Genomic DNA, 144,179 nt, shown 5'->3' with positions numbered 1-144,179 from the left:
TTGCTAGGTGTAGTCAGGATATTTGGTGACGGGGGAAAGGGAGCAGAAATGGAGAGGACTAGAGAATGGGAAAAAAAGATTACTGGATGTGTTGGTGGAATAGAAGGCTTGTGTGGTTTTGGAGTGGGATCATGGAAGGGGACTAGTGAGGGCTGGGGCCAGGGGGTTATCAGGGTGTATACGTCAGACAAGGAAAAGAAATCCTTGATTTTTGCCAGATTTCCCAGTTAAAAACACACTTTTTCTGTGCTAAGTGACAGTGCACTTCCCCATAAACTGAAAAACTTACAAATTTGAATGCCACCAAACACAGAACTTTAGTTTCCAAAGCACTGAAATCGAGATTGCAATGCTGTTTTGTAAGTAAGCCAATCATAGCTCTTGTTACGTGATCTCGCCAGTTGATGATGGCAGATATCCGAAGCATTTGACAGGTTATGTAGTCAACAGTGCTGTCACTTTGGCTAAGTAATGCATACAAACAATTAGGAAAGTTAATGGCTGAAATGATTATACACAATGTAGCTACAAGAAAAACTAAGCTTTCACATATATTGATCTCCAAGATTAATAAGCTAATCTTTCATGTGTAATATTTGCCTTTTTGTGTGTGTGTGTGTGTGTGTGTGTGTGTGTGTGTGTGTGTGTGTGACACTATAAGATACATCACACAAATGTACCCATAAATCTTAAAATAATTACATAAATGTCTGGTCTTCTGGGCTCTAAATAATTCTAAGTGGCCGGTCCTCAAAGTTTTAAATGAGAGTCAACACTGATTTTTAGAAATTCATTGCACATTCTCACACATAACATAATTCATTTTGCATAATAGGAAATTTACTTTGAAATTAATGCTTTTCATTTCAGAAATTGCAAGAGTATAGGGGGGGGAAGCAGTTTGTTGTTACGAAGTATTGCGTCGTCTTCGTCGTAAGGCCTTTGACAAATATTGCTGTTGGCAGATGCTTGTGTGTGCACTTTTTTCTAAATGACACATTTCCTTTACAACCAAAGTTTCATTTTGGTTTTTTCTCTTGCTTATGAGTTATTGCTGCAGGTGTTATACTGCAGTAGCAGGATACAGTAATACTCTTTGTTAGAGTATCAGTTCTTACCAGTCAAAATTACAAAAATTTAACTGTAAATTAGAACAAAAAAATTCCCCAGAATTCCGAAAATTTCCCCAGGGCATACACACCTTGGCTATGGGAACATAGGATATATTGCAGGGAAAGTTGTCACTTGTGCAGTTCTGAAAATCTGGTGTTGGAAGGAAGGAACCAGATGGCACAGATTATGAAGCAGTCGCTGAAGTGAAGCACTATGTGGTTGGGCACCTTGATTCAGCTAGCAGGTGGTCCAGCTGTCTTTTGGTCACAGTTTGTTAGTAGCTATTCATGTGGACAGACAGCTTGTTAGTTTTCATACCCATGTATTGGTTGCAACTTCGTTTGTAGATCACATGACTGCTTTCAGGTAGCCCTGCCTTTGATGAGATAGGGGATACCCGCGGCCTGACTGGAGTAGGTCGGGGTAGGAGGATGTATGGGACAGACATTGCATCTAGTTCTATTGCAGGTGTATGTATGTGCGCACGCACACTTTTTCTACGTCGGAAGAAGGGCTTCTGGCCAAAGGCTTAACGTACAGCAGTATTTTCATTGTGCCTGTTTGCTATTCAATGTCTCCAATCTGGTCAACAGCAACCTACCCTTTTCATAATATTGTTATTTCGTCATGGACTTTCCACTGTTTGTTATTCCTTTGTTTAGTAAAGTCAAAAGTTTTTTTTTCCCCCTAGATGCAATTTGGTATTGCTATTAGTTATCCTTGTAGCGTAACATTTCAAAAGCTTATATTCTCTTCGTGTATACTGCTTACCATCCACATATTACTTTTGTAAAACAGTGAGGAATTTTAGTGTAAATATCTTCAGGAAGATACAGCATTGAATAGATCAATAAAGAAAGAATTAAGTACTTTTAGAGTATTTTGAACTATTCAGTATTTATATGAACAGTTTTTTCACCACCTCAACATGTCAGCAAGGTCATTAGATTTTTTTTACTGCATGTGTGGAGAAGTATTTAATGGCAATCACACACAATGATACTAAAAGGAATTTAAAGAACAAAAGGAAGAACATTTACATTAATATCTCCCAGGTTGATAACATGTGAAAATTCTACAGCCAGCTGCTTAACTGTCCCCCAAACTGACATCTCACATGTTTCTGACTATATGACTGCATTGTAGATGAAGAAGACTAGGCAAGTTACTGATATATAGAGTGTATTGTGTGTGTGTGTGTTACCTAACTAATTCCATTTATATGGTATTTACTGCATTAACATAATTTTTATTTTCTGCAAAAGTTTAGACATTTAAATGTGCCTGCATACAAAATCCTCTTGTGGCATCACATTGTTTATTAATGTTTAATTGCTTTAAGTTAGAAACACAATGCTATTATGGAGAAATACAAAGCATAAGAAGAAAAACAAGTCACTTAAAACTTACCCCCACATTTTCTGTTTGTACTTCTCACCCATTTTCTTCAGTGTGTCTAGATAACTATATCGGCAATCTGACTGACAGTCCAAAATATGGGGCAAAACAGATACAACACAAAGTGGATGTTCTTCGCAGGCTTCTTTAAGGGTTTCTTCATTTATTATCTGCAAACAGAGAAGAAATGAGAGTTTACGAAGCACTGGTGCATAGTTGCACACAGTGAGGGATACAAACAAGGGGTGGACAACTGCTAAAATTATGCAGATACTTCAGGAAATACTGAAGTTCACAAACACACAGAAAGGTAAGTGTGCCATTCTGGTCTGGAAAAATAATACCTGAATGCCACAATAAAAAAACTTCCGCCTTATGCTCAACTTAGAAAGTTTGCTTTGTTTTCTGGTTTAACAGCTGAGACAGAGGTCATCTAAGGGTCATTCCACATCAAAGGGACCAATATTAAAAAACGCCTCCACTCTACCATCTCCAAATGTAACGAAATTTGGTGTGAAGATTCTATATGGCCTTTGAAGGTTACAAACCAAATTTCAGTCCAGTATCTTCAGTGGTTGAATTTTTAGGGGCTTTTAAAGAGAGGATACTCATCTTTGTATCACATACGAAAGTGCAAATGTGCCAAGATTGATAGGTCATTTGCTTTACTATACACAGACAACTTTATGCTGAATCACAACATGGCAAAAAAAAAATTGGGATTTAGTCACATCTAAATACAGATACAAGCCTCTAAAGCGGCTAAAAAATTTGGCGAGCTATTCTGAGAGCCAAGGTTTGACTGACCACTGCTACTTTTCGTATGAACCAATCACACCAAAACTTCAGAGGGTTTTTTCTATCTATGATGGCTATCTATTGATCAAATTTAATTAGCATTGGATGCTTACATGAAAAGATATGCATCTGCACACAAGTTGGCCAAAATTTTCTACATTCAAATTTTAGGGTATTTTTGGGAGGCATTATCTCAATTGTCACTTTTTAAATCTTTTTTTCTTGCCACAGCTGGAAAGAGCATGCTTTAAGCTTTCAAAGTTACATAATTTAATCTCTGGATCTTGCACACCAATGGGTAAGAATAGCTATCAAAAGCACGGACAATAGATTATCGATAAATCAAAAAATTAATAAAATTTGAAACTTTAAACCAATAAAAAAATGTGTAAGTGTAGTTTCTTTCAGTAGTATCAGATTTTCCTGAAGTTTAGGGAATGTAACTATGCTAATAAGAAGTGTTTTTACATCATTTTACAGTATAGAATATAAATATAATAAAACCTCAGAAAATGGTCAAGATTATAAAATCTATAAGATCATAATGGAATGCTATGTTGCTTTAGAACGTTCTAATCCTACAATGCATGGTGGTGCATATATGCATTTTCACTCCGTTTCCATCGACATTATAAAGCAGCAATAGTGTTTTTCTTTTACGGCTCTATCCTCGCAGCAGTGATACATTGCTGATTCACCACTTTCAATGGTTGCTTTCATTATTGGCAATTTTCACAGTGTCAGTTTTCTGTGCAGTGTAATCTTTGGTGTTGACATTGTACAATCTTAGTGTTGAGTACTGAGTGTTTGAGTAATCAACAGTCATTGTTTTAGCTGAAGGTGACCACTAAAACAATATGTTTTGATGGCCTAATTTGTATATTTTATGTGCAAGATTAAATCTTCTAAGCTTCAAACCCAGATGTTCATCAGCTTTCAAAATTGCTTGTAAAAGGTCAATAAATTATTGTATAAAATGAACCAAGAGACCCTTGCACCCAGCTACTTTGGCGGATCAGATGAAGCTGATTGTTACGAGTCATCACCACTCTATTATGACAAAAGTCATCTACAAGAAGTTGAGGAAATGTCACCAATGGAGAAGGAGCTTCTACAGCGTAGGTCTGGGCTTGATTTTACTGAAGATGCCCAAATTTGTTCATAACATAACGCCTTGTTGATAACAAAATTTCTGTTCTTGCAGAAGACTTGCTGCAACCCATTTGGTAGTAAAGAACAACACGTAACCAAGAAGATTTTAACAGCAGTAACCATTGCGATGTCCGATTGGTTGAAGTTACCGACTAATGAAGTTTTTTAAACCTGGTCAGAAAATTGGTACCAAATGTGGCCCAAAAAGAATCATCCTACCATAATAAGCAAGAATCACCATCTACTGAAGATATGGATGTTGTTGATGCTCGTTTTACTGCTAATACTTCATTATCACCACATGGTGAATCACCATTAAAGCTTCAACAGATCAGCAAAAGGCATTCAATGGGACACATAAAGAGCAAAGTTCTGAAAGCCTAAGGCAGCATTACTAATGTAATTGCCACAGCTGCTGGTGTGAGCCAAGTAGCCATTGCTCAAATGCAAATGGAAAAGTGCCAGAAATGTAAAGATATGGACATGTTAATTTAAAAACTTAAGATATTTCAGGCTTCAAGAAATAGCAGTAAAGTTCAAATTTTGACCCTGGCCCCAAATACCTGGACTATTGAAAAAACAGCTAAGGAATTTGCTGTTTCGACTAAAATGGTGAAGAAGTCTAGGAAACTAGAGATGGAAGATGGAATTTTGGCAACACCTGCAAACTGAAAAGGGAAGATTCAGAAGCAGAAACACCTGCTTCTTTGTAACCTAAAAAAAAAATAAAATAAAATAAAAAATAAAATAAAAAAATCATTGTTTATTGTAAGCAAAATGAACTCAACTAAGCTTCTCAAAATTTTGTGAGCTTGGCTTCAGAAACATCCAGCTGAGGTTATTACAGAGTTAGGAGAGGGGGGGGGAGAAACTGTATGCAGTTTAGACTTAAAAGATTGTACACTGCAACAATGCTGTGAGTGCTGTGAGGAATGTCCAGAAAAAATAAAACTAGAAGCTTTTCTTAAAGACCCTTTTGAAGACTATGACCCTAAAGAAACAGTGTAATACAAGCAATGGGTTCATACTACCAGAAGCAAATTGGAGACATATCAGAGCACTGCTGAAGATTTCATGGTGGCACTGATTTTGAAAATTACCAATTTAAGAAGCCATCACTTTCTGACAAAACACTAAAGTTTAAACCCTACGCAGCTAAAAAGAAATCTTGCAGGAAATTAATTAATAACATTGATGGATTTTGCTGAGAATTATTCATTTGTTGTTCACGATGTAGTGCAAGGATTTCATTGGAAGCATAGTCAAGCCACATTACATCCATTTGCTATCTATTTTGGTGGCAAAGAATGTCAGACTATCAGCATTTGTTGTCTCTGTCGTGATAACAATTGCTGTCCATGCCCATCAAATAAAGCTAATAGCATATTTAAAGACAAAGATTGAAAACATGAAGAACATTTATTTAGTGATGGTTCAGCTGCTCAGTATAAGAATTCCAAAAGTTTCATCAATTTATGTCTGCATGAAAAGGATTTTAGCACCACTGCCGAATGGATTTTTTTTGGAACAAGCCACAGTATATCACCATGTGCTGGCACTGGGGGAACAGCAAAAAGACTAGCACTCCTTAGTAGTTTGCAGAGGCCCTTAGATAACCAAATATTGACTCCATATGATTTGTTCAAATTCTGTGATGATAGTAGTCCAGAAAAAGTTTTTTTATGTAGCAAATGAAAAAAAAAAAAATCATCCGGATCAAGAAACAATGTTTGACATGGGACATACAATATCTGGAACAAGAGAAAATCATCAGTTTAAGCCAATTAATCGAAATCAGCTCGGAGAAAGAGTTTACAATGATGCTACAGCATTCACAGTTAATGCCCCTGAAGTAGATGATGAAATTCCAGCAATCTCAATTGCAAATTTACAACCAGGACAGTATGACAATTTTTGGCAAGTTGGAAGAGTCTGTCAAGTTTCACATGAACAACAAGATGTCCTCATCAGCCACATGTTACTGCTTGTCCCTTCCATTGGCCAACTGCAAAAACTACCTGTTGGATTCCTGAGCAACATATTTTCATTATTTTCATGACTAAAAGCACCTTCAACGTCATCATCAGGAAGACAATACTGTTTTTTCAATTTGTCCTTGACAAAACTGTGGAGCTATTTAACCAAAAATGGAACTGACTATTTAGTGTTTTTGTTTTGAAAATTTGCTGTGTTGTTTATTATACTTGTTTTATAGCATATGTTAAATTACTGTTTGAAACTGATTTATATAGTCAAATAAAAAAATTAATTATGGGAATTCATGTGAAAAATATTTCACTTTTCAATCTTCTAGAAGTGCAAAACTAATAACTCTTGAAACGTACTCTTACTCAGAAAGATCCAGAAATTAAACAATATAGCTTTGAAACTTAAAGCATGCTCTTTCCAGCTGTAGTAAGAGAAACAGTCGAGATATTGCCCCCCCCCCCCCCCCAAATACTCTAAAATTTGAACGTATAAAATTTTGGCCAACTTTGCAGGGGCGTATCTTTTCATCTAGGCATCCAATGTTAGTTAAATTTCATCCATATATAGACATCATAGATAGGAATAACCCTCTGAAGTTTTGGTGTGATTGGTTTATACGAAAAGTAGCAGTGGTCGGTCAAACCTTGGCTCTCAGAACAGCACGCCAAATTTTTTGGCCACTTTAGAGGCTTATATCTATATTTAGGTGTGGCTGAATCCCAAACTTTTGCCATGGTGTGATTCAGCATGAAATGTTGTCTATGTATATCGAGGCAAGTAAGGAGAATTACATCTAACTTTTAATCCACTACATTCTAACAGAGTTATTTACTATTGAGACAACTTTTATTTCTTCTTGTTCATGATTACACACACACACACACACACACATTACTAGCTTTATTTGTTGAATGACTGACCTGTTTCACATCTGGAGCAGGAACATTTTCTGCCAGTTTTTCCATTGCCCATGTTACTATATCACTGCTTGTCCTGCCACCAGTGTAGTCTTGAGCCGAGCTTGATTCCTTCCTGCCAGGTCCAAAATATTTTATTGTAGGATATCCCTGTACTCCATATTCATTTGCTGTTACAGTATGTACTGTTGCATCTAAAGCGCCAAGTTTTACCTACAACAAAGCAATTCATTTTAAACAAATAAGAGTTAAAATATCAAACAGTTTCTTTTTATTTTTCTCGGTTATCTACCTCTACATAAATATATGCAACCCGTAGTACTCGCCTTTCCTTTCAGTTCAGTAGCTGCTTTAGCCCAATGTGGTGCAAGATTCTTACAATGGCCACACCAAGGAGCATAAAATTCAACCAGCCAAATATCTTCAGAATCTAAAACTTTTGATTTGAAGTTACTGTCTGTCAGTTCAATGACATCTTTTGGATCACTCTGTTAAAGACCAAAAGTTTATTTGTTAGGAATGCTTTTATACATAAATGTTATATTTCATTAACAAATATTCTGACAAAGTACAAATGACAACAACAAAGATTACGCTCAAAAGTTCTGGAACAGCAGCGCATGTTTACAGTTGCAAGAATACAATTATTGAAACATATACAGTTGCAAACATAATTTGGCAATACTCAATTGAGCCAAATATGAACTGTGAGACAGTCTAATGGGGAACACTTATTACATGAACTTCTTTGTAAAACTGTTTCACCATGGATGCAAAATATCTAAGAAATGTGAAATATCCTCAGACTTCAGGAAGAGTGTAATAATCCCAATACCAAAGAAGGCAGATGCTAATGGGTTATTTACACTCACACTGTGTTGTCAGTTTAGTAAGTTGTGGTCGCAAAATTATAATACACATTATCTGTAGAAGAATCGAACGGCTGGTAGTAACTGAACTAGACTAGGAAGAATTTCAGTTCAAGAGAAACTGAGGAACATGAAAGGCAATATTGACTTGAACTTAGTAAATAGGTTGAAGAAAAACAAACCCACATTTACGAATGCAGAAAATCTTTTTGACAGTACTGACTGAGATACAATCTTTGAAATTCTGAATTTGTCAGAGGTAAAATACGAACGAGAAAAAGGTGATTCACAACTTGTACAGAAATCACACTGCAATTCTAAGAGATGAAGAAAAATAACTGGTAGCTGCAGTTGAGAAAGGAGTGACACAGGGTTTTAAGCTATCAGCTGTGTTACTGAGTGTGTACATAGAGCTAGCAGTAAAGGAAATTGAGGAAAAATCTGACAAATTTATGTACCTGGAGACAAAAAAAATTACTAAATTCTGGCAGAGATGGCAAAAGACTTTAAAGAGCAGTCGGCTGAAACGGATAGTATCTTGAAATGAAGTTACAAGATGAACATCAACAAAAGAAAAACACAAGTAGCAGAATGAAGCCAAATTATTACTACACGATGCTGAGGAAATTAAATTAGGAAATGAGACACTAAAAATAGGAAACAAGTTTTGTTACATGGACAGCAAAATAACTAACAAAGGCTGAAGTGGAAAGGATACAAAATACAGAATAGCAACAGCAAGGGAAGAACTTCTGAAAAAGAGAAATTTGTTAACGCTGAATAAATATTTGATATGTCTGGAAGTCGTTTCTAAAATCACTTGTCTGGAATGCTGTGATAGATGGAAGTGTAAAATTAATGATAAACAGCACACATAAGAAGTGCATAGAAACTATTGGAATGTGGTGTTATAGAAGAATACTGCATATAAGTTATGTAGACTGGGTAACTAATGAAGAAGCATTGAATTTAATAGTGGAGAAAACAGCTTTATGGCATACCTTGACTGAAAGAAGGGTTAGGATGGTATGTCACATTTGCCACACCAAGGAATAGTTATTAAAATTGTTGTAATAGTCAGACAAGGATATGCCAGCATCGGAAGTTCTATTAACAGAAGACGACAGCAATGACCATGTAAAACAGATTCATTCACTGGGTTTACGTACCCATCTGTGACTTCACTGATGGAGGTAGGGAGGGAGTCTGCAACACAGTACTGGTACTTTGTCAAGTCTCAATGCAGTCTGTGGATTGTTCCAGGAATCAAAGCAGTGACTTAACATGCATCATACATGATCCTGGAGTAAACATGATGATAGGATGACTCCAAATGTACATATTACCACAGTCTGAAATGTCAAGTTATTCATAGTAATATGACCACGAGCTTCACTATGTTGAGCAGCAGTGAGCACCACCAGCTGGTGTCCTGTAGATCATCAGTGCAAATTCGAAACTGATTTGCTCCACTTCTCTTAAGTACTCTTGGATAATTCAACTTCAAGTATTTCCTGTTTTAAATCGCTCTCAATTTTTATACATGAAAATCCACGAATGTTTAGAAAACCATTAGCCTCACCACTGTTGTCTCTTGCCTCGTGCTTTTATATGTGCAAACTTTTGAGTCCAATTGGTAGCTGATACACTGTTTCAGTATATGACTTACTATACGACGATGGTGTGAAAAGTTCTCTAAATCAACACGAGAGGTCAGCACTAGTGCAACAAGTTGTTCATGTGATATTCATTGCAATGTTGCCTGTAAACACAAGCCACGTCAGTGATCTTGGAAGAGAGCTGTGGCAGTGGCGTGGCTCTGTTAATGTTCCCACGTAGTGATTTGCGAAGTACTTCATGAAGAAAGATATGAAAGCAAAGGACATTCAAGCCGATTTACAGAATACACGGGTAGACTCTGCTCCTTCATATTCAACTGTTGCCAAATGGACAAATTAATTTAAATTAGGTCAGAAGATCTTAGATGATTATCTGCACAGTGGTTGACCAAGATGTGTGACTACCCCAGAAATTATAGCAAAAGTGCACAAAATGATCATGGAGGACCGATTGAAAGTGCGTCAAATTCCTCACGCTTGCCAGATGTCATCTGAAAGGGTATATTGCATTTTAACTATAGAAATGAAAAAAAATATTGTCTGCAAGATAGGTGCTGCTACACTTAATGCTATATCAAAAATGGCATGATAATGGACATATCGGAACAATGTCTGGCCCATTGTAGGAGAAATGAACAAGATTTTTTGTGCCGGTCTGTGACCACAGACGAAAATTGTGTGCACTACTATGCCCCAGAGACAAAACAACAGTCAAAGCAGTAGAAACAGGGTGATTCACTGCAACCACAGGAAGCTAAGACAATTCCTTCGGCACGAAAGGTCATACATCAGTGTTTTGGGATGCGAAGGGGATTCTGTTTGTAGATTATCTCCCCACTGGGCAAACAATTACTGGAGAATACTATGCTAACCTCCTGGACAAATTGCAACAAAAGATACACAAAGAATGGCCAGGTTTGGCAAGGAAGAAAGTCATCTTCCATCAAGACAATGCGCGCCTGCACACATGTACCGTCACCATGGAAAAATTACACGAACAAACGTATGAATTGTTGTCACACCCGCCTTATTAACCTGATATGGCTCTGTCAAACTTCCATCTCTTCCCAAAACTGAAAACAAAGAAAACAAAGAATTGACAACCACAGTTGATGACTATTTTGCAGGCCTGGAGAGAACTCATTTTCAAGATGGGATCAAGGCACTGGAACATTGTTGGAAACCAAGTGCATTCATCTACAAGGAGACTACATTGAAAAATAAAGAGAGATTCAGTGATGTAAATACTTTTTTCCTATTCCATTCTGAGAACTTTTCAAACCATCCTCTTCCATTGGCACTCAACTTTATTTTCAAAGTTTTGAGTTTGATAAGTGAGGTTTTACAGTTCTCAACTCTTATTAATTACAGGATCTGACGATGTAAATTGCTAAAACATAATACTTGAAATAACGTAATAACAAAAATGAAGTAATCTAGACGACATGACTCAGGAAATTCATTATGATCACTGATTCTTATCAGTACTTTACTTTCTTTATTAACTGTCAAGAATTTAGTAACTTGTAAAATATTTAGGCTCCCTGAAAACACGTGAGAAACATTTAAACAAGGACTACAGTACAATTTTTGCAGCATCTAATGAATTAAAAAAATAAAGGAAGTTTTGTTAACCATCCATAAAAATCCTATTGCTAAACGGGATTTGTTACACTAAACCTCAATGCTGCTTCCAAATTTACCCATCTGATTCACTTAACTAATGTGTGTTACAGTCCAGTGTACCTTTCAATATACAGGGTGATTATAATTAAACTTTCAAACAGCTGTAGAAACAACACCACTGGTCAAAATGACATCAAATTGCAACGGAATACTATCAGTGAAGGGGGAAATGTATGGCAGAAGAAAAATAAAAAGTTACAAAATGTAGCAACAGATGGCACTGTAAGCATCATAATAGGGGTCAACTACAAATGACAAATGAATCTTACAACGATGCCCAAAGTGTACGTCTGACATTGGAAAAACTGTACTACTTTGTGTGGATGGGTGTACAGATGTGCTACTGTTACTTGCGTAAGCCCATCCACCACAGCAATGAAGATGTGAAAAAAATCTGTATTTAATTATCATGAGGCCAAAAGCTGCATAAAAAGCATCAATCAAAATCAAACCAGATAATTAAGTTCCACGTGACTGGCGCGAAACATGTTCAATGTGCTGTCCACAGTCTTCTGCAACAAGTTGAAATCGAGAAACAGCATGTTCCACAACTGATCAAAGTGTTTCCGGGGTCACATTCAGAATGTGTTGTGGAATGCGTGCCTTCAATGCAGCTAAGTTTGCAATAGGAACCCTGAACACATCTTTCAGATAGCCCTACAGCCAGAAGTCACATGGATTAAGATCAGGTGATCGGGACAGCCAGGCTGTAAGGAAATGGCGGCTGACAATTCTAGCACTTCCGAAATGGCACTTCAGAAGCCACTTAACTGCATTTGCAATGTGCGGAGATGTGCCATCTTTTATAAAAATAATCCCATCCACACCATTGGAGAGCTGGTATGAAGCGGTTGCACAAAAAACACTCATAGCGCTTATAAGTGTTGGACAGGTAACAGGACCGGAAGCACCAGTCTCTTTGAAAAAATATGACCCTATGATAAAGGGCACTGTAAACCAGCACCACACAGTGACCTTTTCAGGATGAAGTGGCACTAGTTTATTTGCATGTGGATTTTCCATTGCCCACATTCGAGAATTCTGTGTATTGACATTTCCTGTCAGGTGGAAATGGGCTTCGCCTGTCCACAAAATCTTCCACAGCCAATCATTGTCCACTTCAATGCGAGCAAGAAATTCTAAAGCAAAGGTCTCTCTTGCTGGCAAGTCAACAGGAAGCAACTCGTTCACATGGGTAATTTTTAATGGATAGCAAAGAAGGATGTTTCATAAGATTTTACACACCGTGCTCATGGGTATGTCCAATGTTCAGGAAATTCCCCATGCGCTACAAGTTTGCACACCACCACTCTTCTCCTGCATTGCTATGGCCACTGCTTCCTCCGACATCAAATCAATTTGATTCCGCCCTCTACCAGGTTGCACACCAAAAGAACCCATATTTTCGAATTTCCAAATCATTTTCTCCAGAAACACAGCAGTCATCGGACCAACGTCTTTTTTCAAACCCTTCAGTGTCCGGAACTTCTGTGGAGAGGGTGCACAGTCATCATTCTTGTAATACAGCTTTACAAGCAGAGCACAATCCTGCATTGAGACAGTCATGGCAAGTATCGCAGATGTGAAAAGAGGAAAACTGTGTAGTCGGCGTGTTTATACCACCTTCAATGGGTCGTGCGCATGAAAGGTGTTTTCCATTTACGTATTCCAACACATACAGCGCCATCTACTGATCAATTTTCACACTTTTTTTCCTTCTGCCATACGTTTTCACCCTTCTCCTATAATATTCTGTTGCAATTTGATGTCATTCTGATCAGTGGTGTTATTTCTACAGCGTTTTGAAAGTTTAACTTTGATTATAATCACACTGTACACCAATTTAAAACTTTTAAAGAAATATTTAGAGAGTCACTGCTAACAATAAATAAAACATGTATTTTAAACATTTTTAAACATTTCAAGCAAGAGAGCAGCAACAAAAGTGATTATTAAATAATTGTTTAATTTTTACCTTTGAACTGCTACCACTTCGTTTTCCACCAAGTTGAATGTTAACTTTATCCCTAAGTGCTTTAAATCCAGAATCAACAAGTCCTTCAGCTGTTCTAGGACCACTGTAATCTTCGGGTTTGCTCTTATCTGATCCAAATATTTTTACAGTTGGAAATCCTCTAACACCATACTGGGAACTTAAAGACTTGTGTTCATCTGCATTCACTGCTCCTACTTTAATAACACCCTGGAAGAAATAAAACAAATTAAAATGAACAATATTTCTCCCTCTATGTGATTAATTGAAACATTGTTGCGCATCTTAAATTAATAAATATAAATTTTTGACTGCATACAAGAAGTATGTATGCTTTTATTATTCTTTCCAGGAAGCCCAAATGAACCAATTAGTAATGTATTCGTAAGATTATTTGAGGTATACAAGTCCTGGAGAGATACCACATCACAGGAAGATTGTTTTGTCTCTGGATAAGGGGGGGATGGGGGGGGGACGGGGGGGGGGGGGGGGGGGGTGGAATTAAAATAAAATAACAAAAAAATAAAATCGGGCAACTAGTTTTCTGCCAGATTCTAGTCCAGTAGCTTGATGAATAAATTCAGGTAACTGTACAGTCAACTATTTCCTCATTATGTCTCATATTCCTGACATTTCCACATGACAAAAGTTAGAATAAATCACAAGTAATTGAACCAAGAAATTCCAATGGATACTTGCGACATCAAGCACAAAACCACCAACAAACATACAGAAAGAAAACTGACAAACTATGTATAAGCAAATATAAAAACAATTTTAGAAATTTTAATTAAGTATCTATTTAATATATTCAACGATAAGAGGAGTACTCAGCATTAAGAACCAATATAAAGCCACTACCAAAGCCACTCAACATAAGTGAAATCATCATATTGCATGTCTTCTCCAACATGAAGCCATGAACCACAAAAATTACACGATTCATTGTAAACGGAAAATGGTAAAATCGAACCACTGAAGGCAATACTGGTGCCAGAGCTGACAAATAATTTATGAAAGAGTAATAATGCAAGAATCAGTCCAGTATATAGCCCAGAACAGACAAGGGGTCTACCAGAGTTCATCTATGGCAACAGAAATACCACCTGCCTCAGACCGCCACCAATTGAATTAAGGGCGATGAAAGTTAAAGAGTAAAGAATATAGTAAAGAATATCTTCTAGCCAAGAGATTCATAACAATAAAAGTGAGAAGGCTAAAAATGAAATGGAGAACAGCTGACCCACCAATAATACAAGGTGACAGAATTAATGAAGGCAGCATATGGGTGTGCCCAGGTGAGTGCACCCCAGGGCTCTGCATGCAATGGGATCCACCTGTTCCACAGCTGCCTCACCCCTGATCCATTACAGTATAGTGTTAAGGAGGGGAGCGGCACCCAGTAATTTCACAGAGTACTATTGTCAAAATGAAAAGTAGAATGTGGCAGAGAAAGGTGGAAACCATATCTAAAAGCAATTGGAACAGAGCTGAAGAGGGGTGGTGTAGGCAGCTGGCAAAGGAGGCAGAATCAAGAGTACTTCCCACGGAGCAGGAGATGCCCCAACCCCAACCACCCTACTCCTGCCCCGAGAGTAGTCAAAAATGTTATCTCTGAGAACAAAAACTACTTCCACAGAGAAAAGTAAGAACTAATTCAACTGTCTGTAAGTTGCCCACCAATATTAGAGGCAAAGAATCTGAAAGACCATACTTAAAATGGAGAGCAAGAAGAGGGCATTCCACCGGGATATGAGCTGCTGTCTAATGGTCTGCAACCACAATGTGGTGGTAGCGGCTTGTTACATAAAATAAAACTATGATTTAGTCTATTATGACCAATGTGAAGGTGACACAGGACCATGGATTTCTTCTGGGAGGAACAGAAGGAGGGTCCCAACTGTAGTCTTGACAGTGCAGAGTTTATTGGAGGAGGCAGCAGTTTATCAGATGATTTTCCATCTCAGAGTGAGGAGAGATCTTGTCTGCATCCTGCAAATCCAAGCCATGGGTGGTCAAAGTGAATGTTGGGTGAGATATCACTTGTCTGGCTAAACGGCTGGCCAGTTCATTCCCCGGGATATCCATAAGACTGGGGACCCAGAGAAAGATAATGGAGCAAGCAGTGTGACCAAGACCAGATAGGAAGTTCATAAATAGCAGGCATCATAAGGAGACAAGATTAACATCACTCAGTAGCCTTGAGACACCTCCCTGAGACACTACAAATTAAAACCCATGTGAGGTGGTTGTCTTAAGGAAATGTAGGGCTCTGTTAATGGCTATCAGCTACGCCATGACAACACTATACACTCCTGGCAACACATGCTCCTGACAGTCGGGAAATGTAAAAACATATCCCCTATTTATGGATTTAGAGCTGTAACTGTAAATGATACTCCTGAAGAACTGAGAGGACAAAGAGAAAGAGAGGGAGTGCACCGAGCACAATATAAGGGGATTAGGCAGAGATCCCAGCAGAAGGCCTAGAGGTGCATTTCAATCTACATCTACATGGATACTCTGCACATCACATTTAAGTGCCTGGCAGAGGGTTCATCAAACCACCTTCACAATTCTCTATTATTCCAATCTCTTATAGCGCACAGAAAGAATGAACACCTGTATCTTTCTCCTTAATTTGCATTATTTTATCGTGGTGATCATTCCTCCCTATGTAGGTCAGTGTCAACAAAATATTTTCACATTCGGAGGAGAAAGTTGGTGATTGAAATTTCGTGAGAAAATTCTGTCGCAACAAAACACGCCTTTCTTTTAACGATTTCCATGATGGTTAGTTTTACCCAAGTATAGGCGTCAGGAGGTTGATGCCTTTGCATGCAAAAAGTTGGAAGGTTAGGAACTTGACAGATGGTGGTTGCATATGTGAGCAAGAGTTGGTCCCATCAGAACTGAAAACTGAAGATTCCCAATTTTGCAAAGAGATGGTCTATGGCACTAGTGGGGAAGAACCCAGTGGCCAGTCTTCCTCCACAACAATGGACTGGGTTCTACAATTTCAAAGCTTAAGTTATCACCTAGCCATAAACTTGGCAACCACAGTTCAATCTGAATGAGACGAGTGCCCAATAAATATGTGGAAGAGTAGAATGATCTGCACACCCGGAAGTGTGGGCAAGGAACCAGAAAGCATAAAGCTTTCGCATGTTAGAAGTATGATGAATATGGGGCAGCTAAATCAGGGTTTTTTTTATTATGAATGCTGAAGAGGATACCATAAATTCAGGACTATGCAACCACAATGGTGTCTAAAATTGAAGCAACAAACAGAAATTTTGCAAGGTTGCATTTATTTTGCCACAAAACAGTATAAACATGTGATAGTAAAGTAGAAACTATGTAAAGAATCCAGAATGTAAGCAACTGCAACATACATAACAGTACAAAAAACCGTTCATTTTTTCCAACTTAACTGGGTTGCACATACATTCCGACAACTGATTATAGTGCCGAGTATGAGGTGTGACCACCTCTTGCAGCAATACCGACCTGACGATGATGGGGCGGGCTGTGTACGATGTCACCAAGCTCATGTTGGAGCAATAACAACCATTCTTCTTGCAGAGCTGCTCACAAGTCTTAAGGAGCAGTTGGTGGATGCTTATGTGATGGAATCTGTCTCCATAGTGCATCCCACACATGGGATTTAAATCTGAAGAGTGAGCAGGCTACCTGATGCGTCCAATCCCTTCTGTTTCCAAGAAAACATCAACCACCTGTGCTCTATGAGGTCGAGCATTATTGTCCACTAATACAAAGTCTGGATCCACAGCACCTTGCAACAATCACACAAGGTCTCAAAATCTTGTCACGATACCTGATGCTAGTTAAACCTTGCCGATTCACCAGTACAATTTTACGAAGAGCTGTTCAAGTGATCAGCATAATCCCTGCCCACATCATTAAAGTCCCTTCTCAATATTGATCTCTTTCCACAATGTTTGGATCCCGAAACAGTGTTGAACATTCCTTCCCAGATGCGAATTCGAGATTCACTCTCCAGACCAAGTCAGGGATCATTTATGAAAAGAACATTAGCCCACTGTTCGACCATCCAAGGTGGCATGTTGACGACTCCACCCTAGACATTCCCTTCTGTGAAGACCCGTCAGAGGTACACAGACAGCAAGTCTCCAACAATAAAGGCCAGTCTGCTGAAGTGTTCTGTACACTGTTTGCCTAAATACAGCACATCCAGTGGCTGCTGCATGTTCAGATGCCAGTTGCTGTGCTGTGCTGTACTGTACTGAGCCAGTGCTATTGTACCCTTACAGCCAAATAACTGCCTTCTCTTTCTGTTGTCATACATGGTCGGCCCTACCCTGGTCCTTTGGTATCTACAAACTGCCGCCACACCCGAGAAACAACAGAATGATTCACTTTAAGCCATTGGGCGACATCAGTTTCGCATACGTCTTGCTTCCATTCTTCCTACGCCTCTCCACAGAACAGAGTGTGACAGGCGTCTTCTCTGTGCCATACTGCACCATCTGTGACTGTGTAAATAGTGATTGTGAATGTGGGGCTACCAAACAAATACTACCCTGTTTGATGGGTGCCCCGACGTCATCGCTGACATGGTTGTCCCTTGACCAGAATGCCTCTTCCGTGCAGAATACGACCATGCAGACATCTCTTGACAGTTGGTATGATTATATCGTGACAGACACAGGATGGGGATATAGCAGTTTGTTGTTTTAATTTTGGACGCCATTGCAAGTCCAAGTTCTTGGTTCTCAAGAAGGATTCTCGGTCAGGAGTGGTATGACGACAGGAATGCACGACTTGCAGCAGGTAACAGGTAGCAATGAGAGTCGGTCCAAGTGGAGGCCCAGTGGATGGCACCTTGGAGCTAGTGTTTGGCTGAGGCTGCAGGGTAGAAGCTATATGAAATGCTTAAGTTAGCAAAATGCATTGCAGGCATGATCAGTAGTCCAATGGAGGTCACTAACTGAATGGCTGACTAGATTGTGCCTCCCGGTAACCATACTGATAGGGGAGATGAAACATCCCCAAGATTTGAGAATCTACAATAGGTCAGTGACTATCCTTTCCAGAAATTTGCAGAGCACATTTTAAGGTTAATTGGTCAGCAGCTGTCAATAGATTTTGGGTTTCTGCCTGGGTGACCAATGACACTATCTTGGCATTATGAAGAAGATACCTTCGAGCCAAATACAGTTGAAGAACTTGAGGAGAAGGACCTTTTGAATAACATTCAGATTTTAGATCATCTGACTATGAATCTAAGCAGGATATTATGGCACATTGTGTAGCAAGGCAAAAGCCTGAAGCAGTTCACAGTCAGTGAAAGGATCATTATACTTTTAAGCATGGCAGGTGGGTGAAGAGCAGGAAGAGGTTTTCAACATCTTGTTTATGCTTTCAAAAGGTAGGCCAGGTGATAAGAGGATGCCGACACTGTCGCACAGTGTTCAGCGAGAACATACACTTTGGTATAAAGCCCACCCTGCAGGAAGATACCAGAAGAGTTGTCTAGCTCTGGCAGCCCACACAATCTTGGCCCACACTTGGTATAAAGAGGCACATGCCTATAGTGAGGAGATGTAGTGCTCCAAGCATTTCTCCTTACTGCTTTACAACAGACAGCAAGCCTTAGCATGAAGTCTCTTGAAAGTGAGGAGGGTTGTCTGAAGGATGTTGCTCGAGATGGGATTGCAAAGTTCTGCTCCAATCCTGAATAGCTGTAGAAAGGGGTGTATATCAGTTCCAGTGGCACAGACGATTGCATCAGGCTGTCTTCCACATCACTGATGCGATCTGACAGATAGGGTGAAGTGACAGCAGAGGCACACAACTGCCACATGGCTTTTTGAAGCATCCAACATGTTAGTAAGGCCATGGCAAGGAAGTAACAGGACATTGGAAGATGCTCACTGTTACAAATATTGTCATGTAGCAACCACTGTAGGGAAGCCATGAGATTGGAGGCAAAAATCAGAAGGTTGACAGTTGAAAAGATGCCATGGGAAACACCAAAGTGGGCAGGAGTACTACCATTGAGGAGAGACAGATGAAGACTGGAAAAAAGCTGGTCATTCAGAAGGCCCCTATCAGACAAAGTGGGACTTCTCACCACACGGAGTAGTGCACATTGAAATAATCCCCATCAGGAGAAACAAAGAGGGAAGGGGGGGGGGGGGGGGGGTTGAGAGGAGGAGAGGCCTGGATTGAGATCTACCGAAGGTACATAAACATTACAAATGGTTTATTGCTGGGGTTATTTGCGCTCGCGTCACTACTGCTTACAATGTGGTACAGAGAGAAATCTACTCGCTGACAACATCTGTGCAAATTAATATAACTACTCCTCCATTTGCCCCCTCAGGGTCCATATGGTTCCAACATGTTGCTTGGTAACCTCTAAGCATTGGGGAACAATCATCATCACTGAAGTGGGGTTCTCGCAATGCAACAAAGAGTGCAGCACAACAAGAAATTAGTTTTAGTTCAGGCAGGTGACAATAATATCCATTGTACTTCAACTGGATTATCATGTCGAATGTGTCCTGGTTAGCTGTGGTTATCTTTCTCTTTCAAAACTTTTGGTGCTTTAGAGTCTTGTGAGCATCTCCTTCAGCCTGTAACTGGTGTTGGGTCTCTGCACTGGAGATTTCTTGGGAGAGAGGCTCCAAGAGGAAGCCCTGCCACCAGCAGATACTGGAGAATGATGATGCTTCTAGGTTCGGGTGCAAGAAGTGGTTACTGAAGACTGTGCCTCAGGACCCACAGAAGGTGAGGATGGCTAGCTTTTAAAATGTTGAAGTAGGTGGTGTGAACGCTGCAACTTTTGCATAATTTGTAACCTTTATATACAAAGATGGTTGTGAATTGATTTTCCACAGTTTCCACATTTTGGGTATGCTGTGCAACGAGATGATATATGTCCAATGCATAAGCCACGGAAATCTTTCTCACGTTGTTGGATATAAGTTTTACTAACAACTATACAAACCTAACTAACTTTATTTGAACATTTCCTTCAAGTCTAATATGAAAGCTTCGGTGTCTTTTCAGTTATATTTGGACCTTTTTTTTTTCTGCATCAGACAAAAATGAACATATCCTCATTCTACATTAGCTCATACCTCTTCACTTGTCTGGAGCGTTAGGTCTCTGTGAAATAACTCTAGTAGCATATTCAGAGGTTTATGTGGTGTAATGGTCGCTTGTACATCACCCAGTCTTTCACATATCTTAAGTGCTTGGGATTGTGCAGCACAGAAGGCTAATCGAAAGTGATCCATTTCGCAATCCCCCCCCCCCCCCCCCCCCCCCGTCCGAGTCCACTTCTTGAAATTTATCTTCTATTTGTTCCGTGAAAAATAACAGTTTTGTTGCTGTAGAAGTATCTCCATCTGTTTTTGGTTTTGTTCCCAGTCGTCTGGCTTGACCCTTTTCCCATGAGGTAGCCAGGGTAGGAAAAGCACTTTGATTGTTTAACTGTCCATACCTCTTTGTTGAGACAGCCAGATCATTACGGTCATTATGCTGGTTTAGTTTGATGTTTCTCCATGTGTGAAACGTACATCCTGATGACACCTACTCCAACCAGGAGCTCTTCCCATGGAAACCACAGCAAAGATCATCTGGCATGACAACCACTAATAGGAATCATGTCCCAAGGGGGTAGGCATCTAGCACTTGGGAAGCTAGCAGTTTAGGCATCAGAAATGTGATTCCTGTGTTGTTAGGATGCTCTACTGAAAGGTTAAATAATGACCCGACCATTTCTGATTGATTGCAACGTTTACTTTGAAGCACATATGAGTACACAATTATTGTGCACTGTGGGTATCTAACACAGCCGGCGCTATTTAAGGCACTCTTACCCAGCCGAAAAGAGAGAGAGAGAGAGAGAGAGAGACACACACACACACACACACACACACACACACACACAGTCTCCAGCTGCTGAGGCTGCATTGAGAGGAGGAGCAGCAGCAGCACATGATGGGAGATGCAACTGAGTGGTGCAGGGCAGGGATGAAATTGGGGTAGGGAGGGGGAGGAGGGATAGCAGGGTAGGGGTGGGGGGACCAAAGAGTGCTGCTTGCAGAATCATACAAGGATGAAGTAGAGAGAGAGAGAGAGAGAGAGAGAGAGAGAGAGAGAGAGAGAGAGAGAGAGAGAGAAGGGCAACTAGGTACAATTGCGGGGTTACAACAGAGGGCTGGGGAGGGTTAGCGGAAAAGGAGAGAGGTAAAAAGACTGTGTGTGCTTTGGTGAAATTGAAAACTGTGTAGTGCCGGAATGGCAACAGAAAAGTGGCTTGGGGAAAAGGACAAAACTAACAAAGATCGAGGCCAGGAAGATTACAGGAACATAGGAGGTATTGGAGGGAGAGTTTCCACCTGTGCAATTCAGAAAAGCTGGTGCTGGTAGGAAGGGCCCAGATGGCACAAGCTGTGAGGCTGTCATTCAAATGGACAACAATGTGTTGGGAGGTGCACTTAGCAATGCAGTGGTCCTGCTGTTTCTTGGTCACAGTTTGTCGATGGCCATTTATGCAGACAGGCAGTTGGTTGCCATGCCCATGTAGAATGCAACACACTGGCTGCAGCTCAGCTTTTAGCAGCCCCTCCTTGGATGGGATAGCTGATCCTTGTGACCAGACTGTAGCAATGGGTGGTGGGAGAATGTATGGAACACATACTTCATCCACTTCTACAAAAGGTATATGAGCCATGAGCAAGAGGTTGGGAGCAGGAGTCGTGTAGGGATGAACGAGGATATTGTGTAGGTTTGGTGGGTTGCGGAATGCCACTGTGGGAGAGGTGGGAAGGATAGTGGGTACGACATTCATTTCAGGGCACAATGAGAGGTAGTCAAAACCCTGGTAGAGAATGTGATTCAGTTGCTCCAGTCCTGGGTGGTACCAAGACACATCGGGAATGCTCCTATGTCACCAGACATTGGGAATTTGGTAGGTGGTGGTTGACTGGAGAGATGTTGTTTGTTGTTGTGGTCTTCAGTGCTGAGACTGGTTTGATGCAGCTCTCCATGCTACGCTATCCTGTGCAAGCTTCTTCATCTCCCAGTACCTACTGCAACCTACATCCTTCTGAATCTGTTTAGTGTATTCATCTTCTGGTCTCCCTCTACCATTTTTACCCTCCACGCTGCCCTCCAATACTAAATTGGTGATCCCTTGATGCCTCAGAACATGTCCTACCAACCGATCCCTTCTTCTAGTCAAGTTGTGCCACAAACTCCCCTTCTCCCCAATCCTGTTCAATACCTCCTCATTAGTTATGTGATCTACCCATATAATCTTCAGCTTTCGAAAGCTTCTATTCTTTTCTTCTACAAACTAGTTCTCATCCATGTTTCACTTCCATACATGGCTACGTTCCATACAAATACTTTCAGAAACGACTTCCTGACACTTAAATCTATACTCGATGTTAACAAATTTCTCTTCTTCAGAAACGCTTTCCTAGCCATTGCCAATCTACATTTTATATCCTCTCTACTTCGACCATCATCAGTTATTTTGCTCCCCAAATAGCAAAACTCCTTTACTACTTTAAGTGTCTCATTTCCTAATCTAATTCCCTCAGCATCACCCGATTTAATTTGACTACATTCCATTATCCTAGTTTTGCTTTTGTTGATGTTCATCTTATGCCCTCCTTTCATGACACTGTCCATTCCATTCAACTGCTCTCCCAGGTCCTTTGCTGTCTCTGACAGAATTACAATGTCATCGGCGAACCTCAAAGTTTTTATTTCTTCTCCATGGATTTTAATACCTATTCCGAATTTTTCTTTTGTTTCCTTCACTGCTTGTTCAATATACAGATTGAATAACATCAGGGATAGGCTACAACCCTATCTCACTTCCTTCCCAACCACTGCTTCCCTTTCATGTCCCTCGACTCTCATAACTGCCATCAGGTTTCTGTACAAATTGTAAATAGCCTTTCGCTCCCTGTATTTTACCCCTGCCACCTTTAGAATTTGAAAGAGAGTATTCCAGTCAACATTGTCAAAAGCTTTCTCTAAGTCTACAAATGCTAGAAATGTAGGTTGGCCTTTCCTTAATCTAGCTTCTAAGATAAGTCGTAGGGTCAGTATTGCCTCACGTGTCCCAATATTTCTATGGAATCCAAACTGATCTTCCCCGAGGTCGGCTTCTACTAGTTTTTCCATTCGTCTGTAAAGAATTCGCGTTAGTATTTTGCAGCTGTGACATATTAAACTGATAGTTCAGTAATTTTCACATTTGCCCACACCTGCTTTCTTCGGGATTGGAATTATTATATTCTTCTTGAAGTCTGCGGGAATTTCGGCTGTCTCATACATCTTGCTCACCATATGGTAGAATTTTGTCAGGACTGGCTCTCCCAAGGCCGTCAGTAGTTCTAATGGAATGTTGTCTACTCCCGGGGCCTTGTTTCGACTTAGGTCTTTCAGTGCTCTGTCAAACTCTTCACGCAGTATCATATCTCCCATTTCATCTTCATCTACATTCTCTTCCATTTCCATAATATTGTCCTCAAGTACATTGCCCTTGTATAGACCCTCTATATACTCCTTCCACCTTTCTGCTTTTCCTTCTTTGCTTAGAACTGGGTTTCCATCAAATATCTTTATATTCATACAAGTGGCTCTCTTTTCTCCAAAGGTCTCTCTAATTTTCCTGTAGGCAGTATCTATCTTACCCCTAGTGAGATAAGTCTCTACATTCTAACATTTGTCCTCTAGCCATCCCTGCTTAGCCATTTTGCACTTCCTGTCGATCTCATTTTTGAGACGTTTGTATTCCTTTTTGCCTGCTTCATTTACTGCATTTTTATATTTCCCCTTTCATCAATTAAATTCAATATTTCTTCTGTTACCCAAGGATTTGTACTAGCCCTTGTCTTTTTACCTAGTAGATCCTCTGCTGCCTTCACTACTTCATCTCTCAAAGCTACCCATTCTTCTTCTACTGTATTTCTTTCCCCCATTACGGTCAATTGTTCCCTTATGCTTTCCCTGAAACTCTGTACAACCTCTGGATTAGGCAGTTTATCCAGGTCCCATCTCCTTAAATTCCCACCTTTTTGCAGTTTCTTCAGTTTTAATCTGCAGTTCATAACCAATAGATTGTGGTCAGAGTCCACATCTGTCTCTGGAAATGTCTTACAATTTAAAACCGGGTTCCTAAATCTCTGTCTTACCATTATATAATCTATCTGAAACCTTTTAGTATCTCCAGGCTTCTTCCATGTATACAACCTTCTTTTATGATTCTTGAACCAAGTATTAGCTATGATTAAGTTGTGCTCTGTGCAAAATTCTATCAGGCGGCTTCCTCTTTCATTTCTTAGCCCCATTCCATATTCACCTACTACGTTTCCTTCTCTCCCTTTTCCTACTACTGAATTCCAGTCACCCATGACTATTAAATTTTCGTCTCCCTTCACTATCTGAATAATTTCTTTTATTTCGTCATACATTTCTTCAATTTCTTCGTCATCTGCAGCGCTAGTTGGCACATAAACTTCTACTACTGTAGTAGGCGTGGGCTTCGTGTCTACCTTGGCCACAATAATGCGTTCACTATGCTGTTTGTAGTAGCTTACCCGCACTCCTATTTTTTTACTCATTATTAAACCTACTCCTGCATTACCCCTATTTGATTTTGTATTTATAGCCCTGTATTTACCTGACCAAAAGTCTTGTTCCTCCTGCCACCGAACTTCACTAATTCCCACTATATCTATCTTTAACCTATCCATTTCCCTTTTTGAATTTTCTAACCTACCTGCTCAATTAAGGGATCTGACATTCCACGCTCCGATCTGTAGAACACCAGTTTTCTTTCTTCTGATAACGACTTCCTCCTGAGTAGTCCCCACCCGGAGATCCAAATGGGGGACTATTTTACCCCCGGAATATTTTACCCAAGAGGACGCCATCACCATTTAACCATACAGTAAAGCTGCATGCCCTCGGGAAAAATTTCGGCTGTAGTTTCCCCTAAAGCCATTCGCAGTAACAGCACAGCAAAGCTGTTTTGATTAGTGTTACCAAGGCCAGATCAGTCATCATCCAGACTGTTGCCCCTGCAACTACTGAAAAGGCTGCTGCCCCTCTTCAGGAACCACACGTTTGTCTGGCCTCTCAATAGATACCCCTCTGTTGTGGTTGCACCTACGGTACGGCTATCTGTATCGCTGAGGCACGCAAGCCCCCCCCCCCCCCCCCACCAACGGCAAGGTCCATGGTTCTTGGGTGGGGGTGGGGGGGACTGGAGAGATAAGGGACACGATATCTGTTTTTATATAAGGTTTGGAGGGTAATTATGGTCTGTGAAGGCCTCAGTGAGACACTGTATTTTGAGAGGGACAGCTCGTCACTACAGATACTAGGCTGTACAGAAAGGACTCCTTCATATGGAATGGGTCGCACTTGTCGAAGTGGAGACATTGCTTGTGGTTGGCAGGTTTGGTATGGATGGAGGTACTGATATAGCCATCTTTGAGGTGGAGATCAATATCAAGCAAGGTGGCTTGTTGGGTTGAGTAGGACCAGGTGAAGTGAATGAGAGAGGTGTTGAGGTTCTGGAGGAATGTCACTCTTGATCCAAATCATGAAGATGTCATCAATGAATCTGAACTAGATTAGGTGTTTGGAATTCTAGGTGTATAGGAAGGATTCCTCCAGGCGGAATGAATAGATTAGCCTCTGATGGTGCCATGCAAGTGCCAGTAATCATACCTCGAATTTGTTTCTAGGTGATGCTTTTGAAGGAAGGGTAACTGTGGGTGAGGATATAGTTGGTCACGGTGATTAGGAAGGAGGTTTGGAATCTGTCGGGCATTGGGATAGGTAGTGCTCAATACTGCCAAGGCCATGGACATTTGGAATACTAGTATAAAGGGAAGTTGCATCAATAGTGACGAGCAGGGAACCATGTGGTAAAGGAACAGGGACTATGGAGAGTTGGTAGAGGAAATGGTTGGTATCTTTTATACAGGTTGGTAGTTATGCATAATAGGCTGAAGGTGCTTGTCTATAAAGCAGAAATTCTCTCAGTAGGGCCACAGTAACCAGCCACATTGGGGGTTCCTGGGTGGTTGGGTTTATTGACTTCAGGAAGCATGTAAAAGGTAGGAGTGCATAGAGTGGTAGAGGTCAGGACAGAGAGACAGAAGTTCTGGGATGGGCCCAAGGATTTGGGGAGAGACTGAAGACACTGCTGGATTCCTGGAATAGGGTCATTGTGCCAGGGTTTGTAAATGGATGACTCTGACAACTGGCAGAGTCTTTCCACCAGGTAATTCTTGCAGGTCAAAACAGTGGTGGTGCCTTTGTCAGCAAGTGGGACTGGAAGGTCGGTATCAGTTTTTATGTAGTGGACTGCAGTCCTTTCTGTGGATGTAAGGTTAATTTGCATGTTGAGGGATTTGGGGAAAAAATGGTGAGGCATGGTTTGAGGTTAAGAAATTCTGGAAAGTTTGCAGGAGGTGATTTGGAGGCAGTAGGGGCGAATCACAGTTGGATTGAGGCATGAACTGAGTCAGGCAGGGTTCAACATTGGCCTTTGGTTGAGTCTGATAGGTAGAGTTGGTGGTGAAAAAGTGCTTCCACTGTAGGGTCTGGGAGAAGGAGAGAAGGTGTTAAACAAGTCCTGCATGTTTGAATTTGGGAGTGGGGCAAAAGATGAGGCCTTTGGAAAAAGACTGATTTCTGTGGGGCTAAGACTTCTGGAGGAAAAGTTCATGACTGTTTCAGGTCTGTTTAAGTTCTGGATTCTGTGTGGTGGTGGAACAGAGTTTTGGAGGGTAGAGTAAATGTAGGTGGTCTGCGAGAGAGGTTTTGTAAGCCATGAGAGGGCGTGGGGGAGGTGGTTGTAGAGGTGGTGGATAGCGCTAGCCCAAGGCAGAAATAGGAAGCGAACAGAGTGGAGAGTTTTTTTGAGGATGTGTTGTGCTTGTTGCTCTAGTTCCTGGAGGGCAGGGGTTTCTGTGTGTTATATGGGATCCAGTAATTTGGGATTGCGCAACAGGAGTATTTTATGGATGGAGAGGAGGTATTGTGAGGGAACTTGGGCCTGATTGGCATGGTTTTGAACCACTATGTTGGTTAGGTTTAAGGACTGACAGAATAGAAAAAGATGGACACGTCACTGTGGAAAGGCAGCAGCCAGCGATGGATAATTTCATGGTAAGGCCATTTGGAGGGATTCCATCAGCCAAACAACACAGGAACAGTATGTGGGACTGGGTTCTGGCCAGGGATAAGGAACTTTTCAGTCTTGACACAGATGGAAGGAACAAGGATTCATAGTCAAGGATAAAAATGTATAAAAAATTATAAACAATACATAAATATGTCCAAAAATGTCGCGTAAGTAATCCAAATGTGGGGAAAAAAAAAAAAAAAAAAATCACTAAAAGGATGAAACGGATGGAGTTGGGGGCAACAAGAGAAAGTCCGAGGGAGTAGGCTGATAGTGCAAGGTGAAAAATACCTAAAATTGGCGTGAAGACACAACGAGATCAAAGACAACCACTGTTGGCTGGTTACTGTGCACCCACTGAGAGAATCTCTACTCTCGTAGACCAACACTTTCAACCCACTGTCCTATATAAAAGACTCCAACAATTTCCTTCATTGACTCTCCACTGTTCCTGTTCCTTCAACACAGGGTGCAAAGCTTGTCACTGTTGATGCCGCGTCTTTTTGCACTAGCACCTCTAATACCCACGGCCTTACCGCTACTGAACAATATCTTTCCCAACACCAGACACATTCCAAACCTACAATCTCCTTCCTAATCACTTTGACCAACTATATCCTCACCCACAATTACTTCTCCTTTGGAGGCAGCAGCTAGAAACAAATCCAGCCTACAACTATGTGCACCCGCATGGCACCATCATATGTCAACCTAATCATGGGCCATCTAGAGGAAGCCTTCCTAAACATCCAGAATCCCAAACCCCTCACCTGGTCCAGATTCATCAATAACATCTTCATGGTCTGGATACAAGGTGACGATACCCTACCAGTATTCCTCCAGAACCTCAACCCTTTCTCACCCATCCGCTTCATCTGGTCCTACTCAACACAACAAGCCACCTTCCTCGATATTGACCTCCATCTTAAAGATGGCTGTATCAGTGCCTCTGCACATATCAAACCTACCAACCGCCAAAAATGCCTCTACTTTGACAGCTGCCACCCATTCCATATCAAGAAGTCCCTTCTATACAGCCTAGCCACCTGTGGCTGTCACATCTGTAGTGACAAAGAGGTCCCTCTTGAAATACACAAAGTGTCTCACTAAGGCCTTCACAGACCATAACTACCCTCCCAACCTTGTACAAATACAGATCTCCCGTGCCTTACCTCTCCAGTCACCCACCACCTCCTAATGTCCCACCATCTGGCCACAGAGGAGCACTCGCCTTGTGACTCAGTACCACCCAGGACTGGAGCAACTGCACCACATTCTCCACCAGGGTTTTGACTATCTCTTATGGTGCCCCAAAACAAGGAATGTCCTATCCACTATGCTTGTCACCCCTCCCAGTGGTATTCGGCTGCCCATCGAACCTACACAATATCCTCGTTCACCCCCACACAACTCCTACTCCCAACCCCTTGTTTCATATACCTGTGATAGACCTAAATGAAAGACCCGTCCCGAACATCCTCCTCCCACCACCAAGTACTCCAGCCCAGCCAAAAACATCATTTATCCCGTCTAATGCATGGCTACCTGTGAAGCCCGTTGTGTGACCTATAACCTACCAATGAGCTGTATTCTACAGCTGGACCTTCCCATTGCTGAGCACACCTCCCAACGTATATTCTTCATTTTAATGACTGCCTCACAACCTAAGGCATCCTTCCCATCAATGCCAGCTTTTCTGAATTGCACAGGTGGGAACTCTCCCTGCAGTACATCCTGTGTTAGCCTAACCCTCCTGGCCTCAACATTCGTTAAGTCTTTGTCCTTACCCTCAAGCTCCTTCTCTGTTCCCATTCCAGCACTAAACAGTCCTCAATTCCACCAATGCACCCACAGTCTTTTTCACCTCTCTCCTTTTCCGCTAACCCTCCCCCGCCCTCTGTTGTAACCTCCTGACTGTACCTAGCTATCCTACCATCTCTCCACCCCATCCATGTATGCTCCCAGAAGCAGCACTTAACTGGCCCCACCCCTATCATCCTGCTATCGCTATCCCTCCCCCTCCCCATCCCAGCCTCCTCCCTACTGCCCCTCCCCCCCCCCCCCCCCCCGCCCCAGTTCCATCTCCCCTCATGTGCTGGTGCTCGCAGTGTGGCCTCAGTAGCATAAGACAGCTGGTGTGTGTGTGTGTGTGTGTGTGTGTGTGTGTGTGTGTGTGTGTGTGTGTGTGTGTGTGTGTGTGTGTGTGTGTGTGTTTTTTCTATCTCAGACGAAGGCCTTGTTGGCCAAAAGCTCATTTTCTGACAGTCTTTTTGTTGTGCCTGCCTGTGATTCATCATCTCCACTATAAGGTGAGTATTTACTATTTATAGTTATTGACAATGTAGCTACAGTTTGAGTGGGGCCCTAGGAGACACCAATTTATTATTTGAGAAGGTGAGACAGGTAAGAGACAATAGAACATCGCCAACCAACACTAAGAATAATTTGTACAGAAATCACCATGACAGACTGTGTTTCTCAAAAGCCACATTTAAGGAGCTGTATCAAGGCATTGTGCCTCTGCTTATTATTGTAGGCATTCTCTATGTTTAAGAAAATAATTATTAAGAGTTACCTAAACGACGAGGTCTGTTTTACAGCAATTTCAAGGAAGGTCGGATTGTTGATAGTGGGATAAAACCCACACTGGAAATGAGTAATGAGCTGCTCAGTTTTTAGTCAGTAATTCAAACACCTGCTTCAAGTTCTCTCACAAGCAGGTAGACACAGTAATAATACAACTGATGGAGCAAGTGCAGCCCTTCCCAATTTGAGGAGGGAAATTAAGATTATCCTTTTTCAGGAATGAATATGATATGCTGTCAGCCATATTTGATTAAACCAAGAGTAAATTTTCTTTATCCCTTTATCAAAGTGTCTGGACCATTTGTTTTGTACCTGGCTCTTAGACAATGCCTCAAAAACCTGATTGTGAACACACATTTGCAGATTAAGAGAACGTAGCTACTGCCTTGAGAAAGTTACCCTTTTCACTGTCACCAATAAGTACTGTGTTTTGTACAGCTCTTTCCTATTTGTGCCAAATGAATGTTACAGCTCAAATTAAATGACAATTTGCTGTACATGTGGTATGGCATTATATGCCTAATGGGTTGCAGGTATGCACGCTACACTGAATAGAAATGCACTTACATTCCCAAGATTTTCATGAGACATGCTTTCCAAGAAATGTACCAATAATTTGAGAGTCTCTTGAGATCTCTGGCATTTGGACTAGAACTTCTTTACACTTGGTCTATCACATTACTGACCTAAGTCACCATTTTGAGTATTGCACCCCACAATTCTATTGGCTATGAACTTCAGTTCTTTATTCATTGTTCGTTGAAGCACTTTCTTTAAATTTTATTTGAAATGAATACTGTCTACGAATTTGACTGGTTTAAAATTGACAGCAATTTTGTTTGATTAAAACTCCTGTCACCCTCACTTGATATTTTAGTGCTCATAAGTAGTTTAGTTACAAAAGTGGACACTTGCAGATAAATGTGCATTTTTGTACTAGTTATGCAAGAATCCACAAAAGCATTGGTCTGTGGATACAGATTATGAGAATAGAAACAAATTATTTAGTAATTGCAATTTTTTTGGTTTGTCACAATTACTATTGAATCTGCAACACACCTGAAAACGTGTTTCCAGAAATAGTTATATTTTTGCCAACTGCAGAAAGCATGTTATGGGAAGTTTTTACTTCATCAATTGCAGACAAGAATGTTGACTCTTTATGGGTTGGCAGCAACAATAATAGAATCCAGGAAAAACCTAGTTGCAGCATCATGACAGAAGTATCTGGCTTCTTCATAAGAATTTTCTGCACTCTCCCCTCTCCACTCATTAGATTTCTAATTTTCCATTTTTTCTGTAACATTTATCTAAATCTTTATACCTTCTGTAAGTGATGAAACATAAAATGACATTGTGTATTTCAATGCCACAGTTGTTCCATGTGTCTTTATACATACAGTTACATTTTTAAAACAGAAGGCAGTTTTCCTTCAAATGACTATAGAGCAATGTTGGGGCACTATAAATTCTTAACAAAAAGCACAGAAGGGGGAAAGAAAAGTGAAGAACTTTGTAGGAACAATACACAGAATTTATCACACTTCACTCAGCCTTCTTAACAAATACCGTCATCCACATATCTTTCATTTAAAATGCAACTTTCAAAAAGTATTACCCTACACTTCTGATACATCAACTTATTGATTATATTGTCAATGGTCACAGTAGCGCATAAGTATTTCCAAACTGAATAAATGCTTGACACTATAGGTTAATGAATATAATTAGAATAAAGAAAATTATAACAAGAGAAACCTTTAGCTCAGTAAATGACATTATTTGACAGATCATAAATGTACATCATGCTCACTCATCACACGCTACAAAATAATTCCCACCTTAAGCAATATAATTGCTTTTCATTAAAAATTATATTATTCTAAGAGTGCATATCAAAAAATATCTTCTGAAAAATATTTTTAACAGAAACATAGCCCACTTACCTTCAGAGCAGTTGCTGCCTTTGAGAATTCAGGTACAAACTGCTGGCAATGTCCACACCAAGGGGCATAAAATTCAACTATCCATAATGCATCACTCTGAATAACCAATCTATCGAAATTTGCAGGATTCAGATCTACAACATCTGAACTTGAAGGATACAAGGCAGCCACCGACGACACTAAGCAAATCAGGGCACCTAAAACAGTTTGTCAGTTAACACTGTGTGTCTTTGTAGTGAGTTAGTTTCATGTTCCATGTATCATTTGCACAATGATTTGGAACAAGTCTTTTTACATTCACATTGTAAATGAATCTGTAAATATGGCTACATGCCAAACATTTACAAGTTTTTTTAATACATGTAAATGCGAGTTAGTTAATTCCTATTCGTCAGCTTTTACACATTACAATAATTGAAAGTATTCTATCAAACATAAGGGGTTGTCAAAGAAATACTTTTTCGGTTTTCAAATTTTACTTCGTCCGTAGGGGAAAGTGATCAAAAATTTAGGTTGCAGCACTGTGCACTCATTTTTGGGTTTAAAGGCAACCTTAATGTGTAGTAATGAACGTCAGTTTTCCCTTGAGGTATTGTTATTATGTACATCATTGTTGCTTTTCAACTGTAGTGCGTTATTTACGGCGAACTTCATGGCGAAATATACTGTGAAGCAGTAGCCAGCATGCTCAACTAGTGAAACAGGTGTCTACAAGATCATCGTGGGTGAGCACCACATAATATTTTTACAGCACAGTCCTGATCGCTGAAGACCAAGAGTTTCTCTCTTAAAGATGAAAATGACGACCGGTTATGAAGATGCTATAGATTTTTTTTTAATGAAAGGCAATATAATTATGGCATACATCTTTATAGGCAACTATCTTCAAACGGGATGTCTCTCGCCCTTATAAAATTTATTTTAGGCCTATATGATTTGTAAGTGCTTCACGTTCTCTTCTCTCTCTCTCTCTCCCTCTACCTTCTTTATGAGTAATGAAGGCAAAATAGTTATGGTGACCGGTGGTCAGCAATCTAAACGGAGTGCTATGTGTAAATAATTATTACGTGCAATCTTAATGACGATAATAATTAATAGATAGTTCTGTTAAGTTGTTTATTCTTTAAGATGGAGAGACTACTTTTATATAATGTCATTCATAGGATTTGTACTATTACAGAAAGTAATGTAACTTACCCCAAAAAACCGCCATTCTGAAGAAACAGTCTTATCAGTTCCTTTTTGTACTCTGCTAGCAGCAAATCGTCTCGTGTACACTTCACACCATCGAGTCAGCTAATACAAATCCAATAGTTAGACAACACGCTGCGTTGACACTAGACTACGCTTATATGTACAACAACTTCGTGTTTGAGTCTGATTGGTCCAGGCAATCTCCTGTGCAAAGTTTATCCATCTTTTGCGAAACGGCGTCGAAAATATAGTTTCCGAGGTTCAGGCGAACTGTAGCGCTTTTGTTTCAATTTTTCGTTAGATGCGAACGCAGTAAAGTTAACAAACGTTTCAATAAGCTCATGAAAAAAAATACTGACTGGTCGTGTTTTCTAAAATTTGCAGTATTTATCTTTATGTATGTTGGCTCGCCTGAAGTTTGAAAGCGCGCACTTTACAAGTAAGAAATGGTGCACTTCAAGAAGTCGTAGGAACCTACATGTTATGTTGTTCATGTATTTCTAATGCTTCGTGCTAATTTAAATTTGAAAGAAGATATAAAAATGCGGAGATCATTCTGCTACCGAAAAATATCATTTAAAGACGTCACAGATAGGTTTACATACCATTTTCAATGTTTTATTACAAATTTATAATGTAGATCATTATTATCCATATTTTTCTTGTGTAATCACATGCTTGATTATCAATCAAGAAATAGGATAAACTGGCCACAATTCGAAATAGGAAGTAAGAAGGTTTAAATTGTGGCTTCAGATACAGTTTTCGGCAATTTCCAGGAATGATTGCCTATCTATTATTAGACCTATACTATATAGAAATAAGCCACGAACAGATGCAGCTCAACCCAAATCTACTTAGGAGGTAGACATGTCTTTTCTGACTATAGATGTATCTCACAAACGTTTAAGTAACACTGATACCAATATTCCATGATTCGAACATCATATTCCTCTTAAGAATTATAGTAGACATAGAATTAATATTTGTCATGAATGGCCAACAAAACTGCACATGACATACTAAAAGTTTCTTGATTTCCGTAAAGGATTTGACTCATACCACACCTACACTTACCGTCAAAAAGTTCGATCATATGAAGTATCAAGTGAAATTTATGACTAGACTTAGAGCTTTTTGGCAGAGAGGATGCAGCATCTTATTTTGGATGGAGAATCATTGTCTAACGTAGAAGTAACTTCAGTTATGCCCCAGTGAATTTTGTTGGGACACTTGGTGTTCCTGTTGTATATTAATGACCTTGCAGACAATATTAATAGTAACGTCAGACTTTTTGCAGGTGATGCAGTTATCTATAATGAAGTATTATCTGAAAGAAGCTGCATAAATATTCAGTCGGATCTTGATAAGATTTCAAAGTGGCGCAAAGATTGGCAACTTGCATTAAATGTTAGAGCAATAAAACTGTGCACGTCACAAAACGAAAAAAAACGAGTATCCTATGACTGTAATAATATCAATGAGAAAGGAGGTAGACTTCGTTTTATTGGTAGAATACCTGGGAACTGCAACAATCTACAAAGCAAATTGCTTACAAATCACTTATGAAACTGGTTATAGAATATTGCTTAAGTGTGTGGGACTCGCACCAAACAAGACAAACAGAGGATATTGAACATATACAGAGAAGGGCAGCACGAATCGTCACAGGTTTGTTTGACCTGTGGGAGAGTGTCACTATGATGTTGAAAGAAGTGAACTGGAAGACCCTTGACGATAGACATAAACTATCCCAAGAAAGTCCATTAACAATATTTCAAGAACGGCTTTCAATGATGACTCTAGAAATGTACCACAGTCCTCTACGTATTGCTCACATAGAGGTCATGAGAATAAGAATAGAATAATTACAGCATGCACAGACACATTCAAACATCCATTCTTCCCACACTCCATATGTGAATGGATTGGTAAGAAACTAATGGGATGTCTGCGATGCACTTCACTGTGGATTGCAGAGTATAGATGTAGGTGTAGTGTTTTACAGACAATGTCCAAATTTCCTAAACAAAGAGAAGGCACATCTAGTTAGTTGTAGGCATAAACCAGCATTTTATAAATCTGACTTAACTTAATGAATTTGTAGACATGATAATTTATGTAGGACTACTATTAAAAATAATCATTTTAAAAATAAAGTAGTGCTTCAATAGAGAACACTTAAATTTTTCATTATAGCCTATGTAATGAGGAAGATGCGAAGTAAAAATAAAAAGAATAGATATTTTTGTGCAGATGCCAGGCAGAACATTTTGTTTGAATTCAAAATAAAAGTTTGAAAACTGAACTACAACAGCCAACATCTTGTTTTTGTGCCTATATACTTTTTCTTTGTTATATTTCGTTGTCTGTCATTAACTTTCTTTCTTTTCCGTAGCGTCTGTCCTGTCTAGTACAGGGTCCGCTTTTGTGAGATACGGTAAACTTTATCTCCAATATTTAACTTTGTGCCCGGATGCTGTTTCTGACAGCACAATTGTCAAGATGATGTAAAAGAGGGTAGATGTGTGTGCCAGCTGCTGTGAACCATGTAAACTATTTTCTTTGTGTTATTGTATATAATTGTTTGGGTATTGTATTCTTTGAGATGGAATTTGGGGACAAGCCCAACATTTGCCTAAACAAGTGTGGGAAACAATCTAAAACCACACTTAGGCTGGCCGCTGTACCAGCCCATGGTCATTACCTGCCACGCAGATTCGATCTGGATCTGGGTCAATTCCCCGTCTCGCAAAGTAGAGCGCTGTGCATTACGTTTTCGAGCATGTCTTGTCTGTTATCATTTGATTGTTCACACTCCCATCCCATGACATCACGTTTTTGTAAATATGATGTGCAGATCAAGTATCTAATTGACTCTCTAAGTAACTGATTGAGGCCTAGGATAGTCAGATATGTTATGTGGAAATTTAATGGGTAAGGCTTAGAAAACATTTCAAATAATTGAAGGTCACTGTCAAGAAACGCCAGTTCCTTAAACTGGAAGTGTAACAAAATCAGTATTAAAACTGGAACGAGATTCCACAGAATAGAAAACAACATAGCTTCATTTATAAAATTTTAATTAAACCTTTTTTTATCTCATAATTGATTCAGAGCTTTGTCCACTGTCGAGTGGTAGAAAACTGTTAATATGAAAATAGACAGACATTAAATGTGGAAAGACAATTCTTCACTACGCGCTAGACAACCAAGACATATTCTCTGATGTAATGCAATGATATGTAAAAGTGCCACTACTTTAAATCTGATGAGATTATTCTACATTTCAGACGTAAAAGAGCTATGATTTTGATGTTTTACAATAATCAAACGACATAGTGAGCCATAAGGGCGACACATACTATCTGGCAAGATATCACCTAATTCTGGTCCTTGTCGTAAGATGAAGTCTATCTGCTAAGTATAATCCATAGTCCACTGATGTATGCTCTTGAACGAGGACCCTGCAATGTGTGCTGTTGTGTCATACAGACTGCAGTACTAGAATGTAAAATGAGTGTATTTTCTAGACCCTAATTACGTAATTAATCACGAAGATCTGGGCTAATTACACAACTATATGCATAGCGCTGCACAAGGACGGCATAAAATCGGGATATAGCGCAAAAATTGACGGTACAGTACAAATGGTCTTATGCTGCTGGGAAATAAATTTGCAATACCACTCGAAACTGACGCTAATATCGATCCTAATTACATAATTAATCATAAAGATCGGTCCTAAGTACACAACTACAGCCAAGGCGCTGCACAAGGATGGCATAAAATCGCAATATAGCGCAAAAACAGACGATACCATACAACTAGTCTCATCCTGCTGGGAAAAAATTGCGCGATACCGCTCGAAACTGACGCAGATATCGATCCTAATTACGTAATTAATCACGAAGATCTGGGCTAATTAGACAACTTTATGCATGGCACTACACAAGGACGGCAAAAAAAGCGCAATATGCTGAAAAACTGACGATACCATACAACTGGTGTTATCCTGCTCAGAAAAAAATTCGCAATACCACTCGAAACCAACGACAGAAACACTCAAACTCTACCCTACACCGTTAAGCTAGGGGGAGAAGGGTGGGGTTTAAGGTAGTATCTTTATCCTTTCTCGTGAGAAATATGTTCAACTAACTAGATGCGGGTGTTGGACAAAGAGAAGTTTAAAAAGTATATTACCTGCAAGCATTCAGCATCTATCGCTGTCTGACATCAGAGTTCACTACACACGCCTACTAAAAATCACCCTACAACCCAGCTAACCGAAGTCAATACATACTATCACAGCTGATGCAAAAAATGCATCACAGTTCTAATTACACTTCGAAATTGTCATGAAAAAACCTGCACTCGTATTGAACGGGTCATAATGCAGCACATGTACTGGGGAAAATTGTCGTCCTAAAAGACTGCAGAGGGGGTGGTAATTGAACGTGCGTTCTCCTCCATGTACAATCACAAACTGCCGAAAATCGAAGCCTTCTCACCACCTACAGGGTGGATGGACCGAGGGAGGGAGGTACTCCGCCAACAGCCTCGTGGCTTGTGATGGCCTCTGTCCACTTTGAAGCGATGGTCCTTCGCCAGCACAGAAGAAGGAGATAAAAGGACGGCTCTCCTAAATGGATCTTGGTCGTCTAAAGTATAGTGATGCAGACCCGCCCTAATGGTTAGGGGACGCAGCTGCTTTCCTTGTAAGAGGTGTTCTCCGTTTCTAACGATCATTTTATATAGGACTGAAGCAAGCATAGTATAATTTCTGAACTGTGATCGAATGTGAACAGTGGACGCTATAAATCTCTGGAGAGCTACGTTGTGCACCTATCACACCGAGCTTCTGTTTTAAGGAAGTGGCTTTTTTGTTTTACTGTTTCTTACCATAGTTTATCGCAGAGAAACCTGCAAGAAGGATATATGTCATGCGCTGAGATATATTTCTTACAGTGGAATATTAAAAGCGCTACATTCCAAGTGACAGATAGGTCGGAAACTCAAGCGATCTAACATTATAGCCTGTTTTATGTGCAGAACTGTGTAGCCTTAGGAGTGTGTGTGTTTATGTTCTCTCTTACCAATACCCTCCTGGTAATGATCCCAGACACTAGAACAATACTTTAAAATTGATAGTGTAGTTGATTTACGTAAAATGCTTCGAACTCCATCCATCTGGTGCTCTGTCATGCATAAAAACCACCCGTTTCTTGTTCTTCTTAACTGTCTGCTATTACAGCACAATACTTTCAAATCTGTTACTATTCACCGATAAGCGGTGCTAACCCTCTCGACATAGGTACGTCTGGAGAAGTTTTGTGCACTTGGACGGGCAAGGAAGGACTCAGCATGCTCCATTCATTCACGAGACGCGGAATGTAGCAGACTACCTGTGGTCAGCTGCAGATTAAATTGGTAATGGTGCTACAGGGCAGGCTGGTCAAAGACAGTGCGAGAGGGTCTTTCAGTCTCTAATTTTATCCTAAGACTGCGAGAATGCTCTGTGACTCCCATCTGCATAGAGACGGATCGTAAATTAAGCACTTGGTTCAAGGTGTTAGAAATATGTTGAGTGCTGTCTGGTATGCTTTGATGATGTAAGTGTTCGAGAATTAACATTGAATGGACATGCTGCACAGTCATCTTTCTACATTCGAAATGATACTCAAAATAGAGAAGGGGCGGTTTAGCTATGATACTGAAATTCGGAAACATGCTGTCGCATCATTGGTTGGTGTTGAAATTGCAGTAAAATTACTAAAATTGTTCGCACTATCAACTGTGCTACTTATTATTACAATACATCGACGGTGTCTTTCCATTCCATCTATCCAAGGGCACGCTGTTGGATACCACATAACGATTGGCTGACATCGCTTGTCTGAGTTGGAGAAAGAGTTTTGGTGGAGGGGCTGCACCTTCTTGGGGGAGGCTAGTACCGAAACAGTGATCGCGTACATGACTGCAATATGAGGAATCAGTTGAAATGGAACGCGGAGCTATCAGCTAGTCTGTAACTGTGACGGATGAGTTTAAATGTAGAGGTCGTCAATCACCTTCGCCCAGCAGTTTAGAAACTCGCCACAATGCCGTCAAATTCTTCCAGATTCCTAATGTTGTAACTAACTGTCTTTTCTTTAAAATAAATCATCCAGTGTGTGTGGAGTGTTATGGCAGCAGCAGTAACAACCTGATTTACACCATGCGACGTCAAGTTTTCTGCGAGAGGCAATGGATCAGAACGTGTTAATGTCAGTTTAGAACCTGACACAGACGTCGAAGTCATGGTGTGGCCCGCAGCTCGTGGTCGTGCGGTAGCGCTCTCGCTTCCCGCGCCCGGGTTCCCGGGTTCGATTCCCGGCGGGGTGAGGGATTTTCTCTGCCTCGTGATGGCTGGGTGTTGTGTGCTGTCCTTAGGTTAGTTAGGTTTAAGTAGTTCTAAGTTCTAGGGGACTGATGACCATAGATGTTAAGTCCCATAGTGCTCAGAGCCATTTGAACCATTTTTGAAGTCATGGTGGAAAAATAAAATGTCTGACAGTGTACAAAGCGTGTTACAGCAGAAAAAAAGCAATGTTTCAAACAATGACACAGGGTCACAGGGAGCATCTCTTGATACTTACAGTATAGTCTGTGGGATACGATCATCCTCCTACAATGCCGGCCGGAGTGGCCAACGGTTCTAGTCGCTTCAGTCTGGAACCGCGCGACCGCTACGCTCGCAGGTTCGAATCCTGCCTCGGGCATGGATGTGTGTGATGTCCTTAGGTTAGTTAGGTTTAAGTAATTCTAAGTTCTAGGGAACTGATGACCTCAGTAGTTAAGTCCCATAGTTCTCAGAGCCATTTGAACCATTTAGAGCCTCCTACAGTACAGGTGATGAAACTTTAAACTGGTCTGTACAGTGGATCAATACCTGTATGTTTAATATATCGTCACATGTGCTCAATGCCAGCGCACATACAGTATTTGTTTTCGATATATTGGAGGAGAGAGATGCGGTAAAAATCTTACCGAGTACTCTATCGGATGAAGTTAGTGGACTTTTATAGTTCGTAATTTTTCTCTGTTGGATGGTACAGAATAATGAAGATGGCATGTTGGGGTTTTAGACGTGAATGGGCCCTGAGGTACGCGGATCTGTAGTACTGGTATGTCGTTGGGGACCACCCCCACAGTGCAGTAGCAAAATCCTCGTCCTTTTCCCACTTCCTGTTTCCATCGAATGGTCAAAACACAGTCCTGTCGCAGTAACCCAGCTTAGCCTGTTTTTACATGGGTTGCAGAAGGTGTTAGATATAGCTGTCTCTGACTTCTGCTCAGCTCTGACTTACATTGGAACGATCACATGTGCAAAGCTACAGCGATGGTAGCGCAGAGTCTGAGGGGCAATTGCAAGATGCATAGGGACTACCTAAAACCACAATGGAATTTTACTGTAGCAGATAGGCTCGAGAAAGGTGACTCGTTTAGAGATATGAGAGTACCAGAAATGTGATTCACTAGTGGCTGTAATCATTAAAGTACTACTCCGTAGGATCCATTGCAGGTATGTGTCTGAATGGAAAGACTTGACTCCAAATCCGAGACAGCATTTTTACCGAAAGCGTAGCACTAGAGATCTGAAACTCTAGTGTACATTTCTTACGACCTCAATCAGCACATCATCTACTACTGTTTGTGATCCTTCTCAATCAACCATCGCCTATAACCCAGTCGATATATCACCGAACCTCTGACATGGCTTCGAGACAGAATGCAATACAAATACTGGAGAAACATCTAGTGGCGGTGGCGGCGTGAGGGAGTCGAAAATACCTGTTTCATACAACGCTCCTTAGCCGAACCACTTTCAAAATTTGTTAATTTGTTACAAGATTGCACCGTTGGCGACGTGTAACCGCACAATTGGGCTGGTACTATACACTCTGGCGATCACTGTCTATATTCAGTGTCATGGTATTTGTCTGGAAAAAACCACTTCATTCAGAGGTAATGCCATATGTAGATTTATAAAGCGAGTATTGCTTTTAACATGGCTACTTATATGCACCTGTAGAACCAGGACCGCTTGTGTTGGTAAAATGGTTGTGGTTTTTAACATCTGGCTGTTTGTAAGACGATTACGCCTCTTGTTCTAGGACACAGTGATACCGCTAGCAAGAAAACTTATGAGGCACGTCCACCCATCGTTGATTTTCGGTCAGTATTATTTCGTATCGCCAGCAATTAGTTACTGACTAAAGATTATACTTAGTAGTAGGGGATTGTCATAGGTTCGTCTTGAGCATCAGGCTTATAAAGTATGTGTTTGTGTTCTGACAGCCGGCCGGTGTGGCCGAGCGGTTCTAGGCGCTTCAGTCTGGAACTGCGAGACCGCTACGGTCGCAGGTTCGAATCCTGCCTCGGGCATGGATGTATGTGATATCCTTAGGTTAGTTAGGTTTAAGTAGTTCTACGTCTAGGGGACTGATGACCTCAGAAGTTAAGTCTCATAGTGCTCAGAGCCATTTGAACCATTTTGTGTTCTGACATGTGCAAAGGAAATGACTAGGTCCAGTCGAAAAGGAGGTATTGATTTGACGTGGAATATTGTGATAGCAAAGGGATAAGTATGTCAAGTCATAAGAATGGTACAGATATTGCTATTTCCACAGCCACATCTGTCAGCAGGGTGTATTTCCGATACTTCGCTCATTGTCGAATATTGTTCAATTGAAACCGCAATCCTAACATTTAATTGTAAGTATAGCGACCAAATACATATCTGACCGATTTCTTAGGATGATTCTGTCTACGCGTGCTTGGCGCGGCGGCGGCGGTGTCCTGTGGCGGAAATGATTCACGTTTCCCACTAACAGCAGGAGCCATCCGAATGGAGAGGCCTGTTGAATGTAGTTGACTTAACCATCTCGTCCTCTAGACGGCCCAATAACGGACTAATACTTAGTATGTGTTGGACAACTTTTGTGATTGCCTGGAAATTTGAGAAGATTCAATATGGACGTGTGTTTGCACTGGACCATTATTCCCTCCCATGTAAATTGTCCAATTGGCTCTTTCTTCATATTTCCTGTCTTTATTTTGTTGAGAGAAGATCGATTATGGTGTATGTTGAGTGCATCTAGCAGGTGGAAGACAGGTAGACGACACGTTTTCTGGTTCTCTAGACATGAGAGACACCTTAGTTGACTTTGTAAATTATAAGGATGATTTGGAATCTGTTATATCACCGACATCGGTATTCGCAAGTGCAAATATCAGTTTCTTCTATTTTTTTCGAGTTTTCATGTAAAGGTCTTTGCAGACGGGATAAGTTTCTCAGTTGAACGCAAGAAGCTATACTGACTTTACTCATAAAAATAAAGGAAAAAGGACTTTGTCTATTTTCGTGGAAAGAGGACATTTATTATCATCGCGAATGTTTTTTTTCTAAATAGTTGCTTTATTGTGGCACAACTTGACTAGAAGAAGGGATCGGTTGGTAGGACATGTTCTGAGGCATCAAGGGACCACCAATTTGGTACTGGAGGGCAGCGTGGAGGGTAAAAATCGTAGAGGGAGACCAAAAGATGAATACACTGAGCAGATTCAGAAGGATGTAGGCTGCAGTAGGTACTGGGAGATGAATAATCTTGCACAGGATAGAGTAGCATGAATAGCTGCATCAAACCAGTCTCAGGACTGAAGACCACAACAACAACATTACAGAAGTCGAGTTGATGTTAAATAACCCAGTGCAGAATGGTGGGTGAGTTCTCTACGAGACCATGGCTGTCGCTTGGTCTCAGCTGGAGCGTCCTACATGACGTTATAAACAAAAGTGTTTTCCATTCCAGAACGAGAGGCCTATTGGAGGCATTGGGGGTGTGTCTAGTCTGTGACAGCTCGTCGCCACAGCTGCGTCCCCTAACCGTTATGGGGGGCTGCATCACTATGCTTTAGACGACCAAGATGCATATGGGAGTGCCGTCCTTTCACCTCCTGCTTTTATGTTGGCGAAGTACCATCGCTTCGAAGCGGACAGCGGCCATCACAAGCCGTGAGGCTGTCAGTGGAGTAGCTCCCTCTCGCGGTCCATTGACCCTGCAGGTGATGAGAGGGCTTCGATTTTCGGCAGTTTCTTATTGTACATGAAGGAGAGCGCACGTTTAATTACCATCCCCTCTGCAGTCTTTTAGGACAACGATTTTCCCCAATACATGTGCTGCATTATGACCCAGTCAATACGAGTGCTGGTTTTTTCACGACACTTTCAAATTGTAATTGGAACTGTGACGCATTTTTGCCATCAGCTGTGATAGCGTGTATTGGCTTCGATTAGCTGGGCTGTAGGGTGATTTTTAGTAGGTGTGTGTAGTGAATTCTGATGTCAAACAGTGAAATATGATGTATACTTGCAGGTAATATACTTTTTAAACTTCTCTCTGTTCAACACCCGCATGTAGTTAGTTGAACATATTTCCCACGAAAAAGAATATGGATAGTACCTTAAACCCCACCCTTTTCCCCCTAGCTTGTAGGTGTAGTGTTTCTGTCGCTGGTTTCGTGTGGTATTGCGAAATTTTTCCGAGCAGGATAACACCAGTTGTATGGTATCGTCAGTTTTTGCAGTGTATTGCGCTTTTTTTGCCGTCGTTGTGTAGTGCTATGCATATAGTTGTGTAATTAGCCCAGATCTTCGTGATTAATTACGTAATTAGGATTGATATTTGCATCAGTTTCCCGTCCAAAACAAATAAAGTACACTAACCTAACCTTCCTCTCCCGCATCTGGACAGTTTCTATGTGTTAGGGGTGCACTTAGGCTTTCCATTCAGTAGAATCAGGGTTCGAGTCGCTGATATGTTGTGTTTTTTATGTGCACTCAGTGTTTGTGCACTGCATTATTTTCGGGTGTTTAAGTGTTGTGGGCGTGTTTTGCATAGCGTTACACACGCATTATTTCAGTGATCTACGAATAGTTTGACGTCTGTATGCTGTGTACTGGATTATTTCGGTAATTTCCGAGTTGTTTGCATCCCCGCACATCAGTGTACTGTATTATTTATGAGTAGTTTCCAGGTCTGCAACCCGTATACTGCGACCCCAAGCATGTCAGAGTGAGTGTTTGTATCAGCGTAATAAATAAACAACGTGAAATCCGTCCCGAAATAAATTGTTCCAAAAATTAATAAAGTACATTCCTTCCTCTCACCAGCAGCCCATGACAGGCTGATTTTTTTCCCCGCCAATTTTCCCTAAAGACCGCTGGGAGGGATGGGGAGGCTCGGGCACATGTGCAGCTGAGAAAAACACATGATGTCATCATGATGCTGTGCTCCTTTTGACTGAACTGCACGATAACGTGACCTATCATGATGCCTTGTAGCGGTGAACTCACAAACAAGTTCAGTTCTTTGGTTTGCAGGATCGGAGGCAGTTGTCTCTTGTGGGGTGGGAGCTGAGACATGTTTCTATGTGTTGTGTTATGCAAAGCATTTATTTGCAGGACTGTACTCTTCCTCTTCATACGTTAAAGCATTAATGCTTGCTACCATTCTTCATGTAGGAGGCTATGGCTGCACTCGTAGCTGAATGAGTGCATGTAATACTGCTATTCATACTCCCCCTGCCTGGCACCAACATTTTCTCATGCTCCTTCCACACCAACAACTGAACAAGCACTGATACTGCAGGTAGATAATAAATTTAAACAAATTTATACAAAATGAGATTTTCACTCTGCAGCGGAGTGTGCGCTGATATGAAACTTCCTGGCAGATTAAAACTGTGTGCCTGACCGAGACTCGAACTCACAAATTATATTCGAATTGAATGGCACCATGAGCAGTCTCTATTGGGGGCGACACCATACTAACTCCCCTCAGCTGCAGGAGTAAGCTCTTAGAGGAAAATTCCCGCCAAAATTCGAAATTCCTGGCCATTTTTCAAGAGGATGACGCACCATCATGCAAAAAAGTCGAAAAGCGGGACGAGGGACCCGTACAAGCACATAATTCAATTTCCCGCCAAAATTCAGACTCCCCACCATGGGGGGTCATGGCAGGAGGGCGTGGTACTTTCCTGCCAAAAACCGACATCTTGGATAATGGTACTTGCGTCATCAGCTGACGGCACAGCCGCCATCTTTGATGACGTCAGAGTGGGGCCGCACAGGCCTTGTCCCCCTACTCATGTAACTGTGATGGAATGTTTGTCTTATGAAATACAGCCACCAGAGAGCATGCGTGGAAGGAAAGTGGTGTAACAAAAGTCAGTTAAGTTGAAATTTTTGTAATGTAACAAAATACAACCAAGTTGAAGTTTCTGTGGTATCTCTTAATGTTACATCACTTAAAACTGAGACATCACACATTAAATTGCCACTAGGTAAGGCGGCACTTTCGTTGCGTGTGTGAAACCAGCTTTGTTGGCGATGAAATTGCAGTGATACGATTGTAATCATCTGTAGAATCGTTACCAATCCACATAAACAGATGGCATGGCCTCTTATTATCTGAACACGATATTTTCGTACTCGGCCTCCTGTGGCAGTTATCGGAAACTCGCGGAAACATTACAATAAACAAGTACAGTGGTGAATAAGGAAAATACATCGCAATGTGAATGAAATATGGAAATTTGTGATAAGTTACTATGAGACCAAACTGCCGAGGCAGACTTACACACTACTTAATCTAACTTAAACTAACTTACACTAAGGACAACACACACACACACACACACACACACACACACACACACACACACACACACACACACACACACTCAGTCACATGCCCAAGGGAAGAATCGAACCTCCTACGAGCAGAGCCGCGCGAACCATGGCAAGACGTCTCAGACCACGCGGTTACCTCGCGGCGCCCAATGTGAATGACTTTTTTCGTTCTCCACAAAGTGGGCGGGCTGGTAGCAGATAAAAACCGCTCTTCAGCCAAAGGTTACATAACTGAATTTAAAAGATAGTTAAAATACATAAAAGACTAGACTAGACTAGAATAGTCCAATAATGTTCCACAATTGCTAAACCCATATGGGAGTTGTATACACATCCTGATCTCCTTCTCCTCCCACTCTCTGTCTATTTCCTCCTCTACCTCTCTTTGTCCATCTTCTCCTCTTCCCCTTTCTCTCTGTCCATCTCCTCCTCTTCCCTCCTCTTTATCCATCTGTCCTCCTCCCCTTCTCACTGTCCAACTCCATCGCCCCGCCCCCAGTCTCTCTCCATCTCCTCCTTCCCCTCTCTCTGTCCATTTTCTCTACCCCTCTCCCCATATCTTTCTGTCTCCTTCCCTTTCTCTGACCCTGAGCCTTGTTTGTTGTTACTGCAAACGAAACCACTATTGGAAAATGAAGACACTTAAAATGGATGGGCAAGTCAGTTGGGATCACTAATACAAGGGATACACGAGAGAGCTCTCCAGCTGCTAGATCTGTGAGGATAATAGCTCCAACAGCAGTATTTCTCACAGTTTTAACCAGTGAACAAACAGGACAGCAAAGTTTTAGATGATCCAGATTCTACAGTAGTATTCTGATCATAAGTCAATAAGCCATAAATACATTTTTCTTTCCCCCTAATACTGATTGTGGTGAGAAAACAAACCAACATGCCGTTGTCTATCCAATACTTTTTTTTAATTATATATAAGGAGACAGAACATATGTGGAAGAAAAGATTTGTCCAATATATTAAATGCCCTGACATCTAAGTTAAAACTCAATGCGAGAAAGAAAACGTACCTGTACTTTTTCACAGCACACCATTTTCACTCTCACTGTCACTTTAAACTAAAGGCAATATATTATAGTTAAAGAAAAAACGCTGAAGAGCCGAAGAAATTGGCACACCTGCCTAATATCCTGTAGGGCCGCTGTGAGCACACAGAAGTGTCACATCACGACGTGGCATGGACTCGACTAATGTCTGAAGTTGTGCTGGAGGGAACTGATATCATGAATCATGCAGGGCTGAACATAAATCCGTAAGAGTACGAAGGGGTGGAGATCTCTTCTGAGCAGCACGTTGCAAGGCATCCCAGATATGCTCAATAATGTTCATGTCTCGGGAGTTTGGTGGACAGCGGAAGTGTTTAAACTCAGAAGAGTGTTGCTGTAGCCACTCTGTAACAATCCTGGACGTGTGGGGTGTCGCATTCTCCTGCTGCAGTTTCCCAAATTCGTCGGAATGCACAATGAACATGAATGGATACAAGTGATCAAACAGGATGCTTACGTACGTGTCACCTGTCAGAGTCGTATCTAGACGTATATGGGTCTCATATCACTCCAACTGCACACGCCCCAGACCATTACAGAGCCTCCAACAGCTTGGGTTCATGAGGTTGTCTCCATACCCGTACACGTCCATTCGCTCGATGCAATTTGAAACGAGATTCTTCCGACTAGGCAACATGTGTCCAGTCATCAACAGTCCAATATCGGTGTTGACGGGCCCACGCGAGGCATAAAGCTTTGTGTTGTGCAGTCATCAAGGTAGACGAGTGCACTTTCGGCTCCGAAAGCCCATATCGATGATGTTTCGTTGAATGTTTCGCGCTCTGACACTTGTCGACGGCCCAGCATTGAAATTTGCGGAGTGATTGCACTTCTATCATGTTGAACGACTCTCTTCAGTCGTCGTTGGTTCCGTTTTTGCAGTATCTTTTTCCGGCCGGCCTCAGCGATGTCGGAGATTTGATGTTTTACCCGATTCCTGATATTCATGGTACACTCGTGAAGCGTTCGTGCGGGAAAATCCCCACTTCATCACTACATCGGAGACTCTGTGTCCCATCGCTCGTGCGCCGACTGTAATACCACGTTCAAACTCACTTAAATTTTGATAACCTGCAATTGTAACAGCGGTAACCGATCTAATAACTGCGCAAGACACTTCCCTTACATAGGCGTTGCTGACCGCAGCGCCATATTCTGCCTCTTCACATATCTTTGAATTTCAATACGCATGCCCACACCAGTTTCTTTGGCACTTCAGTGTATATAGCCTATGTCTGTTCAAATGTTAACAGAGTATCGTGTAACAGTTTCAAGTACTCAGTCAAGAACTTTTCGAGGATTTTGGTAACAACCTTAAACTATGACTTGTCTTCATATATAAGTAAAGATTTTATACATATGTGGGAATAACAGGCAGCTGGGTTCGATTAGAATGATGTACAGACCCCGTGGCGACGTATTCTACACTTTATTGCCGTTGGAATAAACCGAACATACACTACTGGCCATTAAAATTGCTACACCACGAAGATGACGTGCTACAGATGCAAAATCTAACCGACAGGAAGGAGATGCTGTGATATGCAAATGATTAGCTTTTCAGAGCATTCACACAAGGTTGGCGCCGGTGGCGACACCTGCAACGTGCTGACATGAGGAAAGTTTCCAACCGATTTCTCATACACAAACAGCAGTTGACCGGTGTTGCCTGATGAAACGTTGTTGTGATGCCTCGTGTAAGGAGGAGAAATGCGTACCATCACGTTTCCGACTTTGATAAAGGTCGGATTGTAGCCTTTTGCGTTTGACCGAGCGAGGTGGCGCAGTGGTTAGAACACTGGAGTCGCATTCGGGAGGACGACGGTTTAATCCCTTCTCCAGCCATCCTCATTTAGGTTTCCCGTGATTTCCCTAAATTGTTTCAGGCAAATGCCGGGCTGGTTCCTTTGAAAGGGCACGGCCGATTTCCTTCCCCATCCTTCCCTAACCCGAGCTTGTGCTCCGTCTCTAATGACCTCGTTGTCGACGGGACGTTATAAAACACTAACCTAACCTAACCTATTGCGTTTGCCGTTTATCGTATCGCGACATTGCTGCTCGCGTTGGTCGAGATCCAATGACTGTTACCAGAATATGGAATCGCTGGGTTCAGGAGGGTAATACGGAACGCCGTGCTGGATCCCAACGGCCTCGTATCGCTAGCAGTCGAGATGACAGGCATCTTATCCGCATGGCTGTAACGGATCGTGCAGCGACGTCTCGATCCCTGAGTCAACAGATGGGGATGTTTGCAAGACAACAACCATCAGCACGAACAGTTCGACGACGTTTGCAGCAGCATGGACTATCAGCTCGGAGACCATGGCTGCGGTTACCCTTGACGCTGCATCACAGACAGGAGCGCCTGCGATGGTGTACTCAACGACGAACCTGTTTGCGCAAACGTCATTTTTTCGGATGAATCCAGGTTCTGTTTACAGTATCGCGATGGTCGCATCCGTGTTTGGCGACATCGCGGTGAACGCACACTGGAAGCGTGTATTCGTCATCGCCATACTGGCGTATCACCTGACGTGATGGTATGGGGTGCCATTGGTTACACATCTCGGTCATCTCTTGTTCGCATTGACGGCACTTTGAACAGTGGACGTTACATTTCAGATGTGTTACGACCCGTGGCTCTACACTTCATTCGATTCCTGCGAAACCCTACGTTTCAGCAGGATAATGCACTACTGCATGTTGCAGGTCTTGTACGGGCCTTTCTGGCTACAGAAAATGTTCGACTGCTGCCCTGGCCAGCACATTCTCCAGATCTCTCACCAACTGAAAACGTCTGGTCAATGGTGGCCGAACAACTGGCTCGTCACAATACTCCAGTCACTACTCTTGACGTACTGTGGTATCGAGTTGAAGCTGCATGGGCAGCTGTACCTGTACACGCCATCCAAGCTCTGTTTGACTTAATGCCCAGGCCTATCAAGGTCGTTATTACGGCCAGAGGTGGTTGTCCTGGGTACTGATTTCTCAGGATTTATGCACCCAAATCGCGTGAAAATGTAATCACATGTCAGTTCTAGTATAATATATTTGTCCAATGAATACCCGTTTATCATCTGCATTTCTTCTTGGTGTAGCAATTTTAATGGCCAGTAGTGTAAATAAGAAACACTCACGCGAGCCGCACAGCTCAAGTGACAAGCGGCAACTGGCGATCAAAGGTCATGAACTTAAGGTACAGGTAACGTGTCCACAGTTGCTGCAGTAGATTAGTTGGCTGGCGTCGACACTGGCGGTCGATATTGCCACAGAACGCCCCATTTCCAGTGCGGAGCACCATGTCGTAGTGAAGGAGGCAGTGGTTCACTCCCATTCATAGTTCTCTAGGAACAGTGGGGGGCAGAGCGGTCTACCGTACTGCGAACAGGGAGTGTCACTGTCGGCAATGTTTGTGACATGAAGAATGGTCTCCAGTTCTGGTGTCGAAGTTGCTGTATCGGGTTGGAGATCCATGTCAGACTGATTGGAGTTGGGGGGTGGTTGAGCTAGTGCTCTTGCGGTATTGAGAACGTTTGCTCCCCTGTTTGTAGTACTTTGTACCGGCTGGTGTATGGTTGCTGGAGTGTGGCACAGACTGTGTTATTGCGTAGTATTGTGTGAAAGCATTTGCTTAGCCCCTTGTGGATGAAGGTTGGTCGTAACCCATGGGCATGTGGTGGGGCTATGTGGGAGCTGTTGATGTGGTAGCCCTGAGGTTGTAAGTGGTGGGGATGGCCAGTGAAAGTCTGCTGGGAAGGCAAAGCTTTCGCCGTACAACACCTCTGCAAGTAAAGACTTGAGGTCATCCGCGTATGCTGCCCAGGTGCCTTACAGAAGCGAGGGTAGTTCATCTGCCCATTGCGTGTCATGGTGAAATATGAAGGACTTCAGAATCTAATGCCACCTTTCCACTAACCTGTTGCTCTGAGGGTAGTAGGCTGTAGTATGGAACAGTTGCATGTCGCTTAGTTTTCACTGCTCAGTGAAGAGGATGAATCCAAATTCTTGGCACTGGTCAGTTGTGATGGTTTAAATTTGAGCCATAGATATAGTCCACCGCTGTATAAATATTGTATGCAGCCGCTGGAAACATTTGAAGATTTTTGATCGTCATATTATTGGCGAAAGAGGAAGAGTCACCTTTTGTTTTCTATGTCTTGCGCCAGATCGGACGTACGTGGCACACCGCCATTAATACTACATATATTTCATTATTTTATTCGCGAGCTGCAACCAAGCGGTACTCGTAATCACATCATGTAAGTGTACTTTTAATTATGTTTTCATTTCAAAATATAGTTATTACTAACCTATTTATGTTTTTTTGTGTCTTTAGTTATTGTAAGATTGTTGGGTGACTTGGCACGGCAAAAGGTTCCGTATTTTTGAGCAAAAAGTCGTCCACCTCGAACCACCGTCGTCTTCGGGTGCTGTCTTTTCACGAAGTCCGATATTAGAAATATTACACAGAGAAGAAAACGGTTAAGAAATACATGAACGGACCTTTAACGCAAATGCAATGGACATACGCCGAGAGTTTGTTTAAACTGATTACTTAAATTCATTGTACAGTCTCGATCCAGTCACGAAGAACCCAAAAAAAAAAAAAAAAAAATTAATTAAATTGGCGACTTCGTGTCTCGACGCATTGTTATATGTACTGTACTGTCTTCCTTTCGTTACATGTTTATTGAAAACGACATACGAGATGGGAATACACTGAAGTAAGACTAATTACTGTAACGGATGTTGACACCTGAAATTACGCTGCAGTCGCGGATACAAGATAAGGCACCGCTTCTTTCGTTAGCAATCTTGCCCAAGCACTCTGTATTATCGTATCTTGCTTGGTAGATCTATCACAATTTTCTGTTTCCTTAGCAGTGATTTTCAGCTACAGCGTGGTTTCTAAAATTATTGTCATTGTTCGTACAGTGGAACAATATAGTTTTATCAGTTCACAATGTGGTCGACTGTAATTCTGTGCGACGAAATATGGCGTGCAACCATTAGTATTCAAAATTCCACCATTACTTTCGACAATTAATTTTCTTGTTCAGACATTGTCAAACAGCGAGATTAATTTTTACATTTATTCTGATTATACATACGAGTTTACATTTTTATTGTGTCATACATTACGTGTGGCATGGTATTGACCAGAAAACAATTAGCAAAGATGGAAAACCAGAGACTGCAAATACAGACACAATTCGACTCTGACATGGTATTAAATAGTGAAAGTGACGTTACGGTTGACTCGAATACTAACGAGCGACATATTATTGACTACTATATAGGGTGACGTAAATTTAGAAAATAGACAGTCCACCAGTGATATGCCTAAGTCTAGTTCCGAACCAATTTTGGTGTGTGACGTCATTTCTAACTACGCGACGGGGGTGGAACAGTTGCACATCACTATTATTGCCAGCATGTTCGATGGTGTTATGAAATAGATGAACGAACAAAAACACATGTTGGCTGACAACACAATATAAACAGGACATTGACGCACGTATCGACTAACAGGCGAATTATTTCACCTGAGTGCTTCGGTAATCAGGTTTCTGAATATCTGCGTATTATTAGACACAGTTCCTGCGTTTTCGTCAGGGTCTACAGTAGATTTCCGCAGTGCGAGTCGATAGTCGTTTGTTTGCTTGTTTTGAAAACTAGTGACCGCTTGTTGACGTTAGTCAGGCAATCAGTCAGGCAGTAGTAGCCGATCGAGACAGACGCAGCAACCGGGGAAGTAACCGTTTTTGTGACATTACGAGTTCCTGACCAGGAACGAATTTTATTATATCATCTGTGTGCTTTAATAGTTTAGTTTCCTGAGTTTCTGCGTGTAAATTTAATATCTAATAGCCACTGTTCTCGCCGTTTCGTTTGCGTCGGAAAGTAAACCGATTTTGTGACCTGTTACAAGTTCCTAATCAGGGGCGAATTATTTAGTTTCATCTGAGTGCTTCAGTAGTTAGGTTTTTGAATATCTGCGTATTACTAGACACAGTTCGTGCGTTTTCATCAGGGTCTACATTTGAGTTGCGCAGCACTTGCCGATACTCCGTTTATCTGCATAGTTTAGTTTTCCACGGTCTTTAGTATGGACAGGGACTGCGATTGTTGTGTGCGGATGCGAGCTGAGTTGGTGACACTTCGCTCACAGCTTCAGGCTGTGATGGCTTCGGTTACACAGCTTGAGGCTGCAGTGGATGGGCACCACTGTTGTTGGCCGGCTGTGGGGATCCAACAGGCGTCCAGCACGTCCGAGTTCTCCGATCGGTCCTCACTCACGGCCAGCCCAGTTACTGCTCGCACTGAGGTTGATCCCTCACCTGTGGTCGAGTGGAGTGAAGCAGGCAGCCGCACGTAAGGCCTCGCCTATTTGACTGACAAATAGGTTCGAGGTGCTGTCTGTGGCTGACAATGTCGCTGAGCCAGATGCTGTCGCCTGTCCTGTTTCAGAGGAAGCCACTCAGCCTGCAAGATCCAGGCCATCGCAGAGGGTGGGATTATTGGTAGTTGGGAGCTCCAACGTTAGGCGCGTTATGGGGCCCCTTAGGGACTTGGCAGACAAGAAGGGTAAGAAAACCAATGTGCACTCCGTGTGCATACCGAGTGGAGTCATTCCAGATGTGGAAAGGGTCCTCCCAGATGCCATGAAAAGCACAGGGTGCAGCGAACTGCAGGTGGTTGCTCACGTCGGTACCAATGATGTGTGTCACTTTGAATCAGAAGAGATTCTCTCTGGTTTCGAGTGGCTAACAGAAGTGGTAAAGGCTGCCAGTCTTGCTTGCAAGATGAAAGCAGAGCTGACCATTTGCAACACAGTCGACAGGACCGATTGCGGGCCTGTGGTACAGAGCCGAGTGGAGGGTCTGAATCAGAGGCTCGGACGGTTCTGCGACCGTGTAGGCTGCAGATTCCTCGACTTGTGCCAAAGGGTGGTTGGGTTCAGGTTCCGCTGAATAGGTCAAGTGTCCGCTATACGCAGGAGGCGGCTACACAGGTAGCAAGAGCTGTGTGACGTGGACTGGGCGATTTTTTTAGGTTAGAGGGTCTCGGTAAAACACAAGAAGGGCTTCAGTCACCAAGTGTGCAGGGTGAACATAGGAAGAACGTAGATACAGGAACCACTGGCATAACAGTTGTCAATTGTCATAGCTGTGTTGGGAAAGTACCAGAGCTCCAAACGTTAATGGGAAGCACTGATGCACAAATCGTTATAGGCACTGAAAGCTGGCTAAAGCCGGATATAAACTCAGCCGAAATTTTTGCGAAGAACCTAACGGTGTTCCGAAAGGCTAGGCTAAGCATGGTTGGCGGTGGCGTATTTGTTGCTGTCAGAAGTAATATAACTTGTCGCGAAACTGAAATAGATACTTCCTGTGAGTTAGTATGGGCAGAGGTCATTTTTGGCAACCGAAATAAAATAATAATTGGATCCTTTTACCGACCTCCCAGTTCAGATGATACAGTTGCTGAAAGGTTCAAAGAAAACTTAGAGTCTGATTTCAAACACGTACCCGACTCATACGATAATAGTTGGTGGTGACTTTAATTTACCCTCGACATGTTGGCGAAAATACATGTTTAATTCTGGAGGTACGCATAAAATATCATCCGAAATTTTGCTAAACGCATTCTCTGAAAATTGTTTCGAGCAGTTAGTTCATGAGCCCACGCGAATAAAAAGACGGCTGTAAAGAAACATTTGACCTCTTAACAACAAATAATCCTGTCTAAGATGCTACTCCAGGCGGGTGTAAAATGAATGTGCGCGACGGAGAATAATACACGTTAAAATTAAGATTTGGCCCTGTCTGACTACCCCCTGAAGCAGCTCTTAGGATCTCTTAATTCCATAAATTACAATCTTAACATAAATGAATGATCAGAGCAACTAATTCTACTAAATGATAAACGTTGTTCCTGCTTATATATTTATTGTAGATTAAAACAAAAACCTTTATATTACAAAGTTTACATTTCCTAACTAAAATTACTAATCAATTGCCCAACTCTGCCCCTTATTATGACTGCGCGGTCCAATATCAATAACGCGAAATGACTGACATCATCTACGTACCAAACAATAGAAGACACTACTTTCAAAGATGATCTACGGTGGTGTGGAACCCCAGTCGAAATAAACTAACGTGATCACAGCTGATTAGCATTTATAGCATTAATAAGCCGAAGCAGTTTGCGATATCACCGTATGTACTGCGTCCGGTGCGTCGAAGTGATGGTTCTCGTACTCGTCTGCGACGATGAAAGAACTCCAGCCACAAATAAACTCTTTCAGACACTAGGACGGCAGACGGCGGTCCTGTGACTAATATACTCTAATACTGCCTTCTCCTCTTTGTGTTCTACAGACGAGAAACGCGAACTCCCAACCACAAGGACGGAGTTCAGATAACGTCTCACGTAAGTATAGGCTGAGGAAGTGCTCTCAATTACTGAACGCTGCGAACTCAACGATAACTTCCAACCCGGAGGTGAAGCCCAGAATCGTATAGGTTCGCAACAGTACAGTTCCTAACTGTTTTAACTATAAACTCTACTGAGAGCAAAGACAGCAAGTCCGTATGTACCAACTAAAGCTGATTTCGAGCGATCGTCACACACGGGCGCTCACAACAGAACACCTCGTCTCTCCAGCGCTGTCTTCCCAGCGAGGCTTGGCTTCCCACCCTCGTAATTACAAAAACGAATCATATTCCCGAAACCACGGAATATTCTCCCTCTCTACAGATTCTTCCGAACGCCGACCATCCGTATTTTAGTCTTTTGTCGTCCAGCGCGAAAAGTTTGCGAGAAAAAACCTAGACTCGTACAATGGTACGCGTTTGAGTAAAAATCCTTCGAAATAGCCCAGCCTGCGTGGTTTCCAAGGTGCCACTTCTTCGTTCCTCTCACCTGCGTCCAAGATTTTCAGTGTTTCCGAAGTAGAATCCTTCCGGTTCGGCTACAAACCGGTCTGTCGTGACTCAATTGTGCTCCAGCGCTTAGGTGCTACGACGACTGTCTTGCCATTTCCTGTGTTTAAGCAGAACCAACACGCGTGTATGGGCCTTCCACCCAGGGCTTCAGTTCCGCTAGCCGTTTCATTTCCACTGGCGTTCCAACCTCTACCAGTATAGCCAATCATTCATTACGCCGTTTTTATAATAAAGACACTCCGTCACCTTTCATGCAATAAACGTTAACAATTATTTACAAGACGTACGTGACAATGTCAGTCTCCTTTATATATTCATATATACGATGTACAACCTATCGCATGATGCCTAATTGTGTTTGTAGATCACGGCAAAGTATGTGGATGAGTGCTTGTAAGGTGCGATATTATTTCCACCTTACACCTGAGTTAATAACGAGCATCAAAACCGATACAGGGATTAGTGAACACAGGGTTGTCGTAGCGAGATTGAATATTGTAATCCCCAAATCCCCCAAAATTAAGCGAAAAATATTCCTATTCAGAAAAAGTAGATAAAAATTCACTTGATGCCTGCCTGAGAGACAATTTCCACTCATTTCAAATTAATAATGTAAGTGTAGACCAGATGTGGCTTGAATTCAAAGAAATAGTATCGGGACCAATGAGAGATATATACCAAATAAATTAACAAACGACGGAGCTGCTCCTCCTTGGTACACACAACGGGTTAGAACACTGTTGCAGGAACAACGAAACAAACATGCCAAATTTAAACAAACGCAAAATCCCCAAGATTGGCGATATTTTACAGAAGCTCGAAATTTAGCACGGACGTCAATGCGAGATGCTTATAACAGTTTGCACAACGGAACTCTGTCTCGAAATCTAGCTGGAAATCCAAAGAGATTTTAGTCGTATGTGAAGTATGTTAGTGGCAAGATAGCAATGGAGATACTATCGAAGACAGTGCTGCCAAAGCAGAGTTACTAATCACAGCCTTCCGAAATGCTTTCACAAAAGAAGACCAAGTAAATATTCCAGAATTCGAATCGAGAACAGCTGCCAACATGAGTAACGTAGAGGTAAATATCCTCGGAGTAGTGTAGCAACTTAAATGTGAAGTATGTTAGTGGCAAGATAGCAATGGAGATACTATCGAAGACAGTGCTGCCAAAGCAGAGTTACTAATCACAGCCTTCCGAAATGCTTTCACAAAAGAAGACCGAGTAAATATTCCAGAATTCGAATCGAGAACAGCTGCCAACATGAGTAACGTAGAGGTAAATATCCTCGGAGTAGTGAAGCAACTTAAATCACTTAATAAAAGCAAGTCTCCTGGTCTAGACTGTATACCAGTTAGGTTCCTTTCGGAATATGCTGATGCATTATCTCCATACTTAACAATCATATACAACCGTTCGTTCCACGAAAGATCCGTATCCAAAGACTGGAAAGTTGCACAGGTCACACCAGTATTCAAGAAAGGTAGTAGGACTAATCCACTAAATTACAAGCCCATATCGTTAACGTTGATATGCAGCAGGATTTTGGAACATATATTCTGTTCAAACATTATGAATTACCTCGAGGAAAACGGTCTATTGACACACAGTCAACATGGGTTTAGAAAACATCGTTCCTGTGAAACGCGACCAGTCCTTTATTCACATGAAGTGTTGAGTGCTATTTGTAAGGGATTTCAGATCGATTCCGTATTTCTGGATTTACGGAAGGCTTTTGACACTGTACCACACAAGTGGCTTGTAGTGAAATTGCGTGCTTATGGAATATGGTCTCAGTTATGTGACTGGATTTGGGACTTCCTGTCAGAGAGGTCACAGTTGATAGTCATTGACGGAAAGTAACCGAGTAAAACAGAAGTGATTTCTGGCGTTCCCCAAGGTAGTGTTATAGGCCCTTTGCTGTTCCTTATCTATATAAACGATTTGGGAGACAATCTGAGCAACTGTCTTAGGTTGTTTGCAGATGACGCTGTCGTTTATCGACTAATAAAGTCATCAGAAGATCAAAACAAACTGCAAAACGATTTAGAAAAAATATCTGAATGGTGCGAAAAGTGTCAGTTGACCCTAAATAACGAAAAGTGTGAGGTCTTCCACATGGTGCTAAAAGGAACTCGTTAAATTTCGGGTACACGATAAATCAGTCTAATCTAAAAGCCGTAAAGTCAACTAAATACCTAGGTATTGCGATTACGAACAACTTAAATTGGAAGGAACACACAGAAAATGTTGTGGGGAAGGCTAATCAAAGACTGCGTTTTATTGGCAGGACACTTAGAAAATGTAACAGACCTACTAAGGAGACTGCCTACTCTACGCTTGTCTGTCCTCTTTTAGAATACTGCTGCGCGGTGTGGGATCCTTACCAGATAGGACCGACGGAGTTTTCTCAACCATGGACATGTACTCGGGATACTGCCAAATCGAAGTAGATAAGGCTGATCGTGAGAAAACTGCATTCATCAGCCCTGAGGGCCTGTATGAGTTTAAGGTAATGCCGTTTGATTTGTGTAATGCACCAGCAACTTTTGAATGAATTATGGATAATCTTCTAAGGCACCTGAAGTGGACGATGTGTCTTTGTTATTTAGATGACATTATAGTCTTCTCAGAAACATTTGATGAACACATAAAAAGGCTGAGGGCCGTTCTTAAGTGTCTCTAACAAGCCAGACTGAAACTTAATCCAAGAAAGTGTCTCTTTGGAGCAAAAGAAATCGAAATACTTGGGCACCTTGTGTCAAACGAAGGTGTGCGGCCAAACCCAGAGAAGGTGAGAGCTATAACGGAATTTCCTATTCCTAAATGTTTTAGAGATTTGAGAAGCTTCCTCAGATTGCGTTCTTATTACTGTCGTTTTATCAAAGACTTTTGTATCAATGCCAGGCCACTCCAAGAGTTGTTAATAGCTGATGCTAAATTTATCTGGGGTGGTGCTCTACAAGATTCTTTCGATGTACTGCGAAAATCTCTGACCACTATCCCTGTACTTGGTCTGTATGATGAGAGATCATCTACAGAACTACACACAGATGCCAATGGGTATTCGATCGGTGCTGTTCTGGTGCAGATTTTGGATGGAAAAGAGAAGGTTATGGTCTATGTTTTTAGGGCACTTACAAAAGCCGAGAGAAACTACTCAACTACAGAAAGAGAATGTCCTGCTGTGATCTCAGCCATGTGCAAATTTCGACAGCATTTCTATGGAAGGCCATTCACAGTTGTTACAGACCATCATTCACTTTGTTGGTTGACAGGTCTTAAGGCTCCAACAGGACTACTCGCCAGGTGGGCACTACATCTTCAAGAGTATGACATTACCATAGTCCATAAAAGTGGAAGAAAACCCAAGACGCCGACTGTCTCTCAAGAAACCATGTGCAAGACCATCAAGACTTTGATGAAGATAGTGACTGTCTCGCTGCACTCCAGGCTCTCTCTGCTGAGCAGAAGAAGGACGCCAAGATATCTCAAATTATGCTTGCCTTAAATCGGTCAGAAGATGTGAAAGGGCAATTTAAGGTAGTTAATGGATTACTTTGCAAGAAAAACTTTGATCCGTTTGGAAAGAGGTGGTTACCAGTGATTATTTATTTATTTATTGTTCTGTGGGACCAAATTAAGGAGAAGTCTCCATTGTCATGGAACGAGTAATACATGAAATTATAACACGATATTAGAAACAGATAAAATGAAATATAAAAAAAACATATTCAGGTGACAAGTCGTAAGCTCAAATGAAGAAAATCAACAATGTAACACTGGAATTTGCTTAATTTTTTAGCTCTTCCAGGAGCTCCTCGACAGAATAGAAGGAGTGAGCCATGAGGAAACTCTTCAGTTTAGACTTAAAAGAGTTTGGGCTACTGCTAAGATTTTTGAGTTCTTGTGGTAGCTTATTGAAAATGGATGCAGCAGAATACTGCACTCCTTTCTGCACAAGAGTCAAGGAAGTGCATTCTACATGCAGATTTGATTTCTGCCTAGTATTAACTGAGTGAAAGCTGCTAACTCTTGGGAATAGGCTAATATTGCTAACAACAAACGACATTAAAGAAAATATATACTGTGAGGGCAATGTCAGAATTCCCAGATTTTTGAATAGGGGTCGACAAGAGGTGCTCGAACTTACACCACATAGAGCTCGAACAGCCCGTTTTTGAGCCAAAAATACCCTTTTTGAATCAGAAGAATTACCCCAAAAAATAATACCATACTACATAAGCGTATGAAAATATGCGAAGTAGACTACTTTTCGTGTTGAAGTGTCACTTATTTCAGGTACTGTTCTAATGGTAAATAAAGCAGCATTTAGCTTCTGAACAAGATCCTGGACATGGGCTTTCCACAACAGCTTACCATCTATCCGAACGCCTAGGAACTTGAACTGTTCCGTCTCGCTTATAATATGCCTATTCTGTCTGATCAAAATATCGGTTCTTGTTGAATTGTGAGAGAGAAACTGTAAAAACTGAGTCTTACTGTGATTTAGCATCAAATTATTTTCCACAAGCCACGAACTTATTTCATAAACTACATTATTTGTTACTGTTTCAATATTACACACAAGATCCTTCACTATCAAGCTGGTGTCATCAGCAAACAGAAATATTTTTGAATCACCTGTAATACTAGAAGGCATATCACTTATATAAATGTGATTCCTAAACACATGCGCTTAGATGTTCTACAGAAATTCCATGACATACCTGAAGCCGGACATTTAGGATTTATTAAGACCTACGACAGGATCCGCAAGAGATTTTTCTGGCCATGTTTATTTAGGAGAGTTCGTCTCTATACGTCGCACTGTCGAGAGTGCCAGAGGAGAAAAGTAGTTCCTCAGAAAACACCTGGCCGACTCATACCAATTCCACCAGCCGAAATGTCTTTCCAGCGTGTTGGATTCCCAACTCCTGCTAGTGGCAATAGATGGATTATTGTTTGCACTGATTATCTGACATGCTATGCTGTTACAAAAGCGTGAAAACAGCCGAAGCATTCAAGGTAGCCAAATTCGTCGTAGAAGATATTGTATTCAAATATGGTGCCCCAAGGTCATTAATTACAGATCGAGAGAAAATTTTTAAATCGAATCTTGTGACAGAAATAAACCGTCGGTGCAACATAACTCATCACATGACGACTGCCTACCATCCACAAACTAATGGGCTTACTGAACGCCTTAATAAGACACTGGCCGGCATGCTATCAGTGTTCATCAATGTTGAGCAAGGCAACTAGGATCAGGTGCTACTTTTCGTGACGTTTGCCTGCAACACCGCCAAACAAGACACCACAGGATTTACGCCATTTTTCCTGGTGCATGGGCGGGAGGCGACGACGGCGATGGACACTGTGTTTCCGTTACATCCTGATTATGTGGACGACGACTACATCGGCCAGGTGTTAACCAGAGCTGAGGAAGCTTGGCAGTTAGCCCGACTCCGCAAGCTGCAGGCTCAAGAAAATGATCACCGAAGGAGGCGACGACGGCGATGGACACTGTGTTTCCGTTACATCCTGATTATGTGGACGACGACTACATCGGCCAGGTGTTAACCAGAGCTGAGGAAGCTTGGCATTAGCCCGACTCCGCAAGCTGCAGGCTCAAGAAAATGATCGCCGAAGGTATGATGCGAGCCACCGCCCTGTTGTCTACCAGCCTAATGACCTCGTCTGGATCTTCACTCCTCTTCAGAAGGTTGGTCTTTCTGAGTAGCTACTCAGGCGCTACTTTGGACCTTATAAGGTTGTAAGACAGTTGTCTGATGTTACTTATGAAGTTGAAGATTTCGACCCTAACACAAGACGATGAAAGATCAGAGATACGGTCCACATCCGCCAAATGAAGCCCTATAAGGACCTTACATCCTAGGGTAAATTCGAAGCTCCAGCGACAGGCAACAAGCAGAAAGGTACCGAAGTACGTAGCAGCAAGGGAAGGTCTAAGAAGGTCACCACCAGGGTGAACACCAGTCATTGGGGGTCGGAGTATGCAGGACAGATGACTCATTCCCGGGCTAGGAGGACATAACACCGAGACGCTGTTCTGTTAAGGAGGGACAAGTGTCATAGAAGAAGCCCACTAGCGCAGTCGCCATAGTGTAATGGTTATGATACTAGATTTGTACATGGAGGGTTGTGAGTTCAAAACTCACCTAACCTGAAACATTTTAAATTCTATATTCGGTTCGAGTAAATTCTAGAAGTATCTACAAATGGCAAGAATCATTGTACTGGAATATTCTGTAGCTGTATACATACCGTAGGTGGTCTGGCAGGAGGCAGTTTGCTCCATTCTCTTGTATGTGCAAGTGCTGAATAAAACTTCGTTAAGTGAAGTTAGTGTTCGTCATTCATCTACTTACACCTTCCTCTACGTGACAATATATATACTGTGGGATTCGATTGTTTACTGCTTAATGCTCAATATCAATACCATCACCGCTGCTGCTGCTGTGTTGTGACAGCAGAAAATTTTAATTGTTATTCTTGCTGCTGTGACTGTAATAAGAGTCCAGGCTCCATAGGCAAACAGCCAGCCGACATTAAGAAATAGTCCACCAGAACATAGGAACAAGATCAGCGGCGGAGGCTGCCAAGTATGGCTTGTTGGTCAAATAACTTAGTGTTTGACTTCCTGCCAGAAGAAGCAACATGACTCAAACTTGCGCATTGGAGGACACAAACACCAGGGCCATAATACAGCAAGAGAGAGTGTCAGTCACGTGCGGAAAAGAGGCGTTTGGAACCAAATTAAGTTGTGTGCAGCTAGAAACGTAAGTGTCGTGTGGAACCGAAGGCATTCTTGCACAAGCCGACCAATTAGAAACGAGAGTGTCATGTGGAACCATAGGCATTCTTGTGCAATCTGCTCACTTACAAATGAAAGAGTGTCAGTCACGTGCGGAAAAGAGGCGTTTGGAACCAAATTAAGTTGCGTGCAGCTAGAAACGTAAGTGTCGTGTGGAACCGAAGGCATTCTTGCACAAGCCGACCAATTAGAAACGAGAGTGTCATGTGGAACCATAGGCATTCTTGTGCAATCTGCTCACTTACAAATGAAAGGGTCGTGTGAAACAAATTAACTCGTGTGCACCCAAGTACATGAGAAACGAAATAAAAGGCCAGGCAGCGGAATAGCTAGAAGCAGAGATTCAGATGCAGACTCAGAGCCAGTGGTGGCAGTTTGGAGATTCCGCAGCGAGACGCCAGTGGGTTCGAGTAGACCCATAGCAGCCGATACAGCTGATAAAGATTTCAACTACGAGAAGACAGTGATAGACTCTGGTGGACACTCAGCAACTGCAGGTCAAGTAGGATTTTTAGAGTTTCATTGGAATAGTGTTGAACAGAGGATGTCAGTCTTTGTCTCAGTTACTTAGAGAGATTTCAGTGCTAACCAAGAACAAGTGATTGCTTTGTACTTGTTTCTTATATGTACCAGCAATTATCTTTGAAGAAGCAAGTCCGAATAAATAGACTGAATCTTACTAAGGGGTTTATGGTCCAACACCTCACATAAGTACATGTGAGAATAAACTTGATAGAAACAAACCAATCTCTTCTGCCTATTGCAGTTCTGTAATCTACTTTCAGGAAACTTATTTGCTTCAAACCAAGGAGATTCTCTCCCTCTCATCTCCGATATAAAGGTTGACAGCAATTTATAACTAACCCATTGTCGTTAACGTCCCGATTGCGCTAAGCAGTTCGCACTTACTTCATTCTGGTATAGTGAGGCTGTGCCGGGACACGACAGCTCTTGTTGTTGTTTTCGCCATCAAGTATTGGTTTTATAATGGTTTTATATTTCTTCTTGCTCAGGCTTTTCGCGATCTTATGCACATCAGTTGTGTGCAATATTTCACAGTACGTTTCCCTATCATTAAGTGAATAATTTATAGGTTTTTTGTAGGTCTTAGGAAAATAAGATTCATTAAACAAGGTGTTCTCTCAAATCCCCTATCACCAATCTCTGTTGTGTCATCAGTTACAGTTCTAGGATGCATGCATAACATGTACGGTCTCCCCCTGCTAACGCCAAATGTTCTATCTATCTGACCAGGGGCGTGACGGATAATGAATTCGTCAATGGCAACACCATCGTTATCGCGTATTTTTGTTTTTGCTGAGAGCTGTCTGAGAGATTCAGTAACAGGCTTAAAGGTCTCTCTTAGTGTTTGCTGTTGATCCATATATCCTAACCTCAGCAACCATAATTTCTCTCTAACTGCTTTCCGCTCTTGAATCACTTTCTGCTTCATTGACATTTCGGTGTATACTAATCAGACATCTCCGCAGCGTGAGGCTTTATATATCCGCTCTCCTTCTTCCTCTTACTATGGTCTGCTCCCCCTTCTCAACAACAAGGAGCTCTACATTTATTTTCCCCTCAATGGCCTCGACCTTTTCAGTTAAGTCGGTTACTTTCTTACCGACTTCATTAACTAACTCATTTAACGCATTCACCACTCTCAGAAGCGTCTGGTAATACGTCTCTAGTTCCCTGCACATACCTCCAACTTTATGCACAACAGTCTGAATTTTCGCATCCATGTACAGGCGAATGTTCTGTCTGTGTACACCCATTCTCTCGGGTTGAGAGCTATACATGCGCGGAAATTTGTCCATGGTGCCGCGAATACGATGTACTAACCTCTCTTACCGTGCTATATATACAAAAACTCTTGAAAGTTTCATCTGTACATACCATCACTCAGTTTTCCTGTTTTATCAAAAAATGTTCAAATGTATGAGTACTCTTATGGGACTTAACAGCTAAGGTCATCAGTCCCTAAACTTACACACTACTTAACCTAAATTATCCTAAGGATAAACACACACACCCATGCCCAAGGGAGGACTCAAACCTCCGCCGGGACCAGCCGCACACTTCATGACTGCAGCGCCTTAGACTGCTCGGCTAATCCCAGATGGCTTGTTTGATCAATAACGAGAAACCCGTACTGTGAATGATTCCAGCAATCAGCTCGTATCTTTACAAAATCATTGAACGACATGACAGTTCCTACATGTGCCTGGTAAATGTGTTTTAAATTCAGATAGTCTTGTTTGAAGGCTATAATGAGGTTTGCATTATCCCTAACCAACTACTTCGGGATTCTGGAATATGTTTGGCTTAGATGAAATACATCAGAACCCATATGACGACCGAAACAGAAATATTTTCGAATTTGGTCTTGGTTTTTCACAGCAACATCGTCAAATATTAAGACAGTGTTTGGCTTTGCTTTTTCAGATGCAGGGATATCACCGCTTTCACTGAATGTCGTGTATGTAACACCATCTACACCGCGCAGTATCTCCTGTAATAGCTGATACTTGGGTTGAAACAGTGTTTTGGAGAATACACAAACATGTTAATATCGGTCTCCATCTACATGTGTTAGCAGTGTCAAGAGGATATTAGTATGCCACAATTGAATAGACCTACTATAATTGCATGTATATTATCAGGAAGGAGAATTCCCTTCTTCTTCTTCCTCACATCTTCTTTTGCATCTTCACAGGACCAGTCACTGAGAACAAAGTACTTGTGATGAGAATTTTTCACCCACCCTGCCACGATACTAACTACATCAGGTACTGACAAGTAGTTGGCATATATAGAAAGATACACTTGAAGGGGTGGTAATACAGGGTTATTACAAATGATTGAAGCGATTTCACAGCTCTACAATAACTTTATTATTTGAGATATTTTCACAATGCTTTGCACACACATGCAAAAACTCAAAAAGTTTTTTTAGGCATTCACAAATGTTCGATATGTACCCCTTCAGTGATTCGGCAGACATCAAGCCGATAATCAAGTTCCTCCCACACTCGGCGCAGCATGTCCCCATCAATGAGTTCGAAAGCATTGTTGATGCGAGCTCACAGTTCTGGCACGTTTCTTGGTAGAGGAGGTTTAAACACTTCACCATTAAGAAAAAATGTAGCTTCATCACTGAAAACAAGTTTCGCACTGAACGCATCCTCTTCCATGAGCTGTTGCAACCGCGCCGAAAATTCAAAGCGTTTGACTTTGTCATCGGGTGTCAGGGCTTGTATCAATTGTAAAGGGTAAGGCTTCTGCTTTAGCCTTTTCCGTAAGATTTTCCAAACCGTCGGCTGTGGTACGTTGAGCTCCCTGCTTGCTTTATTCGTCGACTTCCGCGGGCTACGCGTGAAACTTGCCCGCACGCGTTCAACCGTTTCTTCGCTCACTGCAGGCCAACCCGATGATTTCCCCTTACAGAGGCATCCAGAAGCTTTAAACTGCGCATACCATCGCCGAATGGAGTTAGCAGTTGGTGGATCTTTGTTGAACTTCGTCTTGAAGTGTCGTTGCACTGTTATGACTGACTGATGTGAGTGCATTTCAAGCACGACATACGCTTTCTCGGCTCCTGTCGCCATTTTGTCTCACTGCACTCTCGAGCGCTCTGGCAGCAGAAACCTGAAGTGCGGCTTCAGCCGAACAAAACTTTATGAGTTTTTCTACGTATCTGTAGTGTGTCGTGGCCATATGTCAATGAATGGAGCTACAGTGAATTTATGAAATCGCTTCAATCATTTGTAATAGCCCTGTAGTATGTATAGCCACTTTAGCTCTACCACTTAACCGACTGAGCGATTTTGGCTACGCAGAGAAATCAGCTATATATATATATTTTACCCATGAAGAGTAACTCTATCATTCGTTTTGCGGATAACTGGTGTAGCACTGAAAAATAATGATATTAATAAGCGTAATACTTTGACTATAATGAGAGAGGTATGAAATAAAACGCAAACACAGTTTGAGATATATACACATTCATTATTTATTTATATATCATACATAGAATGCAGTATTTCAAGAAAATCATCAGACTCTTTCTGTATCTTCTTGTTCTTCGCACCTGTACAGTATTTCCCAAACAATGCTTTTTGATATGCAACAAATTCCGCGCATATCTCCCTCAAACCAGTGAATGCCTCACAGTATTTGGGTTTTTCACACACACATTTAATCTGTTTCTCTTTTGGTTCAGCATTCAAACAAAGATACTGCTTCAAAACATCAACATGTACATTACGTACACGCAGGAAATTTATAGCATCATTGTATGCAGAGTCTATGCATGGCAACCAATGGTTCAATCTTTCCAAGGCAAGTCATAGTGCAGTATCCAGATCGTATAAGTTCACAACTGAAGCACACCTTAGATAAACACTGTTGTCACCACATTTCATACATAGTGCACAGTCATCATACACTGTTGTAATAGATAATGTCACACCAGTAAGAAGAATATCTGGGGGAAAACGAGTTGTATAATACTCTGTAGTCATCTACTGATTGATGTAGCGCTCTGCACGACATATTTCGTCCCAGTTGAACTCAGAAATTGGCACTTTAACACCCTTCGATGCATTTTCAATTTCTATTCTGTGGGCATGGACGTGTTGACGACTAACTGCTGAATAAAGACGAGGAAGCATTACATATGGACCAAGATGCCAATACAACCAATAATAATAATAATAATGCTAACCACAGAGAAATATGTGATATGGGATACTTACTTTTCTACTTCTTTCTGTTCTGCAGGGCTGTGCTGGATTGCAACTGCTGTTGACACTTCATGGTTCTTCTTATTCTGCTACTGCTGGCTGACTGACCAAGACTGAGATTTCAGACCTGCTGAGCCTGCCGTATATCCCCTCCAATGACATTAACAGATACTGCTATCCTACTGGCTGAAATCTAACACATGACTGGATTAAGGGCTCCTGTTGGTTCCCACAATTTTCCCTCCCCAGACCGGCATCTTGGATTACATAACAGGAGGGACGACAGTGCCCTCTGGTGGCAGTATTGTGTGCTACATCAGTTGGACTCCAGACCTCATGGTGAGCACACTGGATGGAACTACTACCGGCCGGCCGCTGTGGCCGAGCAGTTCTAGGCGCTTCAGTCTGGAACTGCGTGACCGCTATGATCACAGGTTCGAATCCTGCCTTGGGCATGGATGTGTGTGATGTCCTTAGGTTAGGTTTAAGTAGTTCTAAGTTCCAGGGTAATTTATGACCTCAGATGTTAAGTCCCATAGTGCTCAAAGCCATTTGAACCATTTTTGAGATACTACCTCAAATTGTTTAAATGAACACTGCATGGAAAATAAAAGACTTATGTCCATCCTATCCAGCACAGGCTGAGTCCTTTTTCAGCCAGTTCCTAGGAAGAGGTGGTGGTTGGATGACTTAGGTTAGTGGAGGTAGCCATTTTATTAGGTTAGTGGAGGTAGCCATGGTGTGTTGCATTATCCTGCTGGAATTTTAACTACCCGCCATTTTCTGGGGGAGGGGAGAGGGGGGGGGAAGACATTAGGTTAGTGGAGGTAGCCCAATTGACCTATTTTTCCGCCAAAATTTGAACTTCCTGCAATGACATCATTGTGATATTGCCATATCTATCGCTGCCTTCTTGGATCCGCCATCTTGAATAAATTTGGCAATAATGTGGAGTGGGGCGACGCTCTCTGTGTCCCACTACTGAAGTGTTCTGAGTTTGGAACTGTATAGGGCATTATGTGAAGGACTTATTTCAATAGTGGTACAAGTCCAGTTTTCTTCATTCTGAGATACAGAGTCCTAAAGTTAAATGAGCGCTGAAAAATCTGCAGTTGAGATACGAGAAATATTCAAGTATATGGCTTGTTGCTCGATATGAACCTTCCCTTCTATTTGTTTGAATATTTAATTTCAACAGCATTATAGGCAGAAAAGTGGAGGTAATGGAGCTGTACCGCTATTGAAATAAAATAAATAGAACATTGTATATAAACCTGTTAATGTGTCACTTTCATTATTGTTAGGGCAATGTTTATGTTCCTGTTTTGTCCACCACACGTGTCACTGTACGCAACTACCTGTTTTTGATAAGTGACACACTTTTCAATATGTTTCAATAAACAGGTACCAATTTCCTGTGAACCCCTTGATCCAGATGTTTCACTCAAAACTACATATGGATTTTGCCGTCAGTTAAATTGTGGCACCCAAAATTATACACTTACATGTTTCTTTTGTAGTACGATATCGATGTTGTCAGTTTAAGAAATGCAAGTGCTTTTTGCAGGTCAAAGGTAAACATGAACACCTGGGAATCTGCCTCTACTACATGCTGTGTCTGAACCCATTGCTGTTCTTGCAGCTTCAGCCCTCCTAAGGTGAAGCTCCTTTTCAGTTTGAAGCTTTCTTTTTTTTCTTTTGCATTGGTAGCAGCGTACATTTCATAGATCAGTTTGTCACAAAAAGAGCAAGTGTCTTTACTTGGTGGTCGAAATGACTGGTTGAAGTCTTTGTTAAAGATTTTTCGATAGATGTGCTCCCCACAATTTCTTTATTCTGAGATATGCATTTATCTTTGTACAAACCGTACATTTTGGCCACACCAGCTCAGGATTTAAAAACCTTTTGTGGGGATTATCCTTCCTTGCATAATGGCTCTCGGAAACTGGAAAGCTTTTGGTGTGTTCCTTTACATCATTGATCAGACCTTCCGGTATAGTGAATTTGTTCTGATGTTTGCCCCTTCCATCAAGGTGAGGTGTACCTTCTTCTTTGCTTTTTGTTAAAAGTCTAGAGAGTCGTCCATTAGACATGTCAAAAGTATTCAAGCAAAACTTCTTGCGTACTATTGCACAGTTTGCGTTCACATGTAATCGATATTCATAAATACAGCTTTTCTGGGAACCAGAGTCATCTCTTGGCGGTCGGCGGTTAACTGAATGATACGTGCATAAACCATTCAGATAATTGTTTTGGCGATTAATATCACCCATAGCCCAGAAATTGTCAAATAACGTCTTCCTCATCCTCTGAAATTTTATTGAAAGATTTACGTGCACACCTGCAGTTCACATTGCGAAATGTTTTGTGGAGGATTTATTTTACCGGTTGCTATGACGTATAACTCCCCAGTGTTCCTTTTTTCTTTGAAATACGCTTTTCATATGTGTCCGTTTTCCTTGTACCCTTCTTGCTGCGAGTACGCTTCCTTTTTGTCTGCATATTTGCGGCTGCGCCTTCCGCACAGGCATCAATCACAGTGTCTCCTGTTTCGTCATTTTTTCCGCTTTCATTGGAAGTTTCATCGTCATCGGTACTGGTATCTAGATAGAAAGTAACACAAGTTATGATTTATACAGCACCAGATTATTGAAAAGATATGTATATGTGAAATACATTAAATGGACACCCTCATCCTCGCATATTCCTGTTTTGGAACAATTATAGGCTTGAGAAACTATAAATTTTTATTCTTTCTCTATAATGCATAGAGAAAAGTAAGCAAGCTCTCTTTACCTTCAATCGTTTGAAAATCTGGATCATCAGTTGTATCACAGTCACTTGATAATGCTGCTGAATCCATCATCTTCGCAAGAAATAACAACACACTGCAATGCACAAAAGCACACGGACTAGTACCACTACTAAAATAAATTGCTGCTTGGTGACTCTAATGCGTCAGCATTGAGGTGGTCTCTGTTGACAGCAGGACGAAGCTGGTACTATTCCACAATACAAATAAATTAAAAACGACTTGTGTGAGTACGTACGTGAGGAAAACTCCATTTTTTTGAAAAGTGGACTTGTACCACTATTGTAATAGGCCCTTCATGTAAGAGAAATAAAATACTGACTTACCCAGTACTAAACTGTCGGGTGTCTGGAGCTATTAGAGCACAGGCACAAATAGTTAAATTCCAGGTACTGGTTAACTTGAAATTTAGGCAAGGAGCAATCAAATGCACTTTCCTGGTAGTAAAAGGTTTATCAGTAGCTTGTATCCTGTGTTGTGATTTCCTAAGGAGCAGAAATTAGTTTAATGTATGGTAGGAGGAGAATTGTACTGGATATGGTCAGAACGAAAGAAGTTCATGGCAAGTATTTCCAGAGTATTCAAATCAAATTCCACAGTTTAAAAATTTTACAATTTAACTGTGTTTTAAAAGGGAAGGAATTCTATTACCCTGAAAAGAGAATAGAGAACTCTATAGAAATACAGGAAATGGCCTACAACGAGGTTAAGGAATTGGATTATTTGAACAGTAGCCAGAACATGTGTTTACTCGTTTGCCGTCAAAATATTTAAAGGTTTTCTCGGAGAAACCTGAAGTAATAAAGGTTTACAAATACAACATAGAGGTGTTGCCCCATGAAACCTGCCACACCACATATTCTGTACCGCTGCAAGGACATCAAACTATATATAAAATGATTCAGAATGACAATGTAGATATAAGATTTTCTTTCAGTTTTTGATGTATTTTTCGTGTATATAGTAGTATAGAAATGTTTGCCATGATATATTTTTCTGTATTTAGAAAATAGAAAGTGTCATCCATGTTAGTATACTTGACAAAAGGACAATATTACTTGCTTTTCAAAGATGCATGGGAAAGACTGTGTAACGAGGCAACACTAGTTCGTGAAATTGAAGTAGAATAATGAAGATCAAGGGATATCTATTTTTAATGAGAACATTTGATTTAATTCCATACTGTAAGGTAAAGTTAGGACTGTTATTTCATTGGAAGGTTCAGCTTGTGAAAGATTTAATAGAGATGTAAGTTAAATTATCTTAAACATGCAGTACTCATATATTTGGTAATATTTCGACTACTACAGTAAGAAGAAAGATGACCATGAGTAAAACCCATCATAAAGGAAAACACCATGGGTCATCAGCAAAGCAGATTTCGATGAAACAATTTTAGAATCAATCGTGCAAGGATATGTCATGCCATTTTACCGCATGAGTTTGCTAGATTTTTGGATCCATGGCTAAACTCAGTTTCGGCTCGAGAAACGCTTATTAGACACTGTGAAACATAGGAACATGTATGGCAGTCCTGATAAAATATAAAAATATAGGCAATTTGTTGAGCATAATATGGTAAAGCCATTATTAATGTAAAGTCAGGCCAGAGTCTGAGCCGGCCAGGTTGGCCGAGCGGTTCTAAGAGCTACTGTCTGGAACCGCGCGACCGCTACGGCCGCAGGTTCGAATCCTGCCTCGGGCCTGGATGTATGTGATGTCCTTAGGTTAGTTAGGTTTAAGTAGTTCTAAGTTCTAGGGGACTGATGACCCCAGAAGGTAAGTCCCATAGTGCTCAGAGCCATTTGAACCATTTTTGAACCAGAGTCTGAGTACAGGTCCTGATGATCTATTGGTCAGGCAAACGTGACATGGAGTGCAGGAACATAAGCAATGAATTGTGTAATTCACAAACTGTAACGCCTGCTTCTAAACAAAAGACAGATAATGTAAGTGACAGAATCTGTGATTAACTTGTTCTGTGGAGAAAATTTGTGTAGTCACAGAAACAGTAAAAACCGTGACTTGAACTATGTGGAAATGTGTAATTCGCAATCTGTAGCATGAGAAAGTATTAAGTGGACGATCACCGTACTTTGTACAGACTTTGGCGGGTATCCTTAATGAACAGATGTTGTTAACTGCACACAGTGCGACGAGTATGGAAAAACTGAATAATTTCATCTCGTGTAAGCTGTGCGAACGATGTATTTGGAATAGACAGCGTTTCATGCGCGACAACAATCAACATTCAACGCGTAGCGGACACTTGGTCGCGAGTGACGTACCGCGCTCGGAGTGAGGTTTTTAGAACAGGTTATAATCAATGAATAGCCATCGTTCTAAGAGACTGTGAAGTGTAAAGCGTGTGACGACATTAGGACGCTTATATAGCGCGAAACATTGAGAATATCATAAAAAAGTGAAGAAAGCAACTATGCTTGTAGGACTATGTGATTACTGGAATTACACATGTGGGGTGTAATAAACAGTTACAGAGCTTATGACGAATCTTTTGCGTTTCTTACTTTCATGTTTTCGTTTTCTTTAAAGGCAAAGAGAAAAGGTGAAGCGCTAGCCCAACGTAGAGCCTGTGCCTACCGTAATGTATTTTTGATTTTCAAGTGTTAAAAAACATAACATGTTTTTTTCTGTTCCTCAGTAGAAGGAATGACGTGCTCTCTGTCAGTGAATGATGGTAGACGCACATTATCTTAGCGCGTAGTTACAGACCGCCATTTTGGGCGATGTGAATACGTGAGGAGTATGTATTTTCAATGCGCATCGGACAGAAGAATATAGTATTATTTTATCAACTGAAAGATTGTATCAGGTTATTATTTCAAGTAGTACTGTAATAAGAAGAACTGAAGCCCACCTGTGTACTTCGGAAAATTCACGAAGATCCGATTGACGCAACACGGGCACGATCAAGATTTTGTAAGTGGATACGGCGATCGGACGTAGTATTATTAACTGGTAAGCATAAATCCACAACAAGAGGAGGGCTATTACTCTTATGATGTACGTAATATAAAATGATTCTTTACCCTTTTATAGGCGTAGCCCAGCTTGTGCTTGTACGAGTGCCGAAAAAATACTCTCCTAAATTCAATAAAGTCACAGACTTTATTTTTTATTATATTATAAGATGGCCCTCAACTATACAATAGCAGTGACTAATAATTGTGCATTTTCCCTTAGCGAATTACCATCTGTGCGTTAAACAAATAAGACAGCGTAATCGAACTTGTTTCATGGTCATTTCTTTGCATTCCGAGCGGTTTGGGGAGACGACAACACAGGAGGCGACGCCGGTGCAGCCTTGCTGGACCGGTAGTACGGTTAAACATCGCGGGGGGCGGTGCCTGCCTCCACGCCGACGCTACGTACGTTCCCGCCGGGCGTATCCATGACGAAGCATCATCGACTACGCGACGCCGTACCTGCAACGTCCTACGAACATCCGACGGCCGACGACTGCGCCTACCAGATGGCGACACCGGCGACCACCGACATCGTCATACAACTGTCAAATTATCTAATCGATCTAATGCAAACTTTGCAAATCAAGAATGCAATACCTGAGAATATCTGAAATATTGATAACAGATAGTGATGAAGGATAGTCTATTTCAGGGGTCTCCAAACTACGGCCCGCGGGTCGAAACCGGCCCGCGAGGGCCGGCAAACCGGCCCGCGTTAGCTGACCGGACATCCCCATCCCCGGTATCCGGCCCGCCAAATATTTGAGTGGTACCTATACTGCCAACAATGGAGTTTCGAGGCCTATCGTGACCAATACACCGCGACATTGGCTCTGCTACTCGCTACAAGACTACATAACTAAACTTATTGTTGCACCGCTTGAAATAACAATGCGTTGACATACTCTACCTCTGATATGTCTTGCAGTAATAGTGTTGCTAACAATGATTTTGAGATTTCGTTAACTTTGCAGGACGCTTTTGTGAAGAATGTGCAGTGACACACTTTTTTGTCGGTGAAATTCGCCAGAATAAAATACGCCAGAATTTCGGTCAGGTACGTCCACCAGTCAAAATTATGTAATTAAATAAAAATCGTAGTGCGTTTCAGTGCTAGCTATTCCCACAACCTTAGATTTTTGCGATTTCATCTCTCCTTTAGCCTCATATTACGGTGATCACGGAGTGCTAGGGTGCTTTAATCCCACTAGGTAGATCTTGGCCCTTATGACTTTGTGGAGGAGTCAATGTGGTCCGCGGACTAAAAAGTTTGGAGAACCCTGGTCTATTTCACTCCATCCCAGGTTTTCTTCGGTTTCCCTTGGGACCCTCGTCCGAATGGAGAGCGATAATAAGCAAACGTCCGCAGCTTCAGTTAATAACAGCCTTTTCCCACATCATATGGGGTCGGGGTTGTCTTGCTGGATCCTTCTCTTCCATAAATGTCTATCCAGTGCTTCTTCTCTGAGCCATCCTTTCTCCCTTAGGTCCCCTGCTACCTAGTTCTTCCATCTCAGTTTCGGTCTTCCTCTTCTCCTTGGTCCTTCTATTTCTAGGTCTTCAATTCTTCTCCCCATGTAGTACTTCCCTCTTCTCTGCACATGTCCATACCATCTTAGCGTACTTTCTTGGATCTTCTTTCACTTTTCCCCTGGTGTACTCAAGCCTTAGTCTACCCTTTGGTGCCGGCCGCGGTGGCTGTGCGGTTAGGACGCTTCAGTCCGGAACCGCGTGACTGCTACGGTTGCAGGTTCGAATCCTGCCTCGGGAATGGATGTGTGTGATGTCCTTAGGTTAATTAGGTTTAAGTAGTTCTAAGTTCAAGGGGACTGATGACCTCAGATGTTAAGTCCCATAGTGCTCAGAGCCATTTGAACCATTTCTATCCTTTAGTGTCAACCCACTCATCCACCTTAACCTTCTCATTTCTGCCACTTCCATCTTCTTCTCTTGGGCTTTTGTAACTGGCCAAGTTTCTGCACTATACTGTATTGCAGGCCTCACCGCAGACTTGTAAAGCTTTCCCTTTTTTCTGCAGCTTCTTATCATACAGTACTCCACTCTGTTTCCTCCAGTTCATCCATCCACTATTTATCCTGTGATGTATTTCAGACTCCAATCCTCCATCACTTTGCATGTAAGAGTCTAGGTATTTAAATTTCTTGACGAGTGTCAGTAGTTCTCCTTGAGGTTCATATATAGGTCTTTGGCATCCTTTATACACATTTATTCTGTTTTCACCCTGCTAATTCTCATTCCCGTTTCCTCTAGAGCGTTTCTCTACTGTTCAAGATTGTCTGGAAGTGCCTCCTGGGTGGGTTCACAGATTACAACATCATCGGCAAACATCATGCTCCAAGGTCCTCTTTTTTCACATCTTTGACTAGAACATCCATGACAAGGTCAAAGAGACATGGGCTGAGAGCAGATCCCTGATGTGGTCCTACTCTCACCGGAAATGCCTTTGTGGCACCTGCACTGCTCCTGACTTGCGTCATTGCACCTTCATACGTGTCTTCTAACACCCTGATATATTTTTCTAGCAGGCATTTACTTCTCAGACATCTCCATATCTCTTGCCTCGGCACTCTGTCATATGCCTTCTCAAGATCGATGAAGCCCATATGCAGTTCGGCTTGTACTTCTCTGTGCCTCGCCATCTGTTGCCTTAGTGCAAATATTGCGTCGGTTGTTCCTCTTTCCGGCATAAACCCAAACTGTTCTTCACATACTCCAGTTTCTAGATGCAACCTCTTCTCTATTATCCTTTCCCAGATCTTCATTGTGTGGGACATCAGTTTAATCCCTCTATAATTGCCACAGTTTTTGATATCCCCTTTCCCCTTATATATGGGAACCAGTATACTGCTCCTCCACGCATGCAGCATTCTTTTTCCTTTCCAGATCTTCTGCATTAGATCCCAGAGAACATCAGTTCCCTGTTCTCCCAGACTTTTCCATGCTTCTATTGGGATTTGGTCTGCGCCTAGGGCCTTCCCAATTTTCATTTTCTTCATTGCATGTTCGACTTCTTCCCTACTTTGGATCATTCCTTCCTTTATATCTCCATCCTCATACTTATATATTGCTTAAATATATGTACCAATGATGCCAAAATTTTGTAATCTTTTTGAATGATGTAAAGTGTATTGATGTGAACTCAAAGTATCAGACAATCATAGAAATCTATGACTGGAATTATGTTAAATATTGTGATGTGAAGTGAAATCTCTAGTGAAAGTGTGTCATGTGACATAATGTGGACCGAGCGAGGTGGCGCAGTGGTTAGACACTGGACTCGCATTCGGGAGGATGACGGTTCAATCCCGTGTCCGGCCATCCTGATTTAGGTTTTCCGTGATTTCCCTAAATCGCTCCAGGCAAATGCCGGGATGGTTCCTTTGAAAGGGCACGGCTGACTTCCTTCCCCGTCCTTCCCTAATCCGATGAGACCGATGACCTCGCTGTCTGGTCTCCTTCCCCAAAACAACCAACCAACATAATGTGGAATGCCATGCCTGAACATTACAACATGTGACCATGGCATTCCAGGGGGCCTTATGATGTCCCATGGCCCAGATTAGTCAAACTATAACTTCTTAAATATTTTCCCACGATATTGAGCAATTATGTTTGTCGTATCTAAAAGAAACTCTACTGAAAGTCAAAGAATAATGCGAATACAAAGAAAAACTATTGTCTGTAAATAAGTATTATTACCTTTGTTCATTTTGGTATCAGCGTGAAACAAAAAGCGCCAGACACTCTTTTGCTTGTTCTTGTTCGGATAGGACGCCATTGTGCGCCATCTACGTAATAAGGTGTGTACATGTTTTACTACACTCCTGGAAATTGAAATAAGAACACCGTGAATTCATTGTCGCAGGAAGGGGAAACTTTATTGACACATTCCTGGGGTCAGATACATCACATGATCACACTGACAGAACCACAGGCACATAGACACAGGCAACAGAGCATGCACAATGTCGGCACTAGTACAGTGTATATCCACCTTTCGCAGCAATGCAGGCTGCTATTCTCCCATGGAGACGATCGTAGAGGTGCTGGATGTAGTCCTGTGGAACGGCTTGCCATGCCATTTCCACCTGGCGCCTCAGTTGGACCAGCGTTCGTGCTGGACGTGCAGACCGCGTGAGACGACGCTTCATCCAGTCCCAAACATGCTCAATGGGGGACAGATCCGGAGATCTTGCTGGCCAGGGTAGTTGACTTACACCTTCTAGAGCACGTTGGGTGGCACGGGATACATGCGGACGTGCATTGTCCTGTTGGAACAGCAAGTTCCCTTGCCGGTCTAGGAATGGTAGAACGATGGGTTCGATGACGGTTTGGATGTACCGTGCACTATTCAGTGTCCCCTCGACGATCACCAGTGGTGTACGGCCAGTGCAGGAGATCGCTCCCCACACCATGATGCCGGGTGTTGGCCCTGTGTGCCTCGGTCGTATGCAGTCCTGATTGCGGCGCTCACCTGCACGGCGCCAAACACGCATACGACCATCATTGGCACCAAGGCAGAAGCGACTCTCATCGCTGAAGACGACACGTCTCCATTCGTCCCTCCATTCACGCCTGTCGCGACACCACTGGAGGCGGGCTGCACGATGCTGGGGCTTGAGCGGAAGACGGCCTAACGGTGTGCGGGACCGTAGCCCAGCTTCATGGAGACGGTTGCGAATGGTCCTCGCCGATACCCCAGGAGCAACAGTGTCCCTAATTTGCTGGGAAGTGGCCAACACCGCGGTTCCTGGTGTGTCCGCTGTGCCGTGCGTGTGATCATTGCTTGCACAGCCCTCTCGCAGTGTCCGGAGCAAGTATGGTGGGTCTGACACACCGGTGTCAATGTGTTCTTTTTTCCATTTCCAGGAGTGTATTTGAGCAGTGAGCTCTAATATTTCTACAGTATTGCTGTTATTAATTTTAACTGTAACCTGCATCACATTTGCCGTTTGCTTCTTCCATCATTTTTAAAAGAATTTCAGACGCAGCGCCGGCAGCACGCTGAACATCGCTGGACGGCGACAATTGGCCGCCATTAAGCGGCAATTTCAAATTATCGTAATTATTATCCCGTTCTTTCCACAGGCGACGCTGGATATCGGTGATTTTATTTCTTTCATTCCTGATATATAGGAAACTGACATTTTCAAAGTACCTAACGATATACTCAGACTATGTATGTTACGTGCAATAGGACACATACTTGGCCTGCACTAAGACGTAACTAAACCACACGTAGGTCCTTACGTATTGAAAATGTTGAAATACTTTTTGTATGTATATATAGCCTATAATGGTTAACTGGTTTTGAGCATGGATTCGTCTAAGTAATTTCAATAATTATTCAGGATTCCATGCTACAATTTTTATAGATAGATACACTACATCCTCTCTGAAACAGTTTACTGCCTTCTAGAGAGTGAACAGTTCAAGGTTATATGCAGACCACAACTTTTATGATTTATTTAATTTGCGTGAGAAGAAATGCGATGTCTGGTGTATACCGTTAACTTTTTGCTGTAGAACAGTGCCGATGGCAGTTCTGCTAGCGTCAACAGTGACTGACAGACGAGTTGTTGGTGGGGGATGAGCCAGGGTCACGGCCCTCTGTAGTCATTGTTTGATTGTCTCGAAATCCTGTGACATTGCTTCTGACCACAGAACAGTTCGGTTACCTTTGGTGTTGGCTCTGGAAACACCTTTGGTGAAGGGTGCCTGAATTTCAGCTGCCTGCAGAATGTGACGCCAATAGAAAGTTATCATTTCCAGAAATCTGTGTAGCTCCTTGTAGGTAGAGAGCCTGGGAGTGAATAGTATAAGTTCCTTCTTTTTTCTGTTGCCCTGATCTCTGCTGATGAAACAGAATGTCCTAGGAATGTTAGGCTCTGCTGATGCAAGTGTCACAGTTCGTTGTTGACGACTACACCCAGCTGATCTAGGGCATGAGGAACCTATTGTCTGTATCTTCATGCTTTGAAGGTGTAGCAGAGTATATCAACATGTAGTCCACATAAGGGAAACAGAACAAGAATTTGCATAGGGCAGAGTCGGTGAATTCTGCCATGTTTGGTCCACCTTTTGTAGTCCGAATGGCATGAATAAGTATTCAAATAACACGAAGGGGTGATAATGGGAGTTTTAGCAATGTCTTCAGTCGCCATTTGTATTTGCAAATATGCCTTTCGGCAGTCATTGATGCTGAAGATCTTAGCACCTGATGATGGATGTCAGATACCAGGTAATGATTGAGAATTATCCGAGTATTGAGGATTCTGTAGTCTCAACACATTCGAAAAGTACCATCTTTTTTGGGGGCCATATGTAGAGGTGGAGCCCAAGGGCTGTCTGAAAGCAGATAATGCTGAAGTTAAGCAACTCATCTACAATGTCTTTGGCGATTTGCCATTTCACAGGGGAAAGGCAATGCTCTTTGCGAGAGATTTATTTCTTTCAACTAGTCTTTGTACACTACTGACAGTAAAGTTAGCCTTCTGCCGCAAAGCAGTGTGTTAGCAGTGCACAAGTAGCAGCATTACTGCACTTACTAGGCAGTCTTGTATTTTAATAACCGTTTAAATTTTGTGTCGAATTGTTTGTGCTCTCTGTAGATTAGTTCAGACGTTCTTTACACAACAGTATTTAGTATGGATAGGGACTGCGACTGCTGTGTTCGGATGCGGGCTGAGTTGGCATCCCTTCGCTCCCAGCTTCAGGCAGTGTTGGCTTCGGTCACACAGATTGAGGCTGTTCACTGTGGGGGTCCAGAGGGGGGTTTGTTGAGGACGGCCAGCTCATCCCACACATCCCCCGATCGGGCTTTGGCTGTGGCTGCCCAGGATACTGCCCACTTTGAGGCTGACCCCTCACCTGTGGTAGAGTGGGAGGTCGTCTCGAGGTGTGGCAGAGGGCGAAAAACATTCCGGAGGGCTGAACGGAAGGCTTCTCCAGTTTGTCTTACGAATCAGTTTCAGGCTCTGTCTCCAGCTGATACTGATCTTCGGCTGGACATGGCAGCTTGTCCTGTTCCAGAGGTTGCCCCTCAGTCTGCAAGATCCAGGCGATCGCAGAGGGTGGGCTTACTGATAGTTGGGAGCTCCAACGTCAGGTGCATAATGGGGCCCCTTAGGGATATGGCTGCAAGGGAGGGGAAGAAAACCAATGTGCACTCCGTGTGCATACCAGGGGGAGTCATTCCAGATGTGGAAAGGGTCCTTCCGGATGCCATGAAGGGTACAGGGTGCACCCATCTGCAGGTGGTCGCTCATGTCGGCACCAATGATGTGTGTCACTATGGATCAGAGAAAATCCTCTCTGGCTTCCGGCGGCTATCTGATTTGGTGAAGACTGCCAGTCTTGCTAGCGGGATGAAAGCAGAGCTCACCATCTGCAGCATCGTCGACAGGACTGACTGCGGACCTTTGGTACAGAGCCGAGTGGAGGGTCTGAATCAGAGGTGGTGGGGTTTCAGGTTCTGCTGGATAGGTCAGGAGTCCACTACACCCAACAGGCGGCTACACGGGTAGCAGGGGTTGTGTGGCGTGGACTGGGCTGTTTTTTAGGTTAGATGGCCTTGGGCAAGTACAGAAAGAGCATCAGCATCAAAGGGTGCGGGGCAAAGTCAGGACATGCGGGGACCAAGCAGCAGTCGGTATTGTAACTGTAAACTGTCGAAACTGTGTTGGTAACATAAGGAACTTCAAGCGCTGATAGAAAGCACCGAAGCGGAAATCGGTATAGGTACGGAAAGCTGGCTGACGCCAGAAATAAATTCTGCAGAAATTTTTACAAAGGCACAGACGGCGTTTAGAAAGGATAGATTGCATGTAACCGGTGGTAGCGTGTTTGTCGCTGTTAGTAGTAGTTTATCCTGTAGTGAAATAGGAGTGGATAGTTCCTGTGAATTATTATGGGTGGAGGTTATAGTCAACAACCGAGCTAGGTTAATAATTGGCCCCTTTTACCGACCTCCCGACTCAGCAGCATTAGTGGCAGAACAACTGAGAGAAAATCTGGAATACATTTGATGTAAATTTCCTCAGCATATTATAGTCTTAGGTGGAGATTTCAATTTACCAGATATAGACTGGGACACTCAGATGTTTAGGACGGGTGGTAGGGACAGAGCATCGAGTGACATTATACTGAGTGCACTATCCGAAAATTACCTCGAGCAATTAAACAGAGAACCGACTCATGGAGATAACATCTTGGACCTACTGATAACAAACAGACCCGAACTTTTCGACTCTGTAAGCGCAGAACAGGGAATCAGTGATCATAAGGCCGTTGCAGCATCCCTGATGGTTCAAATGACTCTGTGCACTATGGAACTTAACATCTGTGGTCATCAGTCCCCTAGAACTTAGAACTACTTAAACCTAACTAACCTAAGGACATCACACACATCCATGCCCGAGGCAGGATTCGAACCTGCGACCGTAGCGGTCGCGCGGCTCCGGACTGAGCGCCTAGAACCGCTAGACCACCGCGGCCGGCGCAGCATCCCTGAATATGGAAGTTAATAGGATTATAAAAAAAGGCAGGAAGGTTTATCTGTTTAGCAAGAGTAATAGGAGGCAGATTTCAGACTACCTAACAGATCAAAACGAAAATATCTGTTCCGACACTGACAATGTTGAGTGTTTATGAAAAAGTTCAATGCAATCGTAAAATGCGTTTTAGACAGGTACATGCCGAGTAAAACTGTGAGGGACGGGAAAAATCCATCGTGGTTCAACAACAAAGTTAGGAAACTACTGCGAAAGCAAAGAGAGCTTCACTGCAAATTTAAACGCAGCCAAAACCTCTCAGACAAACAGAAGCTAAACGATGTCAAAGTTAACGTTCAGTGAAGCGTTCAGTGAATTCGAAAGTAAAATTCTGTGTACCGACTTGACAGAAAATCCTAGGAAGTTTTGGTCTTACGTTAAATCAGTAAGTGGATCGAAACAGCATATCCAGACACTCTGGGATGTGGGATGATAATGGCATTGAAACAGAGGATGACACGCGTAAAGCTGAAATACTTAATACCTTTTTCCAAAGCTGTTTCACAGAGGAAGACCGCACTGCAGTTCCTTCTCCAAGTCCTTGCAGGAACTAAAAAATGGCTGACATCGAAATAAGTGTTCAAGGAATAGAAAAGCTACTGAAATCACTCAACAGAGGAAAGTCCACTGGATCTGACGGGATACCAATTCGATTCTACACAGAGTATGCGAAAGAACTTGCCCCCCTTCTAACAGCCGTGTACCGCAAGTCTCCTGAGGAACGGAAGGTTCCAAATGATTGGAAAAGAGCACAGATAGTTCCAGTTTTCAAGAAGGGTCGTCGAGCAGGTGCGCAAAACTATAGGCCTATATCTCTGACATCAATCTGTTGTAGAATTTTAGAACATGTTTTTTGCTCGAGTATCATGTCATTTCTGGAAACCCAGACTCTAGTCTGTAGGAATCAACATGGATTCCGGAAACAGCGATCGTGTGAGACCCAACTCGCTTTATTTGTTCATGAGACCCAGAAAATATTAGATACAGGCTTCCAGGTAGATGCCATTTTCCTCGACTTCCGGAAGGCTTCGATACAGTTCCGCACTGTCGCCTGATAAACAAAGTAAGAGCCTACGGAATATCTGACCAGCTGTGTGGCTAGATTGAAGAGATTTTATCAAACAGAAAACAGCATGTTGTTCTCAATGGAGAGACGTCTACAGACGTTAAAGTAACCTCTGGCGTGCCACAGGGGAGTGTTATGGGACCATTGCTTTTCACAATATATATAAATGACTTAGTAGATAGTGTCGGAAGTTCCATGCGGCTTTTCGCGGATGATGCTGTAGTATACAGAGAAGTTGCAGCATTAGAAAATTGCAGCGAAATGCAGGAAGATCTGCAACGGGTAGGCACTTGGTGCAAGGAGTGGCAACTGACCCTTAACATAGACAAATGTAATGTATTGCGAATACATAGAATGAAGGATCCTTTATTGTATGATTATATGATAGCGGAACAAACACTGGTAGCAGTTACTTCTGTAAAATATCTGGGAGTATGCGTACGGAATGATTTGAAGTGGAATGATCATATAAAATGAATTCTTGGTAAGGTGGGTGCCAGGTTGAGATTCATTGGGAGAGTCCTTAGAAAATGTAGTCCGTCAACAAGGGACGTGGCTTACAAAACACTAGTTCGACCTATACTTGAGTATTGCTCATCAGTGTGGGATCCGTACCAGGTCGTGTTGACAGAGGAGATAGAGAAGATCCAAAGAAGAGCGGCGCGTTTCACCACAGGGTTATTTGGTAAGCGTGATAGCATTACTTGGATGTTTATCAAACTCAAGTGGCAGACTCTGCAAGAGAGGCGTTCTGCATCGCGGTGTAGCTTGCTGTCCAGGTTTCGAGAGGGTGGGTTTCTGGATGAGGTATCGAATATATTGCTTCCCCCTACTTATACCTCCCGAGGAGATCACGAATGTAAAATTAGAGAGATTCGAGCGGGCATGGAGGCTTTCCAGCAGTCATTCTTCCTGCGAACCATACGCGAGTGGATCAGGGAAGGGAGATAATGACAGTGGCACGTAAAGTGCCCTCCGCCACACACCGTTGGGTGGATTGCGGAGTATAATTGTAGATGTAGATGGGTGGTCCTTCTGTTGTTATGATTCTGTGCACTATGCCATTATTAATGTCATAGTGGGGAGGAGATTTGGGGCTACAGTTGGAGCGGATGTGACTTTCATAGTTACTTTTGCACAAACATTTACTGAACTGTCACTTGTTTCACAGGCAGTGATATGTTTGTTCATAGTGTTTGTTGGAGATGTTTGTTTGTCTTTGGTGAGAGACAACATCTGCAAAGAATCAAGCAGATGTATGCAATGTAGAATGGTATCTAGTCCTCGTTTGGTGCAGCGGCGTGTGTGCTTGTCGCTGGTAGCATCTGTGGTGTCCAAGGGGAGCAGCTTTCAGATCAATGATTTGTTGAGGTGACAATATTCGTTGTCTTGACCAGGGTTGGAGGAGAATTTCTGCACTCTGGTGTAGAGATCCTTCACTGTGTGTCATAAATCCATTGGGTTTGTTTCCTGAGATGGTGGTCTGTGGGGACTGAAGGGCTGTAAGTTGTGATTCTGCTTCCACTAGCTGATTTTGACACTCATACAACAGCCTTTGAAGGGATGAGTTTTCTTCCTGTAGCACAAGGCATTCTTTCCTTGTGTTGATGTATTGTTGGTTGGTTGTTGTCAGTTTATTCTTGATGACGGATCACAGCAGTGGCAGCTTATGTACCATTGAAAGATAGGAGTCCTCATGTTATGGTAGGGCTCAGGCCGGTGATCATCCAATGGTACCCTTGATGGTGAAATTACTTGATCTGCAGGGTGGTACATCATCTTGTAAATTCAGCAGAGATGGAATGCCATAGGAAATTGCTCCCAGTCAGCGGTTGGTTGACATCAGCATGAAGAAATTTCCACGTGAAGTGTTAGCTGCTGCTGAGGTCAGTGTGTTAGGTGACCATTCTGTAAGTGGCAATGATCAATGCATTTGCTGCTTGTAGTGTAAGTGCTGAGTAAGGGGCATAAGGGGGTAGGGTGGTATTCAGGATTGTACTGATTTCAGACCCGAGTCCACCAAAAAGAGCCATTTGGTGTGATGACCTTGCACTTAGAGCCTGGAGTTGATACCAACGGGTGGGTGATACAAACTGGTTTGGTTCACCAGGTATCTCGCGTGGCGAATTTTGTTTATGCCATGGCCACTGACGCCAAGTAAAGATTGTAGGACACATTTGGGTGTTGGCAGGGCTGGGAACAATTGCGTGCCATGGTGCTGAAGTGGGTGTGAAACTAGCAACACAGAACAGTCTATCATTTGTTGTCCACATCAGGCACTGTTTGGAGGGTCTGGTAACAGTCAGTCATGTCCAGATGGGTAGGAAGGTAAGATGGATGCCACTGCTCTGCACATGACATGTCAGAGGATTTGGGTGAGCTCTGTACTGTTCAGTGGCGGCGTCCTGGAGAGGACAAGATGGCTGCTCTCGCTCCATGCTCAGCACTCCTGGTAACCTTGGAAGGGGTCTGTGTCACTCAGAAGCTGTCTGGAAACTCGGTGTGCAACAAGGCTGCCTGCAATATGTAGTGCCAGTGGCTGCTGGATAATGTGGATGGCAATTTTGCAAAGCATATCTGTGGTTTGCTAACTGTAATTTAAGGCCCAGTGGATGTCATTTGTTGCAAATTATCCCAGCTTGCATTTCGTGTTGCAATTTGCTTGACCATTTGGTCCACAGTCAAATGTTGGGCAATAGTGGGTGATCCACCATGGTCTGTAAAATAAGCCGTGACTGCAAAAGTGGTCATTCATTTAATGGATGGCTTGAAGCACTTGTTGGTGGAGGTCTTGCACAGTCACAGGAGCAACTCTATTTTAACTGCCTCAAACTTGTTCAACATAGGTGGAGAGCGTTTCATATTGCTGATCATGGTGGTGTGTTTGCCTAAATGGCACAATAAAGTTGAGTACTTCGGTGCATCATCAAACGTGTTGTATTCAGTGAATATTGATTCAGCAATAGGAACTAGATATGAGACTGATCCACTAAGAACGGAGGCGGTTTAGGTGGTGTACGTGGCACTGTTGGGGTGTTGCAGGAAAGGTGCCCATAGGCTGCCATTTGATTAGATTCGGAGGTAGCAGCACATGGCACCCAATTTCACGTATGCAGTGCGGTAGGAAGGCTGGGAATGTTCTGGCATGACTCGGCCGGCTGAGGTGGGGAGGGATTCGTCGCCTGAGAGCCCAACGCGATAGTGCAATGCTCGGTGGCGGCTGAACAAATGTCGCTGTATACAGACTGGTGAGGTGGCTTACACGCATTCGGACCAGGCAGTGTTCAGCAGGAAGTGGGTTGATCTCCTTTGCTGAGGGTTGAGGGGGCAGGTTGTGCCACGTCTGGACGAGGATTTCGGGTGTACATGTGAGAGAGTGGAAGAAGTCACTTTCGCTCACACCTTCTTATTTGACTCGTCCTGGATCGCTCGTTGTACCATGTTATCTATGAAGAACGCTGCTGAGCCCAACGTAATGTCCGAAAATTCCCTGTTGGTTACTGGTATCAGTTGTCCTGGCGACGGTTTGCCTCTCTGTTAAGTACGTTGCGTATATACTATGGTCTGTGGTCATTACTGTGGGAATAACAGGGGGCCTGAGTCTAGAAGAATGATGTACAGAAACCTCGGCGAAGTATTCCACACTTTATTCCCGTGAACATAAACGGAACACATACAAGATACATTCGCGAGATACGCACAGTTCGAGAGACAAGCGGGAACTGGTGATTAAAGACCATCTTCTTAAGCTACAGATAAACCATGTCCGTAGTTACTGCGATCAACAAGTTGGCCGGCGTGATACTGGTGGTCGATATGGCCACATACATATTTATATACTGTCTACATGAAAAAATACGTAGCCTATGTCTGTCGCAACGTTTATTAGAGTATTGTGTAAAAATTATTGTTAAAATATAGTCTGTGGACATGAATGATGCCATTGTGTAATGGTGATGTTATGTCTAACGTGAAAATGCTATGAGGAATGTGACGTGGGGCCCCATAGAACCGCTGGTAGCGACTAGAAGAAGAAGGGGGGGGGTCTTGAAAATAGACGGATGGCGTGAGGTATAGCGTTGTGACTGTGGTTGGAAACAGTGGTACATCTCGTGACGGATTTTAGTGTTGGAGCTGAATGATTTCAAGACAATTCTGTATATACTATGGAGTCGTTCAGCGTGTGCTCGTTAAATATCGCGATAAAAACACATGATACACCGACCGAAGTGCCTTTACTCCCAGGTGCAATAATATTGTGGTCGACTAATACAAAGGAGGCTGTAGTAAAATAAAAGGGAGGCGTTTACAATGTGGATAAGTTGTAATTATTGTTTCCTTCCGTAAAGTTTACTAACTGGTTAAAAAGTTCACAAGGCATTAATTCGACTGAAGTTCGAGTGTTATTTGTTTGTAAACATCTAGGAGGTTAGACCAAAGCAAGTGGAGTTAATATTTATCTGTGGTGCTCATAGTCATTTGTTCCTTGTGTCAATTGTCAAACTGTGCCCGTTGCCGGCAGACATCAGCTGATGTCTACTTTTCGAAGAAGCTAAACTTTGCTCCAGATAATAGTACTCTTATTTACGTAAATCCCGACATGCTTTCACAATGGCAGTAGCATTTAAACGGGAGAGGTATTTCTTGTACAACGATTTAGCATGTCTTGCATTTGCTTTGCAAGGCAAATGGGTTACCATAGATCTGAGAAATGAGTGTTGTGTGTATGGAAAAGTCAATACTGTCGACGGGTGAGTGTCTTTTTTACTTTAGTGCACTGCACATCATCTGTGCACTATGTTATTGAGGCTGTTGGAGAAGTGGTATCGGAGTGAGAAATACATTTCGCCTCGTTATTTTTACTAACCATCATCATTTACTTGACGTGGGTCAATATGTATGAGTATTCGTTCGAAATGATCATGGGAAAGTTTCACTCCGGTACTGAATTATCGTTCGTGGTCTAATTGATTTTCTACCCAACTACGTGTAGGGCTTCGGAAATGGAAGGAAGTCACGTGGTGGTGTTAGAGATAAGTAGATTTGTAAGTTTTATTTGTTCATAAATGAGGCAGTCACACACACAACGTTTTTCGTACGTGTTATGATGTTCTAGATATCCAGAGACAATTGTGCGGTGTTGTTTATGTTGCCCTATAGATGACCCCTTTCTGTTCCACATGTGCGTGCAAAGTCACAAACAGAAGGTCGGTTGAATTGACTGATATGACATACATCTAGTCCTGTAAAATGTAATACTGGCTTTGGCTTAATTGAAGCCTTTGATACCGCCTTGCTAGCTAACGACCAAACTGACTTTTCAACCTAACCTAGACCTTGGGCTGTGCTAAAAAGCACTGTCACCTCAACCAAAATTCCAAAAGATAATATAGAGAAAAGCAAAACAAAAAAATCAGCATCATGTTCCTTTTCTCTTTGCGTATGTATGATGTCAAACGCCACACCATTACGTTACGGTATTGGCTGATTAAGTTGATCCATATCATAAACCCAGAAGGTGGTTTAAATTCTACTTGCTTTACCACACATAGTCCTCTGCTTTCCGCAGGCCATTGTCTCAAGATCCCCAGTCACATGTGGCGGTGGCAGTTGTTTGCTCATCCAAGGATCATTTCACAGCATTATAGGAGTCTTTGGGTTAATGTAAGGAAAAATATACGCCCTGTTACGTACTGACATGTGAGTATACACACATTTTAATAAGGAGAGGGCTTCATGTTGAAATCGTCCCAGCATTTGCTTTAAGTGGTCAAGGAAAACTACAGAAAACTTAAATCAAAATGGTTGGGCAGAGCATAACCTTCCATCCTACCAAATATGAGGCCAATATCTTAACAAATGCACTGTGTCATTTAGTTATACCTAACACAATACTCTTTATGGTTGTACATGTGTGGAACAAGTTACCTTAATAAAGCAGTGGGGAGGGGGAACCTATACGCTGTTCATTTAGTTGCTCAACACTTCCTACTGCACCACAACATGCCCTTGGAGAAGTCAAGTTTTTGACCATCCTGACACACACTTTTTTCTGCTCCCTATCTGCCTAACAAAAAAACTGAATGAATGTCCTCTCATGATTTTTTGTTATTACTGACCTGTGCTCTTGAGTTTTCTAAATAGCTTGTTCTTGTCTTATATGTTAGTTGTAGATATACAATGACTGCCTTTTTAAATGTATTTTAGTTGTCTCATTCATCTCCTAGAACAACATTTCAGTCCCGCATCTGGCCATCCTGATTTAGGTTTTCTGTGATTTCCCTAAATCGCTTCAGGCAAATGCCGGGATGGTCCCTTTGAAAGGGCACGACCGACTTCCTTCCCTAATCCGATGAGACCGATGACCTCGCTGTTTGGTCTCTTCCCCCAAACAATCCAATCCAATCATCTCCTAGGGCACGTTATTACACAGTTTTAATTCTGAAACAAATGCTGCTTACCTTTCATATGTTTTTCCTTAGTTAATGTAAGGCAAAATTGCCATTGTTCCATGATCAGGCATGTGTGCTCAGAGTGTATTTCCAATACTACTAATTTATGTACTCATTCCTTGTGTTCATGTATTCATTGCCTCCGTAATTTCTTCAGTCATCAGGCTTTACCAAAAGCATATTGTATTTTTCAGAATTATGAATAGATAAATGCTACTTACCATGAAGATGACATGCTGAGTTGCAGAGAGGCACAGCGAAAAGACTATTACACATTTAGCTTCGTCAAAGTGGGTTGACAGAAGCGTCCGATCCAACGCGTCGGCTTTGACCCGTGACGTAAGGTGTTGTCGTGTGTGACGTCATGACGGCGCGGAGTTTGGTTCGAGTGTGGCTGTCTCCAGTTCCGTTTTATCTTATTTTATTTACTTTTCTGATCTGTTCGTTCTATCTCGTGAGATTTTTTTAAATTTAAAAACACTTATTACTTATTTTAATTATCTGTTTTTTCGAATTTCTGTTTTAGTTTATTATATTTATCTTTCTGATCTGTTCGTTCTATCCCGTGAGATTTTTTTTTAAAAAAGACAAAAAACACTAATCAGCTACTGAAGCATCTTTATCTTCTATGGGTTGCAGGGGTTACGACCGCTGGGGAGGTGGGTGGGTATTCATGCATGGCTGTCTTCACTTACACGTTGTAGCTACGCAAGGCGTCTAAATTTGTTTATATTTAGTTTGCCCCCCACCCAAAACACCCCATTTCCCGCGCTTGTCCCATTAGTGTCATTAGGCTTCTTGTGGAAAGTGTGTGTGTTTGTTTTTGTTTCCGCCATATTTGTGACGTCATGGGTCAAAGCAGACGGGTGGGATCGGACGCTTCCGTATTTCCGTCAAAGTCTTCCTTAAAAAAGAAAACATACACACACGCAAGCACACTTCACACTCACGTGACCCCTGTTATTAAGTTAAGTTTTCTGACATCAGGTACTGAAATGTCTTCTCCAAATATACCAGTCTATCTTAAATCATGATAACTTTCATACAAAAGGAGGAAAAAAGAGCAGTGTTCAATATCCTGTTTGTGATAAGATTATTAGAGGATGAGCACAAGAAACAGTGACTTTTGCATAGTAAGTGTCTCACAAAGCTTAGAAAAGAATTTTACACAACCCAAAGAAATTCTTGTGTGTGAAAGCTGTCACTGGCACTGAAGTTGGTCTAGATGCTGATGGATGATGCATGAACTGAAGTTGGATTAGCAAAGCAAAAGCTTTGATGTGCATGACAGATATCAGTTTGCTAGTAGGATATTTTGAAAAAGCAATGAGTCTAAGTTGGCTTACAAAATCTTGTGCAACCTGTCAGACAGTATTGCTCAAATGTGTGGGACATACAACAGATGGGATCAATGAACCTGGATCCCGGATGTATACAAAGAAGGGTGGTGTGAACAGTCACAGGCTTATTTGACCTGCAGTAGATCATCATAGAGATGTTGAAAAACCTGAAGTTGCAGAAAGATAGACACAAACTAGCCCTTGAGAGCCTACTTACAAAGTTTCAAGAATCAGCTTTAAATTAGGAATGTACTTAACCATCCTGTACATGTTAATCCTGTAGGGACTTTGGAGACAAGATTAGATTAATTACAGCATGCACAGAGACAAGGAGGCAGTCAGTCTTCCCATCCTCCATATGTGAATGGGTCTGGGAGAGGGATCAGCCAGCCTGGTACATGGGAGGTACCTTCAATCATGCAGTTGTCAGTGGAGTTTAGATGTATATGTAGAAACTCAGATTTGACATGACATTAAGCAGTGTCCTTCCCAAAGGCATTGCTTTGGTGTTGCCTTGAGTGATTTACGGAAACAAAGGAAAATTTAAATGTGCGTGTTTCAACAGGTGTTTTAACTACAGTCATTCTGAACATGAGACCAGTTGCTCAACTACTGCACCAACAACTTTGGTTCTTTTCCCATTTTTTTTTTTTTTTCAAATTTAAATCAGATTGTGGTCTCACTGTGTATGTACAGTATATTTATACAAGGAAATGATATTGTAGTTAATTTGAAGTGAAATGTCAAACAATTGGTAGTAAAATAAGCATCTGTGGTACTGGACAATAATTTAAACTAATAATTGAGGTAGGTACGAGACCTTGGCTTAATTCACTTAGCTCCTATTTGACTTTACTCAGAACATAATCTGAAACTAGGTATTTTCTTAGCTCATATTTATTGAGAATTTCTCACGTATCAAACAGTCCCATGTGACTGGAAACCAAGACATTTTACTCTGTTTTAAAAGAATGGATGCACATAAATATAAACTGAGTTAATTATGTCTGTTTGCAGGACCCTATAACATTTTTGAGAGATGTAATTTGATATTACTCGGTGAGATGACAGAACACAAAACATCACCATAATTGGTGTAAACATGTCTTGTGCAAAATGTGCTTCACATGGTGTACAAACAATATTTTACAAATAATAGGAACGTGTTTATTTTGCTGTCCTAGATTTCTGATAGGTATCCACTGCCACACTGTACTATTAACTAATAACAGAGATACTGTTATACAAAGTAGCTTCTCAAATATTTGAGTGGCTTAAACAATTTACGACTGATGTAATCTTGTGTGTTACAGTGGACAGTCAGTATTTAACAGAAACAATATTATTATCAGTGTTTATGGAAAATATTAGAGTTACTATTATTCACAAAGGATGTGTTAGGCTGAGATATCTCCACTCTTGACTGTTAGCTGTTGGATACAGGAATACATCCTTTTTGGATGACTACAGTGAGATGCAGTATGGATTAAGGGAATATTTCCACTTGATGAACTGAATGATAGCTTTCCCTACATTTTGACAATGTGAAATGTGTTTCTTTCTTTTTTTTTTTTCATCTCACAACATACACAGTTTCAGAACAAATGTCGGATGTACAGGAGACATATCAAGGTTACAGTTAGCTTATTTGAAATGTTGTCACACTTACAATAATACTTTGTCAAGAATTTACTTACTTAAAATTTGTCAAACTTACAGTATTTACATGTACTATAACTATCAAAATTTTTATTCCATTTTAGGGATCCAGCTCAAAGTATCACTTTGTCCTTCATGAAATCCTCCACAGAGTAGCAGCATCGTTCAATTAGAAAATAATGTTACATGCTTTTTGAAATATTTATCTTCATATGCATTATGTCACACAATTTTAAGTGATGCGAGGTGAGCATGAAGTTTTCTTTATGCCTTGTGTTGTAAGAGTGTTCAACATTTTTTTTAAATTTTTTTTTATTTTAATGGGTCAGCTCTGCTGCATAGCAAAAGAACCACCTCAAAGATGTATAAAGACGAGGCAGTTGATATTTTTAGGTCTTTAAATAATGGTCGAGATGACGTCCTCGGCTGTGCAGAGCACATGTTGCGAATCATTCTTTTTTGCAACTTTAAAATTTTTGTAACATTTCCAGAGTTTCCCCAAAAAATTATGCCATATTGAATAATAGATTGAAAGTAGCTATAGTATGCTATTTTCCTGGTGGCACAGTGTAAAATTTCCTCTGCAAATGCAAGGTTGTTCATTCATTAGCTAGATATTGTATATGAGAATTCCAACTCAAAGTTCCCAGGAACCTGACTGAGTCAATTTCTTCCATTTCTTGATTGTTATGAGTGATACAGATTTCTTCAATTTTTGACTGTTTGGTTTTAAAACTCCTCATGTGGGTTTTTGAAATGTTTAGCCTTAAGCCATTTAAACTGAACCATGTTTCCAAGTTACTTAATGTATTCATGACACTGTGGTATATTGTCAGAATTATCATTTTCAATTAGGGCAGAATCAGCAATGAGTATTTATATTGAGAGGCAAGTCATTTACATAGAACAGGGACAAAATGGGTCCAATGATGGCACCTTGAGGAACACCTTGTGACACAGTTTTTCACTATGAGAAGTAATCTGCTCCATTTGATGTGATTGCAACCCTTTGTTTCCTCTTCAAGAGATATGATTCAAACCATTTCAAAGCAATATCCCTTATTCCGTACCTGTTGAGTTTGAAAAGCATGAAGGCATGGTTTACAGAGTCAAATGCTTTTGTAAAAATCACAGAATATTCCTGTGACCTTATCTTTCCTGTCTAGTGATGAAGTAATTCTTTTAATAAACTCATTTATCACATATACTGTGTTTTTGTCTTGTTGGAAGCCAAATTGGTTATGTGAAATGATATCATTCTGTGTGATGAAGCTTTGTATCTGAAAGGCAGCAATGTTTTCAAATGGTTTTGATATGACGGAGTATAGAAATGGGACGATTATTTCCTATATCATCTTTTGAACTATTTTCAAATGATGGTTTTACTTCTGCATATTTCAATAGATCAGGAAATAACCTTTCTCAAAGGATATGTTTATTATGAGAGAAAGAGAGAGAGAGAGAGAGAGGATGAGCTATTATGTTGTAAACTTTGTTAATTACTTTGATGGGTATCCCATTCCACCCAGCAGAGTTTTTGTCTTTTAATGAGAGTATGACGTTTTGAACAAATTTTGCTGAAACTGTGTTGAATTTTTTGAGACATTCACTAGTATTGCCTTTTGACCCAAAACTCTTTACTTTCTGGTCATAATTTGCTATGTCTAAATCAGATTTGGCTACATTTATGAATTATTCATTGAAGCACTCAGATATTTGAACTGGATTTACAACCAATTTTTCCTTAAGTTTGATTTGTGAAATGTCTTGTCTGTGATTTCAGAAACCTGATTCAGACTTAAACACAGACCATACTGCCCTTATTTTATTTTTCTGCCCTAGAATTAATTTGTTGCCATTTGTTTTGAAGCTTTCACAACTTTCTTAAAAATAGTCCTAACATATTTTACAAAATCAGGATCTTTGTTGTACTTCAGCTGATTGTGTAGCTTCCTTTTCCTCTCACTGGATATTTTTATACATGGTGTGATCCATCTTATCTTACTTGATGTGATCAGAAAGCCCTAAGTCTAGACAGAACTTATGTACATTATCAAAGTAGAAATTTTTCTTTCTTCGTTCTCCGTCTCCTATACTTCTTCCATTTCAGTGTTTGAGGTTGCTCTTTGTTTCTTCTTGCTCCCTCTGTGCTCATTAAGGCTGGCCCATTCTGCTGTGTAACAGGTGACTGGGTAATGCGTAATTCCCAGATCTGTGTCAACGGATAGGGTTCGCACATACCCTCTGGCACAGGTCAGGCCCAGGGAGGGGTGATTGTATGAGCTGTTATCTTCACAAATTGCCAACTGATCCCTCTGTCAGGAGTTTGGGAGGTGCGTCCTCAGGTGTGAGCAATCACCTAAGGCAGGTGAGCCCACCTCTGATGGGGGCTCCCAGTTGGAATGATCGTGCCATCAGAACGCTAGCAATCGTCGGGGATTTTCTCGTAATGAACCAATCGTCATCTCAGCCTACGTCTACTAAGTGTAAAAAGAATGAGACTAAAGATTCAAAGACTCTCCCAGCTGCACCTCTGCTCCTCGTGGTATCACTTGATGGAGGAGGTTAGTCCTTTGCTATGGTTAATCCATTTATAATGATGTTGATGAAATTGCCGGCCCTTTGTAATCATGCTCTCATTTACATAATGGTGCTCTGCTTTAGGAGACTAATAGTGATTCTTAAACCCAACAACTGCTTGTAACTTTGCTCCTTTAAAGCTATGCCCTTTGTGTTGAGGCTCATTGATCGCTGAATTTTTCTCATGATGTTATTTATACTATGTAGCTCAATGGTCTGAGCAAGGGTGGAGTCAAAACTTACCTCTGTGTTCAGGGTGTCACTGCAGTCCATCAGGTAATAATAAGATTGATGCAACCTTAGTACCTAAACACATTTTTTTTCTCACAAGTGATAGGATAGTGCTTCCATCAGAGATCAAAGCAGGCTATGAAGTCATCAAGGGTCGACTGTACATTCCAAAGCCAATGTGCTGCTACCTGTGTCCACATTACAACCACGCTCGAATGGCCCCCCAGGGAGTGCCCCACTCTTTGGCAGGTTCGTGCTTGACTACCATGGGGCCCCAGCCATTGCAGCATCTTTTCTCTTCTGGGTGCATGTCTATCCTCTTGGTATTCTTTTTCCCTCCCTTGGGGAACATGTCTGGGATGTTATTGGGAATGTTCCGCATTGTCTGTTGATGACATAAGAACAGTCTCACCACTGTTTTTCATTCCCTTTTCCTTTCTTTGTTTCCCTTCACCTCTTGTTCCTCTGCTTCGGAATTCGAGGTTCCTCTTTTTCTTCTTCCTCCCTGTGTGCTCCTGAAGGTCAGCCCATGCATCTGACATGTAACAGGTGACTAGGTAATGCGTAATTCTCAGCTCTGGGTCGACAGGTAGAGTTCGCACATACCCCCTGGTACAGGCCAGTCCCAGAGAGGGGTAACTGCCTGAGCTGCAACCTTTCCAAATTGTTGATTGGTCCACCTGTCAGGTGATTGGGAGATGTGACCTGAGATGTGAACAATCACCTAAGGTGAGTGCATCCCCTTGTGAAGGGGGCCCCCAGTTGGAAGGAGCACGCCATTGGAGACGCTGGCAATCATGGGGGATTTTCTTGCAATGAGCCAGTCGTCTTCACAGTCAACATCTACAAAACGTAAATGTAATGAGGCTAATGATTCAAAGACCCTTCCAGCTGCATCACAGTTCCTCGTTGTCTAACGTACTGAAGACAGTCGGTCCTTCACAACAGTAGATTGGTTTGTTATTCAGGAAGGTGTTGATGCAATTGCCAGCCCTATGAAATCTTGCTCTCATTTACAGAATGGTTCTTTGCTTTTGGAGACTACTTCTTGCCACGTCGCTTCTCTGCGGCTGCCCGGTTCATACTGAGGCCCACCAAACTCTGAATTCTTCCCATGGTGTTATTTACAATAGGCTACTCGATGCTCTGACTGGGGCTGAAATCCAGTCATACCTCTCTGATCAGGGTGTCATTGCCATCCATCGGGTGATAAAAAAGGTAGATTCCTCCTTAGTGCCAACCCGCACGCTTTTTCTCACTTTGATAGAGCAGTGCTTCCATCCAAGATCAAAGCAGGCTATGAAATTATCACAGTCTGACTGTACATTCCAAACCCAATGCGCTACTACCAGTGTGATCGTTTCAACCACCATAGAATGGCTTGCTGCCACCTAGCCAAATGTGTAACCTGTGGTAGGTATGCGCATGGGGGTGATTGCCTGCCTCCTTCTCCCTCCTGTGTCAACTGCAACAGTGGCCATGCCGCCTCCTCTCAGGATTGTCGCATGTATCTTCATGAGTGGGCTGTTCAAGAATCTGAGTAAAGGAAAAAGTGCCTTACCCAGTTGCTCGTAAGTTATTGGCTAGTTACAGACCCTGTGTTCTCCCTTCTAGCACCTATAGTTCTGTTGCCCTTCACTCCGTGAAGGACATGGCCATGCAGACATGCAACCTCAAATTCAGCTCTGAGGTTGTGAAATTGCCCAGTGTGTAGGCAGCATCGCCAACCTCCCGTCCAGCTGTGCAACAAGCCATCAAACTCTTGCCTCAAAGAGCAAAGCCACCAGCTACACAAGTGGTAGGACAGAAGGAGTAGTCCCGTAAAGACTTCCTATGTCCCTCCAGCCAAACAATACCCGAGTCTTCCTCTGCTAACCAAAAAGGCTCGAGGAAGTCCACCAAAGGCAAATGATCTTCTCCTTTACCAACTCAAAGATCCTCTTCGATGGTGTTACTATGTGATACGTTAGCCCAGCCAGCCTCCATGTCATGGGGGTGCACCACCAACCATTTTTCTGCATTGGACTCCACAGACCGACAGCACAAGCAAACCGATGTTTCTGTGGACCCCATGGAGCACGATCCTCATGCTTTGTGCCCTGTGGCAGCGACTCTTTGCAGGCTGTCAGGCCTTCATCTCTTCCTCATCATGACTCTCCTCCAGTGGAATGTTCATGGCCTTTGGTCTCACAAAGAGGATTTACAGCTACTTTTAGCATTGCAGTGTCCCCTGATACTCTGCCTTCAGGAAACGAAATTGCGTCCTTATGACTGCTTTGAACTTTCACATTTCTTCCCAGTTTTTGACCTTCCCCCTGAGGTCAGCATTCCATCTCATGGGGGCATCATGCTGCTGATACAGGATGACTTTCGTAGTCAACCCATCTCCCTGACTACCCATCTTCAAGCTGTTGCAGTTGGCCTCCCCCCCCCCCCCCCCCCCCCCCGTCCCCCTTCCACCTCCCCCCCACCCCCGCCCCCCACCCACCCACACTCCCCGACTTTTTCTCTCTGTACCATTTATATCCCTCCGTCATTCACTGTCTCCAGGGCAGACTTTCTTCAGTTTATTGGGCAGCTACCTCCCCCATTTCTGCTACTCGGTGACTTTAATGTACGTTATTCCCTTTGGGGATCTGCCAGAACCTGTCAGAGATGTGCCCTCTTAGATGACATTCTTAACCAACTTAACCTCTTCTGCCTTAACACTGGAGCACCCATTTTCCTTTCCAATTCCTTGTACACCTATTTCCATTTGGACTTATCCTTCTGCACTGCCCAGCTTGCCCATTGTCTTGAGTGGTCTGTTCTTTCTGACACTTACTCGAGTGACCAGTTCTCATGTGCTATCCGTTTGCTGACTCCTACCCCACCTGTGTGCACACCCAAATGGCAGCTTTCTAAGGCTGACTAGCAGCTTTACTCCTCCCTGGCGACCTTCAGAGAACTAGATTTCCCCAGTTGTGATGATCAGGTGGAATAATCTCACAGATGGTGTTGGATAGTCTGTCAGACAGAGCACCTCATGTTCCTAATAAGGTGAGTACACCGTTCATTTGTTATATATTTTTACGAGCGTGGGGATGTGAGGGATGTCGAGCATGTCCCATGTGTCCCCCGATCGGTTCACTGCTATATTCGCCTCGGGTACTGCCTGCACTGAGGTTGACCATTCACCTGTGGTCGAGTGGGAGATCATTCCAAAGTCTGGCACACAGCAAAAGACTTTCTGAGGAGCCAATTGTAGGGCCTCCCTGGTTGATGAACAGGTTTCAGCCGTTATCTGTGGCTGATGATATCACTAAACTGGATGCAGCTGTCCACCTTGTTCAAGAGGAAGCTTCTCGACTCGCAAGGTCTGGGCATTCACAGAGGGTGTATTTGCTGGTAGCTGGGAGCCCCGTTAGGTAAGTAATGGGGACCATTAGGAATATGGCTGCCAAGGAGGGAAAAGAAGCCAGTGTGCATTTCGTGGCTAGCGAAAATGCTAAAGACTGCTAGTCTCGCTTGGGAGATTAAGACGGAGCTCACCATCTTCAGCACCATCGATACAACTGACTGTGGCCCTTTGGTACAGAGCCGAGTGGAGGCTCTGAATCAGAGGCTCAGGCGGTTCTGTGACCATATAGGTTGCAGATTCCTTGACTTGTGCCATTGGGTGGTTTGTTTCCAGGTTCCGCTTAATAGGTCAGGAGTCCACTACACACAGGAAGTGGCTACATGGTAGCGGGGGCTGTGTGGAAGGGACTGGGCAGTTTTTTAGGTTAGAAAGGCATCCGTCTAAAAGGGGCAGTCAAAACAGTAAGGTAGTTGTAGAAACGATCAATATTGTAGATGTTAACTGTTGTAGCTGTGTTGTGAAAGAACCAGAGCTCCAAGCCCTAATAGAAAGCACTGAAACTCAAATAGTTATAGGTAGAGAGAAAGCTGGCTGAAGCCGAAAATAACCTCAATGAAACTTTTTTCGAACTATCTAACAGTGTTCAGAAAGGATAGATTAAATACAGTTGGTGGTGGAGTATTTATTGCTGTCAGAAGTAGTTTGCCTTGTAGTTAAATTGAAGTAGATAGTTTGTTTGAAATAGTATGGGTAGAGGTTATACTTGACAATCGGACACTAAACTATTAATTGGATCGTTTTACTGACCCCCAGACTCGGAAGATATAGTTGCTGAACAGTTCAAAGAAAACTTGAGTCTCATTTCAAATAGGTACCCCACTCATACAATTATACTCAGAGGTGACTGCAATCTACCCTCGATATACTGGAAAAATTTAACATTTAAAGCCGGTGGCAGGCATAAAACATCATCTGAAATTGTACTGAATGCTTTCTCAGAAAATTATTTGGAACAGTTAGTTCATGAGCCCACTCGAAGCGTAAATGGTTGTGAGAGCATACTTGACCTTTTAGCAGCAAATAAACCTGGGCAAATAGTGAGTATCATGACAGACACAGGGATTAATGACCACAAAGCAGTTGCTGATAGGTTGAATACCGTAACACCTAAAACCATCAAAAAGAAACGCAAAGTATATATCTTTAAAAACGCTGATAAAAATGCTCTTAATACCTTTCTAAAAGACAGTCTTCACTTCTTCCGATCTGATCACGTAAGCGTAGGAAAGCTGTGGAATGATTTCAAAGAGATAGTGTCAACAGCATTTGAGAGATATATACCTTATAAATTAATAAGTTATTGTACTGATCCCCCATGGTACACAAAACGGGTGAGATCACTGTTGCAGAAGCAACAAAAAAAGCATGCCAAATTTAAAAGAACGCAAAATTTCCAAGATGGCAAAGTTTTGCAGAAGTTCAAAATATAGCGCAATCCCCAATGCGAGGTGCTTTTAATAATTTCCACAACAAAATTCTGTCTCTGAATCTGGCAGAAAACCCAAAGAGATTCTGGACTTACATAAAGCACACCAGTGGCAAGACGCAATCAATACCTTCACTGCGCAATAACAATGGCGAAGTCACTGATGTCAGTGCCACTAAAGGAGAGTTATTAAACACGGTTTTCCAAACCACCTTCACCAAAGAAGACAAAGTAAATAGTCCTGAATTCCAGTCAAGAACGTCTGCCAAGATGAGAAACATAGAAGTAGATATCCTCGGTGTAGCAAAACAGCTTAAATTACTTAATAAAGCCAAGACCTCCGGTCCAGATTGTATACCACTCAGGTTCCTTTCAGAGTGTGCTGATACAATAGCTCTATATTTAGCAATTATATACATCCGCTCGCTCACAGTTAGATCCGTACCTAAAGACTGGAAAATCACTCAAGTCACACCAATACCCAAAAAGGGAAGTGGGAGTAACCCACTGAATTACTGGCCCACATCACTAACGTCGAGTTGCAGTAGCGTTTTGGAACATATACTGTATTCGAACATTATGAAGTACCTCAAATAAAATAAAATAAAATAAAAACAAAAAAAAAGACATTTATTGACACACAGCACGGATTCAGAAAATATCGTTCTTCTGAAACACAAGTAGCTCTTTATACTCATGAAGTAATAAGTGCCATCGACAGGGGATGTAAAATTGATTCCATATTTTTAGATTTCCAGAAGGCTTTCGACACTGTTCCTCATAAGAGTCTTCTAACCAAACTGTGAGCCTATGGACTATCGCCTCAGTTGTGTGACTGGATTCGTGATTTCCTGTCAGAAAGGTCACAGTTTGTAGTAATAGATGGAAAGTCCTCTTGAGTGAAACAGAAGTATTATCTGGCATTCCCCAATGTAGTGTTATAGGCCCTCCATTGTTCCTGATCTATATTAATGACATAGGAGACAATCTGAGTAGCTGTCTTAGATTGTTTGCAGATGGTGCTGTCATTTAACATCTTGTGAAGTCATCAGATGACCAAAATGAATTGCAAAATGATTCAGATAAGATACCTGTATGGTGCGAAAAGTGGCAATTGACCATGAATAAAGACAAGTGTATATGTGAATTGGAGTGGCAATCATTAAAACAAAGGTGTTTTTTTGTTGCGACAGGATCTTCTCATGAAATTTCACTCACCAGTTTTCTCCTCTGATTGTGAAAACATTCTGTTGGCACCCACCTACATATGGAGAAATGATTGTCACGGTAAAATAAGAGAAATCAGGGCTCACACAGAAAAATTTTAGTGCTCATTTTTCCCGTGTACCATTCGAGTGTGGAACAGTAGAGAGATAGCTTGAAGGTGGTTCATTGAACCGTCTGCCAGGCACTTTATAGATGCAGATGAAGATTTAGATGTAGACTTGATCCTTACTGCTACAGAACCTTCCATTCCTCACACTTTCTCTTTACCATGCCGTTTCCCAGTCCCTTGGTGGACTGTGGCATGCCACGATGCAATTCGCATATGGAGATGTGCTCCCCGCATTTTTAATCGTCATTGTCCGATGGCAAGCTGCATTCATTATAAACAGATGCGTGCAGAGTGTCTTCGCGTTCTTAAAGATGGCAAAAAAGCTAGCTTTATTTCATTCACCAGTTCTTTTAACAGTTCCACCCCTTCCTCTGTCATGTGGGCCAGCTTCTGATGGCTTCCTGGGACCAAGATACATCACCAATTTCTGGCCTGACAGGAGCAGATGATGTTATCGGGACCCTATTGCTGCCTCGAACAGCTTGGGCCACCATTTTGCAGGAATTTTGAGCTCTTCCAACTGTCACCCCACCTTCCTCCATCAGAAACGAGCGGAGGCGGCTCGGGTGATACCCTTCTCTTCTCAGAATCATGAGTGGTACAATGCCGCCTTCACTATGAGGCAGCTAGATCGTACTCTCAGTCCATCCTAATCCTCTGCCCCAGGGCCAGACACTGTCCACATTCAGATGTTGCAGCACCTTTCTCTTGTGGGCAAGCACTTTCTGCTTAACACAAATAACTGCATCTGGGCAGAGGGAACATTTCCTGGATATTGGCGTGAAGTCACCATCATACTCATACCTAAGCCTAGTAAGGACAAAAACCTTCCTTCTAGTACCGCTTCATCTCTCTCACCAGCTGTGTTTGCAAGGTGATGTAACGTATGAGTCATACTCGTCTGGTATAGTGGCTAGAGTCTCGCAATTCACTAACGACTGCACAGTGTGGTTTTCGAGCGCGGCGTTCTGCAGTTGTCCATCTCGGTATTTTGTCCACCATGTCATGAATGGTCTTCTACAGAAATCCTAGATTGTGGCCATGTTTTTTGATTTGGAGAAAGCCTACGACACCTGCTGGAGAACTAGTATCCTCCATACTGTTTACACATGGGGCTTCTGTGGCTGCCTGCCCTGTACCCTTCAGTAATTTTTAAGAGACTGAGTTTTCAAGGTGCATGTGGGTTCTGCCTTGCTGAATACCTTTATCCAGGAAAACGGTGTGCCTCAGGATCCATCCTGAGTGTCGTCCTCTTTGCTATCGCCATTAACCCTGCAATGGCCTCTCTCCCATTGGGCATCTCTGGCTCCCTTTTTGTTGACAATTTTGCCGTCTATTGCAGCTCTGCATGGACCTGTCTCACTGAGTGGCATCTTCAGCTACGTCTTTATTGTCTTTACTCCTGGATCATTGACAATGGCTTTCGTTTTACACTGACAAAACTGTCTGTATGAATATCTGGCAGTGCAAATGATTTCTCCCACCATCTTTACATCTTGGACCCATTGCCGTTCCGTTCATTGAAACTACAAAATTCCTGGGGCTCGTGCTCGATAGGAAACTGTCTTGGTCCTCCCATGTCTTACCTGGCAGCTCGCTGTACGCTGTCCCTCAATGTCCTGTGTGTCCTCAGTGGTATTTCCTGGGGTGCCGATCAAACCACCCTCCTCCATTTGTACCGGTTCCTTGTCTGTTCGAAACTCGACTATGGCTGCTTTGTTTATGCATCTGCACATCCATCCCTATTACGAAATCTCAACAATATCCACCATCATGGCATCCGTGTGGCCACTGGTTCCTTTTACATTAGCAAAGGTGCGAGTCTGTTTGCTGAAGCTGCTGAACTACCACTGTCCTCCTGCTGTGACTTCCTCCTCAGTAGGTATACATGCTGTTTTGCCTGCCATGTGTGGCCACCCATCCTATATCTCCATCTTCGATGGTTCTGTTGATTACCAGTATGGGGCGCATCCCTCTTCTCTGTTACCTCCTGGAGTCCGTTTTCGGCACTTGCTTCGGCAGCTTAACTTCACACTACCTGCAACTTTCCCAGTGAGTGTGAACCCTTCACCACCTTGGCTTCATGAAGTAGCCCTTGTTAACCTTGGCCTTCATTCACATCCTAAGGGCACTACACCATCCTCGCTCTATCGCCCTCAGTTTCACAACCTGTGCATGGGATTTCATGACGGTACCTTTATGTACACTGATGGCTCTTGGACTGACTGTGGTGTAGGGTGTGCCTTTGCCATTTGCTCCTATGTCTTTAGATATCGGCTTCTGGCACACTGCTCAGTATTTACAGCTGAGCTCTTCGCCCTGTACCAGGCCACGGAGTACATCCGGCGACACTGACTTTTCAATTGAGTCATCTGCTCAGACTCTCTCAGCGCCCTTCAAAGTCTGTGTGTGCTGTACACCGCCCATCCCTTAGTGCAACAGGTCCAGGAAAAGTGTCACTTGCTCACTCTTGGTGGAGCCAGTGTGCAATTTATGTGGTTTTCTGGTCATGTCAGTATGCCAGGAAATGAGGCTGCTGATGCTGCTGCCAAGGCTGCAGTCTTTGTACCTCAGCCCAATAGTTCTTATACTCCCTCCAATGATCTCTGTGCTCCCGTCTGTCAGGAGGTGGTGTCCCTTTGGCATAGCCATTGGTCCTCCCTTCATGGGAATAAGCTCAGATTTAGCAAGCCTCTGCCAGCGGCTTGGACGACCTCCTCTTGGTCCTCCCATCGGGAGGAGGTCATTTTAACTAGGTCGTGTATTGGGCACTGCCTTGTTAGCCATCATCATTTGATAAGTGGTGCTCCCCAACCACATTGTACCCATAGTGGCCCAGTTTTAACTGCCCACCACTTCCTGGCGGGTGATTGGGCTGCACTTACCGACAACAAGCTTCGGGCCTTAAAACCTCTTCCCGTGGCTTGGACGTCCTCCTCACGCCCTTCTCGGCGGGAGGAGGTCGTTTTAGCAAGGTTGAGAATTGGACACTGCCGGTTCAGCCATCGCCATCTGCTGACGGCTGCGCCGGCGCCGTTCTGCCCATGTGGGCACTTGCTGACGGTTAGACACATTTTAATGTCCTGTCCAGATCTTAACACACTGCGCCTCGATCTTAACCTGCCTAATACTTTAGATGCCATTTTAGCGGATGACCCACGAGCAGCTGCTCGTGTTCTTTGTTTTATCAATTTGACAAACCTCGCTAAGGACATTTGATGATGTTTTTTAATCCTATGCCTGTCAGTCTGTCTTTTATTGTGTTTTCCCTTTTAGTTGTTGTTGTCAACTTATGCCTCGCGGTGCATTCTTAGAGTAGTCAGGGCGCTAATGACCATTGAAGTTGTGCGCCCGAAAACCACAAAAAAAAAAAAAAAAAAACACTTCCTGGCGGAATGTCCATTTTTTAACCATTTACGTTCCTGCTAGGGTTTTCCATCTGAGTTATCGGCCAATTGAGCAAATGATGGGTGGGCTATCAACCATGTTTTACTTTTTATCCGTCAAAGTAATATGGCAAAGGCCATTAAATTTTTAGTTTTGGACCTCCATTTCCATGTGGTGTATTTACTAGTCCTTTCTCCATGTCCCTGTTTTTAGCTGTCCTCTCGTATGTCAATTGGGATTGATGTTTAGTCATTTTTTAATTCCTCTCTGTTTACATGTTCCATTCTTTTGACGTGGGTGTGTATGACCCCAGTTGTTTAAATGCAATACTTGTGGTACAGATGCTCACGAGGGTGATTGGCCATCTCCTTCTCCCTGCTGTATCAATTGCAATGGCATCCATGCAACCTCATCCCAAGAATGCTATGGGGCTATACCCTTCACTAGAAGCATGACCTGACTAGGGACAGAGCCAAGGGAGGAGTTGCTGTCTTTGTCAATAATGCACACCACACCTCTGCTCTCTTCCTGGCAACTGACCTGCAAGCAGTTGCCACTGAAATTGATGTGTGTCAGAGGATCAGTGTTTGCTCACTGTATCTACTTCAGCAAGATGCAGCAGACTCTGAGGCTCTTACAGATTGTATGGAACAAATCCCCTCACCATTTCTCGTACTTGGAGACTTCAATACCCCTCATGTCTTGGGGGGGCTTGACCTCTACATGCCCTCGAGGTCTAATTTCATGAGCTGTGCATCCTCAACACAGGTACTCCCACTCATTTCTGTGCTCCTGCTGGGTTATTCTCAGCCATTGACTTCTCTTTAAGCCCTCTAGGCATTGCAGACTCTGTTTAATGGTAAGGCATTGACAACCTTCGTTCCAGTGACCATTTCTCACCCCACATAACTAGACACTTTTCACCAAGGTGGCTCTTTTTGAACACTGCGACAGTGTCCAGGAATGGATGGACCATATTACATGAGTGATCCATCATGCTGCTGACGTATCCATCCCGAAGTCCTTGGGTCATCTTAGGAGGCAACCTGTTCATTGGTGGACTGATGAGTGCCACTCAGCAATACAGGTCAGGTGTGTGGCTCTTCAACTGTTTAAATACCGCCCAACAGCAGAGAACCTAAAAGCATTTCAGGTCGCGAGAGCCATAGCTCAATGCATAATTAAGGTGAGCACAAAAAGTTCATGGCAAGCATTCCTGGACTCTATCAACCATTCCACTTGTTCTACAAAAGAACGGGAAGCCATCAGGAGGATTCCTGGTAAACTTCTTTACCAATAGCAGCAGTGCTGAAACAGGGTTGTCTCCAAACACCATCTTACAACTACACTTTCTCCATGTGGGAGCTGGAATTAGCACTACCTGAGGCTCATGATACAGCTGGTCAGCAGTGTCAAAGGAAATCCTCCTCGAATCTTTTAATTTGATATGGCACATAGGTCATTTCCTCAACTCGTGGAGAGAGGCAATTTTGATACCTCACCTCAAACCAGGAAAGGGCCGCACATGCCCAGTAGTTACTGGAGTATTGCCTTAATGAGCTTTGTAGGAAAGTCCTCGAAGTGAATGGTTAACTGTTGTCTGATCTGGTGATTCGAGACCAGGCTACTCCTCAGCAGCACTCAGTGTTGATTCAGTAGATTTCGGTCCACTGCCGACAACCTGACCCTACTGGAGGCGGCTTTTCAGCAGACTTTCCTACATAAAAATCACTGTGTAGGCATATTCTTTCATATCAGTAAAGTTTAAAATACTACATGGTGACACAGTATTCTTCCACAACTGCATAAATGGGGTTTTTGTGGCCACCTCCCCTCCTTCATATGGTCTTTCCTGTCTTGGCAACTTTTTAGGTCCAGAGTTAGTGACACACTGTTGGATCATTTTGAGTATGAGAATGGTGTCCCTCATAGCAATGTTTCAAGTGTTACCCTCTTTGCCTCTAAACCGCATCACGTCTACTGTATGGAGTCCCGGACAGTGTACCTCATTTGTGGATGATTTTGCTGTTGTCTGTTCCTCCTCCAGTGTTGCAACAGCAACTCATCATTTGCAACTCCAGTGCAGAGGTTAGAGGTGTGGGCTACAGTGATGGGTTTTCAGTTTTCTGCAGATAAGTGTGTGTGTGTGTGTGTGTGTTTTTCAATTATTTTAATCATTCTCGCCCTATTTTTAATTTACCTGACTTGCATATGAGGGATACTGTTCTACAGTGAGATTTCTCGTCCTAATTTTATATTCAAAACTGTCATGGTTTACGCACTTGAGAGACCTGAAAGCCACAACCCAGTAGTCACTGAATATCTTAAGGTGCCATAGCCACAGATCTTGGGGGAGTAGGCAAGGTGTGGCTGCTCCAGTTTTGTAGGGCTTTTGTATTTTCACGGCTGGACTGTGAGTGCACTGTGTACAGGTCTGCGAGGCCTTCCTACTTGAAGATTATCGATACCATCCACTGTGGGCGGGGGGGGGGGGGGGGGGGGGGGGGTTTTAGGCTGGCCATGTGTGCTTACAAGACCAGCCAGTATCCAGTCTCTGTGCTGAGGATGGGGAACCGCCACTCACCATCCAGCGGCAGCTCCTCGTGCTGTGTCAGGTGTGTAAGTTCCTCACAGCTGTGACATGATCTGCATAACACGCTGTTGCTCGTCCACCTCTGGAATGCCTTTTCTCCAATCATTGTCAAGTAACAAGGCCGTATGGAATCTGCATGTGGCATGTGCTAGTCACTTAGTATGGAGCACATACAACCACAAATCCAGGGTTTTAACTGCCTGCTACCATGGTTCCTGCAGAGGCCCAAAGTACTTTTAGATTTAGTGCAGTGTAGGAAAGATTGTATTCCTACATATGTTTTTAACACAGTACTTTATGACATTGTAACTGTCTTTACGGATGGATCAAAACGGGAGGACTCCATTGGTTACTCAGTTGTTTTCCCTGATCATGTCCTTGAAGCCTGACTGCCTTGAGATTTCACTGTCTTCGACACAGAATTATATCTGATCTTGTGGGCACTGGAGTAGATGAGATGTGCATCAAGTGCTAAATTCCTTATCTGCTCTGGTTCTGAGTGCCCTTCACTCTCTACAACACTTATACCCAGCAGAGAAAGCAGTCCAGGATATCCAGAACACCCTCTCCAGCTATAATAGCTGGGGAAGGAGGTGTTTTTCTGCTGGATACCAGGTCACATGGGTATTGCAGCGAATGGAAGGGCACATGTTGCAGCCAAGGAGATGTGTTGTGATCCACAGTTATTTTCAGTGTGCCATCCCCCTGCATGGTGTCTCCTTGCTGCTGAGGTTCAGACTCATGTGTTGATGGGAAGACAAGTGGATGGAAGTGACAGATAAGAAGCTGAGTGTAGTGAAGCCCACTATGCAGCCATGGCATGCCTCCTTCCAGCCATGAAAATGGGATGTGGTCCTCCTCATTCGTCTTCATGTAGGCCACAGTCCTCTGATGCATGGCTTCTCACTTGGGGGGCAATGATCTTCCAATGTGTGGTGCTTGTGGCATGCAGATCACTGTGAGCCACGTTTTCCTAGACTGTGTTTTATTTTCAGACCAGAAGCCAGTGGCAGATCTGGCCTCTGTTTTAAGTGGCATTGAAATGAATGTGGTTAGAGTTCTAAGGTTTTGTGATCTGTCAGACTTTTCTCCGAAAATTTTATGGAGATATCCTAAATGTGTTAACAGGGTGACTGGCTTACCTATGTTTTTCATTAAGTAGTCAGCCAGTCATATTTCCCTGTGCCTTTGTTCTAGCTCTTCTGTGGTGTGAGGAGTATCCTCCAAACTCCTTCCACAATAGTATTCTACTGTCCACCGAACTTACATAATACCCTTGTTCATCCGTACTTCACCCCTGACCCCAACCCCTTGCCTTATGGCTCATTCCTGCAATCAACCTAGATGCAAGACGTGTTGCATACATCCACCTACCACCACCTACTCCAGTCCAGTCACAGGCCTCTCCAACGACCACAGCTCGTGGTCTAGTGGCAAGCGTTGCTACCTCTAGACACGGGGTCCCGGGTTCGAGTCCTGGCAGAGTTGTGGATTTTCTCTGTACGATGACTGGGTGTTTGTGTTAGCATCATCATTGGTCCCAGTAGGTATATTGGACTATGTAAAACTTGGACTGTGTAAAAATTGGAACTATGTACAGGTACTGATGATCGCAGTTGAGCACCCCACAAAACAATCATCATCAAACAGGCATTTCCAGCCCCATCAAAGGAAGGCCATCTCTGAAAGCAGCCAAATGATCTAGCGACTAAGCTACAAATTCTGTGGGCATGGCAACTAACACCATCAAACTGTGGTCAATTGATACCTGGACTACGTAATTGTTGAACGTGGTGTCCAACATGAAGTACTTAACTATAATGATTGCTTCACAGCCTGTGCCATCTGGATTGTTCCCGCAAACCCCATGGCCTCAACCCATGCTAGTCCCAGTCCTTTGTCTACTCAGCCCCTTCCCTGCTCCCACTCCAGTTCTACACAAGGCTTCTATGCACCTAAATAATTTCCCCTTCTCTACTCTCCTCCTCTTCTCCACCACCTATCACAGCCTCCTGACACTGTGCCTGGCTGCGCTTTCCTGTTCCAACCACGTTCCTACATGCTCCCACAAGCAGGACTAGCACCCCTGACCCCTATCCTGCCATCTCTCATTCCTCATCTCAAGCTGCCTCCTTTCCCCATCGCCCACCCCAAAATATTGTTGCTCACAGCAGTGCAGTCACGATCTGGCCTCAGCACCCGAAGACAGTGGCCGTGTGTCTGAGAGTAGTGCTTGTGTGAATGTGTGTCTTTCCTACTTTGAAAGAATAACTTTGTCCAAAAGCTTAAATATTTTAGCAGTCTTTTTTTCATTGTGACTGTCTGGGACTCAGTGCTTCCTTTATGTGGTGAGTAGCAATCTATCCCTTCCATTGTTGATATTCCATCCACAATTTTCCATTGTTAACTTCCCCTACATAGCATAGTGTGTGATAAGGTGAACCTGGTGTCACATAGGACACTGTTCACAAAGCCAAGGCTTTCCTATTTTGAGGGCACTCTCAACACTGTGAGGAGGTTATGTTGTCTGTCTTGGGTGTCACCAAATTTTAATGACACCACCTTCCCAAGTCTGTGCAAAGATCAAACAAGTTTTTGGGTACCAGACCCCAACAGTTGTTCCTGGTGTTAACATAAATGGCGTGTTATCTACCAACACAAACGTGATTGCAGACCACTTTGCTGTGCACTATGTTAGCACCTCTGTGCAAAAACCCACTTGATGAGAATAGCTATTGGCCCATCAGCCTCGCCATCACTCTTTGGAAACTGCTGTAACGTATGGTGTGTCGGCAGTTCGGTTGGGTCCTGGAGGCACGTGGCCTACTGGCTCCTTGCAGGGCGGCTTCCACCTGTGTTGGTCTACCACTGATAATCTCGTGTCCCTCGAGTCTGCCGTCTGAACAGCCTTTTCCAGATGCCAACATCCTGTTACCATCTTTTTCGATTTACGAAAAGCGTATGGCACCACCTGGCGACATCATATCCGTGGCACATTATATGAGTGGCGTACACGAGGCCCGCTCCCGATTTTTATCGAGAATTTCTTGTCGCTTCATACATTCCGTGTCCAAGTTGGTGCCTCCCATAGTTCCCCCCCATATCCAGGAGAATGGGGTCCTGCAGGGCTCTGTATTGAGTGTCTCTCTATTTTTAGTGGCCATTAATGGTCTAGCTGCAGCTGTAGGGCCATCCATCTTACCCTCTCTGTATGCAGACGACTTCTGCATTTTGTACTGCTCCACCAGTACTGGTGTTGCTGAGTGGTGCCTACAGGGAGCCATCCACAAGGCACAGTCATGGATCTAGCCCAGAGTTTCCAGTTTTGGGTTGCAAAGTTGTGTTTTATGCACTTCTGTTGGTGTCGTACCTTTCATCCGGAACCAGAACCTTACCTTACTGATGATCCCCTCACTGTAGTGGAGACGTATTTTGTCAGCTTAAGGGGAAGTGCTGGCAGCACCTCAATGCCCTCCATGGCCTGAACAACACCAGCTGGGGTGCAGATTGCTCTACACTGCTGCATATGCACAGAGCCCTTGTTCAATCCCGCCTTGACCATGGGAGTCTGGTTTATGGTTTGGCGGCGCCGTCAGCATTGTGTTTACTTGATCCAGTGCACTACTGTGGTGTTCGACTAGCGATTGGAGCTTTTAGGACGAGTCCAGTGACCAGCGTCCTTGTGGAGGCTGGAGTTCCTCCATTGCAGGTCAGGCGTGCACAACCGCTCGTCAGCTATGTTGCACATGTTCGTAGTTCTCCTGCGCATCCGAATTACCATCTCCCTTTCCCACCCAAGGCAGTTCATCTCCCACATCGGTGGCCCAGGTCAGGGCTTAGAATTGCAGTTCGCATCCAGTCCCTTCTGTCTGAACTGGAGTCTTTGCCTTTACTACCTGTACTCGAGGTCCAGTTGCATACACCTCCATGGTGTACACTTAGGCCGCGGCTTTGCCTGGACCTTTCACAAGGCCCAAAGGACTCAGTTAACCCCGCGGCTCTCTGCTGTCACTTCATCTCAATTCTTGACATGTACCGAGGGCATGTAGTGATTTACACTGATGGCTCAATGGCTGATGGTCACGTCGGCTTTGCGTATGTCCATGGAGGACATATTGAACAGCATTCCTTGCCCAATGGCTGCAGTGTTTTCACTGCAGAGCTGGTGGCTATATCTCGTGCTCTTGAGAACATCTGTTCTTCTGTGTACTGACTCCTTGAGCAGCGTACAAGCTACCGACCAGTGCTACCTTCATCATCCTTTGGTAGCGACCGTCCAGGAGTCCATTTGTGCCCTGGAATGGTCCAGCCATTCAGTGGTGTTTGTGTGGACCCCAGGACACATCGGAATCCCAGGAAATGAACTTGCTGACAGGCTGGCCAAACAGGTTACACGGAATCAGTTTATGGAGATCAGCATTCCAATAACTGACCTGTGTTTGTTTTTACGTCACAAGTTTTTTCGGCTTTGGGAGACGGAATGGCACAGTCTCAGTACGCACAAAAAACTGCGTGCCATTAAGGAGACTATAAATGTGTGGCAGTCCTCCATGCAGGTCTCTCGCAGGGACTCTGTTGTTCTCTGCCGATTCCACATTGGCCATGCTTGGGTGACCCACAGCTACCTCGTGCGCCGTGAAGACCTGCCTCAGCGTTGATGCAGCGCCCAGTTGACAATGGCCCACATTCAGGCGCACTGTCCCACTTTGACTGCCCTGCGACAAAATCTTCGGTTACCAGACTTGTTGCCACTTATTTTATCTGACAACTCCTAGTTTTACGTTTTTTTCATGAGGGTGGGTTTTAGCACATGTGATTTGCCCCTTTGTGTCCTTCACCCTAGCGCTTTTATGGTGGAGGTTTTAATGTGTTGCAGAGTGGCTGGATTTTCCTTTTTATTCTCATGGTTATCAGCCATGGTAATCTGTTTTGTAATTTTAATCTCTTCTACCTGTTTCTTGTGTTTCTGTGGTTTTCTTCTTCCCTCTTTGCAATTTAAGTGTTTGTTGCTCTTCTGTTTTTCTTGTGGTTTTTCCTTTCTCTTCGTTTTGTGTTGTTAGTCTTGCTTGTTTTATTCTCACCCTTGTGGCATTGTTTTATTCGGAACAAGGGACTGATGACGTGGCTGTTTGGTCCCTTCCCCCTATTTTAAACCAACAAACCAAATTTTAATGGATTATGTTTCATTTCATGAAAGAGAGATCCCTTGTTCTTTTTTTTCAATAACTCTTGGTGTACCTGTGGATTAAATTTTGATGTTAAATGGTTGAGAGACCAATGTGGTGTTCGTTATGTTGTTGAATGAACTCGCATTTCTCCCAGCTGAGACATGACTTTTATCATAAGCACTATGTGTGAGCATACATTCCTGCTAATGCATACTTATTGAAGTACAATTGATGTTAGTATCGTAGTTGTAATTTTCTTTTACTTTTAATTGCTTCACCCACTCTTGCTTAATATTAAAAACTGTAAGTAGCTTCTCAAATTACTGTTGAATGCACATAAGCTGTAATCACCACCACGTAAGTGGACAAATACCTATTGAATTTAGGAGCAAATCGTGCTATAAGAATGATTATTTATTTGGACATTGGACTAAAACATTTTTATAATTTGGTTTTGATTCCAGGTATATGAATGTTACAATGTCTGATGCTATATTTACAAATCCAAGAGGACAACATTATTTGTTTGAGTCATTTTTCCTAATGAATAGGCAGATACGATACTTCCATATACCAGAAGAGGTGAGATAACTAATATATTATTTAGTTTTTCTGGTGTTCATGCTAATTGTATTTTATGGAACCTAGGCCTGTATATAATCACAATTATCGACAGGCACACACAAAGGAAATAAAACTTGTTACGTTTTGGAGTTTTTCAGAAGTTATCCTTCGATGAGCTAAAGTAACACACACACACACACACACACACACACACACACACACACACGTGCATACCTGCACTTGTGCCCCTACGTGGTGCCAGCTGAACTAATTCTACCAATGCTGTTTGCTGTTTTTTGGCAGGTGGAGAGATTGCGGTGGGTGAGGCAGGGAAAGGGACTGGTGGTGGGTGGCTAGCATTTTGGTGGGAGGCGGCAGTTTACTGGCTAAGAATGTGGGAGGGAAGGGTGGTGGGTATGCGGACTGGCACAATGGTAATGGCTAGTGGGAAGCAGCACATGCTAAAGGCGACTTGGGGATATGAATTGAGAGCAGGTAATAGGATTGAAAAAGGGGAAACTTTTGGGTGGAGGTTTGGGGGGACATCAGGTTACCTCAGGTTAGCCAGGGTGATTATGGAAGCAGAGAATTTGTTGTAATGATAACTCACATCTATTTAGTTCAGATAAGGTGGTGGTGGAGGGAAGGATCCAGATGGCTCAAGTTGTGAAGGAAAAAATCCCTCCTACACAGCCTAGCCACCCATGTATGGCATATCTGCAGTGACGAGAACTCTCTTGCTCAGTACGCTGAGGGCCATCATAGACTGACAGTGCCCTCCAAATCCAGTCCACAAACAGGTTCCCTTGCCATAGCCTCATACATCCCAATCTTACCACCACCCCCCAGGAATCAGCTACAAAGCAGCACTCCTTTAATCACCCAATATCACCCTGCACGTGAACAATTGAACCAAATCCTTTGCCCAGGGCTCTGATTATCACTCATCATCCTCTTAAATGAGCGACATCATACAAGATCCTTCCCATGCTCCTGAAGTGGCATTCTGTCATTCATCCAACGAACACAACATCCTAGTCCATCCCTATGCCGTTTCCAATCCCAACCCCTTGTCACAGGAATATCGCTGTGCCAGGTGCAAGACCTGCAATATCCACACATGCAGCACCCCTTAGTCCAGTCCTGTCACAGTCTTATCCTATCCATCTGTGAAAGCAGCTGTGTCATATATCAACTCTGCTGCAAACACTGCACAGCTTTTTATGTTGGTATGCCTCCCAACCATCTGTCCACCAGGATAAATGTCCACCGCCAAACTGTTGTCAAGAACAAAGTTGTCCACCCAATGTGATGACATGCAGATGAGCACAACATGCCAGAGTTCAATGGCTGCTTCACCACTTGAGCCATGTGTATCCTTCCCTCCACCACCAGCTTTTCTGAAATAAGCAGATGGGATTTCTCTTTACAGCACACCTCTGCTGCTGTAATCATTCTGGCCTCAATCTCAGGTAATCCACTGTACCTGCACCCTGCACCAAACAGTTTCTGCTTCCTCTTTCTTGTCACCCCTTCCCAGTTCACGTCCCCACATCGCCTTCAGTGTGTGCTGCTTCCCACTGGCCACTACTATCATGCTAGCCCACATACCTGCCACCCTTCCCCCCACATTCCTGCCTGACAAACCCAACTGCCTTCCTCAAGGCCATTAGACACCTGTTCCTGGTCTGCTTCCCACTGGCCACTACTATCATGCTAGCCCACATACCTGCCACCCTTCCCTCCCACATTCCTGCCTGACAAACCAACTGCCTTCCTCAAGGCCATTAGACACCTGTTCCTGGTCTCTTTCCCTGTCTCCCTCTACCCACTCCACCCAAGACTACTTCCAACACAAGCAGTCCATCTACCAAAAAATAGCATCATCACTATTAGTTCAGGTGGCACCATGCAGGGGAATAGGTGTGTGTGTGTGTGTGTGTGTGTGTGTGTGTGTGTGTGTGTGTGTGTTTTACTCAGTTGTCAAATGGTAACTCAGAAAGCTAGTAAGTTTTCTTTCTTTTGTGCGTGCCTATCAACAGCTCAGTGCTTCTGCTTTTCAGTGAATGGTTTCCTTTAATTCAATGTATTTACATTCTGCAAGAACATTCATAAACATCCAAACAAATTATAAGAATGTATGTATGTATGTATGTCGATTTCAACCAAACTTGCTACACAGATAATTTTCTCTCTGAAAAGAATCACTGTGGGGGTAAGAACCACCATCAAAGCGGGGGGGGGGGGGGGGGTGTAGGGGGGAGGTGAGTTCGGGTGTGAAAATGCAATGTAGCCCACGACGTGAGAATACCCTACTTTAGTTATCCAGTATTTGAGAATGAGAGCACTTAGTGACTTGAAACCAACTTTACACTTTTCAAATCTTTATGAAACTATTTCTCACTGACAACCCCCACAAAATGATGAAAGGGAAAAAAGCCTGTCAGTTACTACACTTTGGCTATTCAGCAGTAAATCAGTCACATGAAGAATGATGGTTTTAATTTATTACTTTTTTATGAGTAACTCTGTTCGCAACACATTTCAGAGACAGTAGGCACATATGCTACTGGATGTATGTGCAAAATTATATCATTGTACAGCACATAGTTCAGGAGATATGATGTCCGAAACATTAAGCTGCATGAAAATGAAACTGCAAGATGATATTTGTTAGACGTACAGGTGAAAAGCATGAACAAATACACGTGAAATATGTTACATATGTGTAAAATATATTTGATGTGTGTGCACGCAAGCAAAGCCACTGGTAAGAAGCTCATTCTACTCTCCTGGAATGATTTCAGTCAGCTTTGGTACACACATTAGTTACAACCCAGACAGTGATACTTTAGGAGTAAGAACCACCAGCCTCCTATTGGGATGAGTGTAATAACGTGGAGAGAGAAGGGAGAATGAGGAGATGAGCAGGCAGCGAGGGAGAAGTACGAGAGAAGCACACAGATAGGACAATGAGCATGAGGAGGAGATGGACAGATGTAGGGGAGGGGAAAGTGGACGGGGAGAGGGGAATGGAGGATATCGACAGAGACAGGAAAAGGGGAAGATGGACAGAGACTGGGGGGAGGAAGAGATAGGCAGAGAGATGGGGGAGGAGGAGATGAACGGACAGGGGGGAAGGTGGAATTAGACAGAGAGAGGGAAGAGGAGAAGATGGGCAGAGAAAGAGGAGGGGAGGAGAGGGGCAGATTGCCAGAGAGTGGGGCAGGAGATGGTGGACAAAGAGAGTGGGTGGTGGTGATAGACAAAGAGAGCAGATGGAGGAGAAGTGGCCTAGAGGATAGAGTTCAAGGTTCAAAGAAACACAGCAAAGGAAATACAGTACTAACGTGACTATAGAAAATGTTGAAAGTGACCACCAATCATCTCTTGGCTCTTGTTGGCCCTGGTCAGCAAGTTGCTGAAGGCGGATCAGAGCTAGACTGCTGAAATTGCTGCAGCCTTATTTGAAATGTTCTGCTGCAGTTCTTGAAGACTAAGAGGGTTTTTGCAATATACCTTAGACTTGAGGGCTCTCCACACAAAGTATTTGCACACTGATAGATCAGGTGATCTGGGTGGCCAGCCAGGGCTGCGATCATCTGACATCAGCTAACAGCTTTGTCCGGTGTAGAGACACTGTAAATGTGCTCCACATTTGGTCAGCTGTATGAGCCATTGCTCCATCCTGTTGGAAATAACTGTAGGTCTTTCCCTCCTCCATCAACACTGCCACAAATTCATGTCCGATCGTATCCACTTGTCTGGACCATTTTCATTTGTCCCACTATGCTACTCCAGTCAAGAATTATCAAAAGGAAGCTGTTTACAAGTCTTATTTACACAGTTAACATTGCAGTACTGAAGGTGAGCGTTAATCAAATTACAAAATAGCATTCATATTATGTGATAGTGTTAATAACATATGCACACCAATTGGGTTTACTAAGAAATTCGTAATTGGAGCTAACCAACTTAGCAATTAATAAATCCTGTATGCACGTTATAAACTGAACATTATTAGTAACCAAACTTTTTATGGTTGCTATCAAATTACTGAAAAAGTGTCAGAAAAACGGCCAACTTTCTGCACCAAAGTAAGAGATACTAAATTGTTCTTCGCAGTATTAATTCCATGAACTGAACTGTTGATTTTGAAGAAAGATATGTTAATTATGGGAAATTTTATTAAAGAATAAATACATTATGGAGCACTAATTAGTATTCTTTGAACAGACTTCTGCGGATGATTTTTATTTAATATCACAGACATTTCATATTACATGATTATGGATTTAAAATACTTAAGCTTGTTCTACTCTAAAATACAATGATCTATGAAACTTATTAAGTTGCAATCCTAAGAATTTAACTTTGGCAATGTCTGTCTTAAATCTGCATGTCCTCATATTTTACGTATGCCGGGTGGAAGTCTCCTGCCTATTCTGAACTGCACAATGAGAGAGTGAATTTTCAGAGTTTAACATCAATGAATTGGCTGTAAATAGTTTATTAATGTCCTTGAAAGTTTAATTAATGGCACTTTCTGGAACTGTACTTAATTTTCTATTTATTGCTATGTTTACTTCATCTTCAAAAATCACAAACTTTGCATGAGGTAATGTTACTGATGAAAGGTCAATAAGATATGCAAGAAGTAATAGACCTACATGGGAACCTTGTGGTACACCACCAGTAATTAGTTTCCAGGTTTTTACAAGACTTCCCTGTTGATACATGTTGTTTCTTGTTAGTGAGATACAACTTAAACAGATTTACAGAATTTCCTGTGACACCATAAGATTCTAATTTATGTAAAAGGTTGTCATGTATATACTGACAGCTTCCTTGTCTAATTCATTAAGTACACAATATTATGAAAAGGATAGATTGCTACTTACTATATAGAGAAGACTTTGTGATGCAGACAGACACAACGAAAAGACTGCTATACATTTGTGCTTTTGGCCAAAAGATCTTCATATAAAGGAGAAAACAAACACGCATTCACACAGTCACAACTTGCATACACACGACCACCGTCTCTGGCCATTAAGGCCAGACTGTATATAGCAACAGGGCCTGATGAGAGAAGCAGTCTGTGGGTGGAGTGGTAAGGAGGAGGGTGGGACAGTGAAGGGGAGGGATAGCAGTGTGGGGGAAGTTTAGTTCTGCTTGTGGGAGCTTGTAGGGACATGGCAAGGACAGTGTAGGGCTGCTAGGTGCAGTCAGGTGGTTTGGGGGGGGGGGGGGAGATTGGTGGATGTGTTAGTGGAATAGGAGGCTGTGTAGTGCTGGGGTGGGAGTGTGGAAGGGGATAGGGCTAGGTGAAAGTCAGGAAGGAGCTGGATGGTGCAGTGTGTGAAGCAGTCATCTTTGTAATCTGGACTGAGGGAGAGGATACCCTATTTACATTCCTCTAGAACCCCAACTCTTTCACTCCCATTTGCTTCACCTGTTGCTCCTCAAACCAACAAGTCACTTTCTCTGATGTTGACATCCACCTCCGTACCTCCATCCATATCAAACCTACCAACCACAAGCAGTACCTCCACTTTGACAGCTAGCACCCATTCTAAACACCTCCTCCCCACCCCCTACCCCCTCCAAGGAGCTCATCTCTCTTCTGAATACGAACCTGGACACCACAGGGCCCCAGCCTGTGCAGCACTACATTCCTTTCTGTGCTGTAGGTCTATCTTTCTACTACTATTTTTTCCTCTCTGCCTTACCATTGGATGGTATTCTTGATGTCGATTGGGCTAGGATCTGGTTTTTATTTTGGATACTTGTTTTATTACCTTCTGGCTTTCTACACTTTCTTGTTATTAATTATATGGTTCTCTTGTTGGGTTTGACTCGATACTTCTTTTCTAAATTTTACAGAAGTGCAGATCATGCAGGGGAAGGTTGCCTAGCACTACATATATTCCACCTTTGTGTCTTTCTCTCTCTGCACCTTCCTTTTTTGCAATGGCACTGTGGCCAAACCCCAGAACAATAGCCATTCTGTTGTAAGGGAGGGGGAGGGGGAGCTAGGTCATCAAGTACCTTCATGGTGATAGCCCCCAGACCATGCAGGGATCACACGGTTGGTGCCTGAGCTGGGAACTCCATGTGCAAGCGAGGGAGTATATGCCCATCATGGCTGGGACATACGGACTCTGGGAAATAATTTACTGGCCAGGTAACGGTTGCTGTGGCTGGGTGGCACCTGTGGAGAGAGCCCCCATTCTGAGTGGGTGGTACCATGGTGGAAGATTTGCACATGAAGTAAAATAAATGTTCTTCCACTGGCCCCAGCAGTCTCTTCTAAAACAAAGACATATTAAAATGCAGAGAGGAAAGATGCTGCGATGTTCCTCTCCATGACCACACTGTGGGAGGAACATAGGACTCAGACACAAAGCGAGAAATACTCCAGGGCGTATATACTGTGGAAAAACTGGGAAAGCAAGGAAAAATTCAGAAATTTTTCAGTGAAAAAAAAACCAGGTTTTTTTTTTTTTTTTTTTTTTTAGAATTCTGTGATTTTTTTTCATTGTTTTTGTTATCAGTTTAACTTTTGTAATTTTGACTGCTAAGAACTGATACTCTTAACAATGAATTTTACTGTAGCCCACTACTGCAGAATAATATTGCGGCAGTAAAACAAAAACAAGAGAATATTGCCAAAATAAAAGTTTACTTGGAAATAAAATGCACGATTTACAATGCAAACACAAGTATCTGCTGACAGCAAAATGTATCAAAGGCTTTAGGATGAAGACTATACAATATTTCGTATCAACAAACAACTTTTGATAAGTGTGCCATCACAACTGTTGACATTTCTAACAGGTCACGAGAAAATATTGTTCGGAAGAGCGAGGCTGGAGCTTTTGTTGCAGGTGGGGGTTTGACCTCAGGCCAGCAAGATTAGTGAAGTTCGGTGGCAGGAGGAACAAGACTTTTGGTCAGGCGAATACAGGGTTATAAATAAAAAGTCAAATAGGGGTAATGCAGGAGTAGGTTCAATAATGAATAAAAAAATAGGAATGCGGGTAAGCTACTACAAACAGCATAGTGAACGCATTATTGTGGCCAAGATAGACACGAAGCCCACGCCTACCACAGTAGTACAAGTTTATATGCCAACTAGCTCTGCAGATGACGAAGAAATTGAAGAAATGTATGATGAAATAAAAGAAATTATTCAGATAGTGAAGGGAGATGAAAATTTAATAGTCATGGGTGACTGGAATTCGGTAGTAGGAAAAGGGAGAGAAGGAAACGTAGTAGGTGAATATGGATTGGGGGTAAGAAATGAAAGAGGAAACCGCCTGGTAGAATTTTGCACAGAGCACAACTTAATCATTGCTAACACTTGGTTCAAGAATCATAAAAGAAGGTTGTATACATGGAAGAAGTCTGGAGATACTGGCAGATTTCAGATAGACTATATAATGGTAAGACAGAGATTTAGGAACCAGGTTTTAAATTGTAAGACATTTCCAGGGGCAGATGTGGACTCTGACCACAATTTATTGGTTATGAACTGTAGATTGAAACTGAAGAAACTACAAAAAGGTGGGAATTTAAGGAGATGGGACCTGGATAAACTGAAAGAACCAGAGGTTGTACAGAGTTTCAGGTAGAGGGTAAGGGAACAAATTGCAGGAATGGGGGAAAGAAATACAGTAGAAGAAGAATGGGTAGCTTTGAGGGATGAAGTAGTGAAGGCAGCAGAGGATCGAGTAGGTAAAAAGATGAGGGCTAGTAGAAATCCTTGGGTAACAGAAGAAATATTGAATTTAATTTATGAAAGGAGAAAATATAAAAATGCAGTAAATGAAGCAGACAAAAAGGAATACAAACGTCTCAAAAAATGAGATCGACAGGAAGTGCAAAATGGCTAAGCAGGGATGGCTAGAGGATAAATGTAAGGATGTAGAGGCTTATCTCACTAGGGGTAAGATAGATACTGCCTACAGGAAAATTAAAGAGACCTTTGGAGAAAAGAGAACCACTTGTATGAATATCAAGAGCTCAGATGGAAACCCAGTTCTAATCAAAGAAGGGAAAGCAGAAAGGTGGAAGGAGTATATAGAGGGTCTATACAAGGGCAATGTACTTGAGGACAATATTATGGAAATGGAAGAGAATGTAGATGAAGATGAAATGGGAGATATGATACTGCGTGAAGAGTTTGACAGAGCACTGAAAGATCTAAGTCGAAACAAGGCCCCGGGAGTAGACAACATTCCATTAGAACTACTGACACCCTTGGGAGAGCAAGATGTATGAGACAGCCGAAATTCCTGCAGACTGCAAGAAGAATATAATAATTCCAGTCCAAAAGAAAGCAGGTGTTGACAGATGTGAAAATTACCGAACTATCAGTTTAATAAGTCACAGCTGCAAAATACTAACGCGAATTCTTTACAGACGAATGGAAAAACTGGTAGAAGCCGACCTTGGGGAAGATCAGTTTGGATTCCGTAGAAATGTTGGAACACGTGAGGCAATACTGACCCTACGACTTATCTTAGAAGCTAGATTAAGGAAAGGCAAACCTACGTTTCTAGCATTTGTAGACTTAGAGAAAGCTTTTGACAGTGTTGACTGGAATACTCTTTTTTCAAATTCTGAAGGTGGCAGGGGTAAAATATAGGGAGCAAAAGGCTATTTACAATTTATATAGAAACCAAATGGCAGTTATAAGAGTTGAGGGGCGTGAAAGTGAAGCAGTGGTTGGGAAGGAAGTGAGACAGGGTTGTAGCCTCTCCCCGATGTTATTCAATCTGTATATTGAACAAGCAGTAAAGGAAGCAAAAGAAAGATTCGGAGTAGGTACTAAAATCCATGGAGAAGAAATAAAAACTTTGAGGTTCGCCGATGACATTGTAATTCTGTCAGAGACAGCAAAGGACTTGGAAGAGCAGTTGAACGGAGTGGACAGTGTCTTGTAAGGAGGGTATAAGATGAACATCAACAAAAGCAAAACTAGGATAATGGAATGTAGTCGAATTAAATCGAGTGATGCTGAGGGAATTAGATTAGGAAATAAGACATTTAAAGTAGTAAAGGAGTTTTGCTATTTGGGGAGCAAAATAACTGATGATGGTCGAAGTAGAGAGGATATAAAATGTAGACTGGCAATGGCAAGGAAAGTGTTTCTGAAGAAGAGAAATTTGTTAACATTGAGTATAGATTTAAGTGTCAGGAAGTCGTTTCTGAAAGTATTTGTATGGAGTGTAGCCATGTATGGAAGTGAACATGGACGATAAATAGTTTAGACAAGAAGAGAATAGAAGCTTTCGAAATGTGGTGCTACAGAAGAATGCTGAAGATTAGATGGGTAGATCACATAACTAATGAGGAGGTGTTGAATAGGATTGGGGAGAAGAGAAGTTTGTGGCACAACTTGACTAGAAGAAGGGATCGGTTGGTAGAACATGTCCTGAGGCATCAAGGGATCACCAATTTAGTATTGGAGGGCAGCGTGGAGGGTAAAAATTGTAGAGGGAGACCAAGAGATGAATACATCAAGCAGATTCAGAAGGATGTAGGTTGCAGTAGGTACTGGGAGATGAAGCAGCTTGCACAGGATAGTGTAGCATGGAGAACTGCATCAAACCAGTCTCAGGACTGAAGACCACAACAACAACACGAGAAAATGTAGCAAATGATGTTTAAGAAGTGTTACTTTCAAAGTAAATTTCCTTTTACGCCTTTTACATCCTTTGCCCCTTTTGGGAACATCACCTCCCTGTCCACTGGGGGATATCAGTCCCAAACCCCCAATCAACACACTCCAGCACCCCTTACCAGGAAGGGGTCCCATGTGACACTGCCGTCCCAGGACTCAGCTGACCTTCAACCAGATGCCAGCCAGTGGTTGAAGGAGCCACTGGTTGCAGGTTGTAGAACTTCACATTCCTCCTCTGTCTCAGAATCTGGAGCAGACAAGCCCTCACAGAAATCTAAACCATCCAAGAACAAGAAGTAGTTTTCCAAAAAGAGGGAGTTTATAGTGGTCCCTGCTCTGAAAGAAACTGCATGTTCTGCTTCTGTACCTGAGACAATGTTTCTGGTGGCCCCTATGGCCCAGATGACACCCCCCCCCCCCACCCCCCCCCCACTCACCATGATTCAGAACAAATGTATATTGATGGTGTATCTTCACAACCAGTGGCAGAAGGTGGCCTCGAAGTATGACCTGCCTCCTTAGTCCCTTTGTGTCCCACAAGATATTGATAGCATGATCCTCCTGAGGAAGTTAGCAGTTTTTTCTGCCATTTGGCTGAGCTATAACGTCTTTTGTGCATTTCTCCTGCTTTGCATCGCCCTCCAGGAAACTTGTAGACCCCTACCCTCCACAGCTATTGGGGCTATTTGAAAAATCACTGACTGTGAAAGAGCATCGGGTGATGTTTGCACATATGTTCTGGACTCTGTCCACATCAAACATGTGCCACTCAATATGACTTTGCAGGCTGTGACTGTTTGTGTGAAGACAGCTCTGAAGTGTGCTGTGTGTAATGTGTATCTCCCACCCAACAATGAAATGTCCCAGAACACTTTGTCTGTAGTGTTTCCTCAGCTCCCTTCACCCTCCCTAACATTGGGTAACTTCAATGCCTGCAATGTTTTGTGGGGTGGAACTATGACTTCTGGCTATGGTAAAGCTGTCAAAAACTTGCTTGCAGAGCTTGACCTCTGACACTTGAATACTGATGGTTCCCTCACACTTCAATGTAGCATATTGGCCTAATTTGCCCATTGATATTTCCATTTACAGTCCAGCTCTTCTGTCCATGTGTAACAGTGATCATTTTCTGATCATTTTGACTCTCATTTGGCATTGCTTAGGTGGGCGTCGACCTGCATGGGCTCTTTCCAAAGCTGATTGGGATGCTTTCACCACTGCCATTGGCCTTTGCATCTCGCGGCATTGAGGTATCGATACGGTTTGCCAGAGCACAACTGCAGACATTCTGTTGGCAGCTGATTCAGTGATCTTCTCTTCCTTGGGATCCTCCAGTCAGTACCTTGGTGGACCCCTGAAATCGCTTTGGGTATTAGATATCACAGGCAGGCTCTTCAACACCATAAGCAACATCTGTTGATGAAGTACCTCATGCCTTTAAATGGTTCCATGCCCAGGTCTGTTACCTCATAAAATGAGAGAAACAAGAATGCTGGGAGTGATATGCTGCTACCATTGGTCCACGTACTCCTCTTCAGCAGGTTTGAGCAAAGATGTAACACCTCTGTGGACACCAGTAACCCGCATGTATACCTGATATCTGTGTGAAGAGTGATGTCTATACTGATCCAGACATTGTTGCTGAACATTTTGCTTTTCGTTACACTTAAGCCTCTGCAACTGAGAATTATCAGCCTGCATTTTGTGCCCTCTCACATCAGAAAGAGAGACTTCCTTTACCATTTACTGTGCATCACCTGGAACCTTGTAATGCTCCGTGCAGTGAGTGGGAATTCCTTAGTGTCCTAGCCCTTTGCCCTGACAAGGGTCCATGACCAGACTGCATCCCCAGCCAAACACTCAAACACACATAAGTGGATTGGGAATGTCACATCCTTGCCATTTTAAATTGTATCTGGAAAGAGGATGAGTTCCTGTCTCAGTGACGAGAATGTGTGGTTGTCCCAGTACTGAAACCAGGTAAACATCCCCTTGAGATGGACAGTTATGGCCCACTTGGCTTCATAAATGTTCTCTGCATGTTGCTTGAATGAACAGTAAGCCAACAGCTGTGTTGGTTTCTTGGTTCTCGGGGTGTTTTTCACCAAGGCCGTTCAACTGCTGACAATTTAGTCTGCTGTTCAGTCAGCTTTTTTTCGAAGTCAACATCTTGTCTCTGTCTTCTTCAACTTGCGTAGGACTTATGACACCACATGGCATTGTCACATATTTGTTGCCTCCATGAATGGGGTCTATATCTACATCTACATCTACATCCATACTCCGCAAGCCACCTGACGGTGTGTGGCGGAGGGTACCTTGAGTACCTCTATCAGTTCTCCCTTCTGTTCCAGTCTCGTATTGTTCGTGGAAAGAAGAATTGTCGGTATGCTTCTGTGTGGGCTCTAATCTCTCTGATTTTATCCTCATGGTCTCTTCGCGAGATATACGTAGGAGGGAGCAATATACTGCTTGACTCTTCGGTGAAGGTATGTTCTCGAAACTTCAACAAAAGCCTGTACCAAGCTCCACGCCAACTTCCGATTTTTCTCTGGAACTTCTTACCTCTCTGTACCTTAAAGGTGCAAGTTGATGCTTCCCACAGTACTCCCCATATACAAGAGAATGGCTTTGTATTGAGTGTGCCATTTTTTCTATCAATGAACTAGCTGCAGCTGTGGGGTCTACTGCTGTGTCACACTTCCTGTATGCTGTGACAACTTTTGCATCTACTGTTGCTCCTCAACTGTGAGTGTTTTGAACGCTGACTACAGGGTGCCATATGAAAGGTGAAGATATGCCATGCATATCTGTTGCTGTGCATCCCCAACAAGAACTCCAATGATCAAATACTCAATGTGGTGGAGTCTGTTTTTTGGGATTGGTCTTTGATGCCCCATTGATGTGGCTTCCCCATCTTCGCCATCCTAAGCAAACAAGCTAGTCACACCTTAATGCTCTTTGCTGTCCCAGCTTGGGAGGGGGGGGGGGGGGGGACCACTCAACATTTTTGTAGCACCACAAAGCTGTGATCCCCTTGGGTCTTGATTTAGCTGGGTGTATGTATGGTTCAGCCTTGTCTTCAGCATTTCAGATGCTAAGCCCGATATGCCATTGTGGGCTCTGACTTTTTGACCAGTGCTGTAAACATCATAGCATCCATTCCCCTACAGAAACAACTGCTGCTCATCTATGCAGTGCACATTCATTGCTCCCCTGAGCATCCAAACTACTATGTCCTTTTTCCTTGTAGGGAGATCTGCCTCCCACAATGGTGGCCAAGGTCTGGAGGCACGATTGCAATTTGCATATAGAGTCTCTTCTATGAATTCAATCTTTCCCCACTGAATTGAATTGAATTTGAATTGAATTTTATTTGATCCTGTAAGATTACATTGTGTACAGTAAATGTACGTGTAATACAGGACATGTCAAAGTATTACCATTCATTATCACTTATTTTTCTACACCTTTAGCTTACATTTTTACATAATTGATAATGAATAACAATATATACAAATTTAATGGCATAAGTATTCTGCAACACTGTAAAACTCTTTTTCAATGAGATAGTCTTTAAATTTCTTTGGAAAGTCATTGTGAAGTACACATCTTGCAGGTTTTTAGGCAGACTTCTTAGTCTGATACCAGAGTACTGGGGTCCTTTTTCTAGCATTGCCAATCGGTGGGGTATGCTCCGTACTTCGTTCTTCCTTCTTGTATTGTGGGTGTGTACACTAGCATTTGTAATTCAGTCCTCACTAGCTTTTGTGATGTACATTATTGTTTTGTATATATACAACGATGAAAAAGTTAAGATACCCAAATTCTTGAAACAGTTTCTGCACGTTTCAGAGGTCTTTCTTCTTAAAATGGTCCTAATTGCTTTTTTTTTAATGTGAACACTCGTTTTGTCTCATGTTTGTTTGAGTTTCCCCACACAGTCATTCCATACTGTAAGTATGGTTTGAAAAGTCCGTGATACACTGTACACAGAAGGTTCTTGTCTGAATACTGTGATAGCTGCATCATTAAGAATATGACAGAGCTCAGTTTCTTACAGACATTATTAATGTTTTTTCCATTTCAGTTCATTATCCACAAGAATACCTAAGAATCTAGCAGATTCTACTTCTTCCAGCCTTGTTCCATCAACCTCTAAATCCATGTCTACAGCCTTTTCCTTGTTTTTAAACACTGTGCACATAGTCTTTTTTAGACTTATAACCAGTTCATTTTCCAACAGCCATTGAGCTGTGACATTTGCAGATATGTACGCTCTTCTCTCAAGCTGTTCCATATTTTGGTCACTATTTAATATTGTAATGTCATTAGCATACAATATTTTCTTTTCTTCCTCCTCAACACTTATATCATTAACAGACACAATTACCGAACTCTGCGGCACTCCATATTTGATGGGTTTGGTTTCTGATTGGTATGAGTTTCCTAATGATACATACTGCTTGCGGTTGCACAAGTATGATTGTATCCATTCACCTGGTTGCCCTTGAATGCCATAATTGCTTAATTTTTGTATCAGCATTTCATGGTCAATGGTGTCAAATGCCTTTGAAAGATCCAGAAATATTGCAGAGACAACCTTTTTCTCATCTAAGGACTGCAAAATGTATTCTGTTAGACTGGCAATTGCTGATTCTGTAGATTTACCCTTTCTGAAACCATGTTGTGAGGGTATGAGAATCTTATGTTTGTCCAAATAGTTAACTAATCTGGTATACATAAGCATTTCTAGGATTTTTGAGAAACCTGATATCAGTGAAAGTGGTCTGTAGTTGTTGAGATCATCCTTGTACCCTTTCTTGTACAGTGGCACTACCTTCGTTATCTTCAGTTCTTCTGGAAAAATTGCATCTCTGAAAGAACAGTTTGCTATGTTCAGCAGTGGTGTTATTATCTCCTCACTTACCAGCTTTATTACATGATTTGATATTTCACCATCTCCAGCTGATTTCTTGGACTTCAGTTTCTGTATAGTTTTCCGCAATTCATCTTCTGTGACTGGTCTTAAGAACATAGTACTGCATGATCTTTTTGGTACCTTAATACCCTTCTGCTTTTGACTATTTCTTTCAAATTTTAAGTTTTTTACTACACTGATATAGTTATTATTCAGTATGTTTGCTATTTCCATACCATCTGTGACCACTGTGTTGTCTATTTTAATTGACCTAATACCTTCTTCTTTGTTTGACCCATCTTTTTCCTTTCTTTCAGCATTGATTGCATTCCAAGCTGCCTTTGCCTTGTTTTTTGAGTTCGTTATGGTGGTCTCAATTGCTCTTGCTTTGGCTTCTCTTATTGTTTTTCTATACTTCTTTTTAACATTTTATAGTTTTCAGCTTCGCCCATCCGTCTCACATCCTGAAGCTGCCTTCGCTGTTCTAGTATTTCACTGGTAATCCACTGTGTTTGATCTTGCTGCCTTTCTTGTCTCTTTACTTTGGGAAATGCTACATTAAAATGGTACTTAATTGTTGAAATAAATGCATCATATTTTTCATTTACACTCTGGGCCTGTAGGGTTTCATTCCAGGTTTCCTTACTTAACATTGTTCTAAAGATGTTGATATTTTGTTCACTGATGATCCTAATTTATTTGGTTGTTTGTTTTGATTCTGATACTGTGTCATTACTTCTGCAAAAGCTGATTAGTTGTCCATGATGATCAGATATTTCTGTATGAACTACATGTGACTCATAGTTACACATATTAGTAATTATGTTGTCAATAACTGTCTCACTTTGTGAAGTCACTCTTGTTGGTGCAGTTATTGTTACTTTCATGTTATGCTGTATTAACAATTCTTCAAAATCCTGTCTTATTTTTGTGTCTTTTTCCCATGTCAATGTTGAAGTCTCCACATATAATAAGATTTTTCTTCATATTCATTCTCAATAAGCCAGCAATTTTTTTCAGAAAGATGCTAATATTGCCACATGGTGACCTGTACGCACAAAACACTCTAAAATCCTCTGTCACTATACCAGTAACTTCAGTGTCTTTTTCTCTAGCTATGGGCAATGTAGCAGCTTCACTGTTTACATTCTTTGATAGAGTACCTGTTTTAATATATATACAAACGCCACCACCCTTATATTTAGATCTGCAGAAGTAAATAGCTAGTTTGTAGCCCTTTATTGCAACATTATGTATTTTACTTTCAGTTAGTCCATGTTCACTTATGCATAATATGTCTGGTCTTACTTCACTCAGGAGTACTTGTGCTTCTAATTTTTTGTTACCAAAGTATTTAATGTTTTGATGAAGTACTTTTATGCAATTTTTCTTTTGTTGGTTTACATGTTGTGAGCTGTATTCTGGGGCAAATTCTTTAGTATCGTCTTTTTTTGTATGGTGCTTATATTTTTCTTCTCCAGCTAGTGTATGATTTTTCACCCCCTTCAGGCCACATTAGTTTCCCTTGCTTCTAATGATTTTGCAGACATCTGCAAACATTCTGCTGAATGTTACAGACCCCAGTCTATTTAAATGCAAGACATCCTTCGCTAGTGAGTTTTCACATAGGAATTTGTTTGGGTCTACAAAAATTGCCCCAAGACGATCACATTGTTCTTTAAGAGCACAGTTTATTTTGGCGATATATTATTCACTCACCGACCTTCTGTTTATTATTCCGCTAAGTATCAGCCGAGATCCTGCATACATATTTTGCAGAACGAATCATGTTTCTTGTTTCGTTTGCCATTTCTTCCTCACTGCTGCTCCTTGTCAGCAGCAAATCGCCTGCGCCCTGATGGTGTGTATCCCATTGTTGGCTCTTCTCATCTCTCCTTTGAACCAAAACTCTCAGTAGACCCTGTGACTTTTCCCAGTCTGTTCCTGATGCCCTTGACCCATTTCCAGGCTCAGACATGGTATATACTGACAGCTCTACAGTTGGTGGATTAACTGGTTTTGCCTACACACACACACACACACACACACACACACACACACACACACACACACACACACACAACCTCAACCACAACCACAACATGCAGTGAACAATGGTCCCTGCTGCAGTGTATTCATTACAGAATTGGTGGCTATTGCTCAAGCCCTCAGCCACCTTCGTTTTTGCAGTGACGAGTCATTCTTAGTCAGCAGTGATTCCTCGAGTAGTCTTCAGGCTGATGAACAGTGCTACCCTCGACACCCAATTGTCGTGACTCTCCAGGATCTCCAATATGACCACTGCACTGTACATTCTGTCACCTTTGTATGGACACCTGATCACATTGGGATCCCAAGGAATAAACGTCCTGACTGACCAAGATGGCTACCATGACACCGACTTTGCGAAAGGCGATATTGGAACTGGCCCCTTCAATAGACTCTACACCAACAACTGTTGGAGGCTTGGAATGGAGATTGGTGTGCCCTGGTTTCTCCAGATTACAAAGGAGACCATGGCCATGTTGCAGTCTTCCTGTCATGCTTTTCACAGGGAATCTACTGCTTTCTGTTGGCTTCATAGACCACATTTGGCTGACCCATAGCCATATTGTATGACGGGAGGATCCACCCTACTCTTGGTGTGACGCCCATCTCACGACGGCCCATATGCTACTGGACTGGCCTAATTTGACCACATTATGGCAAAACATACACTTGCTGACACACTACCTTGGTGCTACCGGACATACCTGTGAAAATGGTTTTTACTCCTCTCTCTGGTGTAGAGCTAATTACCCTCAGCGGCCACTTGAGTGATTGGAGGGTTGCTTCTTTGTCTCCTCTGACCCAAGGGGCACATGGTGGCCCTTGCTTGGCTGTCCAACCTGGCTCCTGCCCTTCCCTCCTTTTTAATTCTTCGTATTCTTTTAGATCTGTCATTTATTGACAGACTTGTCATTGTTGTTATGTGGCTAGTTTCCTTGTGGTAATGGAGGGTGTGGAAGCACCTGTCAGATGCAGAGGGAGTCTCCCCGGTTGCATAACACGTCCCATGGGCCTCCACCCTGCTTTCTGGGCAAGGCAAGTCTCTCACCTTCACCCTTTTACATCTCTCTCACTTCTACTAGCTTCGATCTCTTGGTTTTCTTGACTCTCAGAACAATCAAGTCTATTTGGATTTGTCTCTTGTCCTTCCTCTCTGGAGCATATTCCTGGCTTGACACAAACAGGCTTAAGAGATCGATGACCTCGCAGTTTGGTCCTTTCAACCTCATCAATCCTTCCATCCACTTCATACTAAGAAGTCCCAACCACACAGCCTAACAACCCATGGCCCCTGCATCTGTAGAGAATAGCAGACTTTCTGCAAATATAGAGAAAAGAAGATCCAAGACTACAAGTCCCTGGATCACCTGTCTTATGCTGACGCTCGCCAAAAGCATGAGAGACTCCATTCAGTGTCACTATCAACTTTCACCTCTGTTACTTCATTTCCTCCTCCTCCTCAGCCTTACCCCGGTCCTATCCCTCTCTCCCCTTCCCCTTCTCTGCAGTTCCCATGACCTCCCGCCATGGAGCCACTCACGCTCCCTGGTTGAAGAAGTGCCCCCCTTGTTTGAAATCTGTCGGTGACTGGGCTCACTCCTGGGTCCCCTCTCCGCAGTGTCTCTCATGCCAAAAGACTCTTACCACCACTCGGCCACGAGGCGCACCATCTGTGCGCCCCAAGGTCACCCTCTCTCTTTCAGTTCCAGATCTTGTAGAAGCCTGTACTCCCCCCATGCCCTGCCCTCCTCCACCTCAGAAAGAGAAGAAGAAGGAACTTAAATCCCAAGCCAAGGTGCCCCCAGTGCCCCTGGAGGTGCCATCTCCCCCTCGCTACGTGAGTCTGACATTTTTGGATGGCACCACATACTTGTCAGTGATGACTACTGACAGAGTTACCCGACCTCCTCAGTTTCTTTATGCCTATCTTGGACTCTTGCCACACGATCATCCAGTGGAGAATTGCAGTGGATACTATCGTCACCTGCCAGAAATGCAACATCTTGTCTCCTCCTATTCTGTGTTCTGTCTTGTTCTTCAAGACTCTCCACTCTCCAACATTTCGTGGTTATCGGGCATTCTGTCGGAATCATGCTGGCTCCAGGGTAGCATCTGGTGGGGTCTGCACTCTGGTTCGCTCCAATGTCAGTAGTGACTGGATCCCCCTACATACCAACGTGGGAGCAATAGTGGTTTGAGTGCAAATGACTCTGGCAGTCACAATTTGCAATGTCTACCTCCCTCCAGGTAGGCCACTTGCTTACGTTGCACTGTCTACCTTAATCCAGCAACTCCCACCCCCGTTTCTCTTCCTTGGGGACTTCCGTGCCCACCATCCACAATGGGAGAGTGTCACTTCAACGGGTAGGGGTATCCTAATTGACCAACTTATCACGGACCTCGATTTGTGCCACCTCAATAGTGGTTCCCCTACCCACTTCAGTGCTGCTCATGGCACCTTCTCTGCTATCAATCTCACGATATCTTCCCCTCTCCTTGTGGCTTCCCTACATTGGTCATCCTATGATGATCTTTGTGACGGTGACCACTTTCTGGTGATTCTATCATTCCCCTGCTGCCACCAGACAGATGGGCCCTCACGTTGGGCATTCTGCAGGGCCAGTTGGCCTTTAAATACATCTTCTGTGAACTTTGACACCTCCCTCTCGAATTCCATTGATGTAGTCGTGCAAGGCATCTTTCCCACTAAGCTGAATGCTGCTGGCACTGCTGTTCCCCTATCTACAGGTCCCCCTCATCGTCGCCGAGTACTGTGGTGGACCAAGGATGTCGCAGTCGCTGTCCAGGACCACTGACAGGCGTTGCAGCAATTTAAGCAACGCCCTTCACAGTCCAACCTCCTCTCTTTTAAGCGTCTCCGTGCTAAGGCTCATTACCTTATTAAGCGGAGTAAAAATGAATGCTGGGAGTGCTATGTTTCCTCTCTGGGGACGTATGCCTCTTCATTGCAGGTTTGGTCCAAGCTCCGTAGCCTTCTGAGCCGCCAATGACAGTCAACTGTCCAGGGTGTGAACCTCCAAGGTGCTCTGTGCCCTGATCCATTGGTCCTTGTATAACACCTCAAGACACACTTTGTGACAGCATAGTCATCCTCTTCCTACCCTACTACCTTTCTCCAGCAGAGTTGAACAGACCTCCCTCCATTTCATCCTGCACCACGTTGAGCTCTATAATGCACCCCTCTTTGAATGGGAATTGGTGCAGGCTCTTAGCTCTCCACAAGACACAGCCTCAGGCCTGGATTCCATCCAACACTTGGACGTTCACCAGAGGCAACAGCTCCTCAGGGTCTCCAACCATATTTGGCTCACAGATGCTTTTCCATCACAATCGTGAGACAGTATAGTTACCCCATCCTTAAGCTCAGGGAAAAGCCAATGTCTCTAGACAGCTACCGCCCTATTAGCCTGATGAATGTACTTTGTAATTTGCTCAAAAGGATAGTCAGCTTCAGATTATGTTGGGTACTCGAATCTTGACGCCTTTTGTCCCCATATCAGCATGGCTTCCAGGCAGGGCGATCTCCAAATGACCATTTACTCTGGTTGGAATCGGCCTTCCGACAGGCTTTTACTCAACGCCGGCACCTTTTTGCGGTCTTCTTTGACCTACATAAGGCATATGACATGGCTTGACACAATCAAATTTTAGTTACCCTCCATGACTGGGGCTTCTGAGGCCCCCTTCTGATTTTTATCCACAAGTTTTTATCTCACCAGCTCTTCCGGGTTCGACTTGGCACTTCACTCAGCACCCTTAAAATTCAGAAGAATGGTATCCCACAGGGTTCTGTGGTAAGTGTCACACTCTTTCTCATTGCCGTCACTGGGCTTGTGACCTCTGTTGGGCCTCTGGTTACCCTGGCATTGTATGTTGATGATTTTTGCATCTGGTGCAGCTGCCACTCTATAGCATCTGCCGAATGCCAGCTCCAAGGTGCCATCCAGCGGGCCTCTGCATGCGCCATCGCCCATGGCTTCCAGTTTTCTCCCTCCAAAATGCGGGTTATGCATTTTTGTCGTCGACCCACAGTACACCCCGATCCAGAACTTTATTTAGGCAACCAGCTCTTCGATGTTGTAGCACAGTCCCATTTCTTGGGCCTTATTTTTGATAACAAGCTGACATGGCTGCCCCACATTCGCCACCTAAAGACTACATGTGTGCAGAAGCTTAATGCTATCTGCCTCCTGGCCCACACATCTTGGGGTGCAGACCGTTCCACTCGTCTCCATCTTTATCATCCTGTCCTGCAACTTTGAAACTCCTTGACTCTGTCCAACATTGTGTGGTGCATCTGGCTATTGGTGCCTTCTGCACTAGTCCTGTTGATAGTCTCCTCACAGAAGTGGGGATTCCCCCTCTATACATCCGACAGAGCCAACTCCTTGTTTCTTACGCAATCACCAATTGCTAATACCCTGAGCATCCTATGTACCCTGTTCTCTTCGCCAATGAGGGATGTCTCACTCCTAACACCTGCCTACGCATGGGATTGTCGGTTGGCATGCGTCTCACTTCCCTCTGTCGGGATCTCCATCTCCACTCACTGGACTGCACCCCGTGTCTTTCCTCCCATACCCCCCTCTCCCAATTGGATGGTGCCTAGATCAGGGATTAGGACCAATCTATTGCAGGGTCCTAAGGTCTGTGTCGCTCCTATGGTTTTCCGGTGTCTTTATTTTTATTTATTTACACTTCAAGTTCCGTAGAACCAAATTGAGAAGCAAGTCTCCAAGGTCATGGAATGTGTCAGTACGTGAAATTACAACATAAAAGTAATAACACACAAAAATAAAATGTTTATGAACCTGAAAAAAGTCAGCCCATAAGTTTAAGTAAATGCAATCAGCAATGCAACAAGAATCAGCTTAATTTCTCGAGGAACTCCTCGACGGAATAGGAGCGACCCATGAGGAAACTCTTCAGTTTTGATTTGAAAGCATGTGGATTACTGCTAAGATTTTTTATTTTGAGTGGTAGCTTATTGAAACTTGATGCAGCAGTATACTGCACACCTTTCTGCACAGGAGTTAGGGAAGTCCGATTCAAATCCTGAAGATCCTGAATGTGGGGTTTCCATGACAATTTACTATCTATCTGAACACCTAGAAATTTGAACTGTTCAGTTTCACTGATCGTATGCCCATTCTGTGAAATTAAAACGTCTGGTTTTGTTGAATTGTGTGTTAGAAACTGTAAAAACTGAGCCTTACTGTGATTTAGCGTTAGTTTATTTTCTACAAGCCATGAACTTAGGTCATGAACTGCACTATTTGAAGCCAAGCTAATGTTGCACATAACATCCTTTACTACCAAGCTAGAGTCATCAGCAAACAGAAATATTTTATAGTTACCCATAATACTAGAGGGCATATCATTTATACAGGGTGTCTAACTCTGCCACCTCAAATATCTTTGGAACAACAATAGATATTCAAAAATGGTTTTCACCAACATGAACATACGGCAGGGGGCTAGGAAACCAAATACTACGCGAAATTTTAAAACATAAGCAAATACTATTTTCAAATCAGACTTGTGTATTTTTAAATGGACACTGCCTATTATTTCATATGCAATCAATAGCATGAAAAATCACAAAAATAATGGTGTTGGTTGCAGCGGAATACATCAGTTACGTCCTAAGAAATTGCAAAGTGAAGTTGACGCTTGAAATAAATGAAGTGCACAGCTAGCGCACGCCCTGAGACTCAAGTGTGCACCTCACGCTGCCAGTAGTCGTGATGTGATTGACGTACTACGTCATTGGAGTGGTAATGTATGGTGTGGTATTGTATGACAATACATCATTGGCCATATTTCATTGATGGCATTCCTAAAGTGGGATAGTTTAGCCCCTTCTTGAGCTGTACCTTACTTGAACTGGTCCACCTCTTATAATTTGTCAAATGGTGGATGTCCTGTTCATAATGTTTATTGTTGCGAAATGACAACTAGAGGTACAATTAGTACAAACACACTTGGTTTCATGTTTCTAAAACTCATAAGTTCTGAAATATGTGGCTTTTTAAAGGGTAGCAACGGCGTCACATGCATTGCATGTAGTACTGTGTTCAGAGCAGGGGTTGCCTGCACTGGCGCCTATATCCTACCGTAAAAATACTGATATCTCCACGGAACGCTCTACCTTCAGAGTACAAGTGTCTCCTAATCGGGTCTGCTGAACTGCTCTCATACTGTAATGTAATTCACATACGTTGCCATATTAAAACCTGTTTTCTTGTGGCTTGTTACATTTGCCATCATCTAATTGATATGCCGGCCTTCAGTAATGAAGAAAAACTAGATATTATTTAAATTTATGGTGAATGTCACAGAAATGCAACTGCAGCTATGACACTGTATGCTGTATGCTATCCAGATTGGCGGTGTCCGTCATGTTGAAATATTGGCAACATCTGCAAGACACTCACGAAAACAGGAAGCTGGGCTCCCACAAAATGTCAACATACAATGCCAGCGACTGGCAGTGGAAATGAAATTGTTGTTCTGGCTGCTGTAGTACACAGTCCTCAGGTGGGTGTACGAGAAATTGCACTAGGTATAGGAATAAGCCACAGTAGTGTGTGCAGAATATTGCATCGGCATCGGTTTCATCCATTCCATATCTCACTGCACTAAGAACTGTATGGGAATGACTTTGAATCCCGCATTGCATTCTGTCGTTTTGCACTTCAGCAGTTGCATGGTAATCCAGTGTTCGTAAGCAATTTGTTGTTTACGGACGAGGCTTCATTTACAGATCACCGTGAATCTGCAGAACATGCACTACTGGTCCATGCAAAATCCCCACTGGATTCGCCAAGTTGCTGATCAGTGACAGTGGAGTGTCGATGTTTGGTGTGGTGCGATTGCTAACTTTATTGTAGGTCCCTATTTTTACCGTGGAACATTGAATGGACAGTGATATGCATCATTTCTTCAACACACACTAGCACTCCTCATGGCGCATCTAGGACTGGAAACTCTTCTATCAATGTGTTTCCAACATGATGGGTGTCCCGCACACAATACAAAAGTTCCAGAGATGTTCTAGATGCGACATTTCCAAATAGATGGATGGGGTGGGGAGCAACTGTGCAATGGCCAGCACGGTCCTCCAACTTGACGCTATTCTCCGGGGCGCAGTGAGAGACGGTGTTTCAAGAACCCCCAGTGACAGTAGAGGATATGCAACATTGTATTACTGCAGTGTGTGCGGCAATATCTCTAGAAATGCTACAGTCTGTGCAACTCTCTCTCGTTACCCGTCTGCAAATGTGTATTGATGCAAACGGAGGGCACTTCAAACATATGTTGATGTAACACAGTTTTATTGGTCAAGATGTGGCTGTATTTTCTATGCTGGATGTAATGCACAATAATACAGTTTCTGTGGGTGACAGGGCACTAGTAAATGTATTTAGCAAAGTGAATTCAAGTGTGTTATTTCTGATTGTAGCTCTAGTTGTCATTTCGCTAGAATAAACATACATTTACAATTTGAAAAACATAACTTGTTCATTTTTGTGGATTGTGCATACCTTCCCATTGTGTGTGCACTTCATTTATTTTAAGTGTCAACTTCGTTTCGCAATTTCTCAGGATATAATTGACATATTGTGATGCAACCAACACCATTATTTTTGTGATTTTTCATGCTATAGATTGCATATGAAATAATAGGGGTTGTCCCTTAAAAAATACGCAAGTTACTGTTGAAAACTATATTTGTTTTAAGTTTTAAAGTTTTGCATAGTATTTGGTTTCCTAATCCCCTGCTGTACGTTCATGCTGGTGAAAACTGTTTTTGAATATCTATTGTTGTTCCAGAGATATTTGAGGTGGCAGAGTTAGGTGGGACACCCTGTATAAATAAGGAACCAGAGTGGCCCGAACATTGATCCCTGGGGCACCCCCCACTTGACCGTACCCCACTCAGACCCCACGTCACAGCCATTTTCAACATCGTGAATGATGGCCTTTTGCTGTCTGTTGCTAAAGTAAGAGGTGAACCAATTGTGAGTTACTCCTCATATTCCGTAATAGTCCAACTTCTGGAGCAATATTTTGTGACCAACACAATCAAACACCTTAGTTAAATCAAAAAATACACCTAGCATTCGAAACCTTTTGTTTAATCCATCCAATGTCTCACAGAGAAAAGAGAATATAGCATTTTCAGTTGTTAAATGACTACTAAAGCCAAACTGTACATTTGATACCAAATTGTATGATATACACTCCTGGAAATGGAAAAAAGAACACATTGACACCGGTGTGTCAGACCCACCATACTTGCTCCGGACACTGCGAGAGGGCTGTACAAGCAATGATCACACGCACGGCACAGCGGACACACCAGGAACCGCGGTGTTGGCCGTCGAATGGCGCTAGCTGCGCAGCATTTGTGCACCGCCGCCGTCAGTGTCAGCCAGTTTGCCGTGGCATACGGAGCTCCATCGCAGTCTTTAACACTGATAGCATGCCGCGACAGCATGGACGTGAACCGTATGTGCAGTTGACGGACTTTGAGCGAGGGAGTATAGTGGGCATGCGGGAGGCCGGGTGGACGTACCGCCGAATTGCTCAACACGTGGGGCGTGAGGTCTCCACAGTACATCGATGTTGTCGCCAGTGGTCGGCGGAAGGTGCACGTGCCCGTCGACCTGGGACCGGACTGCAGCAACGCACGGATGCACGCCAAGACCGTAGGATCCTACGCAGTGCCGTAGGGGACCGCACCGCCACTTCCCAGCAAATTAGGGACACTGTTGCTCCTGGGGTATCGGCGAGGACCATTCGCAACCGTCTCCATGAAGCTGGGCTACGGTCCCGCACACCGTTAGGCCGTCTTCCGCTCACGCCCCAACATCGTGCAGCCCGCCCCCAGTGGTGTCGCGACAGGCGTGAATGGCGGGACGAATGGAGACGTGTCGTCTTCAGCGATGAGAGTCGCTTCTGCCTTGGTGCCAATGATGGTCGTATGCGTGTTTGGCGCCGTGCAGGTGAGTGCCACAATCAGGACTGCATACGACCGAGGCACACAGGGCCAACATCCGGCATCATGGTGTGGGGAGCGATCTCCTACACTGGCCGTACACCACTGGTGATCGTCGAGGGGACACTGAATAGTGCACGGTACATCCAAACCGTCATAGAACCCATCGTTCTACCATTCCTAGACCGGCAAGGGAACTTGCTGTTCCAACAGGACAATGCACGTCCGCATGTATCCCGTGCCACCCAACATGCTCTAGAAGGTGTAAGTCAACTACCCTGGCCAGCAAGATCTCCGGATCTGTCCCCCATTGAGCATGTTTGGGACTGGATGAAGCGTCGTCTCACGCGGTCTGCACGTCCAGCTCGAACGCTGGTCCAACTGAGGCGCCAGGTGGAAATGGCATGGCAAGCCGTTCCACAGGACTACATCCAGCATCTCTACGATCGTCTCCATGGGAGAATAGCAGCCTGCATTGCTGCGAAAGGTGGATATACACTGTACTAGTGCCGACATTGTGCATGCTCTGTTGCCTGTGTCTATGTGCCTGTGGTTCTGTCAGTGTGATCATGTGATGTATCTGACCCCAGGAATGTGTCAATAAAGTTTCCCCTTCCTGGGACAATGAATTCACGGTGTTCTTATTTCAATTTCCAGGAGTGTAAAATGACCAATTATCCTTACAAACACAGCCTCTTCAATAACTATAGCAAATATTGATGGCGTAGAAATTGGTCTAAAATTGTCTACATTATCCCTTTCTCCCTTTTATAAAGCGGCTTTACTACTGAGTACTTCAATCGTTCAGGAAACTGACAATTCCAAAAGGAAAAATTACAAATATGGCTAAATACAGGGCTAACATGTGCAGCGGAATACTTTAACATTCTGCTAGGCACTCCATCATAACCATGAGAGTCCTTAGTCTTCAGTGATTTAATTATTGACTCAATCTCCCCCTTGTCTATATCACAGAGGAATATTTCAGACATCAATTTCGGAAAGGCATTTGCCAAGAAAGTTATATGATTCCTTGTAGAAACTAAATTTTTATTTAATTCACCAGCATTGCTCAGAAAAAGATTGTTAAATGCTGTACATATATCTTATTTACCAGTAACAAAAATATTTTTACTACGAACTGACTTTTGTCATCGACCTTGTGATGCCGACCAGACACTTCCTTTTCAACTGACCATATGGTTTTAATTTTATTCTGTGAATTAGCTATTCTACATGCATTACCACATGCTCTTTGTGTTCCTAACAACATTTCTAAGCACCTTACAATACTGTTTGTGCCATCCTTGCCGAGTTCCAGGGTGCCACCATCTTTTACACTAATGGTTCTAAGACAATCGAGCAGGTGGGACACGCTTTTATGTTTCCTACTGGCTTCGAACACCATTTATTGCCATGATCATGTAGCATCTTCACAGAAGAGCTTCTAGCCATTCATAGGGCCCTCCTTTTTCTTTCTCAGGCATCCCTCTAAAGTGTTTTAATTTGTTCAGACTCCATGAGCAGGCTGCAAGCTATCGACTGATGCTACTCTCGTCACCCTTTGGTCTCTGCTGTCCATGACTACCTCTCTGCCCTTGAGTGTTCCACCTGTTCAGTCATCTTTCTCTGGGTCCCAAGTCATGAGGGCATCCCAGGTAATGAACTGGCTGACAGTTTGGCTAGAGAAGCAGATACCCCCTCCCCCCCTCCATTTCTTTTCATGATTCCAGCTGCAGATATGCAGATCTACATCAAATCTCTCTTTGCCCAAAAGTGGAATGCCATCTGGAGTGCTACAGCTCATAGTAATAATTTCCACTCAATCAAGGAGTCTACTGCAGTTTGGCACTCTTCCTTCTGTTCCTCTCAGAAGGAATCCACTGTTTTATGCCGTTCATGTGTTGGTCATACCCAACTCACTCATTGTTTCCTCCTATGTAACGACCCACCCCCACAGTGTGGTTGTGGAGCCAGACTGACGATATCTCACAGATTGGTGAAATGTCCCCTTCTTTCAGCCTTTCGTTTTAAGTATAGTCTTCCCGATTCCTTAAATTTAATATTAGCAGACGATCCACGGATGGTTGAACTGGTCCTCAGTTTCATCCTTGAAAGTGGTTTTTATTGCCAGATATAAGGTTCTACTTTAATCTTGGAGCAGGGGCAGATTGGTAGTGGTTGGGACTTCTTTTACAATCTTCTCGGTCTGTGACCCCACCTTTTTCCAGTTTTTGGAATTGGTCTCACCTTTTATGCCTTTACTGTGTGCGTTTAATGATCAGTATTTTATAATTTGTCTCCCATGACTGGATCCTTCCACTTTTTGCAGACACTCTTACTTCTGTGACTCGCTTCAGAATCGCAGGACTGATGACCTTGCTGTTTAGTCCCATAACCCCTCTCAGTTAATCAGTCAGTCAATCAACCACTGAGGCCTTCACATACCAACCTCCCACATCAGGCCACGAAGGAACACTCCCCTCTTGACTCAGTACCACCCAGGTCCAGAGCAATTAAATCACAATCTCCACAAGGGTTTTCACTACCTCTCATCGTACTGTGAAATGAGCAATATCATACCCACTGTCCTTCCCACATCTCCCGCAATGGTATTCCATCACCCACGAACCTATGCAATATTCTTGTCCATCCCTGCTTCCAGCGTCTTGCCTCATGTCTCTGAAATAGACCTAGATGCAAGAACTGTCCCATACATCCTCCCACCCCATCAGCACCACCTCCACTTCCTACTCCAGTCCTGTCAACAGCTATCTCTTATCCTACAATGGCAGGGATACCTGTGGAAGCAGTCATGTAATCTACAAGCTAAGCTGCATTTACTGTGCCGCTTTCTTTGTGGGCATGACAACCAACAAGCTGGGAGGGAATGGGAGTGGCAATATGATAGCAAAGTTGAAGTATGCTTAGGCCACCTGTTACCTAAGTTATGCAACCAGTGGTGAGCCTGGCAAGCCACCTATCTTAATAATATGGTGTTCTCTCTTGTTGAGAGTTGCTCCGAAGGTCCTGCCAGTACCAGAAGTAAAGTCGCTAATCCTTCTTTTTAGTGGCTGTTAATAAATTGGGAACAAACAGAAAAACCATTCGGGATCTAAGTATGAAAATGCCTTTTGCTGGAACATTGAGTTTGTGAATAGAGGCTGGAGCAGGTGCTGTCCCCCTCCCCCCTTTCTGCAAGGCTAACTAAAAGGTCTGAACATTTTGGAGTGATGCCAACTTGTGATATCATTAGAACAGGCAGTGTTGCCATTGATGGGGGCTGGGAGTGATTGTACCCACAGATCTTGCTCTGAGGGCAGACTTCCTTGCTTTCCTAAATGTTTAAGTATTGATACAGCCAATTGTTCTCTAAAAAGATGCTATCATGTCCATAGAAAATCATCACTGTAAAATTTCTTGCGAGTAGTGATTTTGTTTGTTTTATTGAATTCTTACATTCACTTGCTTATAACCATGCTATTGAGTGTCCCAAAATCAACATTATTATTTCATCTCTGTCACACCTTTTACAGGGTGACAATTATTGAACCACATGAAAAAAACAAACATAAATTACTTACAGACTATGGTGTGCACACACTTAATTCAACATTTAAATATCAATATAGATATTTGGATTTTGGTTATGACATGTTTGATGTGATGATGAGGTGCAGATGGATGGTAAAATTCTGCATGATCCTTTGAAGTGTCAGAACATTGATGCCATGATGACCTCTTGAATGGCTGTTGACAGCTCAGCAATGGTTTTGGGGGTTATTGCTGTTCACCTTGTCTTTAATAAAGCCCCCGGAGAAGGAGTCGCATGTGTTCAGATCTGGAGAAAATGGCAGCCAATAAAGGCCCATATCAGTGGCCTCTGGGTACCCCAGAACCAGAAAGCGGTTCCCAAAGTGTTCCTCCCGGACATCAAACACTCTCCTGCTTTGATGAGGTCAAGCTTTGTCTTGCATGAACCACATCCACTTCAGATAATTTCATCTCCATTATCATCCAAAACCTTCATGTATTGTTTGGTAGTCATTGTGATGTCAAGGAATATCACATTGATTATTCTGTTTGAGAGTTCTCGAACACAAAATGCAGATTCTCAGTTTCCAAATGCGCCAATTTTTTATTGATTAATCCATCCAAATGAAACTGGGCTTCATTGCTAAACCAAACCATCACGCGCATACTAATTCCCATCACGCCCTGCAGAAAACTGTGCTGTTTGAACGACCTAGTGCCAACCGTTCAGAAGTTATGACAGTTTTATTTCATATAATTCAATAATTGTGACCCTGCTGATTACTGTATAAAGTAACAAGAATATTTGCTGTTATGTTAAAAATGTAATATTGTTTTTTGTTTACAGATGGATATCATCCCAGCTATTAAGAAGCAAATAGAAAAGCTTGGTAAAAAAGATGATACATATCGCAGAGTTCAGCGGAAGAAATAAGAGACATAAGTCATTTAAACATGTGTATCCTGTTAATTATAAACTTTCCATTAATATGATTGACATTTCACCACCTCATGTGCATGTATAGGAGTACAATGAAAGCATTGTGTGAAATCGACAATATATTGGTGCAGATATTTTTTTCACTGGTTCTTCATTTTACTGTGCCTTTGCATATAGAGACTGATATATGAATATCTGTTTTGTCTTGGTTACCATTATGTGTTGTATATATGTGTGATGAATATGAGTATTGAATGATTTGGAAGAATGACAATTAAAAAAAATGTACAGCACACATTGTGATTTCATTCCTGTTTTCCCAAATAACAACATATATTTTTGGAAGCCCATGTTCTCAGTATTTTACATTTCAGATGAATGATTTTGGTGATTTTTGAAAAAAAATATGTGAAAAGGAATATGAAGAAGAGCCACAAGATTACTCATTTCTTGTAAAATAATGTTTTTTTTCTGTCCATGCCAATAATATATGAATACAAACTCCTTCATTGACATTATTCATTGTTGAATTCCTTCCTAATTGCCATTCAATACTTAGTGGAGTCCACAGACACATTGGAAAATAGTTTTATAGAAGGGGATGACTATTTGAAGTTTCTAGT

The 144,179-nt window shown here is 42.6% G+C and overlaps 2 protein-coding genes across 2 annotated transcripts in view; one reads left to right on the top strand and one right to left on the bottom strand.

Moving 5' to 3' along the window:
* The window catches only part of LOC124798864 (protein disulfide-isomerase A6 homolog), a 45,872-nt gene extending 12,181 nt beyond the window's left edge, over positions 1-33,691 (bottom strand). The window contains exons 1-6 of the mRNA XM_047262400.1: positions 33,482-33,691; positions 32,285-32,481; positions 13,517-13,744; positions 7,694-7,855; positions 7,371-7,580; positions 2,524-2,681 (exon numbers count right to left, since the gene is read on the bottom strand). Coding sequence (XP_047118356.1) covers positions 2,524-2,681; positions 7,371-7,580; positions 7,694-7,855; positions 13,517-13,744; positions 32,285-32,481; positions 33,482-33,497 — 971 coding nt within the window. The 5' untranslated portion in view covers positions 33,498-33,691. The remainder of the gene's footprint in view (positions 1-2,523; positions 2,682-7,370; positions 7,581-7,693; positions 7,856-13,516; positions 13,745-32,284; positions 32,482-33,481) is intronic.
* Positions 33,692-87,669: 53,978 nt separating this feature from the next.
* On the top strand, positions 87,670-143,849 carry LOC124802477 (U7 snRNA-associated Sm-like protein LSm10). The gene is made up of 3 exons (XM_047263289.1): positions 87,670-88,011; positions 113,297-113,414; positions 143,464-143,849. Exons 1-3 carry the CDS (start codon positions 87,872-87,874, stop codon positions 143,548-143,550), a joined length of 345 nt encoding a protein of 114 aa, XP_047119245.1. The 5' UTR covers positions 87,670-87,871; the 3' UTR covers positions 143,551-143,849.
* Positions 143,850-144,179: the final 330 nt, after the last annotated feature.

Source organism: Schistocerca piceifrons, chromosome 1 (assembly GCF_021461385.2).
Source record: "Schistocerca piceifrons isolate TAMUIC-IGC-003096 chromosome 1, iqSchPice1.1, whole genome shotgun sequence".
Taxonomy (NCBI): domain Eukaryota; kingdom Metazoa; phylum Arthropoda; class Insecta; order Orthoptera; family Acrididae; genus Schistocerca; species Schistocerca piceifrons.
Note: the sequence above shows the minus strand (reverse complement) of the source record. Positions and strands in the feature narration are given on the sequence as shown.

Coding starts and splice junctions, on each gene's coding strand:
- LOC124802477 (XM_047263289.1), top strand. CDS start 87,872: ATGGCAGTAGCATTTAAACGGGAGAGGTATTTCTTGTACAACGATTTA. Junction 88,012..113,296: donor AAAGTCAATACTGTCGACGG/GTGAGTGTCTTT, acceptor TTTTGATTCCAG/GTATATGAATGTTACAATGT. Junction 113,415..143,463: donor ACTTCCATATACCAGAAGAG/GTGAGATAACTA, acceptor TTTTGTTTACAG/ATGGATATCATCCCAGCTAT.